Source organism: Danio aesculapii, chromosome 25, assembly GCF_903798145.1.
Source record: "Danio aesculapii chromosome 25, fDanAes4.1, whole genome shotgun sequence".
Classification (NCBI taxonomy): Eukaryota; Metazoa; Chordata; class Actinopteri; order Cypriniformes; family Danionidae; genus Danio; species Danio aesculapii.
In genome coordinates this window covers 5,754,001-5,879,891 of record NC_079459.1, presented here as the reverse complement: position 1 = coordinate 5,879,891, position 125,891 = coordinate 5,754,001, and the positions used below count along the sequence as shown (strand labels likewise).

The 125,891-nt window shown below is 37.1% G+C and overlaps 6 protein-coding genes across 7 annotated transcripts in view; 2 read left to right on the top strand and 4 right to left on the bottom strand.

Moving 5' to 3' along the window:
* Positions 1-13,246: 13,246 nt before the first annotated feature.
* Positions 13,247-37,948, bottom strand: LOC130219662 (inhibitory synaptic factor 1). Its single transcript, XM_056452115.1, has 2 exons — positions 36,894-37,948; positions 13,247-14,553 (listed from the first exon to the last, which is right to left on the bottom strand). Exons 1-2 carry the CDS (start codon positions 37,038-37,040, stop codon positions 13,981-13,983), a joined length of 720 nt encoding a protein of 239 aa, XP_056308090.1. The 5' UTR covers positions 37,041-37,948; the 3' UTR covers positions 13,247-13,980.
* Positions 37,949-43,232: 5,284 nt separating this feature from the next.
* On the bottom strand, positions 43,233-67,028 carry scamp5a (secretory carrier membrane protein 5a). Its single transcript, XM_056451766.1, has 8 exons — positions 66,947-67,028; positions 64,129-64,451; positions 58,780-58,830; positions 57,575-57,694; positions 56,800-56,956; positions 55,790-55,891; positions 52,134-52,251; positions 43,233-48,662 (listed from the first exon to the last, which is right to left on the bottom strand). Exons 3-8 carry the CDS (start codon positions 58,784-58,786, stop codon positions 48,474-48,476), a joined length of 693 nt encoding a protein of 230 aa, XP_056307741.1. The 5' UTR covers positions 58,787-58,830; positions 64,129-64,451; positions 66,947-67,028; the 3' UTR covers positions 43,233-48,473.
* A 1,372-nt stretch (positions 67,029-68,400) lies between these two features.
* Positions 68,401-79,945, top strand: parp16 (poly (ADP-ribose) polymerase family, member 16). The gene is made up of 7 exons (XM_056452246.1): positions 68,401-68,465; positions 69,783-69,979; positions 70,069-70,206; positions 71,911-72,117; positions 74,202-74,373; positions 76,171-76,315; positions 79,204-79,945. The coding sequence occupies exons 2-7, from the start codon at positions 69,791-69,793 to the stop codon at positions 79,337-79,339; spliced, it is 987 nt and encodes a 328-aa protein (XP_056308221.1). The 5' UTR covers positions 68,401-68,465; positions 69,783-69,790; the 3' UTR covers positions 79,340-79,945.
* A 586-nt stretch (positions 79,946-80,531) lies between these two features.
* Positions 80,532-91,995, bottom strand: si:ch73-330k17.3 (IGFBP domain-containing protein). The gene is made up of 4 exons (XM_056452247.1): positions 91,644-91,995; positions 85,945-86,032; positions 81,854-82,055; positions 80,532-81,130 (listed from the first exon to the last, which is right to left on the bottom strand). The coding sequence occupies exons 1-4, from the start codon at positions 91,957-91,959 to the stop codon at positions 81,071-81,073; spliced, it is 666 nt and encodes a 221-aa protein (XP_056308222.1). The 5' UTR covers positions 91,960-91,995; the 3' UTR covers positions 80,532-81,070.
* A 3,317-nt stretch (positions 91,996-95,312) lies between these two features.
* Positions 95,313-103,517, bottom strand: eif3ja (eukaryotic translation initiation factor 3, subunit Ja). The gene is made up of 8 exons (XM_056452142.1): positions 103,434-103,517; positions 103,209-103,297; positions 102,677-102,740; positions 101,305-101,396; positions 100,729-100,846; positions 100,477-100,641; positions 100,310-100,383; positions 95,313-96,403 (listed from the first exon to the last, which is right to left on the bottom strand). The coding sequence occupies exons 1-8, from the start codon at positions 103,453-103,455 to the stop codon at positions 96,272-96,274; spliced, it is 756 nt and encodes a 251-aa protein (XP_056308117.1). The 5' UTR covers positions 103,456-103,517; the 3' UTR covers positions 95,313-96,271.
* A 3,380-nt stretch (positions 103,518-106,897) lies between these two features.
* apba2a (amyloid beta (A4) precursor protein-binding, family A, member 2a) overlaps positions 106,898-125,891 on the top strand; it is a 30,354-nt gene continuing 11,360 nt past the window's right edge. The window contains exons 1-7 of one of the 2 annotated variants that reach the window (XM_056452343.1): positions 106,898-107,044; positions 117,268-118,843; positions 120,941-121,000; positions 121,087-121,123; positions 122,832-122,977; positions 123,152-123,238; positions 124,783-124,965. In XM_056452343.1, coding sequence (XP_056308318.1) covers positions 117,311-118,843; positions 120,941-121,000; positions 121,087-121,123; positions 122,832-122,977; positions 123,152-123,238; positions 124,783-124,965 — 2,046 coding nt within the window. In that variant the 5' untranslated portion in view covers positions 106,898-107,044; positions 117,268-117,310. Of the gene's footprint in view, positions 107,045-117,267; positions 118,844-120,940; positions 121,001-121,083; positions 121,124-122,831; positions 122,978-123,151; positions 123,239-124,782; positions 124,966-125,891 lie in introns of both variants that reach the window. The other variant, XM_056452342.1, reaches the window with a different exon arrangement.

Below are 125,891 nucleotides of genomic sequence, written 5' to 3'. Positions count from 1 at the left end.
TACTGACGCTGTGACACGTTACACGTGTTAAACCTTAAAAACGTTATTTTGATGGCCCCTTTTGTTGAATTTAAGTTACTGTAAGTTTTCTGTGAATTTAAGTTACTGTAATATTGTACTGTATTAAACTGTGAATTTAATTTAAGTTAAGTAGACTGTTAGGTTGGGGTTAGTGTAAGTTGACATGTACTTGCAAAGTTTATTATAGTCAGTTAAATGTCTGTTAAACGAGCTGTATCAGCAGATATTAAGCAGACAGTCTACTAATACTCAAATATGAAGTAACTGTCAAGTAGTTGCAATGCAACTTTTAGTCAACAAAACGTGCAGTAGGGACCATCAAAATAAAGTCTTACCCAAAATTACTTCAGTGCAATATTCACTCTCTGAAAAGTCCCACAATGCACTGTGAAAATCAGGAAGCATTGACGCTCATGCACTCTTACTGGAAGTTCAGAATTGCAAAACATGATTCACGTGAACCAAATGATCAAACATTATGACAAACAAGAGACGTTTGTCTAAAAGGAAACTGTTAATTATGTATATTTAACATCGACGAACATGGCTAGAAAGTTTAGAACAATATAGCTAACATCTATAATTGTTTAAGGGTTGAAATGTTGCTGAATCAATCAAATATATTTAGCTCTAATGTACTATTAAACACTTCATAAAAGTTATATATGAAAAATATTAGTTTTGATGTTGTTTATAAATTCCAGTTGTGATGTTGGGCGACACGGTGGCTCAGTAGTTAGCATTAGTAGTCTTCTCAAAGCAAGAAGGTTGATGGTTCAAGTCCCAGCTGGGTTAGTTGGCAATTCTGTGTGGAGTTTGTATGTTCTTCAAGTGTTGGCGTGGGTTTTGTCCAGGTGCTCTGATTTGTCCCACAGTCCAAAGATATGCGCTATAGGTGAATTGGATAAACTAAATTGGCTGTAGTGTATCAATGTGTGTTTGTATGGATGTTTCCCAATACTGGTTTCCGACTGGAAGGCCATTGGCTGCGTATGCTGGAATAGTTGGTGGTCTCCTAATGTTTGGTGCACCAAGCTCATTACTAAAGTTACCAGTTCCCGAATTTGTGTACATGACCTACTGATCCATGACCTTATAGGAGTTAGGGAGCTGATTGAGACGCACATTAAGATTACAAGAAAAGTTCATCAATATAAATGAACCAGAAACATTTTCACATGACAGAAGACAGATCATCAGAGACACTCACACCCTATTACATCATCACCACTGACCAATTGGAGGTCAAAAGTGGAGCAAACTTTACTGTACATCTTACATTGGCAAGCTATTTCAATCTGCTGACAGAAACTTGAAAATAAAGTTTCTTTATCATCAGCTGTTGTTCCACGAAGACACTTTAATGTCCATCAAACCTTTCCATTCCACAAAAGGTTTTTTTTATAGTGGAAAATTGTTTTTTAGATTACTAAAATCTATGAAAAAAGATGTTTTGTGTTTCCAGTAATAGGTTTTTTAGGGGAACCATAAAAGTTCTTCCCTGGCATCTCTGTGAAAACCCCTTTTGGGACCATCCTGGCTCCTTAAACTTTAAGAGTGAAACACAAAACAAACTTTGATTCGCCCTGATTTTGTTCAAAATTGTATCACACCAGTTTCTTTACTCAGCCATGTCTTATGAATTTTTTATTTCTTTCTTCAGTGTAACAAAACACAAAAGTCTAAGACAGACTGTGAGAAAAGGGAATGAAAATGCATCGAATCCAGAAGAGATGAGTTTAACTGATATTAAACATGAAGCTAATGATGGAGCGATGTTTTGCATGCTCTGTCAGATGCACCTTAATTTGGCTGACAGGAATTCATTCATTAGAACAATTATAAACTCTCTGTATCTGGCCACTTTATGTCCTGGCCACTTTTTTTCTTGGACAAATGAATGGTAAAATGTATAATAATCGCTGCTTGATGTCAATCCCTGCTTTAATGTCTGATTTACACAGTGAATCCTTCTTTTTTTCAGAGAATGTCCTACTGGCTAACAAGCTCTCACGAATGTTCATGTTTTTACTCTTTTCTGACCTTAAGAATCTCATTCCCAGCTAGCAAAATTCATGTGGCTCAAATCCGGCCCACACCAGACACTTACATCCAGCCCACATACCGCATGGAATGATGGCACTTGGGCGGTCCACTCCTGTTTGCCAGATCTGGGCCACAATTAAGCCATAGCCATATCACATATCAGTCGGAATTCAACCAAATAACCAGAACTGACCCTATTCTGGGCCACAATTTGCTTTTATTCTGGCCCAGATCTGGCCTACACCTAACACTTGCTGGGTGTGGCAAAGTACAAAAAAAGCATGTTATTACGTTACTTCTAATACAGGATTAAACATTGATTAACATCAATGAATTATATTATTTCATCACAGGTTGTGTTAGGATAACTGGGCCACATTTGCCAAATCTTCTCTGGGCCACAATAGGCTCAAATCCACATTGGCCAGAGCTAACTGTGCCGAATATTCGCCAAAAGTGGCCCACATATGTTTTAAGATAACTGGGCCACATTTGCCAAATCTTCTCTTGGCCACTATAGGCTCAAATCAACATTAGCCAGAGCTAACTGTGCCGAATATTCGCCAAAAGTGGCCCACATATGTTTTAAGATAACTGGGCCACATTTGCCAAATCTTCTCTTGGCCACTATAGGCTCAAATCAACATTAGCCAGAGCTAACTGTGCCAAATAATTGCCAAAAGTGGCCCACATTTGTTTGAGGATAACTGGGCCACATTTGCCATATCTTCTCTGGGCCACTATAGGCTCAAATCCACATTAGCCATAGCTTACTGTGCCGAATATTCGACAAAAGTGGCCCACATATGTTTTAAGATAACTGGGCCACATTTGCCATATCTTCTCTGGGCTGCTTTAGGCTCACAGCCACATTATCCAGAGCTAACTGTGCCAAATAATTGCCAAAAGTAGCCCACATTTGTTTTGGGATAACTGGGCCACATTTGCTATATCTTCTCTGGGCCACTATAGGCTCAAATCCACATTAGCCATAGCTTATTGTGGCGAATATTGCCAAAAGTGGCCCACATATGTTTTAAGATAACTGGGCCACATTTGTACCTACACATGTAAGCCACTTTAGGTTTAGACCCAGATTACCCTTAAATGACTGTGCCACATTTTTGCCGTGACCTCCATCATTTGGGCCACATTAGGCTCACATTCAGATTACATTGTGCCAAATCTTTGCCTTAAATGGCCCAAATATGAATTTTTGGCCCCCCTTTGTACATTGTACAGGTGGGCCACTTCAGGCTCATATTCATTTTGTCTGTGGCGAAGGAAGACCACCAGTTCCGCATAACTGCCAAAAGTGGCCCACATTCGTATGCTATCTGGGATTCATTCATGTCCCTTATATATCAGGGGTCACCACAGCGGAATGAACCGCCAACTATTCCAACATATGTTTTAAGCAGCGGATGCCCTTCCAGATGCAACACAGTACTGGGAAAAACCCATACACACTGACATTCACACATACTCATACGCTATGACCAAATTTTTCAGTAGTATCTGGATGTAAACTTGGATTTGCAAGCAGAGACTGCATATCTCAGACTTGCAATGTCAGACACAATGCATTCAATGGAGCAAGTGACGTCGCTGTGAGAGGAAGGGTTAGGGGTGGGGTTAGGTGTTCACATTAAAAAGCGTTGCATGCAGCTCACCTTGCAACTGCACCAAGTCTGCATCCAGACCCCTCTCAATTTTTTAGTTCATCCAATTCAGTCTTTGGACTGTTGGGGAAACCTGAGCACCCGGAGGAGACACCAACACGAGGAGAACATTCAAACTCCACCTCGAGAATTTAAACAAGAAAAATTAACCAGACACGATTTTCACCCAAAAAGAGGTGGAGTCAGAGCCACATCTGCCTATAGGGAGTTCAACCAATAGGAGTTCAACGGTGTTTATCATTATAACTTTTCTAAGCACAGACTCCTTGATATTATTAGCCTTATGTATTATTATTTGCCTAGAGTGTTAATTATGTTGCTCCGGGCACATTTCGTTGCATGTTTCAGATCCACCAAATCTGAAATGCATTACTTAGCCTACATTTTGTTGTCAATTTCAGACATTTTGTTGTCCAGTTCTTGTACATATTTAAGAGAAAGTGGCACATACGAGACCAGCAAACCACTGACCCAAAGACCCTAAAGCCAATCAATAGTATTTTCAAAAGTTTAAATATTTTGTAAAAGGTTTTATCTTGATTTTACATTGTTTTTAAAATATTTTTTCTTAAACCTGTATTAGAAACCTCCAGAAACCTTTTTTCTTAAAAAGTATAACACTGCACAAAGCAAGCTACTGAGCAAACCGACCACAGCAGAAACGTTGAGACTACCGTATTTAATTACAAATCATAGACACTGTTCATTTAATGAAAATAATGTTTTATTTGTCAATAATATGTCCCTGTAAATATCATTAGTGTCAAAAGGAATAAAAGTTGTTGGTGTCATATTGTTCATATTAACTAGAACCTGCTGTCAAATGTATGTTTAGGTTTGTGGGTTCATAAAAATATAGGCTGAAGCAGCCAATAGTGTCTGGATGCAGCCTTTATGATGCAAGCTGAGATTGCATCACTCAGCGATGCAATGTCAGACACAATGCACTCAAATGGAGCGAGTGACGTCACTGTGAGGGGTGGGGTTAGGTGAGCGCATTAAAAAGCATTGGATGCAGCTCAGATTGCACTGCACCAGGGGCCTCATGTACAAAGACTTGCGTTGAATTCATACTAAAACATTGCGTATGCACTAAGCTGTAAATGTGCGTCATGTTACGCAGTAAGAAATTCAGACGTATGAAACAGTGAATACGCTGAATCCCACGCATATTCTCTTTGTACATCCGAATTAACGTGAAACTGAGCGCACATGCACGAGAGCAAAACCCCTCCCTGCCTCCTCCCCCTAATAAATACGGTAATTACTCTACTTTGGCCAAACCAAACGAAAAAGCAATGGCAAAAGCAAGCAAGAAGTGTAACGATCTGAGTGGGAATCGAACCCAGGTCTACGGTGTGGTTAGCAGTAGTTCTAACTACATGAGCTAAGTCAGCAACTGGTGGCCCAAGAGCAGAGGAGAGACAAAGTCCACAACGTATGAATTCCAAAAAAAAATAAAAATACAGTCTTTACTGAAGAGAACTTTACAAAAAGGAGAGACAATATATCTCTCTACAGCCAGGGTTGAAAAAGTACAACAAAAATAGGAAAGCCGAGCTTCCTAAAATACATACAAAATAAAATAGACACGAGGGTCTCAGAACAATCAAACAGGGCTATAGCAAGCAAACAGACTTGAGAATATCTTAACTGGACTCTGGACTCTGGACTCTGGACTCTGGACTCTGGACTCTGGACTCTGGACTCTGGACTCTGGACTCTGGACTCTGGACTCTGGACTCTGGACTCTGGACGAGGCAGCAAGAGATAGAGTTCAGGACTGAACACAGAGCAGGATATGAAGTGGTCTTATATAGAGCAAAGATCAGGTGGTGGTGATTAGGCTGATTACAGGGGAGTTTGGAGGAACAAGAGTCACTACCGCCATCTAATGTGGGGGAGAATAGGGCAATATATGCGCCCCCTGGTGGTTTGGAGGACGTGATAAAGTGCTGAGATATTACAAGAAGAGAAACTTCAAAGAATGTGAATTGGAGGTGCTCCTGTCGGAGGTAGACCGGAGAAAAACTGTGTTATTTGCAAGTTTGTCCTCCGAAATTAATTTAAAAAAATAGAGTGTGAGAGTTTAGCTGACGCGGTTAACACAGTGAACAAATAATAAAAAGAAATGGTCCGTGACGTAGCTTGTAAAGCACATGGCAACATGTTTTGACACGATCGATCATGATCCAGGTTCGAATCCAGCATCTGATGAACTCATTCTTCTTTTTTCCCCCACTACATATCAGATTTTGCCTACTCTTCATCATGAGGAAGACAAGTAGGAATCATTAATAAATGTGTGCATTATGGAAGACTCCGATTCATAGAACTGAACTGGATTGGAGAGGTGTTATATCCAAATCATATGCATTATAAGTTTATACATTAAAAATACCCTTAAAAATAAATTTTAGTACTGCTTCAGTGAACCTGAACAAGCCGCCTTTATAGCAATATGCATGCAGTCAATCACTCCGGTTACATTGGGAAAATCCGCGATCGCTGCAAATTGCACTTTAATGTTTGGCTGATCAACTGCATGGTATGGAAACCTTATATACCTGCTAGACATGCGGATGATCCCGTTTCATACAGCTGGCATTGCATGGCTCAAAGATACTTTGTAGTGTGCAATTTAACGTAATTGCCTTTAGGAGTCGCCAATGGAAAAAAACAAACACACACAAGAAATACACGTACGCCAGACATGAAGTTGGTGTAGACCAACACACATTCTCACATTCATTTCATCGTTAGTAAATCCAAATGTGAGCGTGAAATCTGAGATACATGAGGCCCCTGGTCTGCATCCAGACCCCTCTCGAAGCAGCTGAAGTATTTCCAATCAGCCTGTGTTGCCTTAAATGAAAAGTTCAGTTTAGCCAACTCCTGAAACAATCTCAAAACTCTGCTTTAAATTACATCTCAGCGCTTTGTTTTTCAGTTTTGCTTCAGGTAAATCAGGCACACTCAGCCATGCCTTATGAAACTTTTATTTCTTTCTTCAGTATAACACAAAGGGAGTTATTTATACCTATAAAACACAATAAGATTTATACATTTTTAATAAATAAAGGAAAATGCTGTCTGGCCATTGTTGTTTGGTTGTTAAAATGCCCCTATTGTACTCGTCTGGTATTTAATAAAGTAGTACATTCAGATTTATAATGTTGTTGTTGTTTGTGAATGTAAAAGGTAGCAGTGTTCCAAAGATTAAAGTGTACAATACATTGTTCACAGTTTTTGTGTCCCAGAAAAAACAGAAGGTATTGAACATGCTTGGAATGAGTCATCAGTAATTCTAGTCTTACTTTTTTGTGCAAACCTATGTCAGTATGAAGGATTTTGTAGGATTTTTATCAAAAATTCTCTCCCCATGAATGACTTCTATACTTTGACCCTCAAGCGCTGTATTGTTGAGATCTTGAGGAGTTTGATTTGTGTTTTCGACGTGTCATAAAAGCAAGCTTTTTCTGTTTCTTGAAGTAAATCACGAATGTTATTGAGAATATTATATCGTTAATGCTCAGGCCTTGGTTCAGTTCCAACATTGCACTTGTAATCATTTGACCATTGTTCAATGGTCCGTAACAGAACAAAGATTTCAGTGCCTCATTTCACTGCCACTTAAAGGAGTCCTATTACGCTTTCTTGTTTTTTAAGCTTTAGTAACTGTGTTGCAAATCTCAAACTTTTAATTTTTTTTACTTTTTATTAATCCCTTTACAAGAACTACTCGCTTGGACTACGGTGTTGTTTTGTGGGGGTTTATGATGTCACAAAGCAGGCCATAAACGATAATGATTACATAATTAAAATAAATCTTGCCTATAGAAATTTGATATTTGGGGGTTAGGAAGGTGCAAACAATAACGTTACCACTTAATATGTATTAATATGTATCTCAGCCTGGTTCCTCACGATCCTCTTAGCCGAAAATGAATTACATTGTGATATATCCAAAATTCAGATTGTCAGGTATGTGTAACATGCATTTCATCATTTGAATATCTTAATAATGATCATATTCGTTAATCTATGATGGCTGCAGTGCAGAAATTAGAGCTGCTGGATTTACAGCACGTAAATTTCTTAAGTACTTTAAATACTTTAAAAAGCTACCCAGCAGGCACACAACATCATAAGACTTTAATATTAGGTTAGATTTAGGTCGTGACATCAGGTGACTAAAATTTTATGTCTACCCAGCATCTAAGGACAACGTTATTTTGACATCCAATAACAACGTTGATATTTGGTTGATTTTAGGTTGTGTTGGAATGTGACCAAAACCCAACGTCGAGCCAACATCTTAAACCAGTGTCATATAGATGATTTATTCGTCAGGTATGGCAACCAAAATCCAACGTCTGATAGATGTCATATTGGTAACGTTCACACAACGTCAAGCTGTAACATCATTAGACGTTGATATTTGGTTGATTTTAGGTTGGACATTGTACATTGATGTCCCCACGACGTTGAGGTACAACGTCAATCTGACGTTAAGTTGACATTCTGTGCCTGCTAGGTTGTGTCTGTTAAACTAGGACAAGAGTAAATTCATACATTCATTTTCTACCGTTTTTCCAGGGCCGAGTCGCGAGGGCAGCAGTCTTAGGAGAGAACCCCAGACTTCCCTCTTCTCAGACACTTCCTCCAGCTCCTCCGGGGGGATCCCGAGTTGTTTCCAGGCCAGCCGAGAGACATAGTCCCTCCAGTGTTTCCTGTGTCTTCCCCGAGGCCTCCTCCCAGTGGGACATGCCTGAGGCATCTGAAACAGATGCCCGAGCCACCTCGGCTGACTTCTCTCGATGTGGAGGAGCAGCGGGTCTACTTCGAGCTCCTCCTGGGTGACAGAGCTCCTCACTCTATCCATAAGGGTGCGCCCTGCTACCCTATGAAGGAAACTCATTTCAGCCGCTTGTATCCGAGATCTTGTCCTTTCAATCATGACCCAAAGCTCATGACCATAGCGAGTAGGAACATAGATTGACCGGTAAATCAAAGGCTTTGCCTTTCGGCTCAGCTCCTTCTTTACCACAACGGACCGATACATAGACCGCATTGCTGCTGCTGCACCAATCCGCTTGTCAATCTCACGGTCCATCCTTCCCTCACTTGTGAACAAAACCCCAAGATACTTATACTTCTCCACAGGTTAAGGACTTCCCTCTAACCTGGAGATGGCAAAGCAGCTTTTTCCGGTGGAGCACCATGGCCTCGGACTTGGAGGTGCTTATTCTCATCCCAGCCGCTTCACACTCAGCAGCAAACCACCCCAGTGCATGCTGAAGGTCAACGTTTGATGAAGCCAACAGAGCAACATCATCTGCAAATAACAGAGATGAAATCCTGTGGTCCCTTGCTGATTTGGTGAGGGGTGTGGCCATAAAGAAACACTGTCAAAGCCATTCGCCAATCACAATGCACTGGGACAGCTAACCAATCACAACTTTTGTTTTTCGTTTTTTGTTTTGTTTTTTGGAAAGCGGGTCTTCATTAATCCCACAGCTAATCAAGCCATCTTTCCCAGGCTAGGAAGAAAGGTAGTGTAATAATGTAAATTACGTGACTAATAATGTGTTTCTTGGACCACTATCATTGAGAGCACGTTCTAGTACACCCCAAAAACAAAATCACGTTTTTATAAAATAACATAATAGGACCCCTTTAAAAGCTTGAGCGGTTCATAAAAGTAACTGTAGTTTGTTGATATCGGTAAACCTGCTTACTGGAAATGCACAGCCTGATTTTTTAACCATGCACTTGATGTATGTGCAGGTTGAACATGCAATTGAATCATTTGTGTGCAAGTTTTCAGCACTCAACCAGTCTGAATTTGTTTAACAGTCAGGAAATTTATTAAATGGAAAGTTTAAGAAGTATAAAATAGCTTGGATTGATGCCCAATTGCAGCAGACAATAAAATAAGACATTTTGCTGTCATTATTATTATTAGATGTGACTATTCACTTTTGAGTGATTTCTATGTGCTTTTTCTACACTGTCCCAAATCCAAAGTACTCATTTCAGTCTTAAATCAAGCATATGTTTTAGTAATAAGACTTTTTAAAACAGTTTTGCAATCCACAAGGCAAAAATCACGTCCAATAGAAAAATAATAACACTTCTCCCCTGTGTTTTATGCATCGTTCATGTCTGTAACACAAATGAGCTACGCTGCAAAATATGAGACAGTAAGAGGATTGTTTGAGTCATTAACCATAATCATGGCAGTAATGATCTTATATGAGCCTTATATGCAAATATGAGCTTAAGCAACCACCACTAATAAATGGATCTTTTCTCACTCGCTTCTCTGTCATGCTTTTCAGTGCTTTTTTGTTTGTGTGACAAAGCTTAATGCGGCAGTTTCACTGTCACTGGTGTGATTTCTATGGTAAATTTGAGCATACATCAGAGGAAAAGCAGTTCCACTAATTAACGTCCTGGTGAGAGGAAGATGATTTGGAAGGAAGCGTCTGCCAGAAAGTTTTATTTATCATTTAATTCGGAAATAACAGCCTAATATAAAGCGCATGATTTATATTCTGCTGATTCTGGCTTTGGCTTAATTTAACTGTCTATTTACTGCGCAGTGTGGGTGAGACCCAAACCCATTCACACTCTTTAGGGGGCTTCGCCGTGGTGTTAATGTTCTTTCGAGATGCGTGATTATTTCCATATTGGCATAATGCCCTATAATGAATCAAAACAACATTCTGTGCAAACTCCGAGAATTTTTCATCATAATAATTCAGGTATCGACTTAAACATTTCATGAATACAGAATGCAGAGTTTCAAAAGAAATCGAAACAATTAGTTCAACCCAAAATGGAAATTATATTCATTTAGTCTCCCTTTATGTCATTTCAGTGGCTTTCATTCTTCTGCCAAACACAAAGGCGAAGATTTGAATGATGTGATTGTCGCTCTTTTCCAAGAATTACAATGAATGCGCTTTATAACGGAGACAAATGCAAAATGAGGGCTTCATTTAAAGTAGTTTTGAGAGCGATGGTTTTGTGCAACCGATTCATTAAAAAGGCAATTAATCAAAAATGGCTTATTTGGGAATCAATTCACTACGTTTTGAATAGCATACATAATTTCTATAGTAAAAAAAAGTGTAATGTGAATGTACACTCAGTGTTAAACATAACTTGTACTTCCACTCAAAAGTTTGGAATAATTTTTCTTGATGTTTTTGAAATGTGTCACCAAGGCTGTATATACAGTTGAAGTCAGAATTATTAGCCCCCCTTTGAATTTTTTCCTTTGTTAAATATTTCCCAAATGATGTTTAACAGAGCAAGGAAATTTTCACAGTATGTCTGATCATATTTTTTCTTCTGGAGAAAGTCTTTTTTGTTTTATTTCAGCTAGAATAAAAGCAGTTTTACATTTTTTTAAATCCATTTTAAGGTCAAAATTATCAGCCCCTTTAAGTTATAGATTATTTTGATAGTCTACAGCAGTGTTTCCCAACCCTGTGCCTGGAGGCACACCAACAGTTCATGTTTTGGATGTCTCCCTCATCTGACCCATTAACTTCAGGTTTTGGAGTCTCTTCTAATGTTCCGATGAGTTGTTTCAGGTGTGTTTGATTAGGGAGAGGATGAAAATGTGTACTGTTGGCGTGCCTTCAGGAACAGGGTTGAGAAACTCTGCATTAGAAGAGACTCCAAAACCTGAAGTTAATGGGTCAGATGAGGGAGACATCCAAAACATGAACTGTTGGTGTGCCTCCAGGAAGAGGGTTGGGAAACACTGGTCTACAGAACAAACCATCGTTATACAATAACTTGCCTAATTACCCTAACCTGCCTAGTTAACCTAATTAACCTAGTTAAGCCTTTAAATGTCACTTTAAGCTGTATAGAAGTGTCTTGAAAAATATCTAGTTATTAAAACTATTATGTTTATAAATGTGTTGAAAAAATCTTGTCTCCGTTAAATAGAAATTAGGGAAAAAAATAAACGGGTGGGAGGTCTAATAATTTGGGGGGGCTAATAATTCTGACTTCAACGGTATATATGGTGGAATAATATTACAATTTAAAAGAGCTGTTTTCTCCTTAAATATGCTTTTATTAATGTCATTTATTTCTGTGTTGCAGAGATGAATCTTCAGCATCATTACTCATCATGATACTTAAAAAATCAGGAAAATATCAGAAATAAATCATTTATTATTATAAATGCAGATTATTTAGGGGGACTGTTAAACACTGCTATTGTACACTGTAAAACCCAAAAAGTTAAGGTAACTCATACCGTTTGAGGAAACCAATTGCGACAAACTATTAAAGTTCATAAACTAATCATAATGAGCACTGTGAACTTAATTCATTTGAGTAAACGAAGCAATTTGAGCACAGTAAAAGCCAATAAATGAAGAGAACTCAAACCAACTGAGTACTGTAAAACCTAATAAGTTAAGGCAACTCAAACCGTTTGAGGAAACCAATTGCAACAAACCATTTGAGTTAAACTGAACTATGTGAGTACTGTGAGCTTACTCTATTTAAGTTGAGGTAATGAGGTATTTAATTAATTCATTACCTTCAATACAGAGTTCAAATCTCTTTTTGAAATTAGTAAAATTAACTTTCAGTAAATTTTGAGTTAACTACACATTTCATTTTGATAAAGTTGACTGTTGGGTTTTACAGTGTACTAATGTTTAGGGTTAGTAAGATGATAAAACAAAATGTCTTATCTATTGAAAAAATTAGGAGACCATTTGAAAATGGATTTATGATGTTTGAATAAAACCTTAAAAATATATATATTTTTTTTACATTTTTATTTTATTCTGTAAACTAATGGTGTCATTTTCATATATCATTTCATATCATTAGAGATTTTTTTTGCATAAAATATCCAAATATGTGCCATCTTTATATTCATTTTCAGACAACACAAGACCACTTTTAACCTGAATCAGTATTTTTAATCACAGCGAATGAAATGTCCCTACCTGACAAAAGTCTTGTTGCCTATCCAAGTTTTAGGAACAGCAAATAATAACTTAACGTCTAGTTGATCATTTGTTATCAGAAGTGGTTTATATGAAAGGCAAAGGCCTCTAGATTACGCTTATTTTACCAAAATAAAATATAATCATGCCTTGCTTTATAATTATTTAATTAGGACAGTAAGGTCTGACTGTGCTTAGACTAAAGTCTTGCCATTTAACAGAAATAATGTCCAGTATAGAATATGTCGTCATGCTGCAGTGGAAACAGAATGAATATTGTCTATGACTCCATCATGAGCTTGGAGGACTGCATCCATACATCTCTGCAATGACTCAAATCACTTATTATTAAAGTCATCTGGAATGGCTAAGAAAGCCTTCTTGCAGAACTCCTCAGTTCATCAGGACTGGGATTGATCTTCAATGCCTTCTCCATCTTCCCCCAGACATGCTCAATAATGTTCATGTCTGGTGACTGGGCTGGGCAATTCTGGAGCACCTTGACCTTCTCTGCTTTCAGGAACTTTGATGTGGAGGCTGAAGTATGAGAAGGAGCGCTATCCTGCTGGAGAATTTGCCCTCTCCTGTGGTTTGTAATGTAATGGGCAGCACAAATGTCTTGATAGCTCAGGCTGTTGATGTTGCCATCCACTCTGCAGATCTCTCACACGCCCCCATACTGAATGTAACCCCAAACCATGATTTTTCCTTCACCGAACTTGACTGATTTCTGTGTGAATCTTGGGTCCATGCGGGTTCCAGTAGGTCTTCTGCAGTATTTGTGATCATTGGGATGCAGATCAACAGATGATTCATCTGAAAACTCGACCTTCTGCCACTTTTCCAAACGATCAGCTAGAAGTCAAGTTATTATTTGTTGCTCTAACTGGGATTGACAACAAGACTTTTGTCAGGTAGTGCTTATATGCACTATTTTCACTGTATTAAAAAGCTGTAAGGCCTGTTATGAACATAATAATTCTGCCTATTCCAAACCTTTGAATGATAATGTACATTTAAAATATTTTAAAAGCTGTTTAAATTGTATGTAAATTGTCACATAGATTTATTTTATGATTTAATTTGTCTTTTTGCAGATTTGCATCTCTACTTTAAAAAAAAAAAATTCCACTTCCTGTGAAAGAACAGCATGAGGGTTAAAAACAACAACAACAGACGTTTCATTCTGTGGATGAATGACTTCAGATTTTTTGGGATGCTTTGGGAAGTTCTTGTAGTCACTTGCAGCTCTTTGTTTGGCTGGGAATGTATGGGAAATGGGTCTGTGTGCTTTTATCAGAAACGGTCTGCGTGCTGCAGCTACGAAGGGCTCTTTTCTGCAAGTCCGGGCTGGAGTGTTTTTTACGGTCGCATCTGGGCGTCAGAAACCTCGGCGGAGAAGCTGTAAACACCGAATCAGTGGAAGACAGCCTTGAAGAGCTCCTTCCCCCTCTGCCTTCATCATAATCATCATCGTCGCAGCACAGCGCGTGATATAGAGTCTTGTCATAGTAATGCAGGCGTCCTCCAGATCCGAAGAGCCAGGTGGCTTTAGGGCTGTTTGGGGCCTTCAGGGGTCCGTTGAGGGCAGGTAGATCTCCACAGCTTCTGCGGTACAGCTCTAACTCTTGTTTCTTGGATTTGTTTGGGTAGCGGAGTGTATCTAAGAGAGGATTGTGCAGTAAATGGTTGTCGGATGAAGTCTTGGTTTGCAGGAGGTCACTGTGGTCCTCGCTGCAGCACACTAGTGTCAGGTCGTCATCTGAGTCCAGGTCGATGTCAGATGTTAACTTGTCAATTTGAGCCACAACCTGAATGGAGACAAAGAAAATTGGAGTAAACGTCTGGATCAGGGGTGTGCAAACTACAGTCCGCGGGCCATCTGCGGCCCGCAATCTGTTATAAATATCAATAGAATCTGGCCCGCTATACAAAAAGGAACGTAATTAAATAAATAACCACCGGGTGTCGCTATCACATACCTTCAATTAGGCAGCAGTTCTTGTTATGACATAAAAACGAACGAACAAACTGATGGAAACATAATTGATAATCACGTTTTGGGGAGCCATGGCGCAACCAAGAAAAAGGAAAATCAACAGTGAGTGCAGGAAATTTCAGTCACGTTGGGGCAAAGAATATTTCTTCACAGAGGTCAGCGGGATATGTGTCTGTTTAATTTGCCAGGAATCAGTTGCAGTAATGAAGGAATATAATATTAAAAGGCATTATGAAACAAAACATCAGACCTTCAGCAAAAAGTAAAACAATTAGCAGCTGCGCTATCAGCTCAACAACAGCAGTTTTTTCGTGCTAATAAAGTGCAAGAAAATTCTACGCTGGCTAGTTATGAGGTAGCTCAGCTAATCGCACAACACAGGAAACCCTTCACTGAAGGAGAATTTATAAAGGAGTATCTGATGAGTGTTGCAACTGTAATTTGCCCAGAGAAGATTCAAGATTTTAAAAACGGAAGTCTTTGTAGAAACACAGTTGAACGACGAAAAAAAAAAAAATTCCATAATAGTACACACACTTATTATAATTCCATAATAATACACACATAATACACATATATATATATATATATATATATATATATATATATATATATATATATATATATATATATATATATATATATATATATATATATATATATATATATATATATATATGTGTGTGTGTCTGTGTGATGTATGTAAAATCTGGCCCGGAACAATGTTTTTTTTTTGGATCTGGCCCTTGGCCCAAAAAGTTTGGATAACCCTGGTCTGGATGAACCACTTGTAACTTGTACAGTTGCGATTCTGGAAACTCTCTAGATTAGTGGATCTCACGTTGGCTTCCTGCAAGTTATTCACACTATAAAGTAATCTCATATTTGGCAAATTACATATAAATTCATCTGTGGATGTCATATATTTCAAAATATTACACATATACAGTATATTACAAATATTATTCTTACAATACCAGAGAAAACTCTTGTTTTAGGAACAACAAATAATAGCTTGAATTGATCATTTGGTATCAGAAGTGACTTATATGAAAAGCAAAGGCCTCTAGATTATGCTTATTTTACCTACAGTAAGGTCTGTTGCAGTGGAAAAATAATGAATATTGTGTCTGACTCCATCATGAGCTTGGAGGACTGCATCCAGACATCTCTGCAATGACTCAAATCACATATTAATAAAGTCATCTGGAATGGCAAAGAAAGTGTTCTTGCAGAACTCCCAGAGCCCATCCAGATTCTTTGGATTCATCTTCAATGCCTCCTTCATCTTACCCAAGACATGCTCAATAGTTTTCATGTCTTGTGACTGGGCTGGCCAATCCTGGAGCCTCTTACCCTTCATGAGAAGGAGCGCTATCCTGCTGAAGAATTTGCCCTCTCCTGTGGTTTGTAATGTAATGAGCAGCACTAATGTCTTGATACCTCAGGCTGTTGATGTTGCCCTCCACTCTGCAGATCTCTTGCACGCGCCAATACTGAATGTAACCCCAAACCATTTTTCCTTCACCAAACTTGACTGATTTCTGTGTGAATCTTGGGTCCGTGCAGGTTCCAGTAGGTCTTCCGCAGTATTTGTGATGATTATGATGCAGTTCAACAGATGATTCATGGGAAAAATCTACCTTCTGCCACTTTTCAAATAATCAACTAGAAGTCAAGTTATTATTTGTTGCTCTTACAACTGGAATCGATGACAAGTGTCAGGTAGTGTATATTATTTTTCAACCATTAAAATTACAAATATGTTCAAATAGTATAGATTATGCTTATAGACTGTATAGGACTGTATAGGACAAATGTTTCTTCTACAAAACAGAGTTTCTAGTTAAACGATTTGTCAATAAATGCTAACCCTCAAGTTGCTCCAAACCCATGAGACCTTTGTTCATCTTTTCAACAATATTAAGATATTTTAGATAAAATCTGAGAGCTCCCTCATCCTCAATATACAGAAATGGTCGTCCAAAGTCCAGAAAAAGGAACCAAAAACATTGTCAAAACATTCCATGTGACTACAGTTCACATTTACTATGGGCAACACAAGGCATTGCCATTGAGATTAGACCATGCACCCTAATCCGGCATGGAAGACATATGCAAAAAAAGTCAATTTTACACTTTCTTTGGCACAAAAAGGTATTCTTGGAGTTTCGTGTGATTACAGTTGAACCACTGACATCTGATGGAAAGTTTTGACAATATTTGTCGGCCCTTTTCTGAACTTTGAATATCTGGGTACCGTTGCTGTCTATGGAGGACGAAGAAACTCTCAGATTTCATCTAAAATATCCTAATTTGTTTTCTGAATATGAACAAAGGTCTCAGCAGATTGGAATGACATGAGGCTGAGTAATGAATAACAGAATTTTCTTTTCTTTTTTTAGTTGAACTAACCCTATAATGGAAATTCAGTGAAGTGGCACATCTTGTTACATCTTGTTCATGTGCTCATATTTCCAATCATCTGTCAGTCACGACCTTGAAAAATTTCAATCAGTGTATGACTAAATTACTTTTACAGATGTTGCTCAGATGTCTTTTATAATAGTTTTACATCCACAGTATTCTCTAGTGAGATTACAGCAATGATCTTTGTCCCTTGTTTTTAGGTTTATATAATCTTAGGGTCCTTTCACACCTGTGGATCGATTCTCTTGTTCCGAAACAGGGATTAAAATTGTTACAATGTAGAACTAGGTTCTTGATGCGGTTTGCTTTCACACAGCAAAGTTTCTAAATAGACCAAAATAGATAAAACAAATCACATGCGAGTAAACTTTCCTCACATTGGTCAGTTTCACGGTTTGTTTTGCAGAGTCCCACTCAGCTGTCATGAGTCCTTATTTCATTTATGACGATGAGAAATAAGACATTATTATAAAGCTGCGCTTTAATTTTGAATGGTGACACCAACAGACATTGTCACCAGATATAAATCAGAGGTAAGACTTTCTCATACCCAGCTGTTGGTTAGAATTATGCATTATAGGCTTTACATTATAGAGAGAAATAATAGATAAACCAAGACGTCTGTTCGGTCAATTTTCTTAGAGGATAACCAGCTCTCGTTAATAGTTATCATTCTTTCACTTTCGTATTTGACATGAAACACACATTTACTGGTAGGAATGACACCTCGCCTTGCTGGTAATTCTCTCTTCATAAAACCGTATATATGCCTATTACATATCCATAATACACTGTGATATAGCCTGGTTCAGATCGTATTGCTTTCTCACTACAATCGATCCGCTCCAGAGTTAGTTTTAATCAAGCTGAGACCACCTCATTTAGGCGATCTTGGAATGATTGATTTTGCGCAGATCCAAACTCGATTGCGGGATTCAAATATACCAAACAAACCGCACTAACTGAGCAAACGAGACAGGTTCCGAAACAAATGTCTAGGTGTGAAAGCACCCCAAGACTGTATTTGCACGCAATTGACAAACAGTCGCAGCCAAATAAACTTTAATGACTGGTCCGATTGGGCCAGTAACGATCCTGTCTACTGTCCCGAGCATCTTGCACACTGGCCCCGGGCCATCGAGCAGTTCTTAATGTCGAGCCCTGAAGTGTTTATTGCCCATTTATGCATCGTGTCATATCACTCAGCTCTTTCTTTGATTTCTCTAGAGTGAAAGGATGCCAATATACATAAAACCCATTTGTTTATGTATATATATATATATATATATATATTTAAACCCAATGTATTTTTAAGTAATAATTTAATAGTCATAGTCATTTGAGTTCTGAATGAGCCAAATAGGCTAAACAAACCTGCTTACTGTAGTAAAAATTACATGTTAATGTAAAATTTTTGTTTCCATGTATTTAATAAATAAAATTGCCACTTTTCTAATTAAATGGCATATATATATATATATTTAATCTACAGGCTAGTTCACATATTTCATGAACTGAATCATAATAATAAAATAGGAAATATTTTTAATACAAGACAACACATGATGTTTCTATCTCTGTCAGTGACTCAGACAGTTAAAATGAGTACATTAAGTGGTTCTGTCACTGTGTTTGATACTTTCTGTGCATGACGCCACTGGCCTGCATGGTTTGGGATCTATAGAGCTGCGCATCGTTGGATTTGCCCTTCAATATTTGGACTCTCAGTAGTGATTATTAAACCACACTGAACTGAGCTAAACTGAACTGAACTTAAACACTACAAACTGAACTACACTGTTCCTATTTACTATGACCTTTTATGTGAAGCTGCTTTGACACAATCTTCATTGTATAAGCGCTATACAAATAAAGGTGAATTGAATTGACTGTGGTATAGATAATGCCACATGCACTGTAATGTGTTTAATAATGGTTGTTCATTTTGAAATAAAAATAGGAAAATGTCCGTTAAGAGTGAACAGCTGTGATTATGAGGTGAGCACTGAGGAAACAGTAGATTGTAAACCCGATTGCTCCTATCTGACATTGGGGTATAAGTGATACAAGTGTATCCATAGCAAAGAACTGTAAATAGGCATAACAATTTATCGATAAACACACACCTTGTTCTCTCGCTCTGCACAGCTGTGGTTTGCTGATCAAATAAAAAACGAACGTCGGGGAGGAGCCGAATTCTGCCGCCGTCTTCATATCAAATTTCAAGGGGACAGAAATGATAATTTGGTCTTTCATTTGGAAGTTTTGGGGGGGCTGAGTAGAAATAGAGGCCCCAGCCCCCCTAAAATAGGCCTAGCGACACCCATGTTCCTGCTTGTGTTGTCATTTAAGTTAAAGCTTCAAAATCCATCTCTAAATTCATCTCTGTCATCCCCTTTTTAATTTAGCGTATTGTTTCATCCACAACACAACTCAAGAGAAAAATAGATTACTCTGATAGCTTACAGATATAAAATAAACCTCTCTACCACTTCAGTTGACAAGACTTAACAAGCCATCTAGTTAATTAGTTAAAATAGTTGATTATTTTGCATGTTTTATTGATAGTACACCACGCTGAGAGCGAGCAAGCACTGATGAGCATCAGAGCAGTGCTCATTAATATTTACGACCATTCCAAATATGGTCAAAGCTGAGCTTCTATTTCTGGGGGTAATTCCTCTGGAGTTTCTAGAGATGTTTTTGCACTTACTTAAGCTATCAGAAATAGATATCACTATTTAAAAACAATTTAACTTATTTAATCGATGCACTCTATGTCGCCTTTAGGAATCTAGTCTCTTAAAATCTTGCAATCCTGCTCTGATTGGTCGGATAGGTCTTAGTCTCTTGTGATTAGTCTTTTCAGAAACTAAATGTTCATTTAATATTTGAATTTAGCTCTTCACTTGGTGGCATCTCCATTCCTCAATTCAGTTCTAGCATAAACCTTCATACTTGGCAAGTGTAAATTTGCTTTCACGGCATCTTTGCAACATGCTGACAACATAAAGCAAACTCTTTTAGTCCGCTACGATGATGTTCGAGAGTCAAAGTAGACTTTGTTCAGGCAGTTCAAAACCACTTTCTCCTTTTAGAAGACAATAACTCAATTTATCTGCACTTTTGATCTTTGAAACTTTGCAGACCTTTTATATTTGCACTTTGAAACAGCAAGGTAATGAAGGTATTGCCTGAAAAACATAATGGGGCAATATTACGCAACAAAAACATTCCTGAAATATCCGCCTTTTTGTTCCTCAGGAAAAGTAATACAGATCTGGGACAGCTCGAGGGTGAGTAAATAATGACAGAAACTGCAACTGAGTAAACTAAGAGATGTTGAAGTTTACATCTAGCAGCAGCTTTCAGATCACATCCAGCATAAATATTATTATAGTACAGCACACCAAAACGCTTTTGAAAAATAGTCATATAAATGGTACTAAATAATACAGTTGTAGCATTATACATGATATGACTTGGGCAGAAGTGCGAGGAAAAAGTAGATCACTACACTGACATTTGAACAATAATTGCTCATTAAGTAAAGCAATATTAAATACAGGATTTATGCAGCAGTCCTCAAGCTAAGCACACTCTCCAGTAAAATGCAAACCCCCCAATTTACCAATATAAAAACTCTTCTCAATCCCATTATAATTGAGGATTAAATATTTACAAGTTTCTCTCTGGCTCAAAAACATGTGTATTTTAAACCAATATTTACAATCCCCTTCCAGTCGCACACAGTATAAAGCATGCTGAGAACGATACGTAGAAATGCTTTGCTCAGCTTTAGTTTAGATCATTAAGAAACTATTTATGTAACTACACAAACAGGTCTTCTGTTGAACTGAATGTAAAAAAAATATGTTAGTCAAACATTTTAAAAAGCTTGCTGTTACTTTTTAAAGGGTCATGAAACACCAAAACACATTTTTTGAGATGTTGACAGTCATATATGTGTCCCACGTTGCTAAAAACACTATTAGGACAGATATATTTCAGTAAATAAGTGAAAATCGGTTGTTTTTGGTGTTTTTGGTTGTTTTTTAAAAAATTTGTATCATTTATTTATTTGTTCATTGTTTGACTATTGTTATACACTGAAAAAAATAGAATTCATTGGATTTACCAAATTGTTTTGGGGTAAATGGTTGCAAGAAATTTATATTGGCTGAATTTAAGCAAATGAATTAAATTTAGTAATGTTCAAATTAATTTGTATGTTTAAATTCAGCCCATATAAATAGCTTGTAACCGCTTACCTTCACGAAACACCAAAACACATTTTTTGAGATGTTGACAGTCATATATGTGTCCCACGCTGCTGAAAACACTATTAGGACACATATATTTCACAAAAAAAGTGACAATTGGTTGTTCTTACATTATTTAGAGCAAATTCGTTCTTCTGGTTTGACAATAAATTTTGAAGCTGCGTCACGCTCATGAGATCCTTGTGTAAATTCCAGTGTGGAGACTGGATGTCTGTACCGGCCGATTCAAAGTGACGTCTTTGAGTATTCAGGATTAATTCATGAGAGATACTAGGTTCGAACCAATCAGCGTTCTATTGTGAATGAGGTGTAACTTCATCAATATGCATGATAGCTTCAAAGACTCTTTTACCTGTTACAGTGTTCAGAGAGACGCCACGTTGTGTTGCCAACCGTAATTCAAACAAGTAGAAAAAGAAGAATTGTTCGGAGACATGGATCGTCAGTGTTGTGTTTATAAATGTGCTGCAACAAAGGTTTTGTTAGCATTTTTGTTAGCATTTTCCCACAATGAGTAGACTCAAGCAGTTGGATTACAGTGGTCTGCTAACATGCGACAAAAAATATGTTTGTAGGGAACTTTTTTATCTGAGAGCTTTTCTTATCTGGAAATGGTGAAGTCCTGATTCGCCACTCGTCTCCTTTTTTAAAAAGACGCGGTTCCAGTTGGTGTTGATTGACCTGTCTCTACAGATTTGGTAAGAGTGTGATCAATGTTCTTTGTTTATGTTTATTCAGATGGCAAATTTAGTGTCATCAGCAGTACTCTTTCAGTTTTTAAAGACATACCTTTAAAATCAAAATGACTTAGTTAGGTTTACAGTACGTTAATATCACTACAATATTATGGACTGAAAGATCCGCTGTATATGCTGCTCTCCGAATGTAAACATGCAAACACCTTAATCAAACTATTACCGTCGTGTAGGATTTTCGCCGCATATGACTTTCGCCGCATTTTGTGACAGGATAGTTTATACACACACGGCTGTTTGATGCTAATCTCTGCACCTACCGAGAAATGCGGAGGTTTTTTTTTTCTCCCATTCGGCGTGCGGTATCAAAAATTCCACTAAAACAACACTCTTCCAGCAGTTCCTCGCATCCAATATATCTTTGGTCACGGGGGGCATGCATGAATTGTTCCTGAATGAAAGTGAAAATGCCAAACTGCAGGTAAAGTCCACAAATTAAGAATGAAACACCCGATATTACATGATGAAATGTGGATAGCGCAGTGACACAATGATGTTAATCGAACTATGTGCTATAACATGTAAAATGGGGTCATGAAAGGAACATTCAAAAAGCAACTATGTAAACACCTTAATCGTATTATTGTCTTTGTCATGATTACCAGCGATCTCTAACCACCAGAGGTCGCTGGTAAGCACTCACCTTTACAATAACCTATGGACTACAAATCCGCCATTCATGGACTACATTTTCATACATGCACTCCGTTGACAAACACACATGCTTCCTCATTTTGACTGATTACACTTGCACCAGCTGAGGATTGTCAGAGACTGATTACACACACTATTTAAACAGCACACACACTCCCTTCTTTTGCCGAGTCTTGTTATCTGTAAAGTGACATTACAACGCATTTCCCTTAGTCTTGTTCCTCCGTGTTTTTTGATCTTTGCCTGGTTTCCCTTTCTCCTTGTCTGCCGCCTGTCTACCGACCTCTCACCTGTGTTTGACTACGATTCTGGACTGCCTTTATACATCTGTATGCACCTGTGTTGACCATTGCCTCCCTGACTGTGAATAAACCTGCACGTGGATCCTAAACTTGAGTTGTCTCTGTCACTCCCCGTGTTACAGTCTTATTCAGATTAAGGTAAATAATTTCCATGTAAACGTGGTGTTTGTCTATCTCCCCTGCGTCTGTGTTTGTGTTGCTGCTGTAAAAATCAGCGCGTGCACATACTGAAACTCCCCTTTTCATGCAAACCCTTCTGTCTTTTGCCACTTGACACTCGCACCTAAACAAAGCTGGACTCACACACTTTTCTGAATTTTAAGACGTGTGTGTGTGTGTGGGGGGGGGGGGGTGCTGGGGGGGTATGGCCCTTTAAAGATATTAGACTTGCAATTTACCTTGTAGATGATAAAAATCCAGCCCAATCTCATGAGACAAACTAATTTTGAAGGGTGTACAAGATTTTATAAAATAAAAATAATTGTAGAGAATACAATTCCTACAACATGACTTTTATGAAAACTTAAAATGTATTACACAGACAGAAAATACACAAATAAATCAGCCTCCAATTCACCAAAACTTATAAAGTTAGTAACTGCTGTAAAACTCTGAAAAATAAACAAGTGTGCCATATTTGAAGGAGAAAGTTATGCAATATAAATGGAGCTGAATATTAGAGAGATTTTGTGTTGCGCTAGTAAACAACCTTCCAGCAACTTCCCAGAACACCCTGGCAACCACTTAAAAAAAATCTGTCAGAATGGCTTAGCAACAGCCTGCAATTCCAATCATAAACTTTAAATGTGTAGTTTCTCAGAGTATTGCTGAGAAGATTTAACAAAATATTCCATATTATTTTCTCCAAACTGACTATAGTATCAGGATGTGTAGCTGAGCTAGGTCATGAATAATATTAGGTGTACAACTGTACACATACAGTAGTTGTACCAAAAATTGGGATTTTCAGGTCAGTATTCATCTGTACTGAACAAACACATGTTTTTTTACCACTGCATGGGCAGAACTCACATAACTTTATTTTAATAAACAGATATAGCAATATTCTTATGTATTTCACATAACATGGTTCTACCAAACACACACTTGCATGGACAAATGTACGATACAGATTTGTCAATTTGCTGTGATCCAGATCTTTATAATCCATATGACTAGATGCAGAATAAAATGAGGCTCATTATACTGTATATTCAAAAATGCTGATGCTTCAGTTTTGCGAATGTGTATGACAGATTTAAAGCTTTGTATTGGGTGATTTGTGTTTGAATGAAAAATGTTTACTTTTACGCTTCATATTTTCAGTGATCAACGTTAAATTCCTTAAACAAAACTACTGCATTCCCATATAGGATGGCAATTACTACACATTGTAATTTGGACTCATTTTGGTACGTCTTTAACCATTTTTGCTTACTAAGAACTGCAATATCTTATTGTGATTGAACTTGTCTGATTATGAGAAATGGTTGTTGGGTTTAGATGTTTGTTATGCTATACTGTTACTCACTGTAAAGTGCTGACCAGTTCAACTTGGATTTATTTGCTCTTCCAGTATTGTATTTATTGTTGTCTGTACAGCTGTGAATGTTATGTATAGATACCTGCTTTAAAACAGTGAGACCAGAGGCCTGTACCATGGAGTTGGATTAGCTGGTTAGCCAGATAAATTTCAGTTTAGTTTGCACCAATCTTGGGTTTTAGGTAACATGAAGGCAGCTTGAATCACTTTTTTTGCATTGGTATTATGAAGCAGTTGACCTACTTTTATGGCATCTAAAACCTAGAATTGGTGTAAACTAAAATGAAACCTAACTGGCTAGCCAGCTAATCTGGCTTCATGGGACAGGCCCCAGCCTGGATATCGTTTCTTAAACCCCAAGAATTGCCTTTAGGCTATGCTGTTTCACTTGAAACTATGTAAATAAAATTCAATTAAATTAGTAAATTAAACCTCAAACAATAAGAGGAAATCAAAACAATAAATTTTTTTTCAGTTTATTAATAACAATATGCATTTGTATAATGTTATGTTTGGATATAATGTGTGTTTGGATATAACTGTTTTTTTGACCACACTTCGTTATTATTCTACATTTATTAGTTTGCTGGAAATTAGAACTGAATTTAGAAATAGTTTTAAAACAAATCTTTGCGCTTAACAAATGAAATAAAAAATGTAGGCTTATGGATGTCTTCAGTGGAGTGTACAACACCAGTTCCTTATCCACAAAAGTAAAGGAGTAAAGTAAAGAGTTAAGGTAAAGAGGCCAAATGGAGGAGGCTTGCTCTTTATCCTCACACTGCAGATGGTCTGTTTAACTGTTTTCTCGCTAGTGAAGCGTTCCGTTTTTTCCACTTACAAAGTCGCCATGTAAATAGCAAATGCGCCATGGCGCGATACAACTGACTCCTAAAGAGAATGGGAGAGGAGATTCTGATTGGTTTAATGCACGTTATGCTCAAAACACACCCATAACTCATTAAGAGAATAAGCACAACCCTGTTAGACCATGTACCTGTGAAATAACTCAAATCATTTAGCCTGGAACAATAAGCTGTGCGTATATCTGAAAATAATAACACACCTTGGCTTTGAATGCTCATCAGCCAATCATAATCAAGCATTTACTAGCCCGGTAGTCTATAATACTAGTTAGAACCTCAGTCTATTGCTCAATCACTGTTTCAGCTGTGGAAAGATGTAGTCGGTAAAACAGCATGTAAACAATGTCACATTGCATTACAATCACCTCAGGCAAGTCATTCAGTGTCCACAGCTTAACAGTAAAGGAAAATGAACACAAACTAAATACCAGCACTATACCGTAAATATTCATTACGTAATTTGTGTATTGTCACACCCCTAACGTATACACATTTATGTGTCTGTACATCTATCCTTCCCTCCATCTAACCCCATTTCACCCACCGGCAGTGGAATATTTAATATCTGTTTGTGCTGAAGGGAATTTGTCCTCCTGCTGCGCTAGTAACTGCATCTTACATAAGAACTCAACCATACGCTTATCAATATTCCTTCTCTTGCTTTACCCAGCTCCGTTTCAGAGTTTGGTCGGTCTCAAGGCTGACACATACAATTCCGACACAAAACAAAGCACAGGAGGGGAGCTCTCGCACATGAAAGCCTCAGTTAGGTTATGATCAGTGCAACATGCGTATATGAAGCTGTAATGCAATCACATGGCGCCACTTACAATTCAGTACGTGCCTTTTGTCAATATTAAGCAGCTTAGGATGCATTTGATTCCTCTGTATTTTGATGACAAAGCACTGCGTCAGTTTTTTATTATCATTTCTTCTTCGCAGCTTCTGATTTCAGTGCTTCTGCCAGGCTCGCTCATCGCAGGATGTGGCAGTGCTGAGTGTTTATGATATAGCAGATTCAAACGGCGGACCACAGGCTGCTGGGATTCAGTAATGAGCAGTCAAACGTAAACAGGAAGAAAAAACCAAATGACAGGCATTCAACAGCCTCGATTTCCATTCACAACGCACCTGCTGCTCCAAAGAGCACAATACACAAACAATGGCAAGCTTTTCTCAGACTGTACAACACAACGTACTTTATTTGCGAATATATCACTAAGCGGAGTGTGGTTATCAGAGAGAGATGTTTTGGGACTGTCTGGCAGAGGTATTAGATCATCTCTCGTGGGGTTGTGCCCTGTGCGCTGCTGTCAGACGCTTCATGTTTAATGCATCGCTGCCAACTGTACACTAACTGATTGGAGATCAGAGTGCTGCTCGACAGGGAGATCAGCTGAGAAAACTGTTGTGGAGGGTGTTATGACATGACAGGAGCCGTGCACACTTTGCAAAGCAGAAATGCTGACCTATAGAAATTCACAAGTGTCATGGTCATTGTAGGAGGCACTGCTCAACTAATGGCTGGAAGTCATGCAGATGAACACAGGTTCTGTAGCCCAGTGACAGCCATGAAAGCAAAGTCTGTAGGTTGGAGTCTATGGAAGGGTGGAAGCAATTAGACCTGTGAGTTTTGAATATTAGTTATAAAATGTTAGTTTTAATAGATTTAAAGAAGGCATTTGATACAATTAATCATAATATATTGGTTAATAAATCAGAAAGGTATGGTATTAGAGGAGTAGCCTTGGATTGGATAAGCAGTTATTAAAAAAATAGGCAACAGTTCGTGGAAATTGGCAACCATAAATCTTCATATCTAAATGTAAATTGCGGCATACCACAAGGATCAGTTTTAGGTCCAATATTGTGTATAATTTACATTAATGATATGTGTTCGATATCAGAGTTTTTTATTTTATTTGCAGGTGATACAAGTATCTTTTGTTCTGAGGATAATTTACCAAAACGTATGTAGTTGATTAAAACTGAAATGATAATTTGAAATTGTGGTTTGACGTAAATAAATTGTCATCAACTCGAAGTAAAACAAAGGTTATGCTATTTGGGAAATTAAAAAGTAGTCATAATTTATATATAAATATTGATTGTGAAGTTATAGAAAGAGTACATGCAATTAAGTTTCTTGGTGTTGTATTGGGTCATAAAATTAGTTGGAAACCGCAAATAAATAATGTGATATCAAAATTAGTTAAAACTGTAGAAAAAGGAATGGAAAGGAAACTGAAGCTAGATTTATCCTGGACAATAAATCAATGTATGTATATAACACACTTATATTGCCATATATGAGCTATTGTGTTGAAATTTAGGGGAATACATATAAATCTAACCTACGATCCTTATGTACAATGCAGAAAAAGGAATTGACTGATAGAAAATGTGGAGTATTTGGAGCATACAAATCCTTTATTTTTTAAATTGAAGATACTTAAGTTCAATGATTTGGTCAAATTTAAAACAGCACAGTTTATGTTTAAAGCTAGGAACAAATTACTTCCGAAAGGCATACAAACATTTTAGGAGGTTGAAAACAAGGACAACTTTAAAAAGTTTGTGTATGTCTGTATGTGGTGTGAAGTTATGGAACAGTCTAGGGTCAAATATGTCTCATGCAAAGCTCATATGTCCCATGTAAAAAAAAGACGAAATGCATTCAAGTAATAGACAAATGATGTGTGTGGTAATGGGGTGGGAAAATAATAAGCTTGTGCTTCATCCCACTCCATTTTCGACCATGTTGAAATGTATTTTTGTTAAAGAATTTTTATTTATGATATTTCTGTTCGAAAATAAATAAATCAAATCAAAAATAACTACAGTCTTTTTCTTGCAAATCGGATTTTTTTCAAGAAACAAATTCTTATAAGTTCTTACTTTTTATTTTAATAATTTTTTTAAGTGAAAAAAAAAATTCTGGGAAAAAAATTCAGGTCAAAATTTTTATGGACAGAATTTCTATGCGCAGCCTTGGGCCGGAGTGGGTCCAGTTCGGGGACCACAGGATGTCATCTCTGTTATTCCCAGATGATGTTGTTCTTTTGGCTTCATCAAACATGGACATTCAGCATGCACTGGAGCGGTTTGTTGCCGAGTGTGACGCAGCTGGCATGAGAATCATCTCCTCCAAGTCCGAGGCCATGGTGCTCCCCCTGGAAAAAGGTGGTTTGCCATCTCCAGGTTGGAGGAAAGTCCTTACCCCAGATGGAGTAGTTCAAGTATCTTGGGGTTTTGTTCACGAGTGAGGGAAGGATGGAACGTGAGTTTGACAGGCGGATTGGTGCAGTGGCAGCAGTAATGCGGTAGATGTATCGGTCCGTTGTGGTAAAGAAGGAGCTGAGCCGAAAGGCAAAGCTCTCAATTTACTGGTCAATCTACGTTCCTACTCTCTATGGTAATGAGCTTTGGGTCATGACTGAAAGGACAAGATCTCGGATACAAGCGGCCGAAATGAGTTTCCTTCACAGGGTGGCAGGGCACACCCTTATATATAAGGTGAGGAGCTTTGTCACCCGGGAGGAGTTCGGAGTAGAGCCGTTGCTCCTCCACATCGAGAGAAGTCAGCTGAGGTGGCTCGGGCACCTGTTTCGGATCCCTCCTGGATGCCTACATTATAAGGTGTTCCAGGCATGTCCCACCTGGAGGAGGCCTCGAGGAGGACTCAGGGCATGCTGAAAGCACTGTCTCTCGGCTGGCCAGGGAAAGCCTCGGGACCCCGCATGGGTCCAAATGAACACGTCTAGGCTAGAGAGAAAACCTGGACATTACTCAGACAGGAACATGAAAACAACACTGGACTGATAACCAGCAGTGAAACACAGACTGTTATATAGCTGCAAAACAGGCATCAGCTGGAATTCTCTGATTAGGTCAGCTGATCAGAACACACGCTACCATGAAAAGGTAAACAGACACACCCACCCACGCACACCACATCACATACGTCATAACACATAACTTACAGGAAGAAAACCGTGACAGTTTATAGTGTTTCACAACCTATAATAAATGACCATTAAAGCAAAATAGACAAAAAGTCAGTTTAGAGCTTTACCCCAATCCCCAGTCTAAATCTAATTAAGTAGCTGGTGCAACAAATCCCTTGTGATTCTAAAAGCTACAATCCATGTGTGTGTTTTTTTTTTTATCCGTTTTGTCTCTCAGTCATCTTACCTGCAGAACCCCAGGTCTTAGAGTCAGATAATTGCCAAACGTTCCCTGAAGGCTTTTAAACAGAGTGCTTGGAACAGAGTGTGAGTCAGAACAATTTGGCCAATTTAAACTTTTTTGCGAGAGGAATCCTGAATCCAAAGCAGTGAGAAACAAACCCTTTACCACCAATGGCCTTCTTTTCCACGTATTTTTATCTGGAGTTTAGCTAGAGGCTCCAACACATCTGATAGATCTAACCTCATACATTTTTCATCATACATTGCTGACTATTTGCTTTGAAAATAATCCCCATATACATTTTTAAATCCATCTACATATACATTTATGCATTTTTATGCAAAGTGACCTGCATTGCATTTAAGGTTTGGCTTGTTAAATATGGGAGAAAATTGCTTTATTCCATATTGATTGCTGTATTCTGACAAAATAAATAATTATAATCGAGTTCTACTCAGTATGTTCTTTGGTGACTTTTGTCATAATGCTTTAGCCACATTTATTCTTTAATATACAAACTGGGGCGGCATGGTGGCTCGGTGGTTAGCACTGTCCCCTCACAGCAAGAAGATGGCTAGTTCGATTCCTAACTGGGCCAGTTGGCATTTCCGTGTAGAGTTTGCATGTTCTCCCCATGTTGGCGTGCGTTTCCTCCTGGTGCTCCGGTTTCCCCCACAGTCCAAACACAAGTGCTATTAAATTAGCCATAGTGTATGTGTTTGAATATGTGTGTATAGGTGTTTCCCAGTACTGGGTTGCAGCTGTAAGGGCATCTGCTGTGTAAAACATGCTGGATAAGCAGCCGGTTCATTCGCTGTGGCGACCCCTAATGAATTGAGCAGATTTAAATGGATGTAATAAGCTTCGGATTGATCGCTCAAAGTAACCCTGAACTATAAAGCAGGAAATTGACAAATTTGTCAAAATGTGGACTGGAGGTCATAGTGATTCAAGTATTTGTCAAGGACTCAAGTACACTTAAAGACTAAACAGTTATTATGCTTGTAAATAACGCCACAATTTCACAAATATGCATTCAGGGCCGATGGAGAGAATTTAGATAGCTCAGGTGAGATCTGTGTGTTCTTGGTCTTTGGTGGGAAATCATTGGAATTCAATGCAATGAACGTAAACCTTTAAGATGGAGCTGAAAGTAAAACACATTTATAGCTAGATGAAGGCATGATCAAAAAGACCTGCATATATTAAGCGAGGCCTATAAGTGAGCAGTGCACTCGTTATTTGTCAGGGAAGAATTCCGAATCACGACAAATGTTTGACTGTTATCCGTGGAATAAGAGACAGCTGAAAGACAGATGAGCGTATGGCAAAACTAATAACCATAACAAGATGTCAGTAGTAACAATAAGGCTCCGCTGCAAGGTGTGAATGACAGATGGAGGTGTTAACTCAGGCAACAGCGGCAGAGCTACCGGTGATGCCTGAACTTGGCCAAGGAGACAAATGAGACAAATCCAGAGGAGCTGTGACTGAGATGATGAGACAAATGCCAGTCTGGGACACTCATAGACTCGGTGACAGTAATGAGGCAGATAGATATCCACCCGAGGAAAGAGATTAATTAAGGAGATGTCCTCTCACATCATGCTGAAAGCAGTCGGCCAGCACAAAGAGAGATAACTGCAAAGGAGACGAGACACTGACAGGTGAGAAGATGAGGAAATCGGATGCGCTCTCGCCAATGTCGGCCTATTGTCTGATCCGCCGGGTGATAATTAGGCATCACAGATGACATCTTGCTCGTATGGGGTGTCATTCTGCAAGTCTTTCTCCTTGTTAATCTATCTGTTGGTTGCTGTTTGGGTGACAAGCTGTCCAGTCAACAGCCCTAGGTGGACGTATCGCAAGGGCATGGATGTGTTTTTGACCTTGTGCGTGTGTGTGTATATGAAATATCCTCACTGTATTTGTTCCAAGTGATCATTTTATGTGCACTTTACTAAAATAGTCTACAATTAACATAAAATACTTGTCAGTTCATTGCAAGATTGTAGTCCTGCCATTCCTTTGATACTGGGGGAATAACAAACTCCAGTACACAAGGGGGCAATAGAGTTTCTCTGCAATAGAGTTTTTCTAGAGTTCTTCACTGCTCCACTTGAAACCAAAAAGGCAGAACTGTGTGGGTTTGGCTTTAAACAAAGACTATAGATACACAAAGACAGTTTACTCGCATAATTACATTAATTTGAATGAGATGTTAATGGTCAATATGGCTGCCACATGGAAGGAAGTCCCATCTCTGGTCAAAATAGGCAATAGTCTTTATAGCATGGGTCTCAAACTCGATTCCTAGAGTGCCACAGCTCTGCACAGTTTAGGTCCAACCCTAATCAAACAGAGCTTATCCAACTAATCACGGTGTTCAAGACTACTAGAGACTATTAATCAGGTGGGAGTTGAAGGTGGTTGGAGCTAAAATCTACAGAGTTGTGGACCTCCAAAAATTGAGTTTGAGACCACTGCTTTATAGTCATATAGTTCTTTGGGGAAGGGATCCGCTTGTTCATTATGGCAACCTCTGTAGTTTGGCAACTACTATGTACATCACAGCACATCCCATCACATACTGTGTCCTTGCAGTGTCATCTTGCGGTCTTTGCTGCACGTTCTGTTCCTGTTCTTCCAGTATTTGTAACTGCATCCTCCCGTTATCATTGATACTGCCATAAAGAAGATAAATGGTGTTGTGCCAATCTTTGCATATGTGCCGGTAGCTGGAGCAAACTGTAAATAACATGTTTAAATGTAACTATGCCTTACCCAACAATAATAATGAAACAGGTCACTTCAAATCTTGTTGCTGATTTAAAATTTGTAATTGGTCCAATCACAATTCTAACCCCTTAGCCCTTCCCCTTACGCCACTTCTCTTTAGCTTGAAGGCATAGGGCTAAGGGGAAGGGCTGGAGAGCCCTTGAAATGAAGATTTTTCAGGACCATACTCGAAACCAAGGGGTACAAAGAATTTCCCAAAATACAGCATCTACAACGTAGTAAGGAGCTGCACAAATAAGTATATTTTTTGTCATTATTATGAATTTTTACAACAAACAAGCACATGTATCTATGATCCATAATAATAACTCCTGTATACCAGTCCCACAACATACTTTCACATCTGACACTCGATGACACTTGAATACATTGTCAGAAAAGTCTAGTGAATGAGAATGAGCTTTTCACGGTGTCTGCTATAATGTTAATGTTGTTTTTGTGTGTTTACATAGATGAATATGGCCAGTGCGTAAAATACACAGTACAGTTTGGAGCCTATTGTCACATTATATCGTTATGATACCATGATATTGTTGCCTTCAGTGATTTCCTGAAGATGAATACCCAAAAATAATGCAAATGGAATAACTACAGCAGTCGCGATCGTCGATCTCATATGAAGTAAGAGATCGTGATGACATATTGGCCCAATCCCAATACTATTTTTGTATCCCTACCCTTTCCCCTTCCCCTTGGCCCTTGAAACAGAGTGTGAAGGGGAAAGGCTTCGAAATTTACCCCTAAGAAATGGGACAGCAGTACAGCACCTGCACACGTCATCATATGTCAGCGCGATCTCATGCTTCATATGAGATCAGACGATGGCGACTGCTGTGGTTTTCCAGTTGTGTTATTTTTTTAGTATTTATCTTCAGTAAACCGCTGAAGGCATATATTATGTTATCATAACCATCTAATGTGGCAATAAGATCGTAACTATACTGTGTATTTACACAGTGGCCATATTCATCAATGTTAACACAAGAAAACAACATAAACATTATAGCAGACACTGTAAAAAGCTCATTCCCAGCCACGACTTTTCTGACAGGTTATTCGAGTGTCATCGAGTGTCAGCATGTTGTGGAACTGCTATACAGGAGTTAAGATTATGGATTATAGATAGCAAAATTTAGCTGTTTTTATATTAGCAGGTTTTTTTTTAAAGCATAACAGTAAAACACGAACGCGGTTATGAATATATTAAAACACGTGCTTGTTTGTTGTAAAAATTCATAATAATGACAAAAAAATACAAATTTGTGGATCTCCTTTCTTCCTGGTGCAGCTATACTGCCGTTGTGGCTGGTGTATTCTGGGAAATTTTCTTTCCCCTTGGTTTCGAGTGTGGTCCTGAAAAATCTCTGTTCCAAGGGTTATTTAGCCCTTCCCCTTGGCCCTACGCCTTCAAGCTGAAAAGGATTAGAGGAAGGGCTAAGGGGTAGAATTGGGATTGGGCCATGATGATGTGTGCAGGTGTTGTAGTGGTGTCCTATTTCTTAGGGGTAAATTTTGAAGCCTTTCCCCTTCACACTCTGTTTCAAGGGCCAAGGAGAAGGGGTAGGGGTACAAAAACAGAGTTGGGATTGGGTCTTAATTGCAAGTTTATCAAGCAGTATTTGAGATTTTAGGAATACCCCATTTATTTAGATTATACTTTAATATGGATGAACTGTCCGGATGTGTTGCAAATATGTGTGTAAAGTGATCCTTGTCAAATAAGGTTTTGCCCATACTCAAAATTTGTCCTCTGCTTTTAAGCAGTCCAAGTGCACACACATATATTAAGTAGTGAGAGCACACACACACATAAACACACACTGTGAGCATACACCCGGAGCAGTGAGCACCTCAGCTGGCTATCAAAGATGGAGAGAGTGTGAGTCGAGGCCGGAAATCAAACCAGCAACCTTTTTCCTTACAAGCCAAACTCGCTATCCATTAGGCTACAACTGCCCCTAGAGTATATGGCCGGTTTAAAACTGTGATGTGCCTCAAACGTGGACCAGGTTCTGCATTGGTGGCCTTGGGTCTCAAGTAATTTCAAATAAATGTGAATTTTACCAATGCACCTGATAAGACCCAAAAAGTTATAGGATACAGTGATCTCAAGTGACTGACATTTCAACACTTCAGAGCATCCATTCATTTTGAGTACACTTTTTTTCTTAAAGCAGATAGAAAGAGATCACGTTTATAACCTTGCACAGACATCCATCTTATAGAAATGAGATCCATCAGAAAAGCACTCACTTCATTACACTGCGTGTTCAACCAGAGCATTTATTTTTTGTGTGCAGAAGCCCTTCACCAAAGATGAGGTAAAATCCAACTGATTTATTAGGCTACTCATTTCATTTTAATCAGGCTATCACAGTTGTTTTTCCAAACCACTGCTCACAATTGAACGCTGAACCCAGAAATAACTTATAGATAGATAGATTGTATCAGACAGACAACAATAAGAGGTAATAATAAAGAATTAAATGAATACATTAATGTAACTGTAGGTTATGCTCACATTAATGCTGTTTATGTTTAGGTTCAGCTGGGTTTGAAAGTAAAGACTGTAGTGTAAGTTTGGATTGGGTGAATAAAAAAGAAAAAAGAGGCATTTGTGCATGTCAGGTTCTGGTAAGCAATGCTTGTGTCAATTTGGATCAGGGGCAGATTTTAGGACACAGGAAACTCTAGTTCAGTCCCTAAACATTTTCAAGCAATCCTGAAGAATTATGTTCAATTTTCAGGTGTGTTTGTTTGAGGATCATGCTCCAGAACCAAAGGTCATTCTTGTTGTAGGTTGCTATTGTTCAACACAGTTGTTTAAGGCCCAACTCCAATTCTACCCCTTAGCCCTTCGCCTTACCCAATTCTCTTTAGCTTGAAGGCGTAGGGTTAAGGGGAAGAGGCAGATAGCCCTTCGAACGAAGATTTTTCACACTCGAAACCAAGGGGTAAGAAAATTTTTTCCCAGAATACACCCACCACAACGGCAGGATAGCTGCACCCGGAAGTGAGTAGACCCACTATTTTTGTGTGTTTACATAGATGAATATGGCCACTGTGTAAATACACAGTATCTTATTGCCACATTAGATAGTTATGATAACATAATATATGCCTTCAGTGATTTCCTGAAGATAAATACCAAAAAATAACACAACTGGAATAACTACAGCAGTCACCATCGTCTGATCTCATATCTCATCATCGCGATTACATATGATGGCGTGTGTAGGTGCTGTAGTGCTGTCTCAATTCTTAGGAGTACATTTTGAAGCCCTTCCCCTTCACACTCGGTTTTAAGGGCCAAGGGAAAGAGGTAGGGGTACAAAAATAGAATTGGGATTGGGTCTAAGTAGCTACTTATGTCAATTGCCTTTGGAATCTTAGGGTGCTTTCACACCTGTAGATTGATTGTTTTGTTCCGAAACAGGAATTAGAATTGTTACAATGTTGCACTTTGCTCTTAGTGTGGTTCACTCTCACATGGCAAAAGTTTCTAAACGGACCACAATAGTTAAAACAAGTCACGTGTGAGTAACGTGCGAGTAAACCAAGACTGCAGTTCGGTCATTTTGGTCAACGGATAAATAGCTCTTGTTAAAAGTTCAGCATGCTTTCACTTTCATATTTGACATGAAATGCACATTTACTGGTAGGAATGATGACATCCTGCCCTACTCATCATTCTCTCTTCATATAGTCCTATATGCCTATTACATATCTATAATACTCTGTGATATAGCCTGGATCGTTAATTTGTTGGATTGTATTGCTTTCTCACTACAATCGATCTGTTTCAGAATTTGTTTCAATCGAGCTGAGACCTCATTCAGCCGATCTCGGACCGATTGTTTTAGCGTGGATCCGAGCGTGATTGCAGGATTCACATATGCCAAACGAACCACGCTAACTGGGGAAACACTCCACGTTCTGAAACAAAAGTATAGGTGTGAAAGCACCCTTACTGTTATACTGCTGTAAGACAGTTTGCAAAATCAGTAATGCACAGCTACTTGAGTATTTTAATTGTACAGTATGTCATGTCTCACTGGGTATAATGTAGGGATCATGCCAGGACCAAAGACACACTAAAGGTAGCTTGCAAAGCAGAAGTGCCCAATTCTGTTCCTGGAAGACCATTATGCTACAATTTTTTTCTAATCGAACACACTTGAGCCAGCTAAACAAGTCTACAAACATTAAGTCTAAATCAGTTGTTGCAAGTTGAAGTTAAACTCAACAGAACACTGAAACTCCAGGATTAGTATCGGACACCCGCTCGTTTAAATCCTTCAAAATAGGCCTAGAATTAGTTTTTTTTACCTCCCGGAGCTCTTTCGCCACATCCTTGAGTTCAACGAGAACTTCCTCCAGCTGTTCCATGACCATCTTAATGTGCCTGCGGATCTCCGCTCTCCGGTCAGGGCTTCTGCTTGCTTCAGTCGGTCCTAGTGCTGTGCCGTGAAACATCCTTCACACGGGGAGGACAGCGGCAGCCAGGAGGGGACAGGACACTGGGCTTCATGTCTGAAGCCCACCACAGTGTTGTTTGACCCTATCTGAATGAAAGAACCATTCTCAGGTCTGAGCATCTTAGCATAGCTATTTGAGGAAACGCTGATGTTAGAAAACTTTTCATTCAGTTCAGGAACGTCCAGTATCTCTCAATAAGTTCAGAAAGGAAGAGAGCATCAAGAAAAAGTGCTAAAGTTCTAGCACTAAAACAAACTGCTCTCAGCAAAGCTTTGATCAATTCTGTATGATGTTAAAATTAAATCAAACAGTAGCATTTTCAGTATGAAAGAGTCTTTGTTCTTGAGACAGCCAGAAAATAAATAAGTAAAACTCCCTTTTGAGCTTCTATTTCGAGAGGTTCTTGACATGCCGAGCATCAGTCTACTACCTTAAGTGGGACATCTTTAAGTCTTTTCAGTGATTCTCCACATCTAGATATGCATCCTCATCCCGGAGAAGAGCCTTCAGTGCAGAAGCCATCAGTACTTGATGTGAAGAATACATGTCTGCAAAAAAGTGCACTGAGAATAGCAAGAACAAGTCACACTGCCAATCGAGCAAGAAAAAGAACGCATCCAACGTGACACCTGGGAGGAAGAGCCAGAAATTGCTTCACTCAGAAGTGATCCTGACAGATCCTGCAATGAAGTACCATCAATTGAAGACGAAGAGAGCTCCGGACATCCAATTCAAGACAAATCAGGCAGAATATATCAGAAGTTCTCTTGGCTTGTGCGGCTTTGGGTCCGGAAATGATGCCGTTTGGACTTATTGCTGCTCCATATGTCTATAAAAAGCTTGTGCAGAGTTGCCAGGCTTTTCCCACTGTGCCCCCGTAGCGTGCAGCATATCTTCTACCCCATGTGAGCGCGCACAGATAACACTAGAGACGAATGCATGAACAACACCTCTCTTGCAATGTTGTCCTCTATCAGTCACTGATGCTCAAGTACTTAAGAAACCTCCCCCCTTCCCTCTCTCTCTCTCTCTCTCTCTCTCTCTCTCTCTCTCTCTCTCCCTCGTTCACTCACCCTCAAACACTCGCATTCATTTTCTATGATCTCTCTTCCATAACTCCTCTTTCACACTCGCTATACGGTACACACACTACCCTTTAGTCGTACTCTCGCTCATCCTGTCACTACTTCCGACAAACACATCAATTCACGCACACTTCCAAGCTCAGATCTTTTCAACCACTTGCCACCTCAGTTGGGGAAGCAAATTAATTCAATTCAATGTTGCAGCGCAGGCTCGGGAATGGCGAATGCGTCGGCTCTGCAGCAATACACGCCGACCAGATTATCCCATTTAGATCAGTAATGAATAGAAGACACTCGCAAGTACATCAGGAAGCCGCTCGCCCTGCCGTGATTATGTGGAAGAGATGCTTCATCCGCCTGCATTCATATTCCTGTTGCGCTCCTCAAGGCGCGCGTCGGCTGGGGGACTGTGTCAGCAAGTTTGAAATTCTAATTTACCTTTCTATAATGATTCCTCAAAACATCCTGAGAGGCTTGTCCCAAACAAAGGCCCTCATTATTTCTTGGGTACCTCTGGTGGGAGCTCTGATGAAAACTATCTGGATTTGCACAAAACAAGCAATTGTTGGAACTGTGCATTCAGGCATGTGTGCCGAGCAGAATAGCAGAAACCATCTGAGAGTAGATGCATTAAACAAAACAACCATTTGTGCTTCCAACTGTAATGACACCTCAAATCGCGAGACATGTTGGGGAAAGAAAGGTGCGCTATTACTTTTTGAAATGTGGTTGGCCAATTTTTTCCCTCACAGAAGAAAAACATCCGAGACCTGAGGGAGAATTTTGTTTTTCGATTTAGGTTAATAAGCAACCTCCGAGCATCCAGTCTTGAACACCCTAGCAATGCATGGCAACCACCCAGAACAAACTAGCAACCGCAAATCAACAGCAATCGCACAGCGATACTCTCGCAACTACTGCAGCGCACAGAATTAGCACGTTCAAGAACTACTCACGTTTTCTTCAAGCAAATACACTGACTGGCCACTTTATTAGGTATACCTGTCTAACTGCTCGTTAACGCACATTTCTAATCAGCCAATCACATGGCAGCAACTCTATGCATTTAGGCATGTAGACATGGTGGTGATCTGCGGCAGTTCAAACTGAGCATCAGAATGGGGAAGAAAGGTGATTTAAGTGACTTTGAATGTGGCATGGTTGTTGAAAAAGAGAAAATATCCAGAGAGCGGCAGTTCTGTGGGCGCAAATGCCTTGTTGATGCCAGAGGTCAAAGGAGAATGGCCAGACTGGTTCCAGCTGATAGAAAGGCAACAGTAACTCAAATAACCAAGTGTTACAACCGAGGTTTTCAGAAGAGCATCTCTGAACACACAACACATCCAACCTTGAGGCGGATGGGCTACAGCAGCCCACTTTGGGCCCATTAGTACCAATTGAGCATCGTGTCAATGCCACAGCCTACCTGAGAATTGTTGCTGACCATGTCTATCCTTTTATGACCACAGTGTACCCATCTTCTGATGGCTACTTCCAGCAGGATAACGCGTCATAAACCGCGAATCACCTCAGACTGGTTTGAACATGACAATGAGTTCACTGTACACAAATGGCCTCCACAATCACCAGATCTCAATTCAATTGAGCACCTTCGAGATGTGGTGGAACGGGAGATTTGCATGGCTGTGCGGCTGCAACTGTGTGACGCTATTATGTCAATATGAAGCTAAATCTCTGAGGAATATTTCCAGTATCTTGTTGAATCTATGCCACGAAGGATTAAGGAAGTTTTGAAGGCAAAAGAGGCTCCAACCTGGTACTAGTAAAGTGTACCTAACAAAGTGGCCGGTGAGTGTAGTTGCTGCTGATTAGATTCTTGACAGTTTGAAAGACAGCATGTTCACAGGCACTAAAATGCACTGGAGTGCTCCTTTTTTATTAGACGCTGGAATTGAGGACTAAACGCGGAGCTTTTTGAGATTTGCAGAAATGGAAAGCTAATGCAATCCTAATGCATGTGCGCCAATTTATGCATGCATTTAAAGGCTAAGTACTATCTGTTGATTGGAGGAAACTTACTTCAATGCCCTGAAATGGTTGAAAATGGTTTTGTTTTCATTCACCAGAGACTGAATTCTTGTCCTTGAACAGAAAGCTAGCTAGAAATCTGTTCAGCGTGAAGTTAAATGCAGCTTATTTCTTCATGAAAGACTGAAACAAAACCCATACAGTCTTTCACTGAATGCAGCTTCAGTCTTTCAAACCAAACGCTATAACAAGGTCTTTCATTCAGAAATGCTGGATCTATTTTTTTTAAAAAAAGGAATTCAGATGGTAATAGTTGTCACCGCAAAACCTGTTTCATTATTAAATATGGCTATTTTTCATTTTTTTAATACACTCATGTGCAGATGTAAAAAAAATTACGTCACATACTTTCTGCATGGTGCACATTTTATGAAATATATTACATCATCTAATATATAAATGACTGCTTTATACTAAACAGAAAGGGATTACGATACTCTTTATTGAGAGTAAGATCAGATGCAATTTATCCAGCCGTTTACTGCCATCTACTGGTGGATGTGCAATTCAAAACAATATTTCATCCAAGGGCCAGGGAACCTGATGCTAACGTCTAAGATTATTTGACTATAAATGGTTTAGAAGATAAACATAGAGCTGTGGAAAAGTTAAAAGTAAAGCATAACCGCAACATATATTAGAACCTGTTCATGAATGTGGACAAATGGTCTATAAACAAATGTAACAAATTAAAACGTGTTATATTGCTTCATAGCTGTGTGGAGTTTGTATGTAGCTACTCCCCGTGTTGGTCTGGGTTTCCCCCACAGTCCAAAGACATGTGATATAGGTAAATTGGCTAAGCTAAATTGTCCGTAGTGTATTTGTGTATGTCCTGGTATTCCAGGTTGGGGGGTTGACGATTGGGCTAACGACCCAACTCGTAAAAAATTAGATGTTACGAAACACCAGATTGGTGCAGCTAAATATCAACTTTGATATAAACAGCCCTGGGAGTAAGTATGTTTCTTTATAGACAATTTTGTGTATACATTTAATATGTGAACTACTTCAAATTTGTCAATCTCTATATTTTCAGTCAGATGTATAAAATATATTTAAGACATTTATGATTCAGAAATGCTGAATGCCTTTTATCAGCTGTTTTTACACCACATATGATTTCATATTAATTTCTCTTCGTCTTGGGGAATTTTAGTATTTTACTTTCTGGATATTTATGAAATCTGAAGATCAAGTGTGTTAGATAACAAATGACTAATACTTACATTAGCAAACAGAGTAGAACTGCTTCGTTACGTTTGTTTGTCTTTATGACGGTGCCATTTGTTGTGTCCTGCTGTTAAGGTGTTAATAGTTTTATATAAATCTTCAATTCACTTTTCATTTTAGGGTCCAATGTTACTTTAGTATTATTTAGATATCATTTATTTAGATAGTTATTAATATATTAGGGTGGCACAGTGGTTAGCACTGTTGCCTCACAGCAAGAAGGTCTCTGGTGCGAGCATTTCAGGTAAATTGATTAGCTAAATTGGCCATAGTGTATGTGTGTAAATGTAAGTGTGTATGGGTGTTTCCCAGTACTGGGTTGCAGCTGGAAGGTCATCAGCTGCGTAAACCATATGCTGGATAAGTTGGTGGTTCATTCCGCTGTAACGACCCCTGATGAATAAAGTGACTAAGCCGAAGGAAAATTAATGAATTATTATATTAAATTTCAAGTCTGACTAATATTAGCTTTTAAATATTTCTGTTATGCTTTTTTCGGGAGGTTTTTTTTCCGTACATGTAAAAGGGTACAGCACATTTAAATAAATGCATGCCTATAGACCATTTCAATGTGGACATGTCATTGGCCCATGAACATTTCCTGCTTGTTATCAAACTGTTTCATGGTGAAGAATCTAACGAAGGATTGGAGAATCCTTGTAGCAAATTTATGTGTGTGTTGTTTCAAGAAAGTAACCATTCATTTGTGTTGTTTTATTTTCACTTGTTTTTAATCATTTATTCTTCATTTAATTATTTTATTTATTCATATGATCATTATAATTTTCATTATATCATTTTATTGATGATTAGTTTATTATTATTGATTATTATTTGTCCTTTTATTATGTTTTTATATTTTATTATTATTATTTTCATATAATTATTGCTTCATTATTATTTCCATTTTCTGTTATAATCTTATGACTATGGATTCAAGCGACATTTGTTTTCATGAGTAAAAGATAAGAGAATGTCTCCATTTCAAGGTCTGTATTGTCTCTGGACAATGTTGTGAAGCAGTAATTTTCCATTGCTGTTGCTTGTGGTATAATAACACTTGTTGGATTTATCCTGGTCAGACAAAGTCAGAGCATTGAATCATACGCAACTTAGATTATTCAATAAACTCTGCTCTTTCTTTATTATCATTACTTCGTCTCCTGCTTCAACTCCATTCTGGATTTCTCAGTCAACTCATATATTGATAGGAGACTGTTAATTCAGTTGAATACTGGTTAACGGGTTTAGGTATTGGAAACTTTGCTGACTTGTCCATAAAACTGGGGAATCTGGGGCTGGATCGTATTTATCTGGCATGGAGATGCTGTTCTAACAATGGGGAAATTCAGTCATACCTTAATGTTAAAACAGCTATCATAACATTATTTATCAATATGTGGCTCTTTTAGGATTCTCAGAAGCTATAGAAATTAAAAAATGTATTACATGAAATGCATTGGGACCATCGCTTTTGTTTACATTTCTCAAAATGGTCTATAGATTTACTTGGGAGTCACCATTAAAAACATTTTTTAGTAGATGTCATTTTCAAAATCATAACTTTAAACTTAAACATTAAAGGTCTTAAACGCCTTTTCAAACATTTGCATTTACAAGCCACAAAAACTGAATTTTGCATTAACGAATGACCAGAATACATTAAAAGTTTGTGTATAAACACCCGTCAAAATAAAAGTAAGAAATCCTGGTTTGGTGACTTTTTTGGCATTTTTTTAATGTTTGCTTTGACTTTATTATTACTATACTTTTGGTTGCCAATAAGAATTTCCATACTCTAAATTGTCTAAATGACACAGAGTGCAACATTATCAGTTTATTATCCATCTGGGAGAGACAAAATAATATAAAAGTAATACAAAATAAACAAATGCTTCTCAACTTCTCAAAAACAACCACCTCCAGAAATCACAACTACTGAGCTTCATGTTTGCATGATTGAATCATTTGTAAGTATAGCTTTTCTCAGGAAACCTAAGGTGTTAAAAGTGTTTACATTGCATTAAATACAGATCAAGTACACTAAACATGATAGCTGAGGGAAAGAAAAATGGCTAAATCCATATTAGTATAAAACAATTGAAATGTTTGACCAGTAAAATTCAAGAAAAACAATACAAAAAATCAAATGAAACCTGTCAAATGTACCGTCTCCAATTGAACAATACATTCCACTTAAGACTGGACAAAATAATTTACATCTACACACACACATACACACACGCACACACATACAGAGTGCCTTTGTACACGTGGCACAAGGTTTGGTTCAATTCACAAATATACCAAGCACCACACACAACTCACTATACAAAGACAACTATCTGTTTTGTGTTACTCTACTGGCATCTTTCCACTCACTTTACTTTACAGAATGAACAAGGCTTTATCTACTGTAGGGATACACAAGCATGAAGGAGATCAGGGCACAAAAGAACATGGCGGGTCTCGGAAAGGACAGTGACCTTAGCTTTTGCTGGTGCGGCTGAAATATAACATTCACACTTGCTAATGTAATCAGATCATGCGTGACGGATATCGATATTGCTTCTGTCAGTGACTTCATAAGATGACTGGCAGAAAACTTAATACATCCAGTCCACCAGATGGCGCAATAAGACTGTGTATGTCAATGAAACCTTTTTTTTTTTGTTCCCAGGTTGTACAGGTTGCAATATCTCAAATTTTGCTTGCCAATTTTGAGCCAATTGTAATGAATTGTTTTGGTTCAATTTGGAATTTCCCCAACCAGCGCAGAGCCCAGGGGGGCAGAGTGAGTGCTCCGACTTGGCTCCCCCCTGGTCCATATGTCAATGAAACCTCAGCCAAAGCTTTGCACAGGAAGTCCTGTCACACCAAAGGCCCCGCAATAGTGTGCTAATCATTACACCGTGCAACGGTTATGTCCAAAATACCCAAATACGCATATTTTTGAAATGCTAACATTAAGATCTTTACATAAACAAAGAAAAGTACATAGAAAAACTCCCCAAACATCCATGAATAATATCACACATGGGCATATTCAGTCTTTCACAGTTGTTGAAATGATTGAAAGTATTATACAAGCCTTGATAGAGACATTAAGATGACATTACATATACTGTACACTATTATTTTAATCCATTTCCTTCTTTTTGTTTATTACACTCCAGAAGCTATGAGCCATCTAAGAGTGTGTTCACACATTGCAGGGGATTTTTTTTTAGATTAAAATGACCCTTATTAGTGTGGTTCATTAAAATAAACACGAACACTGCAATCTGAGCCAAATAAGATTGCTAAAATCAAGTTTTGGTTCCACTAAATTATGCAACAAGGGAATTTCTGCTGCTGTTTTGACACCTTTTACATCAAAAACATCAAAATAGCTCTTTTTTTGGAGTGTTTTAGTTTTGTAAAAAATTGCAGTGTGAACACTTAGCTAATCAATACTAAATGCGTCAAATGAACCAAACTACAAGTGTGAACACACCCTAAATTCAGTTGATCTGGATCAACAAATCTAAATAAATGCTCTACTATATATTACAAACCCACAATTTTCAGATCCGAAAGACTTTAAATATGCTCTGAATTTTTGCAGTTGAGAATTTCCTCAAAGAAACTGCATGTCGATGCATAATAGAACAAATATTTGTTGATAAAATTGTCACACATGGATGAATGAAACTTTGAGGAGATGAACAGAAAGCACTACTGTACATCACTTCACTTATCAATAGTTATTACGATACCATATATATTGTACTTGTGACAGTATTACTTCATAATGTGCTTTAGTTGTAGGTTTTATCCCAGAAATTGCTGATAGTCTTGGATTATTTGCAAAACAACTGACAGCAACCAGAACAATGTTCAAACGTCGGCCTTCATAGTGGATCTGGATCAGAAATATATAACAAGCGCATGTGGCTAAAATGAGATTAAATATTTACTCTATTTGTGAGCGTTTAAACTGAGCTAATGTACAACATGTACAAATATTCTGTCAAATCTGTTTCGCTAGCCGAACCTCGGCTACAGTACGTCAGCAGTAAAATGAGACGATTAAATCCTGAGGTAAAGAAAACAATGCTAACAACAACAACAACACACATAATCGCACGAATGTCAACAACCTTTGACATGAACAAAAATACATAACAATTAAAACAACGTAAGCATATGGCTTTCCTTAGAACTTCACAGATAAAGAAAAACACGTTTTGTTTGTACTTACACTTGATGTGAAAGTGCTTAACGAAAACAAATGTGATGTTTATAGTTTTTAAACTTTCAACTGCAAGATCAAGAAAATACCAGTCGATTTCTGCCTGGAAGCCAATCTTTTCTTCTCTCTGTGCATAAAATGTATGTTTATTCGTAAAATGTTAAGAGTAAAGATCCTTTCAAACTGAGTGCGACGTGATTAAAGGAAACATCAAATAACAAATAAATTCCTGCACAATAGATGACGCTCTTGATCCTACACATTAAGTAAAATCGTAAACATGCCAATGCCTTTAATAAAATATCACGCTTCTATTCCCATTTTCTCTGCAATTCCCTGCTATGAAACTTCAGTTTTTGTAGTCAAGTGTGAAAAGAAACGTAAACAAACACATGACATCTATTATTTTCTGGAAGATTTTCTTCAGCTTTCTCTTTTTAAGCGCCACAAATTTTGCCTTTTTGCACACATGATCTAAAGCTCAAATTTAATCAGATGGCCCATTTCATCATGGGAGAGGATGAGAGGAGAAAAGCCTCACTTTTGTACACCGTGATTGATCACACCCAGTGTGAATAGCTCCATAGGGATCTATTGTTTTAATTCAAGAGTGTCTTCATGTTGTGCCACTTAACTGCACTCAGTGTGAAAGGGCCGTAAAGAGAGAGTTCACCCAAAAATAAAAATGAATTCACTATGCACTCACCCTCAAGTGGTTCCAAACCTTCATGAGTTACTTCATAAGACTATTAAAGAATATATTTTGTAGAATTTTAGTAACTGGTAGCCAGAGTTGGGTGTAACACGTTCCACTGTTTTGCGTTACTGTATTCTAATTACATTTTTGAGGAACGCAGTATTTTAAAATTTGTAATTTTATTACAGTCATTAAAGTCAGTGTAATTGCGTTACTTAGGTTACAAATATAGTTTTTAAAACAAAAATGCTTCTTTTAAATAATGTTTTCCGATGCAATGTCAATTAATAAGCATGCGCTTTTAAATTGCAGGGGAACGCGAGCTGAAATGGTTGCTGTCGAGAGTGGCTGTTTCTTCAAATGGAAATACAGACATTACTTTGATTTCATTGAGTGTAAAAACAAAATTGTTGCTGTAAAATGCAGTTTATGTCCAGTCTTTAAACAACTTTCCACTAGTTTTAACTCGAACAGCAACTTGTTTCAGCACTTGAACAGAAAGCTTATTATACCAATACTCATCACCAAGGAGGACACCGGCGCCCAAAAACATGGTGATCCATCTCAGCCTAAAGAGGCTAAATTGAATTTTTGTGCAGGATCGGGAGTGAAGGTATCTTCAGAATGTGAAGAGAAGTGTAGCTGTTTATGGGGCCGTTCACAGATTGCGTCTTTTGCTCGTGCAAGTTTGTTATTTCCAATGGAGGCGCGCGCATATAGTGAGCGCTCACATTTCCATGTGCCCCAGTTGAAAACCACGAGTCACGCGTCAAGAACTGACCGATCAGCTACTTTGTATGGAATATTCACATTTCGGTAGACCAATTACCTCAGACAAACACAGAACACCCAAACACTACAGTGCTTTTGCATACTATGGATGTCAATGGTTACAGTTAGCCAGTTTTCTTCATGTCTTCTTTTGTGTTAAAACAAAAAGACAAACAGGTTTGGAATGTGAGTATTAAATTACTGAATGAGGTGCAGGTTATTTTGTATTTTTATAGGTATATTTGATATGTTTTAAAAGTAATTAGTAATGTAATCAGATTACAATTTTCCAGTAGTAGTCAGTAATTTGTAATCAATTTCTTTTTTAGAGTTACTTAACCATGTAACATCTCCGACCTCTGTGGTTCCTCCAGATCGCCACGAGAGGTCACCGTCACCGGACTACTAATTCAGTTTCACTACATCTCCCAGCAAGTCTGATTACCCTGAAAGCTATCCCAATGACTATTTATACTCCCTCTCTGCTGTTACTCATTGCGGGGTCTTGTTTTACCCCGTAAACAATTCTCAGTGTTTTCCTGTTTACTGACCTGATTCTGTATTTTGTCCCTGGACTGTTTTCCCGTTTCTGTGATTGTTGATGCCGCCTGCCTTCAGTGACTCTCTGCTCCGTTTTATGGAACACTCTCTTTGCCGCATGTCTTGACCGATCGTCTGTTCACGAACTCTGAGTTAAGATTCTCCTTCGTTATCCTCGTTTGTTGTTATCTGACCCTGCCTGTACGATCATCCCATTGTGACCTAATAAAGCTGCAAATGGATCCTCACTCTGCTGACGCGTCCTTACAAACCAACACTGCTGGTAGCTACTGACTTCCATAATTGGATGAAATGCTATGGTACTCCAACATTCTACAAAATATATTCTGGAACCACTTGACGATGACTGAATTTTCATTTTTAGGCTGAACTGTCCTGATGCATTTGCTAAACGTTCTTGAATATGTAAGCCAACCTAAATATATAACTGGCTTGCAAACACCACACGGATGATTCTGACAGATCTAGATATACTATGGTGAGCTTTGGAATGTTTCCTTATTGGTGCTCTAGTTTAGCCATGTTTACAATACGACAAGTGGAGAAACACAACATATCGTTAACTAACTGTAATACCACATGGCAAGAGTGACTTTCCTATTGAGGGGCTCTAAAAAAGCAACTCCTTAAACTATCAATGCATTTAGCTTCTGTATTGTTGTAGTTGCGAAAATTCAAATTTGGCCATATCTTTGCTTTCCCCTCCCCTTTTTTAAACCAGTCTCCATCTTTTCCCCCTCAGAAATTCCCTCCCAAATACCCTGTTTCTGTTCCCTCCCCCTGTTGTGAATGGAGAGGGTCTACATTGGATCGTCGTAGTTGTAGGTCGGTGCGGCTGAGTACTGCTGGCCCTGCATGGCCCCCTGTGCTGCCCCCATTGCCGCCTGCTGCGCTGCCTGCTGGACGTGAGGGTTCTTCCAGGCGCCGGTGGTCCATTCCTCCTGGGCCTTGCTCATGCTGCCCCCACTGCCACGGTAGAAATTGTGGACCTGAGATAGAAAATAAACATTTAAGTTATGTTTCACCGCAAGCAAGTAAAATATGTCAAATAAACATACCGTTGAAGTCCAAATTATTAGCCTCCCTGTATATTTTCCCCCAATATCTTTTTAACGAAGAGAAGATTTTTCCAATACATTTCCAAACATAATAGTTTTAATAGCTCATTTGTAATAACTGATTCATTTTATCTTTGCCATGATGACAGTTAGGGCTGGGCGGTATATACCGAGTTCTGGGGATATATCGATATGATTCCCCAACGCAATGCTTGATTATTCAATATCCTTCATATCGATAGTGTTTGAGGCCACACTGGTGCATTCTGCACGAAACAGACCACTCTAAAGTAGCATGCGAGCTCCACTTGCACAAATGAGCGCATGCGCAAATGACTGATTCACTCCATGGGTCATACAAAATATTTGTTCAAAATGAAGGAATCGTTGTCGGCGCCAGTGGTGTAGTGGTTAGTGCGTCAACACATGCGCTCTGGTGCTCACAGCGACCCGAGTTCGATTTCCACCTCGTGGTCCTATACTGATCCTTCCCCTCTCTCTGCTCCCCACACTTTCCTGTCAATACTCTCAACTGTCCTATCAATTAAAAGGTAAAAAATTATTTTAAAAATTAAAATAAAAAATTAAGTAATCGTAAACAAGAATGACCTATCACTACACGCGACATGGAGGAACATGCAGTGCCGGTGTTGTATCAAAATCATACTCCCCCTGGCGTGCACGCACGTCACACAGCACCTGCAGCTGTCACAGCGGTTTATCAGAAACCTTTATCAATCATTTCTTCCACAATTGACAGCAAGAACGAATGTAGAAGCCTTGTAAAATTGACAAGCAGCACCTGATTGTGTTTAAAGTATTTATTACAGGACGGTCTCTTCTTTACATTTACGTTATATAACACATTTAACTCTGCGTTCTGGTCTGTTATTGCATGTTGACTTCAATTCCGATTATATTCTAATCATTGTATTTATTTATTCTGTTTAATTGATGTATTTATTGTAGCCCCTTAACAGGAAGACGTGATTTATGTGTGCCCAGTGTACAAATGGTTGGTGGTTTAAAAAAAAAAAAGTAAAATATAAAAAAAAACATGCATTTGTCTACCAAACATTTCTTTTTCTACTTTAATATCTCGCTCTTAGATACTCTTTCAACGAATAACAATATAAGAATGATAATTATAATATTAATAATAACAGGGAGGGAAACCTCCGTGTTTGAATTATATTTTGCTCAAAACTGTTTAACGTTTTAATAAAGGCTTTAACTCTCAAGTAACTATTTATGAGAAAATACCGGATATATATTGTATACCGTCATTCCTCCTAAAAATACTGAGGTATGATTTTTTTTGTCCATATTGCCCATCCCTAATGACAGCACATTATATTTTACTGCATATTTATCAAGATACTAGCATTTAGCTTAAAGTGACATTTAAAGGCTTAACTAGGTTAATTAAGCAGGTTAGGGTAATTAGGAATGTCACTGTATAACAGTGATTTGTTCTGCAGACTATCGAAAAAATATAGCTTAAGGAAGCTAATAATATTGACCTTAAAACGGTTGTAAAATAATTAAAAACTGCTTTTATTCTAGCCGCAATAAAACAAATAAGACTTTCTCCAGAAGAAAAAATATTATAGAAAATACTGTAAAATATTTCCTTGCTCTGTTAAACATCATTTGAAAGATTTTTTTTTTAAATACAATCACAGGAGGCTTATAATTTTGACTTAAACTGTATATAAACCTGCATAATGCAGTGATACAAATATGCACATGTACACTCACAAATGTAAAAATCCTTAATGATACACCTCCAAAAAATTTCAACATCTCTAAAATTATTATAATTACAAGATTAAAACATGTAGATTAAGGCAAATGCATTGATTAACCATTACTAATGGTGCACATATATTTTGCAGCCAGTTTAGAGCAGTCATTTCATTCTTTACTGTATACTTGAAGAGTTTTTCTAATGTTTTCTAAAGCTTTTCTAAACATTTGTTATTTAACATTTCTCGCGCTCCTGTGACTCTGCTCACGCAGTCAGCTGCAAAGCCAAGCGAAAGCAGGCTTAAGTAAAAAGGTAATGCAAAAAATACATACAAGTTTTAGAAAGCGAAAGCAAAAGTTGAATCCCAGATATTTTACAAGATTTAGTAACTTAATCGATCACGGATGTTTGGTTATATTGTTCGGATAAAAAAAATTTTTTAAAGGATGTAAATAATAGTAAAGAAACTCACTAAATATACTTGAGCAGCTGTTAATACCTGAGCGGCCCGTCCAAGTAAAGTCTATGTGTGGGAAGCACTGTATGATTATATTCACTGAACTAATAATCAATAAATGGCAGATATTACATATACATAATATTATTTTACAATTGTTTGTATAAAATCTAAACGAAAACTATCATGTGTTGTCTTGTTTTAAAGTGTTTTCAATGTTTTAATGTTGTTCAAATGATCATTTTGGCTCACACTTTATTTTGACGGTCCGTTTGCTGAATTTAAGCTACATTGCATCTACACGCCAACTAATTCTCATTATAAGTAGACTGTTAGGTTGGGGTTAGGGATAGTGTAAGTTGACATGTACTTGCAAAGTTTCTTATAGTCAGTTTAATGTCTGTTTAGCAGTATCAACAGTCTACTAATACTCGAATAGACCATCAAAATAAAGTGTTACCTAATGTTGTTATGAAATACTTTAAATATTTTAAACCACTAAAACATCTGAACATGAGAACAATAATAATGTAGAAATCAAAAAATGGATATTCATCTCAAGAGATCTAAAATCTAAATAAAATTAGATCTAAAAGTAATCTAAAATCTAAATTACTAGTCATTCATTTTCCTTCGCCTTAGTCCTTTTATTCATCAAGGGTCGCCACAGCGGAATGAACCGCCGACTTATCCAGCATATGTTTTACACAGCGCATGCTCTTCCAGCTGTAACCCATCACTGGGAAACACCCACACACACACACACTCATTCACACTCATACACTACGGTAAATTTAGCTTATTCCTTTAGTGCATGTCTTTGGGGGGCTGTTGGGGAAACCGGAGCACCCAGAGGAAACCCACGCCAACACAGGTAGAACATGCAAACTCCACACAGAAATGCCAACCGGCCCAGCCGGGACTCGAACCAGTGACCTTGTAGCTGTGAGGCGACAGTGCTAACCACTGAGCCACTGTGACGCATAATTGATTAGTGTTTTTAAATATTACTTGCAAGATGTAAGGCATCTCTTAACTTCAGAGAAACTTTTAGGAGATTAATAGAACACTGTGTATTTTCTGTGTACAGTAAACCTTAATAAAAAAAAAAGTTATTACACAGTATATTTTTAGGGAATCTCATGAGATGTGTGTATATTCGGAAAAGTAATAATGAAGGAACACCAACTGGTACCTTAGTGAGGGCGATGAAGGAAAGCACGGCCACGGCAGTGAACATTATAGTTGGAATCAGCATAACAACAGCAGAGCCAATATTAGTGCTGAAAAAAGTGATGGTGGCCAACCAGCCACTATAGGAGAAACAGAAACAAGACATATTCTCCTCATTAGAGCGTGCGCTACAGGAAAACACTGTACACATGCAGAATATTCCATAATCTCATATCTTCCAGACATGCATGTGCACTGTAAGACTTAATATTAGGCCTATAATCAATATATCGACTTGGACATGACCTCAATTATTTTTGGAGTTGCTATATATATATATTTACAAATTCACAAATAACATTAAAGCCATTTTGCAGAGATATTTACATTCTACCTCAATGCTGCCATAACTTATTACTGGACATTTACTTGAAGGAAACCTATTATGCCCCTTTTTATGAGATATCAAAAATCTCTGATGTAACTAGAGTGTGTATGTGAAGTTTAAGCTCAAAATAACACACATATAATGTTTTATAACTCTTTTAAACTGCTCCTTTTAGGCTTTGATCCTAATTGTGCCATTTTGGTGACTGTCACTTTAAATTCAAATGAGATTGTGCGCTTTCCAAAAGAAGGCGGAGCTACAAATGCATATGTGTCAGCATAGTAGCAGATTTGAACACTAATGCCTTTTTTAAACAGTTGACAGTTGTTGGCATGCAAAGGCTAGAACTATAGAATAATAATTAAAACTGTAGCTGATGTTTAGAACAATGACAAAGAATTCACATGTTTATAATAATTTCTCTAAACTCTTTTGTCAATCACAAAATGACAATAATATTGCTTATTGCAATGATTTCTGTTAGGAATGGGGTTTTTTTTTTTTGCCCTCGAGTCAGTTCAGAGTCATTGAGTCTACCGATACTGAATCCCGATCCAATACTTCTATAATACATAAAAAAGAATAAAGAAGAGCGAAGAAATCCAGGATGTTCCTTGTTTATTATTTAATTCACCTTATTTTGACATTCAACAACTCTGTTAACAATCAGAGGACTACTGTGAGGTAGCTTGAACAATCAAGTCATAAATAACATCAATTTTTCACCTCTTTCAATGCCAAGTTTACATATCTGACAGTTTACTATGGCAATGTTGTCGTCGTCAACTTTATAATACCTGCAGACCGCAGACATACTCGAGTTGTTGCTAGATCAAATACAGTTGTGGCTGGAAGTTAATGAGAATTATTTATATTATTTATTAAATCACCCAACCCCATCTTCACTCTGCTCACAGAAAGTTCATATCAAAGTACTAATGTTCAGTATGAATGCAAGTGACTTCCATCTGGTTTAATATCATTTCACGAGTTCACACTTGCAATCATTTAAGAATAAGGAGTATTTGGCGTGCTGTCCGGGGAGAGGGCTCTGAGCTCTGGGAGACACCCCAACTCAAGTTATTCCCCCTATCAGGAAACAGAGAGGAGTTGGGATTTAAGCAAAGTATCTAGCCCGGCCCCAGAACGCTCCCCCAGGAATGTAATGCTTAAGAGGTGAGGTGTCGGGGTGGTGGAGGGATGCTAAAGTCGTGAGATGCTGCAGGTAAGACAGCTTTGGTATATATATATATATACATACATATATATATATATATATATATATATATATATATATATATATATATATATATATATAGGGGTTTGGTCAAGAACTGATTGGATAATAGAATAATTGTCAATGACGTATTTGATACTGAAACTTCTGCGCATGCTCCTCCCGAAATTTGTTTACGAAAAATCACATGAAATGTCTCAGTAGGACTGAAACAATGGTCTCGCTCCCGCACAAATGGGCATAATCAAAGTAATTACTTGTAACTTTAGGGATCTTTGACCCAACACCTTTACTACCTAAATTACCTCCTGTTCCCCACACGAGGTGGGCTCTCAAATGTTGTTTCAAACACCTCTGGGTTCTGTTCACACCTGGTATTCAGATGCGTCTTTGTTGATCCAATTACAAGTGGACAATAGAGACACTTTACTGTTTTAAATGTTTCTTTTGTCAACTTTCAACCACTTCTCTCTCATTACGAGGGTCTGTAGGCGGGTGTTGGATTTCTCTTTAAAGAAATCCTATCCTGCAAAAATCAGTGTGTGAAAATGGTAAAAATGCTAATGCTAATTTAATAATTTCATTTTTATAATCACGCTTGATTAAAACAGTCTGCTGAAACACTTTTGATTGACATTCTCCCTTTGTACATGTCATAAGAGGGGGAAAGCCCCGCCCACTAGTGACAATCTCTCCCTCATTAGCATAGGACGTGAGTCTTGTTTTTGAATCTGCCACTATGCTGACACATGGGCATTTTTAAATTTAAAGCGGCAGTAACCTAAACAGCACAATTAGGATCAAAGCCTAAAAGGGTCAGTTTCAAACAGTTATTAATCATTAAGCTGCGGTCACACTAGAGTTTGAGCTAGCGAAATTCTGTTGTACTGCGCTGCGAAAAGGGACAGGATTAAACAAGATGATTAGACATTTAAAAAAGCGAGCGATTGGTTTATATTTTATGTTTCTGTCCAGAGATGTTATGCTTTGATCCTCGATTGGTCTCACGCAGTCAAGTGTTGTGATTTCGCACGTCAGAATTCACCAAGTTTGAACTTTGCAATGCAGCGTACTGCGAAACTTGTTGCACAAACTTGCGTTTCCAGTCTGATGCATTGGTGTGCGTATGAATGGAAGTCTATGGGGAGAAAAGTGCAGTGTGACAGCAGCTTTATTTGGGTGGTATTTTGAGCTAAAAGTTTTCAGTTGAAAGTTCTCGAGGCTTAAACTTGCGTCCCTGAAAGTTGCTTTGAATAAAATAAAATCAATAAAGACTTTACACTTGAAATAGAACAAAAAAGCAGTAAATTATGAAAAACAGCAGTTCAAGCAACATGAGAGCTGCTGTTTGAAGAGAATGTAGCAGCCATATTTGTAATTCAGCCAAAAATCTAATTTACAGTCAAATACGCAGGTGTCACAAACAACAACAATCCAGCCTTTGCAGATCGCTGGTAAACATGCAGATTGCTGGAGAACTACAAATCTTCCAGCAAAAGAACTACATATTCAGTCATGCACCTCTCACACAACTGGCCTAGATCCCCATGATTGCAAACAGACACAGCTGAAGCTGTTCAGGACTAATTACACAGACTATATATATATATATATATATATATATATATATATATATATATATACACATACCTTTCAAACACACACATGTGGCTGAGTCTTGTTTTACATTACAACATGTTTTCCTTGACTCTGGATTTGCCTGTATACATCTGTTTGCCCCTGTGTTGACCGTTGCTTGCCTGACTATTCTTAATAAACCTGAGTTTGGATCTGGACTCCCTGTTGTCAGCATCACTTCACAACTTCACATTCAGTATAACAAGACTCAGCCACATGTGTATGTTTGAGAGGTATGTATGTGTATATATATATATATATATATATATATATATATATATATATATACACTATCTATCTATCTGTCTGTCTGTCTGTCTGTCTGTCTGTCCCTCTGTCCATCTGTTCATCCATCCATCCATCCATCAATCCATCTATTTCTGTCTGTCTGATGTGATGTCATCTTAAATCTTACCAAACTCCCCATCCCGGGATTCCAACCGTCTGGATGATACTGATCACCACTTGTGCCATGAAGACAAAAAAGAACGCCATGAAGTTGAAAGAACTGTCTGTCCTGCAGAAGACAAGGTGAATTAGAGGCGAGCACAATGACATGATCCCGATTTAAAGACTATTTACAGTTTTCCTCAGTCTCTTTGGTGCGTTTCTCACAACACTATTTACATTTGCACATCAGTTAACGCATTTCTCAAAACAATTAGTCAGTTGTGCACATAATAGTAGCAGTTTCTCATTCCTTCCAACAAATTGCAAATGCTTTTGGACATGCATCAATTGCTTTCCTACAACTCTCTGCTGTTTAATAACATTATCATTCGCTTATGTCGTTTCAGTCAAAATGAACTAAATGTGTGAATGCTGAATAGTCATTCCATATCATTCCATCATTACATACACAAAATGTTGAACTAGTTGTCAAAATATGTCAAGAAAATTTTATAAAAACATTTTAAATCTTTTTTTTTTTCGTGAAAATGTCTTCTAAATTGAATAACTTCATGAATGGTTTAAAGACCTGTGTATGTTGAAAAATTCAGTTTCATGTACTGCAATATTGTCTACAGTTGTGCACAGCTCTACCCAAAGAAAGTTTATATGTTTGTTATAAATGTGTTTTTATTCTTTCGCACAATGCTGTGAATAAAGTAGAATTGTAAAGAGCAAATGCAGTAAAAATGTGAAACACACATATTCAGTGTGTTGTACTCCGATACCTCACTAAATGCAGTGATGTCTAACTTTACTGTAGTTTTCAAATGGCTGTGCAAATAGTATATAGTGCAGTCTTGAGCATTTTCAGGAGGTGTCACCAAAATCTGACTTTTTTTTGCATTGGAAAACATTTACAGAGTAAACGGTCATAATGAAAACATGACGAAGCCATTTGACTATCTTGTTCGTAAACAATGGTGTCAGGCCACTGAGAAAAACTGTAATAACCACCGTTAAATATCAACTCACTTGAAGGCCTTGTAGATGGGCCTAAACCAGCACACGTATGAACAAGGGGTGAACAGGATCAGCCACAGAATAGCCATCCCAAAATTGGTTGCTCCGCCTCCTCCGCACATCCATGCTAGACAGCCAATCAGGTTCACTGCTAAAGTGGCACTGTTCACTATTAGTGTGAAAAACATAAACAGTGTCAACAGACATTTACACTAGTAAATTAATGAATTAAACAATGAACCAATTAAATAAAAATCTATATAAATCATTTAATATATTAATAAATATTTAAAATATCATTAAAATATGACATCATATGATCATAAATATTATAGGGAAGAAGTTGATTATATTACAGGGAAAAGGGAAATGATCAACTATTGGAACAAGGGAGATTCCAGAAAATGGCACACATGAATGACACGAAATAACTAAAAGCTAAGTCATCTATCTAAGCTCAAAACTAACAGACACTTACTTTCTCAACTCTCATTTCAAAACAGTTCCCATTCAGTGCGCTAATAAAAGAGGAATGCTGTGAACATGGCTATGTATTGCTTGTTAAACTATAGCAAAAGTAATAGGACACTGCACATTTTCACCCTGACAGATCAAAATATAAAACCTGTCAGTACAAGTTTTGTGTGTGCATGTGTGTTTTCTCAGTGTTTACAGTAAAAACAACATTGACTGTAATGGCAGAAAAGCAACATGATTACAATCTACTCAAAGCTCTGACATGCTCTGAAAATACTTCAGAAATCTGCTGTAGAATTAATGAACATACATATCCACAGGTAATACAGTCGTTTGCACATTGTACGCCGCTGGTCTGGGATTTCGTTGAAGTCTTGATAAAAACATGGCTTCAGTGGAATGAACCGTGGTAGAGGAGGAAAATTGTTTTCTGTGGGGGACAAAAACAATTTAAGTTGTAATATCATTTTTATTATTATTATTATTAATATTATTATTATTAAAAAGCAAAGAACATTTAGTGTTTTGGCTGATCATAACAATGGCTCTATGAAAACAGGTTTAAGAGTGCAAGTTCTTGAATGCAATACATTTTTTCTCCATAAAAAACTATGAAAATGTTAATTTGTCAATGCACATGCATATTATGCATTCGTTCTGCATGCATGAGCAAGAGCACTTGACAACCAAAACAACAATCATGGACTACAGGATCAAAGTGTTTCTTAAATATGTGATGCTGCCAACTTCTGGCCTGGCATGCATCATACAGCATTTTTAGTCATTCTTGAGATCCAAGAGAATGGGAATCATACCGTAGTTGTCTGTTTGCAAAATCAGAAACACAAAATCTTTTGTTCTTAATACATTGTGTGTGTAAATGTACCATGAAGTTTACCACATCATTAACTTTTTGGACATTTACCATGGTAAAATCATTCTATAACTTGAAATACTATTTAAATATCAAGCTTTCAGAGCACAGGTGCCCAAACTTGGTCCTGAAGAGCCGATGTCCAGCATGGTTCGCCCCATTCACACAGGGCATCAACGCTTCCCATTCACTTTGAATGCGTGACATCAAGCATTGCTAAACTGAAGTGTGGATCCATCTGCTTCAGTGCTGTTACCTCTTGGAGAAGTAGGGAATTTCTAAATTTTTCAAGCGCCAATGGAAGCCTCAGCCAATCAGATCGCTTTTTGCAAATACCCCAGCTCATACAGTAGCCGGACTAGTTTCATTGGCTGATGCTGCTATGACGATTGCATCAGCCTTAACTTCAGACGTTGACGCTAAAGCCCCGTGTGAATCAGGCGTTAAGCTCCAACTTCCTTCAACACACCTGCCTGGAAGTGTCTAGTATACCTAGAAAGCTTGATTAGCTTGTTCAAGTGTGTCTAATTGGAGTTGGAAGTAAACTCTGCAGGACATCGGCCCTACAGCACTGAGTTTGGGCACCCCTGTACTAGAGCATGGTAACAATTCAGTTTGCTTTAAGAGTTATAAGCTCTCACCTGCCATGGAGATTCTTTTCAGGTCACTGTCAACCGTTTATGTTTAATAACCTGTCGAAAAACATACACATTAAAGATAAGCTTAAAAAGTTTCCAATACATCAGAATCATTATCAAAATATATTCCAGCTTTTCTGCAAAGTAAAAAACACACAAGCAGACAACAATGGGATAACTTGAATAAGTATGAATATCCAAAATGATTCATTGGATTTACATTTTTAAGGTAACCGGTTGCAAACACTTTATATGGGCTGAATTTAAACAAAAATATTATATTTTTAGTGATGTTCAACTTAATTTGTTTGTTTAAATTTAGCCCTTATAAATTGTTTGCAACCATTTATCCTAAAAAATTGAGTAAATCCAATAAATCATTTTTTCAGTGTAACTGCTTCACAAATAAAGCAAATGATGCTGTTCCTTATTTAGAAATACAGACATGATGTCCATGACCCTTCAGAACCTGTAACATTGACCATGAATACAGTATTTTTAAATGGAGGGCTTAAGAATAGTAATTCAGAAACAATGTCATTTAAGTTTTAACCTTATTTCCTGATTTTGATTCTCATTTAACAGTTTTATAAGAATTTAAAGCCAAAGCATCCCAGTAAGCATTTGTAGTTTTTAAAAGATGTCTAATAGATGTCTAATAGACGTCTAAACATAGTCGTCTTGATTAAAACAAGGCTGAATTTGTGCTGTTAGTGAAAATCTAATAGACATCTAAGAATAGTCATTAAATAAACAGAAATGAATGACTACACATGTAAAGTCTGTCTAATGTGTCTATTTGATGACTAGTTTTGGGCTGTTCTTAGATGTCTATTAGTTTTCACTGACAGCCCAAGTTTAGCCTTGTTTAAGCCAAGCTGGCTACGTTTAGATGTCTATTAGAAGTCTATTAAACACAAAATTGTTTGCTGGGATCATTTTATTACTTTCATAAAACTACTCTGTCCATCAGGGTCAGAAATTACAGGACTTGAGACAAAAACGAGTAAACTACAAATCTACTGTAAAATATCTAATACAACCATCATGGTTAAAGTCAAATGTAAAAATAAATGAGAATACTGTGCATTTGCAGATTCTCTCATCATTAACACCAAAGATTTGATGCAAGTGAAATTATTCAAGTGAACTATTTATTGTATTTACATAGAATAAATGTTTTGTCAATAATGAATGCTTCTCCTTGGCGTTGTCTTGACATTCAAAGTAGGGCTGCTGCTGTGCAATATTACGATATGTTCAATTCGATTCAAGTTTATTTGTACAGCATTTTTCACAATAATTATTGTTTCAAAGCAGCTTTACAAAAGGCATATGCAATATTTGCATCATGAAGCGCTGTGATAAACTTAATTGATTTAATGTTTTACTGTGTTGCGTTCATATGTTTATCCAAATTTGGCCAATCAGATTACTACCCTTATACCCACTTTCCCAGTAGGTGTTGTTGCTATTGGTCAGACCGGCCCAAATGTGAATCTAGACTAAAGCCGCAGAACAGAGAACTGAAAATAAGTACTAATAGTGAAAGTAGAGACTAGAGAGGAAAATAACAACAGCGGAAAAAAAGCTAATTTATGTCATTCACAGCTTTTTAAAGTCAGGGTTCATACACATTTTGACTACTAAAATTTAATGACTTTTCCAGCACTTTCAAGTAAATTTTTATGACCTAATGTTTCATGTAACGTCTATGTATACGTAGTAAATAATACGAAAAAAGATGCACGTAAAAAAGTTATTACAGCATACCATAAAACATTCAACAATCTATTAAGTTTAAATTAATCTTTAGATCTATCTAAAATGTATTTAAATAATACTCACACAGCAGTAATAATGAAAGAGCATGTGTTTGACCATGGACAGAAAAGAAGTAAAGACAACTAACCTATATTTAAGCATACAGACATTTGTTAAAAGTAATTTCCATGACTTTTCCAAAACTTTGTGGGTTTTTCAGTTTTTCCAAAACTTTTTCAGGCCTGGAAAATGCCATGTCAAAATTCCACGACTTTTCATGACCGTATGAACCCTGTAAAGTGTAAATGTTTGCACCTTGACAGTTTTTTTTTGATTTCTTAGATTTAATTAGATTAGAAAAATATTGTTTAATTGTTTATTTTAGTATGATCCTAACATGAATAAATTATTAAAAAGACAGGTAATAAAAATAGCATTTCAGGTTGGCGCCTCTAGCCTAGTGGGCAGTACGCCGATATAATGCCCGGAGCAGCAGGTGTCCTTATTTTGAGTCCTGGCTTCTTGACATTTCCTGATCCCATCTGCCTAAAAATTGCACATAAAATAAGGCGGCGTTCCAGAACATATTAACCAATTGCATAAACCAAATGGACCTATGATAGTTCAAAGGTGTTTAGTAGTCAGAAGGAACCCCAAAAGTTTGCTTTGGTGAGCTGTACCTAAATGTCAAAACAAACAGATTTGGTTTAAAATGACATAATTTTACTTCATTTTTCATTTTCAAAGTTTACCGGGGCTTTGGTGATTCATATCTAGGGCTGGGCGATATGGTAAAAACGCAGTCTCGATAACTGTTTTCCATACAGAACAATAACAATTTACGTTTCTATATAAGTTGTTAATGCTTCCAGATTTAAAAGAGTACCCCAACAATGATTGAAGCCACAAAAAATTAGAGGGTCCATTAAATGGTATAACATATTTTCGGCCGATAAATTTTCGGTAACCGAAAATTCAGTCAATCTCTAATATTAACCCACTTTTAGATTCTCATTGTTGCACATTACTGCTGTGTGATTGGCTTTTAGATTAATATAGAGTTAAAAGGGTCAGAGCTTATCATTGTTATTGACATACATTTTATTATGATACGATATAATATCGTATATCGGCCCAGCCCTATGCACAACCTGATCAGGTTGTACTAAACTACATTCATTTAATGTAAATAAAAATGTATTATTATTATTTTATTCATACATTTGTATCTAGAGCTGCACGATTAATCAAAAACGATTGTGATCTCGATTCGAGTCCCCACACGATCTTAATCCAGAATCTCTATGATTCAGCTAATTATATTTTCAAGTTCAGCAGAAGAAGAAAAAAGGCGGTCACACAAGTCTTCACATTGTTTTATATATGTTTCTCTGCAATGTGGACACCCACTCTATCTTATAGAACATTGAATATAATGCAAGAGGGAATCTGATAATGACAAATGTCTCACTTTAGAAGTAAAAATGGTCTAATAATGTTGTCAATGACAGATTGCAAGCATGTGAATCAACTTCAGAATACAACTTTTCATAATTCTGATGTCGTCACTTTACTGTGAATTAACAAACAGGACAAATGTAAAGTCTATTCAAGTCCACCATTCCAAGTCTATATCAAATTTAGCATAACCAAAAGTAGATCTACACATAATATTATTATTGTTTTACCATATGTTTGAGAATTATTGACCTTTATTTTACATCTACAGAATCATGAGAAAATCATGATCTTTATTTAAAGCAAAAAAAAATCTTGATTCTCATTTTAGCCAGAATCGGATACAGCCCTATTTGTATCCTGTATGCAAGATGGCAATTTAAAGCACTAAAAGAGTTTAGTTGTATCAGATTTTAATGTATGCAATTTTAACAATTCAAAACATAAAACTGTCTAATTTTCTCTTGTAGAGTTAATTTTGCTCTTTAATAAAGAAAAAAAACTATACCTTTTAGCTGATTACTGCCTTTATCGATGGAATTATTGGTAGAATACTCAATTATTAAAATAATCAATAGCTACAGCCCTATTTTCATATATATGTATTGTGCATCCCTAGTTCACAGTAAATGTTGTTCAGGAAATTAAATCCAAAATTGATGACAAATTAGTTTTGTCAGTTCAGAATCAATTCTATCTTTTAGGAGACAAAGAAATTGCTTTTTTTTGCTTTGCAGGCACTCATAAACTTAATTTACACTAAAAATTTAATTTAAACTTGGCGTATAGTATAATATTTTTAAAAAGCATTATGGGGCACGACATTCTTTTTGACACATGATTTGTGTTTTTCTTCAAATATATTCATATTCAAAACTAACAAAAATTAAATGAATTTCTTGGAGGACAAAATTGTCCCACAAACTAACCTGATGATGACTAAACAGCTTGATTGTTTTAAACCCAAAAATACATTTAAGAATGTGTTCATTTTCTTTTCTTTTTATAATTTTGAGTTTCCAAAAAAAAAAAATACATATATAGCTTACATAATTTCTCATACAGAAAGAGACTTACAGATCTTTTAAATGATTTGTATTTTCTTCCCTTTAACAACAACTATAAACAGTAAAATATGAGGAGCTGCAAATACTTTAGAAGATTGCCTTTTAAAGAAGAACAGATATAAATATATATTTAGACACATAATATTAAATTTAAACGTTACAATTCAATGAGAATATATTCATTTTCAATGACTATTCTCCATATTTGATTAATATGTCATTCTGATTAATACTGAAATATTTCAAAAGCATCTGTTTATGTCAATCCAGCTAATGCATATGCATGACACTAAATAATACTAATATTGCTCAATTCTGAGTAGTATATTAGATATATTCTGGGGGGAAAATTGTGATTATTTCATTAACATTGATCTGAAAGCAAAACCGAAAACAGGTTTATGAGGCCTGGTAACTGATTTATCCTTGTTTTACCACATACAGCTATCAAATGGATATTATTAGAGTTCATTAAGAGTGATTACAAAGATTTAAGCATTTAAAAGGCTATTATTAGCAATACTTTAATGCCGAATATTAGCAAACCTTAATTCATATAGCGAACATAATTTAACCTGTTATTCTTCGGGGTTACCGTGTACTAATTATCCTTAGCACTTATTATAAAACTCAATTTGTATTTCAAATGGTAGATTTTCTACCTCTTATATCGCCAAACCCTGTTGAAATGTGAAGGGCAAGTCGCCTAGGTGGTGTATAGCCTAGACATCCAAAGATAACTAGCTGTACTAAGCTTATATTCAGCGCAGAATTCTTATAAAACGTAGAATAGTAACGGATAAAGAGGAAACAGCAGCGAAATAACATTTTCCAGCGCATTTTCATTCATTTCGGAGCGGTATCGAGGTCGAGCCGAGCGCCCTTCACGAGAAAAAGATGGTGCTGAACGGGGAGGTGTTTCATTCAACAGTGCAGGCTAAAAGATTGCAGGCATTTTTGTTTTGTTCAGTCGTCCGAAACGTAATAAATCCGCTCAGAGTACACATATTTGATAAAACACCAGCAGGACAGTGAAAAGCATCGCTGGAGACCGTTCCCTTACCTTCTCGCGCGTTCACCCAAAATGTGTTCCCGCAGCTCGCGCCCTCTCGCGTCTAATAAACTACTTTTACTTTCAATGATCGATGTGATTGTGGTGGCGATGTTTTACAAATCCGTTATATTATATTATGAGGTGATGGGAGTGAAAACAATCACGTCACGGTACTCCTACACACGCACGCGCGTCGCCGAGCATCTAGGATGAGCTTGTGATGATGATGATGATGATGATGAGTCCAGCAGATCGTGAGGCCTCAAACCTCGCGATACTTCATTCCTTCACTCGACTCAGACCTCTCCGTGGTACTGAAGGAGAAGATGCTGCTGTGGAAGAAATAAAAGATTACTGGACAATTCTTAGCTCCTCCGGATGTACAATTTATACACTGTAAAACCCAACAGTCAACTTTATCAAATAAAATGAGTGTAGTTAACTCAAAATTGCCTGAAAGTTAATTCTACCCATTTGAAAGAGTTTTGAACTCAGTGTTGAAGGTAATGAATTAATTAAATACCTCATTACTTCAACTTAACTGGAGCAAGTTCACTCATAGATTAGTTTTTTACTCAAATGGTTTGTAGCAATCGGTTTCCTCAAACGGTTTGAGTTGCCTTAACTTATTGGGTTTTACAGTACTCAGTTGGTTTGAGTTCTTTCATTTATTGGGTTTTACTGTGCTCAAATTGCTTCTTTTACTCAAATAGGTTAAGTTCACAGTACTCATTAGGACTAGTTTTTGAACTTAAATGGTTTGTTGCAATCAGTTTCCTCAAATGGTTTGAGTTACCTTAACTTTTGGGGTTTTACAGTGTATTTATGAATTTGAGGATAATGTAGTTTTGGTTTTATTCTATAAACTGCTTGTTGCATTTCTTCCAAATGTAAAATAAAATGTAACTTAAGAGTATTTTATTTGCGTAAAACAATAAACAAAAAAAGGTTTCACGTCTTCACACATGTTGATAGTAAATTTTTAGACAACACAATACTAATGTTTTAACTTAGAATAATGTTTGGTGAAATAATGTTGATTTTCAATAACAATGCATTTGTTATTCTTTCCATATGTGATTTTTTCTGACCAAAATAAATGCTCGAAATTGGCAATGTTTTTATTGCACATTTGTTTTCAGATTTCAATTTTTCAAAGCTATGTGATTTGCCATCTTTTTATTATGTTTAATATGTTAAGAGCTGTTATTCTTTGCACCATTCTTGCAATAAAGGAGTAAAGTTTTTTTTTGTCAAATAATCATATATCAGCCAAATATTGTCCTAACAAACCACACAGCCATTTGAAAACGTATTGATCAAGCTTTCAGAGGATGTAGAAATCTCATTACTGGTTTTGTGGTCCAGGGTCACACACACACACATTGGTGGTTCATTCCACTGTGGTGACCCCTGATTAATAAAGGGACTAAGCCGAAAAAAAAAATAATAATAATAATAATTATATATATATATATATATATATATATATATATATATATATATATATATATATATATATATATATATATATATATATATATATATACAAGGCTTCATTGCCCATGAACATGAAGAAGTTATCAAAATCAAAACATTAAACTTGAAAATATCCTACACATTGAACAGGAAGTGAACGGGAGAAGTGAACAGGAAGTCATATAAAGTATATATATATATATATATATATATATATATATATATATATATATATATATATATATATATATAGACCACTCGTAAAGGACCATTTCTTTTTACAAGTATATACTCAGAAATTTACTCATTCATATGTGATCATATTTCTCACTTCATTTTTTACTGCAGGGCAAAATTTTGATAAAAATGTAGAAATTTAAAATAAACATTAATATAGAATATAGAGCACTATTTAAAAAAGCTAGCTGTTGTGCAAATCACATCTTTTGTTATTTTGAGGGTAGATTCTAGGCCAGCTGGCCTTTTTGCTGGGCTTTTTTCAGAATCTATCCCTCAGCAAAATGCTGACCTGATTTTCTCATACATAATTGATCTCCAAGATTCTTCTGGCAATAATATTAAGTGCTCTGTAACGTTACAACAAAACGAGAACTCAGCCTTAAGTCCTAAAGTGCTTCTCACATCTATGATAAGTGTCATAGATACTCCATGTTGTACCTAGAGTTTCTTGATAGCATAAGAAAAAGACAGAAAATAAAGACATGCTACACACAGATTTTAGCTCATTATACAGTGATTGGTGCACATACTCTGTTTCTATTTAAATTGAATAGAAATAGAGTGTGTGCACCATTAATCACTGCATAATGTTCACTCTATTTTTTAAAATTCATGTTAAAATATAGCTGCAAATAGAACAACATACTGTAAGACGAGTAATAATGATCATAGTACATTTTAAACATGGTTAGAGATTGTACAACAGTCTCTTCAGATCACAACAGTGCATATATTAAATATTGTAAATATACATAAGTAAATTATTACTAGCTTTTATGTCATATTTTGGTGCCTTCTGGTTGGTTTATATCTTTGAGGATGTGTTCAAACCAAATTCCAATTAATGTGGTTAAACTTTGTCTATTTAATGGAAGATTACGAATAGACAAACTTTAACTAAAACAGTAGATATACATAGAAATAAGATTAGGTGTCTGTTACTTTCAGAAGATCTTTTATATTGTTAGGTATCGTACTGACACTCTTTAGTGGAGCCCTAAAACCTTTTTTCTATAGAACAGTAAAACTGACCGTCATCTATCAACTGATTAACTAAACATATATTATTTAAGTACCAGCCCTTATAAATATATATATTTTTATTTACCTGGGTAGAGTTGAACCAGCAGTTCACGACTTCTTTCTTAAACTGGAACATAAAGGCCACTCTAAAGCCTAGTAGCAACTTGCTAGTTTGTATCTAAATTTGTCCTTCAGTTGCAGCCACTGATCTATAATAATTTCATATAGATCAGGTTGCACCACATGTTACTTAAAGCAGAGGTGTAGCAACCCTGGGGGGTGCCTCCCCCTTACTTTTAGAGACAGACCATTTAGAAACAGGAGATTAATAATTATATGAACGTTAACTTTTGGGCCTCATTCAGCTGTCCGCCCCACTTTAAAAATGTCCGCTACAACCCTGCATAGTTGCATAGAATGATAATACCAAGCCAAAGAGCATAGTCACCAAGAGGCGACACTCTAATGCGATTTGGGAAACTGACACTAGATGCCACGGCGGCCATTTTGGGATGAAAATTCCAGTGGAACAACAGTATATTAAAAGTTTGTAAAATAAACTATTAAAAGTGCTGATGATTGTGATAGTAAGTGTTGTCATCTTTCAGGTCGTATCTCAGTTTTAATGCGCTTTTAAAATAAAAAAATAAAGTCGAAGCTACCGCTTGCCATTGCGACAGCAACAAAATCCAATGGACTGCTGATCGCTTTCACTGATCGCTTTGAGTGTTGCCTTTTGGTCATTCTATGCTCTTTACTCAAACAGAATCTTTCAAATTGAAAATAAATAGCCTGAAATGTACACTGGCTACGAAACCGGATTAGCTGGCCAGTTCAATTTCAGTTAAATTGCTCCAGTCTTGGGTTTTAGGTAACATGAAGGTAGCTCAACTTGAATCACTCTTTTTGTTGCCGTGCTATTATGGAGCCGCAGAGCTGAGTTGAGCTGCTTTCATGGTACCTAAAACCCAGAATTGCTCCAAGCTAAATTTAAACAAAACTGGCTAGCCAGCTAATCTGTCTTCAACTCCCATGAACATGAAGAAGTTATCAAAATCAAAACATTAAACTTGAATATATCCTACACCATAAAGAGAAATGAACAGGAAGCCAAACTAAGTTATGAAAAAATTCTAATTTAATTCATAGGGGGAAAAACATAGTGAAACACTTGCTAAAATAAAATGAAGCTCTTCTGTCACAAACAGAAAAAGGTTTGGCAGGACATCTAAATTTAAATAAAAGCAAAATGCAGAGAGCAGAGGAAGATGGTGGAAGCAAGAGCTTATGGTTCTCAATCACAATACCAGTGGAAGCAAATCATGTCATCACTTTTCTATCGTGATTCGTGAGTAAAGGCTGAAGTTCAAAGGTGCAACACAACACTATTTAGTAGTGAATAAACTGGAACTTTTTAGTCTCTTTACGTTGAAACTAATGTTACGTTGAATTAATGTGCAGGCCCCTGTGTGAAAGATATTCTAATTGTTTGTGTTTGGCGGCCTCTGCTGCGTCAGAAGATATAGAATCAGCGCATGCGCAGCAGCAGTTGGACACCTTCAGCTTCCGGTGGCTGTCAGATGCCTGAGCTTCAGTCACACAAGGTAAGGTGTATGCCATGAAAGTATAACAAATGTTTGACATATATTCATGCATTTGAAAGTAGAGTGATGCGAATTTTGAATATAGATCGCCGGTGTCCTTAAGCTCCTCTATTACTTCAATGATTATTGGTGAGCTAGCCAGCTAACATGCTTAAGTTAGTAAACAAACACAACAGAGCTGAATAAACCGACTATGAAACGAGCCACTGGATTAAACAGGCTCGCTTTCGAGGACTAGAAGTTCATCGGCTAATAATGGCTAACTTTATTTTGTGGATTGGTTTGTTAGCTGACATAACTTTGTTAGCAGCTAATGTGCTAACTTAGCTATCAGTCTCACTAACTGTTTACATATTGTTAATTCAGTTTAAATGATAGTTTCCGTTGTAGTTTTTAAATTTATATATATATATATATATATATATATATATATATATATATATATATATATATATATATATATATAATTTTTTTTTTAAGTTTTAGTATTTGTGTTAATATTATTCATTTATTATTTAAACTTAATTTTTTTAAAGTGAGAACAACACCTTGGCAACTTACTGGAACAAAATATTTATTATATATAAACATAAATACACACACTCACACAAACATTTAAATATATAACCTGTGTATCCATGCTTCGCTTTAGTTTGTGATTTAATCGCACAGTATAGGATTTTAGTTCTGTACTATTGTTATTATACATTATTGTGAATTACAAATATAATAGTTTGAATCTGTTTTTTACGTAAGTAACAGCAGTGACTTTATTTATTCATTCATTTATTTTCTTTTCGGCTTAGTCCCTTTATTAATCAGGGGTCGCCACAGCGGAATAAACCCCCAACTTATCCAGCATATGTTTTAGACCGCGAATGCCCTTCCAGCTGCAACCCATCATTGGGAAACATCCATGCACACTCATACACTATGGACAATTTAGTTTACCCAATTCACCTGTACCATGTTTTTTTGGATTGTGGGGGAAACCGGAGCACCCGAAGAGAAACCCACGTGCTACCCAATGCGCCACCATGCTGTCCCGTGACTTTATTTATCTAGAAGTAAATAAATGGAAGTGTCTGCTCAACCGTGTCAATGTGGAAACGAATAAATGATCATACAACATTTTATTATATTTTTAACCTTGTGGTTTGCAGGATAGTAGCAGCATTACAAATTACAAAGACAATTAAATATTATTTTAGTACATCACAGTAATGTCACTGTGTTGTGTTTGACCCGTTTATCAGTATAACACTCTGATTTTACATTATGGTTGGTTATTGTGCTGTAATATCTGTTGTGTTTCAGTGCTGGGTATGCAGCCGCCTCTCCCCACAGCGGCAGTCAGAGAGCTTGTTTGCTCCTGTCTGCATCGAGACCCCGTAGCGGCAGATCTGCGCTGCAGTCTCTTTGTGGCCGCCGTCCAGAGCTACAAACATGATTCTGTGCTCAGACCCTTCCCTCCTCGCTACCTGAGAGGAGAGATCAAGGACTTTGAAGAGCTGGTAACATAATATGAAGAACCTGTGCTCTCCATGTTGTTTACATACAGTTTATTTTATTTTCAGTTTTGATTCTTTCATGTATCTTACAGCAAAAAGATGTGGACAGTTTGCCAAACATAAGAGATTTGGTCCGCCTCGGTCATGGTGATGGAGATCATCATATGGCTCTTGTGCACTGGGTTCTGTCCTCCAAGAATTTCGCTGTGAAGACTCTGGAGAAAGAGGAGGTATTGGAACTTTTCATTGAAATGTTTCTTTTCAAAATGCATCGCTATTCTCTCTGAATAGATTCTGAGCTAAGTTTTTAAGAGCAGGTGGCGCTCTAGGCTAGTTTTTAAGAGCAGGTGGCGCTCTAGGCTAGTTTTTAAGAGCAGGTGGCGCTCTAGGCTAGTTTTTAAAAGCAGGTGGCGCTCTAGGCTAGTTTTTAACAGCAGGTGGCGTTCCAGGCTAGTTTTTAACAGCAGGTGCCATTCTAGGCTAAGTATTAGCAGCATGTGGCGCTCTAGACTTGTTTTTAACAGCAGGTGGCGCTCTATGCTAGTTTTTAAGAGCAGGTGGCACTGTAGGCTAATTTTTAACAGCAGGTGGTGCTCTAGGCTAGTTTTTAACAGCAGGTGGCACTCTAGGCTAGGTTTTAAGAGCAGGTGGCACTCTAGGCTAATTTTTAACAGCAGATGGCACTCTAGGCTAGTTTTGAAGAGCAGATGGCACTCTAGGCTAATTTTTAACAGCAGGTGGTGCTCTAGGCTAGTTTTTAACAGCAGGTGGTGCTCTAGGCTAGTTTTTAACAGCAGGTGGCACTCTAGGCTAGTTTTTAACAGCAGGTAGGGCTCTAGGCTTGTTTTTAACAGCTGGTGGGGCTCTAGGCTAGTTTTAACTCCAGATGGCACACTAGGCTAGTTTTTAACAGCAGGTGGGGCTCTAGGCTAGTTTTAACTCCAGATGGCACACTAGGCTAGTTTTTAACAGCAGGTGGGGCTCTAGGCTAGTTTTAACTCCAGATGGCACTCTAGGCTAGTTTTTAACAGCTTGTAGGGCTCTAGGCTAGTTTTTACAGGAGGTGGCACTCTAGGCTAGTTTTTAACAGCAGGTGGGGCTCTAGGCTAGTTTTAACTCCAGATGGCACTCTAGGCTAATTTTTAACAGCAGGTGGTGCTCTAGGCTAGCTTTTAACAGCAGGTGGTGCTCTAGGCTAGTTTTTAACAGCAGGTGGCACTCTAGGCTAGTTTTTAACAGCAGGTGGCACTCTAGGCTAATTTTTAACAGCAGGTGGTGTTCTAGGCTAGTTTTTAACAGCAGGTAGGGCTCTAGGCTAGTTTTTAACAGCTGGTGGGGCTCTAGGCTAGTTTTAACTCCAGATGGCACACTAGGCTAGTTTTTAACAGCAGGTGGGGCTCTAGGCTAGTTTTAACTCCAGATGGCACACTAGGCTAGTTTTTAACAGCAGGTGGGGCTCTAGGCTAGTTTTAACTCCAGATGGCACTCTAGGCTAATTTTTAACAGCTGGTGGGGCTCTAGGCTAGTTTTAACTCCAGATGGCACACTAGGCTAGTTTTTAACAGCAGGTAGCGCTTTAGGCTAGTTTTTAACAGCAGGTGGTGCTCTAGGCTAGTTTTTAACAGCAGATTTCACTCTTTAGGCTAGTTTAAACAGCAGGTGGCGCTCTAGGCTAGTTTAACAGCAGATTTCACTCTTTAGGCTAGTTTTTAACCATACACTAAAATGTTCACTAAAAAGAATGCTTGTTCTGTAGACTTAAGAATTAGCTTTTATGCTACGAGATAAATGTAAACACAACTCACTATGAACACAGGATGTAGCAGAATCGATTTCTTGATCAGTATTTCACCACCGCTGTAATGAGCTCTAATGTGCACAGCCCCTTCAGTGTTGATAAACTCATTGGCTTGTGTTCAATTTCGCTCCATCAGTTTGCCAGACTCAGCCAGCTGACTCAGAGAGAGGGGGTTTCTGCTCCAGCCCCAGACTTTCTCTTTGAGCTGCAGTACTGTGATTTGCTCAACTCCAAGTTTGAGCGGACGCGGGCCGGTCGAGACCTCATCTATGCATTCCACGGCAGCAGACTGGAGAACTTCCACTCCATCATACACAACGGATTACACTGCCATCTCAATAAGGTCAGGATGAGAGCAATGTATGTTTATGGATGAGAATCTTTTATTCTACTTTATTCACACCTGACTATTGTGTTTTAAATTACGGGTTGCATTTCCAGTTTGTGGAAATTTCCTTGAAATAATATATCTGTGCTACACATAATCCATATTCATAGTGTACGCCGGTACATTTTGCTTAGTGCTTTATTTTAGTCCATAAATATGAAGTGTCAAGGCTCAATCTTTGAGCTGTTTTTTGGCATTCATACCCAAGTGATTTTTACTGGCCAAGAGCCAAGTGAACATTAAAAAACACTCCCTGATTTTAGATGGCAATTAAGGAAAAACAGGAATACAGTGCTACACAAGCTGTGCTGCGCAACTTAATGCTATTGACACTCACATGATGCGCAGAAGAAGATTTCCCCTAGAGTTGTCCAATGTCTAGGTCTGGCAGGAGCATGTTTAGCTTAGCTTAGCTTAGCATAAATAATGAAATGGATTAGACCATTAGCATCTCACTCAAAAAATCTGTTCGATCATGGCTGCAGCAGGTTCAGTGATATTACACAGATTCTCACAGATAGTCAGAAGTCTAGACCTTGGCTCTGGGGACTGTTTTCAGATGCTGCTTATTATCATTGCTCCTCCTGCAGCCATGGTACGGCAGCAAAGCTCCTTGACTGTTACGCCGGAGAGAGAGTATAGTTTCTAGCCATATCAGACTAGAAAATAGTAACTTTTCATTTTCCGTCTTAGCTCACAATGTAAATACAGAAAGAGTCAAACTTTAAATATAGGAAAATTAGCAAAGCACTTTTTGATTTTGAGCTAAATGCTAATGGTCTAATCTGATTCAATGATCTATGCTAAGCTAAAGTTCAAGGTGTGTGAACAAAAACACCAATCTTAGTGATTGGACTGTTTTTACTGCGGCGCATTAAACCAAAAAAACAAGCCCAAAGCATTTTTGTTTTGTTTTTTCGTAAAGGAACACTCCACTTTTTTGGAAAATAGACTCATTTTACAACTCCCCTAGAGTTAAAAAGCTGAGTTTTAACATTTTTGAATCCATTCAGCCGATCTCTAGGTCTGGCGGCAGGAGCACTTTTAGCTTAGCTTAGCATAAATAATTGAAATGGATTAGACCATTAGCGTCCCGCTCAAAAAATCTGTTCGACCATGGCTGCAGCAGGTGCAGTGATATTACACAGATTCTTACTGGTGCTGTAAGTCTAGGCCTTGGTGCTGGGGATTGTTTTCATGTGCTGCATAATATCATTGTGCCTGATGCAACAATGCAGCAAAGTTCCTTGATTATTACGTCGGAATGAGATTATAGTTCCTAGCCATTACAGCCTACAAAATAGTAACTTTTCATTTTTTGTCGGCCTTGGCACACTATGTACATATAGAGGAGTCAAACTTTAAATAGGAAAATTATCAAAACTCTTTTGGATTTATTTGAGCTAAATGCTAATAGTCTAATCTGATTCAATAATCTATGCTAAGCAAAGCTAAAGTAAAAGTTCTCCGGCCAGATAAAGCAGACCAGCTGAAAGGGTTAAAAATGGTAAACATTGAAATGTGACATTAGTATAACAAGCATATTTGAGGCCAGACATTTTATGGTGTTTTTTGTTCATTATTTTATTTTTGTATTCGCTACACTACAGTAATATTTCAAATAAATCCATGATATTGCAGTGGAAAGGCTTGTTTTGAGATTTTGTGGTCATTCAGTGCCTGCAGATAGTAATTTGTTCATTCTAATAAGTAGCTTTTTAATGTTTGATGGATGAACTGTGAGGATTATAATGATACCTCAGTTTTTCAAACACTGCTCTGACTGTTTACAGTAAAATGGAAGTTAATTCATGCAAAGCATTATGGGGTGTAAGAAAAAGGTGGATGCCTGTTTTGGATGCTCTCCAGCCTATCATTTTTTCATTATCAATCAAGACAGTTAACTGACACAATTAACTGATGTGTTTGACTGTTCCTTATCAGTTTGTGTGTATATGTTATGTTGAATCTACAGTGTTATCTGCTCATTGACTCATTGAACATGATGAAATGTGCTATGATTATGATTTGACTTCCAGACCTCACTGTTTGGGGAAGGCACCTACCTGACCAGTGACCTCAGCATGGCCATCCTTTACAGTCCTCATGGGAACGGGTGGAGGGAAAGCGTCCTCGGGCCTTTGATTAGCTGCGTTGCTTTGTGTGAAATCATTGATCATCCTGATGTGAAGTGTCAGGTGAAGAAGAAAGGTAATGCTTTAAATGACAAGAAGCTGTAAAAAGTGTATGTGCCCTATCATACACCCTGTGAAATAAGGCGCAAGACGTGTTTGGCGTGATTTGTTGCTATTTTCAGACCAGCACAACCCTAATTTTTACCTTTTGCACCATGTTGCTTAAATAGCAAATCCATTTGCGCCACTTTGTGGACTCATGGGTGTGTTGGTCTATAAAGGAGGTGTGTTAAGGCGTATTGTTGGTATGTTGCTATTTTGAGAAACTGAAAAAGACTGCGCCATTGACCAAGTAAAAGCTGGTCTAAAGTCCAGCGCACAGCGTGTTAGTTATACATATGAAAAAAAAATAAAGGATTAAAATGTTACAAAAATTATTATTTTCTACATAAATATAAAAACCACTGTCTTCATGTCTGGGGGGATTTTTTCAGTTTATACATGAAAACTTGCATTTTTATTATACTGTTATTATTATTATTATTATTATTATTATTATTATTATTAGCAGTATTATTTATTATATGGATATTAATATTTGTTTCAATAAAAACAAGTTTAGATTTGTTCAATTGTCGGGTTTTGAGGACGTATGCATCACTATATGTGGCATAAGAATAGGATGGGTGTTTGGATATAACTGGATATAAAGTTTTTTTTGACCACACTTCATTATTATTGTCATTTACTGGAAATTAAAACTGAATTTAGAAATTGTTTTGAAACAAATCTTTGTGCTTAACAAATGAAATTAAATATGTAGGCTAATAGATGTCTTAGTGAAATGTGAAAATAGTGAAATAGTGCTAATAGTTAAATGAGTTTCCACCGTTTACTTTACGAAAGTAAAGGAGTAAAGTAAAGAGTAAAAGTAAAGAGAAAGTAAAGAGGCTGAATGAAGGAGGCTCGTTCTTTATCCTCATGTTGAAGATGATCTGTTTACTGTTTTCTCGCTAGTGAAGCGACGCAAATGATTCTTAAAGGGAATTTGAGATTAAACACTGATTGGTTTAATGCACATTTTGCTCAAAACACACCCATAACTCATCAAGAGAATAAACACAACCCTGTTAGACCATGTGCCAGGACGCAAACTGTATTTTTCGTCCTCAAAATAGCAAAAGTGGATTCGAACATGCCCTTATTGCTTTTGCGCCATGTGCCTAGATTGTTAAAATAGTTTTTAAAAAACCTGGATGACATGACGGCAGCCATTTTGCGCCAGACCGCACACCACACACCAGATGATTGATGTAGAGGAGACAGAGTGTTGAAGCCAATTATCATATGGGGATGGTTAGGAGTCCATAATAGGCAGAGGCCAGTGGGCAGATTTGGCTAGGATACCGGGGTTAAACCCCTACTCTTTTTCGTAGGACATCCTGGGATTTTTAATGACCACAGAGAGTCAGGACCTCGGTTTAACGTCTCATCCGAAAGACGGAATTACTGTTTGTACATAACTGTAGGGTTGGGTTTAGTGTTAAGGTAGGGGTAGATGTTAATAAAATACAATTAATGGATAATTGAATAAATAATATGAATAATACTCTGTATAATTACTGTTTGTACATTACTGTGATTAGGGTTGGGGTAGGGGTAGATGTTAATAAAATACAGTTAATGGATAATTTATTAAATAATATAAATAACTCTCATTAGCCGCAGGTGTATTCCTTTTTGCAACAATCACTAACATGCTATACATGTTTTTAGCATGTGTCTGGTATGTTAGCATAACCTTAGCGTCAATTAGCATGATGTGTTTTTAATATAAATTGAATGGCAAGTAACAACTCAATGTGTGTTTCAGACTCGGAGAGCATTGATCGCCAGCGTCTGAGGGCCAGGAACAGTGAAGGTGGTGAGGTGCCCGAGAAGTACTTTGTGGTGACCAACAATGAGCTCTTAAGAGTTAAATACCTGCTGGTTTATTCTCAGAGACGCTACAGATCCAGGTGAGACTGCAGTTGTGCTCACATGCTTATTTGTAGGGATGCACCGATACCATTTTTTGGAACCGATCCGATCTCGATACCAAAATTCTGAGTATCGACCGATACAGATCCGATCACGTATATTGTGCCGTTTTTTTGTTTTGTTTGTTTGTTTGTTTGTTATGTACATAATGCAGTTTCTATAGTTCTGGTGATGAACTCAAATAAGATATCTTCTCTAGTAAAAAATAACAGACCTCTAGACCTACTATACATGACAGACGGCACAATCTAAAAACATAAAGCTTGCTGTAAGCTACATTATTTAAACATTCGTTATGACATTGATATGATCTGTTGTGGTCCAGCTTATGTTTCCTATTTTAATATTAAGATTTTTCTTTGAAATCTGTAATAGGCTACCACTATTGACCCTAATCGTTGGTAAAATAATCAGCCTTTTAGCAAAGCCTGATAGGTTTGAAGCAGACTAAACTAAACTGTCTGAGGCGAGTTTTACTTAATAAACTTTCCCTCACCTAAACTCGCCGTGTGTGAGACGGAGAAACTGAAAACACGTCTGAAAAATTATTTTTTGTCTGAAAAGTTATCTTTTTGAAACGAATTTCGTTTAGTATAATTTGATTGTTATTTAAATGTATTTTTGTTGGTCAGTTATGTACAAAATAAGCAAGAATATTTGAGGTGAAGTTCAAAACAAGGTCTGTATATGCTTCAGCGCACAAACTGACATACAGGTCTGTTAAATAAAATTTGAATATAAAGAAAATTACATGTCGGCGCCAGTAGCCTTGTGGTACTGCGCGCTGACATACAGCACCAACGTGCTCATGGCGACCCGAGTTCGATTCCCAGCTCGGGGTCCTTTGCCGATCCTTCCCTTTTTTTCTGTTCCCAATGCTTTCCTGTCTGAATTCTCTACTGTCCTGTCAAAATAAAGGTGAAAAACCGCTAAAAATAATTATAAAAATTTTTCAAAATTAAAATAAAGTGAAATACAGTGAAATATTCACAGTTTCAGAGTAGCCTATTTTAGGCTAAATAATTTTCTGTTAATGACTATTCATATTGCGCCCTTCAGTTTCACTTTTATTAATTTAATCAACTACTTTGACCACAATGAGCCAGGCTTTACAAACTATTCGCAGCACTTAAAGTATTCCTTTCAGAAGAATAAACTCAGTCGGAAGGATGAGAGAACAGAAACTCATTGTGAGAATAATCCTACGGAGTGATGCACAACGCTTGTGCGCAGCCGATGTGTGAATGCATCAATGAGACACAGTGTGCAGCCCTCCGGTATCTGCAGACACTTCCAAAACAGCAGCACAAAGGGAAGAAATCTGTGCTTTGAGGATCTGTCCAATATATTATTGACCCTCTCTAATTAAAGTTTCAACTTTCAGGTAGACCTACTTTGTGTGTAAAGAGCATGTAATAACCCTCTCTACTCCAGTGTTACGAATGCGATCTGCTGATCTAACAGACACAGCGCAACATGATTTAGAAACATTTTGCAGGTCAAAACGTGTTGCAGGTCAAAATGAAGTCATTTAATGCAAAACTAAATGCATTTCTCCACTGATTATTTAAACTAACAGGAACAAATAGTCTTGGAGAGTTTTTTGTGTTGTCATGAACGCGACACGCAGTTTGATTGTGAATGAATGGAGAATGTTTGACAGGCGCGGCGGCAGGAAGCCCTGAACTGAACATGAATTTAAGCACTTGAATCTTCATCTGTATTTCACATTAAACTGTAGAATAGCTTCAGAACATTTAGGATATAGTAGGCCTACCTGACAACTTTTTAGTGACTTATAATAGGCTACCTTCATGGCTTTTGTTGGCTTATAACGCTGCGGATAGAATTCTGACCAGAACCAGGAAATCAGAGCACATCTGTCCTCAGGTCTTTACACTGGCTCCCAGTTACATTCAGAATAGATTTTAAAGTATTATTACTGGTCTATAAATCACTAAATGGCCTAGGACCGCAATACATTACGGATATGCTCACTGAATACAAACCTAACAGATCACTCAGATCTTTAGGATCAAATAGATTAGAAATTCCAAGAGTTCAGTCAAAGCAGGGTGAATCGGCTTTCAGCTACTACGCCCCTCACTGCTGGAATCAGCTTCCAGAAATGATCAGATGTGCTCCAACATTAGGCACATTCAAATCAAGACTGAAAACACATCTGTTTAGCTGTGCCTTTACTGAATGAGCACTGTGCTACATCCGACAGATCGCAGTGTTATGTTTTTCTCTTCTTTTTCATTCTTTTATAACACATTTTATCTGTTTTTATGCTTATTTATTTAATTTATTTATTTTTTTTCACCATTTTTATTATTTGTTTTTATTTCTCTTATACTTGTTTCTTTTATTCCTGTTTATGTAAAGCACTTTGAATTGCCACTGTGTATGAAATGTGCTATATAAAAAAACTTGCCTTGCCTTGCCTATAAATTACACAGAATACAGCGCTCGCGCAAGATTAGATTTGGATCGGTGCCAGCTGGCTGATACCCGATCCAGCAAAAATATGCAGCATCGAACCGATATCCGATCCAAGTATCGGGATCGGTGCATCCCTACTTATTTGTATAGACCCAGTAGTTTGACCCATTTTCAGTTGAAATCATTTAAAAAATCATGCTATAAATATAGTTTCCTCCCAAAAAAAAGGTAAATGGTACATTTTGATTCTAAAGGTATAAGGGATTATGGTAGGTTGTTTTGATCTTGGAAATGAGCTGCTGTGTCTTGAATGTGTTTTTGAGCATTGTCAGTAGATCACATTCAAAACAAAGGAACAATGAAAAGTGTGTCATACCGTAATTAGTTTTGAGTATTAAGTGACGTCCTGTTTTGATTACAGACACGCTCGAGGGACGTCGTGGCTCGTCAGACATCATTTTGCCATCATGATGGGTCTGTATCTCCTTCTCCTCATATTCATCGGTGCCTTCAACTCGTCTGCTTTTCAGTCCTTCTGGCACAGAATGTTCCGGTAACCCAAGCTCACATCACACATGCACTCTCATCCAAAGTGCCTTTTACTCAAAGACTATCAAAGAGGGAGGTAAAAAGACTCAGGAACTATTTCCTTCCCCTCAACAAAACATTCCTCCCTGGATCACTTGATTCTTGGGTAATCCTTCATTTTATTTACACAAACACACTGTGCATCTGCCAACCGAGAAACTGCAGAACGAGCAGTAATGTTAGCTTACGTGAATGTTACATGTTAGCATGTAGCCTGTTTATACGTTTTGAATGATGGGTTCACTATGTTAGTTACAACCAAATGATCAAGACAAAGCGCTGTCTTTTACCTGCCTTAGACATTGGCAAAAAATTGCTGCTTGTATTAATAAAAGTAATCACGTAGGAAAATCTGTGCTTTTATAATAGATATTTTTCAGTTTCGATGCAAATATAGAAGTTCCTAGACGACTAATGTCTAGATCAGATCAACTATGCAGAAGACCCGTGTTATGGTGGTCGCTATCATTAAAACTGTAATGAAAACTAGTCTTGATATTGCATAAATGTCTCTAACTTGATTGATCAGTCAGAATCTGAATTGTGAAGGTATTTAAATAAATAAATGCAACAAACTCGCAGTGATTTTTATTTTATTTTATTTTTTAAAGGGCTCCTATCATGCAAAATTGACTTTTGAAACTGGCGTTTGAATTGACATTTTCAGCAGGGTAAAATAATTGATCTGATAGGTATTTTGAGCTGAATCTTTACAGACACATTCTGGAGACAGCAAAGACTTATCTTACATCTTGCAGAAGGTGTAAAATAGGAGCCCTTTAAGTGACAGAGTGAAATGCATTAGTAAATTGGCTGTTGTTGTAGTTTATGGCTCTTGGCAAGCTTGACATCTTGTCTGGCCATGGTTTTTATCAGTGGACAACAAAAGCACTCATATAAGACTGATAACAGAAGCGGCGTGGTTTTCATCTTGAGACTCATTTGCGTCCTTATAGATTAGCTCTAGTAAAATGTACCATTTCTTTTTCTTTAAGTAGTGTTCACGTACAGTTCAGGCTTAAAATAAAATAAACTGATGTTTAAATAGTAACGAAGACCATTTGTTCAGTATTAAGCTCATGTTACATTTGTTCTTCACTTTCAAAACATTAAAAACCATATTAAAAACTTATAAACAGTATTTAACAACAATGTGTTTATTAGAATCAACCATTTCCTATTTTTCAAGCTGCTTTATATGAGACAGACTTCAAAAGAACTGCTTGATCTGTTGTTGATCTGCGCTTTGTTCTGCCTTCCGGATGTTTAATTGCAGGCTCATAAATGTATAGTTATTCAGTAACAGAGGTGGGAACATTTCTGCGGTGGGTACTTTTTTTCAGAGGAATCATTCTAACATTCCTTTTATTTAAAAAAAAAATCATCAAACAGAATAAAAAAATAGATTTTTAAACCTCATAATTATAAATATATTAATATTCAGGGAAATGCAGGTGGTTTTAGCATGTTTTAATGACAAAAAAGAGTTTTAGATTATATTTGACAATATACAAAAAGACATACAACATTAATTTTTGTAGTTTCATTGCATTTATATATCACACACATTTGTTTTTATTATTATTAATGATTTACTTTATAAAGCAAAAAAAAACTGTGTTAAAAATAGCTGCCTTTTGTGCTACATTTCATCACTGGATTAGATTATTTGGGTCCCTCTTTAAATGTATAATGAAGAATCATTTTGCTGTAGATGGGCAGGCAGGAGCCAAACACATGAAGAATCCCTCAGAGTTATTCTGTTGAAAGAAGACAAAATATTAATATATCATTTCTGTCAAAATATTGTATTTAATATACTTTTATATGGGCAAAAATAGGTTAAAAACAGCTTAAAAGGTCTACATTTTTGGATTTACTGGGTTTAATTATTATGATTTTGAGTAAAAATTATAATAATATTAGTTATATTCTATAAATATCTGATCATTTATTTGCAATTTAATATATAATTATTGCAATTTAAAACATTTAATTTTCTGAAAATTACAATTGATCAGAATAACAAATATTCTGTCCATCAAATACTGATACAAACTCTTCTGAGGTTAAGAACATTGGTATTGTGTTGTCTGAAAATTTATATAAAATACAGCATTTTTGTTGACTTTTTTTGTGCCAAAAATGCTCTAAATCAGTGTTTCTCAACCACATTCCTGGAGGACCACCAGCACTGCACATTAACCATGCCTCCTTAACCAAACACACCTGATTCAAAGCATCATCTCATTAACAGAGACTAAAAAACCTGTGATGGGTGTGACAGACTAAGGAGACATGCAGAAGATGCAGTGTCGGTAGGCCTCCAGGAACGTGGTTTAGAAACACTGCTCTAGATGACAATATTTTTTTATACTAAATTTGTAAGAAAGCAGTAGTTTGCAGAATGAAACCCAAATCCTGTTTTACCTAAACACATAAATATAAATAGTAGGTGAGAGTTTTCCAGAAGTCAGTGTGACCTGTAGGTTGTGGTGGCAGATGGGTGGATGTTTGTCTTCAGTCAGGTGTCCGCGCACACACCGGCCGAAGCGGTGCAGACACACGTGGTCTGTCGGGGAACAGGACTGAGAACAGGACGGAGGTCTGAGAAGCAAACAGCTGGAGCAGGTGGTGTGCTGGCATTGACCTCCACATTCACGCTTCTCCATCAGCAGCACAGACCTGCAGAGACAGCACAGATGCAGATCACTGTTAATTCCAGAGCTCAAAACATTTATGATCAAATAAATCATCAGTGGCTAGATTTACTAACAGCTTGGCTCAATGCAAACTACTCTTGTTAATTAATCTACACTCTAGTTCATTAATAATAATACAATTTTAATTAGAGTTCGCTGTTTGCTACCATCAGATTTTACAAAAGATGTGCAGCAAACTTTATTGCTTATGCAGTTTCACTTTGGCTTTCAGATTGGAATGTTTTGTAGTATTTGCATCATTATTTAAGGGGGTCCTTTATACTTGGGGTGTGATGTTGCTGTTTGAGCATGAAAATGCTCTGCACAGTTACAAAGTCACTCTTAAAGGTGTTGTTTGTTGATTCTAGATGCACTTGGAAAAAAAAGAAAACTGTGTTTTTTTTAATCATTATTTTATTAAACAAAGTAATTTTGTAAGACTTTTTAACTCAACGTAATTATACTGATAAAAAAAAAACTGACCACATTTTATTGACAGTAAAAGGAAGTGTCATATTACCAGCAGTGCCACAACAGCGCAGTTGTGCTATTGCAAGCAACCATAATAAGTATACGATGTACACTTACCGGCCACTTTATTAGGTACACTTTACTAGTACTGGGTTGGACCCCCTTTTGTTTTCAGAACTGCCTTAATCCTTCGTGGCATAGATTCAACAAGGAACAGGAAATATTCCTCAGAGATTTTGGTCCATATTGACATGATAGCATCACACAGTTGCTGCAGATTTTCAGCTGCACATCCATGATGTGAATCACCCGTTCCACCACATCCCAAAGGTGCTCAGTTGGATTGAGATCTGGTGACTGTGAAGGCGGTTTGAGTACTGTGAACTCATTGTCATGTTCAAGAAACCAGTCTGAGATAATTCATGCTTTATGACATGCACGTTATCCTGCTGGAAGTAGCCAACAGAAGATGGGTACACTGTGTTCATAAAGGGATGGACATGGTCAGCAACAATACTCAGGTAGGCTGTGGCGTTGACATGATGCTCAATTGGTCCTAATGGGCCCAAAGTGTGCCAAGAAAACATCCCCCACACCATTACACCACCACCAGCCTGAACAATTGATACAAGGCAGGATAGATCCATGCTTTCATGTTGTTGACGCCAAATTCTGATCCTACCATCCGAATGTCGCAGCAGAAATCGAGACTCATCAGACCAGGCAGGCAACGGTTTTCCAATCTTCTATTGTCCTTTTTTGGTGAGCCTGTGTGAATTGTAGCTTCAGTTTCCTGTTCTTAGCTGACTGGAGTGGCACCCGGTGTGGTCTTCTGCTTCTGTAGCCCATCCGCCTCAAGGTTAGACGTGTTGGTCATTAAGAGATACTCTTCTGCAGACCTCGGTTGTAACGAGTGGTTATTTGAGTTACTGTTGCCTTTCTTTGTATGTGTGCTTTATGGATAGATAAGTATATGGGTTCATGAGTGAAATATAATTGGTCCTCTAGTGGTGTATACTACATACTGTGATCATTTGATGTCAAAATATGGTTGCTTTGGATAATTTGAACATTTCCTTCAAATAGAACTCATACATGATAAACAGGCAGATGTACCACTCTGTTTTGATGCTTTCACGGCAACAGTAAAATTTTTAAATAATCTCTGGTATGGACCTGTATGGATTAATAATTTAATTTATAGATTAATCCTAAATTTGTAACAATCCCAGAAAAATCGCTTCTCATGTCATTCGAATCACATGCATGAAAGCATTTAGGCTTTCCTGTAAAATATAATGATGACGAAAGAAGTTGTGGTAGGTCATTCGGGATGTGGTGGGTTTCTTAAGTTATTAAAGGTGTTTACTTGTTTAGCCTGCATTAATGCATTCAGTGTAAGCTGCACGATTGATCATTAAATGATCGAGATCTCAACACCCACACAACATAAATTATAAATGATGGTGATTTGCATATGTTTATTAATCCTTTGAATCGCTGCATTCAAATCTGTGTTAGAAAAACGCAAAAATCAAGAGATTCAGTCTTTATTCTTTTGAGTTAGTTATGAAGTTAAAAACAGTCAAATAACACAGAGGTACTGGGATAACAGTTTAAAGTTTAGATAAAACCACTGATGTGATTTAAATTACCATCATATGTAGTTAACTTGACGCTCAAAAATGAAACTTTTAGGCAGCAATTAAATTATTTAACCAATAGGTGGCAATAACTGAGTCATTTATTTAAAATGAGACTAAAAATAAATATGGGTTTTACAAATTATAATGTTAGATTTATAGGCCAATTACCATGTTTGTAAACATTCAGGATGTGCGCGCAGGGAGGTGGCAGAAAAAAAACGGGAGCGCTAGCATTTACAGCGAGGAAATGACATCAGATGCGGTACAGAGTTTGTTGTTGTCTTAGAAATAAGTTATATTGATTACATATTATAAATATTATTTACATAATGCTTTCAGCATATTATAACAGCTCGTCACCCAGTGATAAGCACAGTTATTCTGCAAAATTAACGTTAAAGTGAGCGGCGTTCGTCTGACAGGTCCATTTGCGATAGCACGCTCCCAATGGATATTGGATAGGACGAAATGACCAAGCATCCAGCCCCAAATATACAACTATCTTATTGAAACTCCAAGTGATTTTACAAGAGAGAAGTTAAAGGCCTACAAGTCTTTGGATGCCAACAATGTTGTTCTGTGTGGTCATGTGCAAGAAATAATGCTCCATGATTACCAGACTCAAAACTTTGTAGTGCTAAAAACCGAGGTTCTGCCTAACCAAAGACAAGGAAAGAAGACGGGGCTATGCAAGGCCTGGGTAATTATCAACAAGCAAAACGACTGCATTCTGACAGCGGACTGCATCTGTACAGCAGGGTATGTGAACTTACACATAAAGTTAAAGTTGGTTTTATATTCACACATTCAGACTTTCTCCTTAATAATGTAACTTCATAAAAGTATTATTTGCAAATTCTAAATAGTGAAATCATATTAGCGGCCAATGACTATCAAAGTACAACATTGTTTATGTTAATGTTGTTTTCAAGTTAATGTTGTTTTCAAGTTACACTTGCAGGTTATTTCAGACTGAATATTCAAAGTGCCGTGGTAAGCGATAAAGGGAGTGTGTTACAAGTTGTCGCTGACTGAATGTGTAAATATAAAAACAAGTTTACCTTAATAACTTTCACGTTTCATTCTGAGCATTCAGTCTCCGCAGCTTAATTAACCACATGTAACTGTTTTTGCTGAAATCATGCAATCAATTCTGCAATCAAAAACGAGTAATGTGTATGATTCAGCAAAGCGTGAACTTACCTGATATAACATGAGAACTGCAGAGTCCAGCATTTTTAATTAGGTTGTCACTTCATTCAGCTCCCTTTTAGCCAAAGACGTCTGCAGTTGGCATCAAAGCAGTGTGGTGTATGGTAATTTGGCATCCCACTGCACAACAATACATGTTTTCTATTGCAGCCTGTCTTTTTTTGCAACCGGGGACCCGTGTGACGTCATGTGTGAAGTAGGTTGGTAATTGGTCTATACGCTTAGTGTTATCAGGAACAGTAACAGTGAATTTTTCAAAGTACTGAGTATTTTACTATTTACTTTTATTCAGTTGAATATTTTTTCATTTTATTTTTAATCAAATTACAGGTTCTAGGTTATGTTTACTAAAACCAAAAGTGTCTTGCAGAGCTGTTTTTGTAATAAGTGAAAATCTAATTACATTTGTCTCCTCCCCTGTTTGAGGCGAAAAATGGTCCGATCCATGACTATAAAACCACAATGTGATTTGAAGCATGAGATTTGTGATCTGTTACACCACTATCTAAAAAAGTAGAACAACAGATGCGAATGTTTCTGTACCTTGCTGAACAGATTTCATTGGGGTTGGCCTTGCAGAACTCCCATGTGCACTCAGGTCTGCATGTGTCACCTTTGAGAACCTCAAGCACTGTTTAGAAGTACAAAACAGACAAAAACTGTTTACAAAATCAGTGCAGAAAGAGACAAATAAAATATGCTGAACAGTATTGTACGTGTCACTTTAGAATATTTACTCGACTGTTCCACTTGTTGATGAGTGGAGTAGAGCTGCACAATATTTGTACATTTAGTCCAACCCAGGCTCATTGTGAAAACATAGCCCTGCGGACGTTTCTGGAGACAGCGAATTATGTAGGCGGAGGTACGTATGGCTGCATTTCATTTTTTTCAACGAACGTTACGGGGCAGTGTGACGCCCTTCCTTTTCGCGCTTACCAGCTGACCGCTTACCTCCGTATGGATGGCATTCCGGCTGCAACCAGTTTGTCCCGTTAGCGCGCCACGTCCGTCGGCGGATTTGAGATGCAGAGAGGAGTTGACAACAAAGAGGGGGGTTCGAGTCTGGTGAAGAGCGGTTCCAGAAAGCAGGTAAGACAAAAACAGAATCCAACATATAAAACAAACAAGTGAAGAGCAGGGTGAGAATGTGGTAAAAAAACAAAAAAAGTCAGATGAGGGCTTTTATTTGTTTGGATTGCTTTTGAAATGTGTTGGTTGGGTTTAGGGAAGCAGGTGAGTGGGTCAATCGATAAAATTGGTTGGGTTTAGGGAAGAGGGAGGGTGGGTCAGCCGATCGTTCGCTCAGTTAGTCAGAAAGTCTGTCCAAAAGTGAGTCGACAGCGGCCTCTGGTGGGTTTACGCGAGAACAGCAGGCGCGAATGGCACTCGAGAGGAAAATTTGAGATCTCAAAAAGCATACACGGCGACCTCTTGTGGATTCACGAAAACAAAAACTCCCAAAAAACGTGCCGCCGGGATGTATTTCGCAGTCTCCAGAAACGTCCGTGGAGGTACGTTTTCAGAATGAGCCTGGGTTGATTTAGTCATTTAGCAGATGGCGGCAGGGTGGCACAGTGGTTAGCACTGTCGCCTCACAGCAAGAAGATCACTGGTTTGACCCTAGGCTGGGCACTGTGTTGGTGTGGGTTTCCTCCGGGTGCTCCGGTTTCCCCCACAGTTCAAAGACATGTGATAGGTGAATTGGATTAACTAAATTGGCAGTAGTGTATGTGTGTGAATGAGTGTGTATGGATGTTTCGCAGTACTGGGTTGCAGCTGGAAGAGCATCCGCTGTGTAAAACATATGCTGGATAAGTTAATGCTTCAAGTTGGCAGAGAAGACTGGTTCCTGGTTTTGTTTACAGGGGTTCAGGTGATCAGGAAGAGATTTAGGTTTTTAGTTGTCATTTGAATGAATCAGCAGTCCGTGTGGGAATGAGAAGGTCATTCACTAGTATGAATTAACACATGAGATTTGTGGAGTCACTACAAAGTTTAGCCATAATAGAGTAAAAGTTTATCATTTGCTTGTGTTTTAGGGCCTGTGACCGTAAACAATTCAAGAGAGTTTAAAACATTCAGATACAAGAAACTGTAATGCTTGTAACTTTTAAATAATGGTTAATTTTGATATGATGAGGAATATACAGTGTTTGGTTATTCAATTTCTGTACCTGAATCATGTTCTCCCCAGAAACAAGCACTGTTTGTTTCATTAGTATCTTTGGTCCATTGTATTTATCTTTGTTTGTAATATGTTCATTATATTTTCTGCATAGTTCTCTCAACTACAGTCATCCCAATCAATTTAAGCCAGGAAAACTTGTAAGTAATTGTTTTCACATCACAATACACATCACAGAAAAATTAAATATAGTAATGTCAGATTTTTTTTTTATATCGTGCAGCCCTAGAGTGGAGGCTTAAAAAACACACACACTCTTAACTCTTTGCCTGCCCACTTTACCAAATGGTTGATAATGTGTTGACTGTTTTAAATAATGGTTTACACACACAGCATTGTTGGTTTACAAAAAAAATCACACTTTACAATAAGGTTCATTAATTAATGTTAATTAATGCATTTACTAACATGAACAAACAATAAACAATACATTTACTACAGTATTTGTTCATGTTAGTTAACGTTGGTTAATGAAAATACAATTGTTCATTGTTAGTTCATGTTAACTCACGGCGCATTAACTAATGTTAACAAGCATGGTCTTGGATGCTAATAATGCATTAGTAAATGTTCAATTATGATTAATAAATGCTGTACAAGTGTTGTTCATGTTAGTAAAGGCATTAACTAAGGAACCTTATTGTAAAGTGTTACCAAAAAAAACATAATCCTGTAAATAACAATCCTGTTGTTGCTCTACTACACTTGATTTTGGTTTTATTGTAAAAAACACACAAGAAAACATGTTAAATGAGAATCTGAAATATTTTATGGCATACTTCAAAAAATAAAGATGATTTAGGATTCAAAAATTTGGGAAATTTTATCTTTTTTATATAGAAATTGATCTTACACTTCATATTTTCATATTTTTCATAGTATATGTATTAATTGCAGTACTTGGTACTACTACCATCAACTGACATATCAACCATTTGGGAGAGGCTGATATTTTAGAAATGATGAAATGCTTTGAAAAAATAATGCGTTGAGTGTGTTAACTAGCGACATAAGAGATAAGAAATGCAATCCAAATCTATTTTCTTGGTGGGGTAGTTAAAGGGTTAAAATAACGATTCTTTATTGGATTGGATGATGGCTATTGGCGCTGACAGAACCTACATTTAAGAGTGTATATTCATCCAAATTTAAGTCTAAATTACAGTTTAGGTCAAAATTATTCATCCTCTTGTCAATTTCTTTTTCTAAACAATGATTAACAGAGCCAGGAAATTTTCACAGTATGTCTGATAGTATTTTTTCTTCTGGAGAAAGTCTTATTTGTTTTATTTCGGCTAGAATAAAAGCAGTTTTTAATTTTTTTATTTAAGGTCAAAATTATTAGTTCTTTTAAGCAATATATTCTTTCCATTGTCTACAGAACAAACTATCGTTATACAATGACTTATCTAATTACCCTGATAAACCTAATTAAGCCTTCTAATTTTGAGAGGAGCAAACGCTTTTGATTAAACACAGCTTGTCAATCATTACCCAATTCATGATTCACCAATCAGACGATTCCTAAGCCACTATAAATACCCAAAGTTCGATATTACAGCCATCTTCGCTTTAAAGAATCCCCCCTTTCACCCCTACTCCTTCTCCTTTCCTAGATGCGTGTCACGGTGGCCCAGTGGTTAGCACTCTTACCACACAGCAAGAAAATCACTAGTTCTAGTCCTTACCAAGCCAGCCGACATTTCTGTACGGAGTTTACACGTTCTCCCCATGTTCATGTGGGTTTCCCCCGGTTTCCTCCCATTGCCCAAAAACATACAATTTAAGTTAATTGACTAATCCAAATCGGCACCATAGACGTGCTCCTAGTAAGTAGTTATCTCTTAAGAGCAATCACTATCTGTTCATTAGCTACTACAGCAGGGGAGTTCTCGAGATCTACCTGAGCTCAAACTCCCCTCTCGCCTAGCAAACGGGAGGGAGCCCCGGGCTCGAGGATCTTATGAGCTCAGTGCTTTTTCCTGAGACTGCATGCCAGACACACTTTATAATCAATCATCAGCTAAGTGTGAACTCTTGAAATGTCACTTTAAGCTGAATACTAGTGTAATATCTAGTCAAATATTATTTGCTGTCATCATGGCAAAGATAAAAGAAATCAGTTATTAGAAATGAGTTATTAAAACTATAAAAATCTTCTTTACGTAAAGCAGAAATTACTTAAATATATATGGGGCGAATAATTCAGGAGGGCTAATAATTTTGACTTCAACTGTATGTGAACAAAACCAGCATTGAAAGTCAAGCAAAAGTGTCAGATATGATTGTTGTGCTGGAGAAAGTAAGAGCCGAGTAAAGCTAATGGATTCCTGATCGCTACTGTACAGATGCAGTTGTGGGAGGTTGTGGATTTCATCACTGTCCAGATAAGAACAAACACAATCTCTGCTTTTATGAGAAAGAGCTTCCAGATCAAAGGAATCCTTGAGCGACGTATCTCTTTTCACAGTTCATAAATCAGTGATGTGTGGACATGAGTTAATTCATAAGCAGGTCAACACACTCAGCATGGTGGGATTGAAGCAGGGGATTTTAGAGAGTGATGAAACAAGGCATTCCTTTCCTAATATATGAAGGCAGATAAGTATTGTAATGCATACAAATTGGATTTAGACTGTTTGAGGAACTGTTAAATGGGATATAAATCACAACAAATATTAGTAAATTAAATTATTATCCCCTCAATGAATAACAACCCAAAAATCTATTGTGAATGTAAGTTAAATTCTATATTAGTATCAGTACACTTTTATTTTTTTAAATATCCTATAAAAGTACTGACATGTTGTATAAAATTATAAATTTGATAAAAAAAATTGCTTTTATTAAAGTGCTAAAATAACAAAAACTAAATCTGTTTTTAGTTATTATTTCAAAACGGCAAATTTATTAATACCTTACATCATGCCTATGTGCACATATATAGTGTATAAACACAGAGATGGGCAGTATTTATGATACATGTACAGTTGAAGTTGATTTTTTTTTTCTTTTTTAAATATTTCCCAAATGATGTTAAACAGAGCAAGGAATTTTTTACAGTATGTCTGATAATATTTTTTCTTCTGAAGAAAGTCTTATTTATTTTATTTTGGCTAGAATAAAAGCAGTTTAAAAAAATTTAAACACCATTTTAAGGACATAATTATTAGTCCCTTAAAGTTATATATTTTTTCAATAGTCTACAGAACAAACCATCATTACACAATGACTTGCCTAATTACCCTAACCTGCCTAGTTAACCTAATTAACCTAGTTAAGCCTTTAAATGTCACTTTAAGCTGTATAGAAGTGTCTTGAAAAATATTGAGTCAAATATTATTTACTGTCATCATGGCAGAGATAAAATAAATCAGTTATTAGAAATGAGTTATTAAAACTATTATGTTTAGAAATGTGTTGAAGAAATCTTCTCTCCGTTAAACAGAAATTGGGGGAAACACAAACAGGGGGGCTAATAATTCTGACTTCAACTGTATTTCCAATACGTATTTTAAATACAAAATAGTATTTTGTAATTTGTATTTGATAGGTTTTATGAAAAGGCTTAATATTTTGTGTCAAAATACTTAAGTGTCTTGTATGTTTGTATTTTTAAAATACTGTAAAATACTTTGTAAGAGGTCTACATGATGACATCATAAAAATGTAGCCTTTGATTGGTGCTTTTCTCGGTTATTTGCCTTTGGACTTGTGGAGGAAACCCACACGAACACAGGGAGAACATGCAAACTCCACACAGAAATGCCAACTGAGCCAGCTGAGGTTCGAAATAGCAACCTTCTTGCTATGAGGCGACAGCACTACCTACTGCGCCACCGCATCGCCCGGACTCCAGTTTAAAAACCTATATTGAACATTTTAAGCAGTGCATTTCCATCCCCCCTAAACATAACACACTTATATTTAAAAATAACGAATCATTTTAGGCCTACTATTTTCCCTGACCACATGAAACCTGAATAGAAGAACCATCTTTGCACTTCTACTATTCATAACACGTGGAGTGAATCATCTCCAGCTTCACTGGTACCTGATTTGCAGGTTCCCTTGAGTTCGGCCTCTGCTTTTCCATCTGCTGCTTCTTCATGAATGCAAACCAGCCCTTCATCACACTTCCCCAGATAATCCCATGTCCCTCCACAGTTTTCACCTGCCAGTTTAGCACAGATCGGACAGCACCCACAAATCCCAGTGGTGATGCCGCCCTGACACTGGAGCTTCAGCGCCCGACGAGGGGAACAGTGGATGCGCTCACAGGGAGGACAATGCAGGGATTGGAGGATCTTCTGCTCCTCCATTTCCACCGCCATTATCATCCACAAGATGAGCAAGATGCATGGACGCATGTTGCCCAAGACGGATTGACCTCAACCGTACGCCCCTTTTATATGACAGCGTCAAAACCAAGACCACATTTTACAACCGCTCAAGAAAGCTCACACCAGCAAACCTCCTCCCTTCTTCACAACCAATGGATTACGTTTGTTGAGTCTGGATTTGCTGTTAATTATCCCCAAGTCTTATCTTTACAATCGCTCTGTTGTTTTCTTTTTTGTTTGAAAACCAGTAAGTTGGACTAAGGGGAAAAGACTGGACCCTTTGTGCGCAGGTCACATGACCAATAGCAGCAGGTGCAATTGACGGCGCGATCAAGATAATCGGCCACGAGCAACAAGGACACGATTGGGACATTGGCAGGTTATCTGAGAGGACCTGTGTGTGCGCGTTTTCATAAGCTGCAGCGCCATAAAATACCGGTTTCCGTCTGGCGTTTGGTTTTCTGTTGAACGGTTCTTCAAACAGTCTCAAAGGTCATGCCCTTGACCGCTTTATCCTTAATGAACGTCTACTTCAGATTGTAAAATATTAGATGATGAAATGAGTTAAAATGTACACTATCTGACAAAACTCTTGTCGCCTATCCAAGTTTTAGGAGCAACAAATAATAACTCGACTTCTAGTTGATCATTTGGTATCAGAAATGGCTTATATGAAAGGCAAAGGCCTCTAGATTACGCTTATTTTACCTAAATAAAATATGATCATGCCTTGATTTATAATTATTTCATTAGGACAGTAAGGTCTGACTGTGCTAAGTCTTGTCACTTAACAGAAATAATGTCCAGTATAGAATATAAAGTCATGCTGCAGTGGAAACAGGATGAATATTGTGTCTGACTCCATCATGAGCTTGGAGGACTGCATCCATACATCTCTGCAATGACTCAAATCACATTGATAAAGTCATCTGGAATGGCAAAGAAAGCGTTCTTGCAGGACTCCCAGAGCTCATCAAGACTCCTTGGATTCATCTTCAATGCCCCTTCCTTCATTTTACCCAAGACATGCTCAATAATGTTTATGTCTGGTGACTGGGCTGGCCAATCCTTGAGCACCTTCCGCGCTTATAGGAGCTTTGATGTGGAGGCTGAAGTATGAGAAGGAGCGCTATCCTGCTGAAGAATTTGCCCTCTCCTGTGGTTTGTAATGTACCACTATGTTGCACTGCTGTTTAGTTCCAACCCTGCTTCAACACACTAACCTGTAGTTTTCAAACAACCCTGAAGGACTCAATTAATTGGATCAGGTGTGTTTAATTAGGGTTAAAGCCAGTGATATAGAGCACTGGTCACCAAACTTGTTCCTGGAGGTCCGGTGTCCTAATCAAACACACCTGAACAAGCTAATCAAGGTGTTACTAGGTATACTTGAAATCGAGATTGGTGACCCCTGATATAGAGGGTCAGAGAGCTCTCAGATTTCATCTAAAATACTTTTATTTGCGTCCCAACGATGAATGAAGGTCTCAGGGATTGGAATGACATCAGGGTGAGTGATTAATCACTTATCCTCAGGGAAAAATCATTTGTCTCCAGGGATCTATTTTAGTCTTTGAACTTTCTAGATTTTAATCGGAGTAAAACTGAAACAATTGTGTCTGGCCCATCAAATTCTTCTAGGACACCAACAGTAAATCTTGGTAAACCAAGCTTTTCTGTGAAGCCTTGGGTAAACAAAATCTGGGTGTTATTTTCGATGATGGCTTGAGATTTGAAAAACAGATAAACGCAGTGGTCAAATCCTGCTTTTTTCAGCTTCGACTCTTAAAAACAGTCAAATCTATTCTATCTAGAAAAATTCATGTTTTTATTTCTTCTAGGTTGGACTACTGTAACTCACTATATTTTGGGAACACTCAGACAACTCTATCCTGTTTAAGTGTTCAAAATCCTGCTGCAAGGCTTTTAACCGGTAGCAAAAAACATGACCACATCACCATTCTTTGCACTGGTTGCCTGTGCACTATTGTCACTTTTAAAAATCTTCTATTGGTTTTTAAGTAACTAAATGGCTTGGCTCCTTACCTGTCAGAGCTGTTGACGGAAAATCAGCCTGGTCTGTCTCTTCATTCATCAAACCAGAGACTATTATGCATCCCTAAGTCAAGGCTGAAATGCAGGGGTGACCGAGCTTTCGCAGTATCTGGTCCTACATTGTGGAACGCTCTGCCCCTCTGTATTAGATCTGCATCATCTCTGTCTGTTTTAAATCTAGGTTGAAAACTTTATCAACTGTTTTATCAGTGAGAATTGTTTGTTTTAGCTATAGTTTCTTTCTCTCTGTGGTTTGGATTGTGCAGCACATTGTTCAACCTATGGTTGTGTTTAATAGTGCTATATAAATAAAATTCACATTTATTTTTGGGTGAATTCTTTTTTTTTTTAAATACTCTTGTAAATATTACCATCATAAAATAGTATAAAATCTTATTTAAATTCGAAGTATTAATGATATTATTCAATAGAATTTTATTAAATTGAATTTCTCCAACAGTGCAAGGCTTCTGACCATAAAGGAGCCACATGTGATTTATAAATAAGACGACTGCAGGATTACGAGCTATCGGTTTCAAAATGTCCAACATAATTGTCTCTCATCCCTAAGAAAGACTGCACTGTAAAAAAAAAAAAACTAATTTTAGGGTTTATTTCCGACAGCTGGAATGCCAGAAAAAAATCGTAAAATAACGGCTGTTAAATTGCAGAAATTTACTATAAAATAAGAGGTTGAATTACAGAAATTTGAATTTAAAGAAATTTCTGTAATTTAATGTCCGTTATTTTACGGTAAATTACTGAAATTTAATGTCCGTTATTTTACGGTAAATTACTGAAATTTAATGTCCGTTATTTAACGGTAAATTACTGAAATTTAATGTCCGTTATTTTACGGTAAATTTCTGTAATTTAATGTCCGTTATTTTACGGTAAATTTCTGAAATTTAATGTCCGTTATTTTACGGTAAATTACTGAAATTTAATGTCCGTTATTTTACGGTAAATTTCTGTAATTTAATGTCCGTTATTTTACGGTAAATTTCTGTAATTTAATGTCCGTTATTTTACGGTAAATTTCTGTAATTTAATGTCCGTTATTTTACGGTAAATTTCTGTAATTTAACAACCGCTATTTCACGGGTAATTTCTGTAATTTAACAACCGCTATTTTACGGTAAATTTCTGTAATTTAACAACCGCTATTTTACGGTAAATTTCTGTAATTTAACAACCGCTATTTTGCTTTTTTTTTTTTGGGCACCCCAGCTGCAGGAAATAAACCCTAAAATTTTGGATTTTTTAGTGTGTACAAGGTCTACAAATATCCTAAAAACTATAAAAAGAGAACACACACCCACTGCTTGATTTTAAGCAACTTTTATTAAATTAGATCTTTATAAAACAGTGCAGAGTCCTATCATCGGCTTTGCTGATCGTGAGTCTCTTTGAAGCATCTCTACCACACTGCAAATTGTCAATAAAATGGAAAGCCAAACGACGGCTGAAAAGACCCTACGTCAACGTTCAGTCCCTTATACATCAGCAGAGCGTGTGTGTGAAATCACGCTGGCATGGCTGAGCTCAAATGAATCACTGCATAAAGTTATATCTGTAAATATTCGCATAATTCACTCTGCAAAAATTGAGGTAATCCTAATAACGCTGCAACGTATCGTCAAAACGGTGATACTTTTGGTCTTCAACTTCACATGGAATGCATTACGAGCTACAAACGTAAAGGCGTTATTGTCAATGCATTATGCTCACGTTAATTACGCTACACTCTAGATTTACTTATCTAAATGAGCTCGCTATAGCCTACGAACAAAATAAACGTGATTGTACACTTGATTTATGAACCACGTGACTTTGATATCATCACTTCAGGTTGAGTTAATCGGCCTGGTTTGCAACAAGGAACATCCCGTAGACAACAAAAAAAAAAAAGGTTAATGTCACCTAATGACATGGAGATCAATCCGGACTGATTTTTGCATAGCGTCATTTATTTCCTAGAAATACCGAACAATAACACTGTTTGTTTGTTTGTTTAAGCCAGGACTGTGGGAATTAACTGATACTGCAGGTTCACATTTGTTTTATCGGGTTTATTATTCCAACCTAAAGTCACGACAGGCCAGAGGAAAAAAAAAGAGCGCAGTTTATTGGTTCTCTCTGATGGGAAAGTGTGCATTGCTTGGATGACGTTCAGAGTTATTTAGCATGTTCTGGTTGTGGGCCTGACAGTGGGAGAAGGTCATGCTGTTAAGGTGTGTGTGGTTCAGCAAACAGCAAAAGTTAGCATTGGGTTAAGCCTTGGTCACATGAAGTCCTCGTAGTCTTGTGCATAACCGCCGTCAAACTCGCCGTAATCTGCCAGATCATCTTTCATCTTGGCTTTTAAACCTCCTCCTGGTAAAACTCCCTTCTTTTTCTTTTTACCTTTGTTTGCCTATAGAAGGGGAGGAAAAACAAACAATTATGATCACATTTTGTATGAAAGTATGCTATATTTTCCCAAAACCTTTACATTATTCAGCCATGAAGCTGAATTAGATGCTATTTATTTTAATTGAATAACTCAAATGTCGTTCTTGCAGATGTTTAATATATGTGGTCATATGTATATAATCTAATATATGAGGTCATAATATATGTGGTCAAAAAAATAAATCCATGCACATACATATATACATATTTAATAACAAAAAACAGTGATTGCAGTAAAATAATTGTAATCTCTTATTGAACATCACAACCAAAATGGAGATTAATGGTTTGTAACCTTTGAAAGCCCATAAGAGAGCATTAGTGGGACTGAAGTTGTGGAATCAACCCATAACACATGTGATCAATGTCATGTAAATCTGGCCTATGACAAAAGAGCAGTTTCATCATTATGCTGCGTTCAAACTAGATGTGGAAGAAGCGTCAAGCGTGAGTCACTTTCATGTTAAGTCCCTGCAAAGACGCGAATAGACATCCTGCAGCACGTTTCGCACAAATGAGGTGGCACAAATGACGGGATTTGTGTGAATGAAGCGGCACGAGCTGAGCATTGTGCGTGATTGACGCGCTTAACCCGTGGATCGCTCGAAAAAATCTGAATTCAGCGGACATTTGCGCCACGTTAACCAATCAGGAGCTTGCTTTTGTAGGGGAGTGATTATGGCGTAGCACCTGTTGTTGGTGTCCCAGGGGGAACTCCTCCTGCCGACACCAGACAACAGTTGATCAAACTGGGCTCTGCTCAGTCGGAAGCACCGCTAAAAGCTTCCATCCTCTCCTCTAGGTATAGTTTCTGGAGGAGTTTATGAGCTCACAGACCTGGGTGCACCTCAGAAAGGATCTAGTGGACTCAGACACGGCTCCAAACAAATCGACGCGGTTTTTCAGTCTTCCAAAAGCACAGCTATTCCCTCAAAATCCATGTTAGCCATTTAGCAACGAAGCTAGAGTCACTGGGCACAGAAGCCCCGGCCATGGCGCAAATCTGCGTCTGTTATGATGTGAATTTGACCCGCGAATGAAGCAAGTAAACTCAATGTTCATGCGTCTATTTACGCGCAAATAGTCCAATTTATCTGCGCGTACCGCATCTGGTGTGAACACAGCATTAGAACTCATGCAGCAGCTCTGGAGAAACTGCGTTACATGAGTACTTTGATGCCAAGTGACATGGCGTCAACATTGTTGCAAGTTTGGTCAAATTTGATTGACAGGTGATCTGGCCAACGATAATGCCAATACTCTGTGCCCCGTAACGGTCTGCCACTTGGTTCGACAAACAAAAGAGTCCATCAAACCAGGTGCATTAAAGTAGCACTTGCGATTAACCCCTCATATGGGACTTGCAGGTGACACAGTGGCTCTGTGGTTAGCACCTTCCCGAGTTTGTTGCAAATTACGTGACATCATCTGGATGGAGGAGCTTAGACAGACACACCCTGGCCCAAACCAAATGCGTGGATCGAGCACGCTGTTGTTAATATTAGGAAGGAAAATAAATATAATTATGCTTTTTTGGAGTCAAAAACTTTGGACAATGCTTGAACAAAATTTAAGACCTCAAAAAATGTGATTAAGACTATTTAATACCCTTTAAGTGACTTAATTTAAATGATTTAGCAACTTTTGATACTTTAAGACCCCGCGGCCACCCTGTGTTGGTGTGGGTTTCCTTCTGGTGCTCCGGTTTCCCCCACAGTCGAAAGACATGCGCAACAGGTGAATTGAATAAACTAAATTGGCCGTAGTGTATGAGTGTGCATGTGTGAGTGTATGAGTGTTTCCCAGTACTGGGTTGCAGCTGGAAGGGCATCCGCTACATAAAACATATAGGATAAGGCACAATGCCGAAGGAAAATGAATGAATGGGACTTGCGGCACAGACAACAGGTAAACCCCTTTGTGAAATCGGCCCGAAAAATAGAGATTTGTATGAAATGAATGTCGACGGCCTCTCCATCCACAGATCTGTCACTTGTTAAACGGGTGGCTCGAAATGCAGCTACTGATAAACTGCAAGACTGATGAACTAAGGACTGATGCTTTGCAGCGAACGTGCACAATACACTTAAAAAAAAATTCAACACAAGTGAAAAATTTGCCTGTCTGTGATGCTGGAGATGCAAGCAGAGGAGCTGAACATGCACTGCTGCTTGGGCCTATGGCTATGATATGGCCGGTTGAGAGAATGTATCTGATTTAAGTCACCAGCAGATGCCAGTATTAGCAAGTCATGAAACTGGGCACCTCAGGTGCAGTTCTAGACAAGTGTATTTGTCTGCTGACTGCAAGACAGGCGTAACATGAAGGGGCGAAACTTGTAGTTATCAAGATCCCATTGAATCATGTGAGATGTCACAATGAGATGTTGTTGGCAAGATGGTGGAAATATTTACCAGAGAGCATTTTCACCAAATGTTTTAAGGAGTTTTCTCCAAATTTATCCACAACCTATTCATTTGATATATTATTATATTTATTTAGCAAGTACACTATCCAACTCCCCTTGCTGACTTTATACGTTTTGTCATGACAGTTAGCCTACTCGGCATCGCCCTCTGTGGTTGCAAATTACAGTACAATGGCGAGTGCCTCATGTATAAAAACCTCCGCCACTCGCGGCTGTACATTGATAACTGTAATGGTTGGGTTTGGGGACGGTGTAAACGTTAATAATGATGATGGTTGGGTTTAGGGTTGTGGTAGGTATAGACGTTAACAACTGTGACGCTTAATAACTGATAGGTACAGCACCATCTTGCCGACAACATGGTTTTGACATGTGGGTCTCCATAACTTCAAATTATGCCTCTACTACAAGTTACGCCCCTGTCTTGCAGTTTAAAGACAGACCCTATACATCTAAAAGGAGATGGTGAAATTCATTAAGTATTGTGCGCCTCTGGATGGTGACATGATCCCAAACACAACAGCATTTCAGAGAATGTAGTTATATCCATGTCTAGGCTCATGGGATGTTCTTCACGTCACTCATGCAAGATAAAAACATTTGTGCAAATGAACGAAGAACATCACACAAGTCATTTAGAGCGAATGAATCGAATGCTGTCTTTGTATTTAGTGTAAACAGAGCATTAGAGCTTCTATAGACCATTTTGACGAATGTAAACACAAACAATGGTCCCAATGCATTTCCTGTTTTACATTTTTAATTTCTATAGCTTTCGAGAATCCAAAAAGAGCCACATATTGATAATGTTATGACAGCTGTTTTAACATGAAGTTATGATTGAGTTGCCTCTAACATTTATGAAATTGTTTGATAACCAGCAGGAAATGTACGTGGGCGACTGACACGACCACATTGAAATGGTCTATATGTACCATTTTAAATTATATATTAAAATTACCCAAAATTCCCATCACTAGACTTCTAGCTTCAATCTTTAGTTACGCTCACATCTTTCATATCACATATTTCCCTTGTATGCATATTGCAGACTTCTGTGTATGTCTGCTTGAATTCATCAAGTCATTTTCCCAGAAATCATTCACTATTTCCCTGGAGAGTACAGAAATTTATAGGGGAAGCCATGGCCGATACCAAAAGCTTGTTAGACATAGCGAAGGGTGATTTGCTTTGTTTGCCATTTTGAAAGAGAAACTCAATAAATTGCTAATTAAAACACGAACTTACCAGCACTGGTTGGTGGTTTTAAACGGCATGTTTATTAATCTACACCAGGCCTAAAGCAGCCAAGGTGTCAGCACACAAACTCAGTCAAGTATAATTTAATAATACTTAATAAAATTGCAAGATGTCATTTGTGAATATCATGCCTGATTATCTAGGAAATATGGTAATTGTTGCATAAAATAGTTTTCATACCTTTTCTTGCCTCTGTTTTTCACTTAGTAACACTGTTAGTGAGTTGTTAATTTTCTTCAAATCGTCAACTTCCACTGCAAAACAGGGTCAAAATGTCAGCAAAATACAATGAGAAATAATTTACAATAAGAACGACAGAACAATCAGCTGAAATCAAGCATACTCACATGAAAGACACAGATCCCTAAACAGCGTTTCTAAAAAGCTGGAATAGTGTATAGACTTCTCATAGGGAGATATTTTTTCTTTTAGCAACCGCTCGAACTCTGTGAAATCGTCTTTTGAAGAGGGACTTATCGCATCGATTCCTGTAACATTATTTGAAACTACACCTAAAAAAAAGAGAATAAAAGTTCAGAATTCAATCTTTTACTGTTTTAAAAAGATGAAGGTGATCGTTATATTGAGAAAGAACTCACCAAATGCCTCTTTTGCTAGTTCTAAGTCTGAATCCTCCTGTAGTTGTTTCACTCTGAGTTTCTCTGCCAGTTCATCTTCTGGTGTGAGTGGTGTGTCTCTTTTTGTTTCCTCTAACTGCTTTAAAAATGTATTGTTGTATACATTTAATGAAAAGTATATTAACAAAATTAATAGCATTTACAATAATTGTTGCACTGTAATATATTTTGAAATGTACATTATTCCGAAATCTCAGCATCATTACTTCAGTTTTTAATGTCACATGATTCTGATTCTAATAAGATTTGCTGCTCAAGAAATACTTAGTTTTATATTCAGCTATATATCGTTGTTGAAATTGTGATACATTTTTCCAAAAGTCCCTTATAAATGATTAAAGAGTTATAGTATAAGTTCATCCTTAAAGTACACGTAAATACAATTAACATATTTGCTGATCAAAAGTATACATTTCTTATTTTTATTATTAAAATCATTACTCCAAACTTTGTAACCATATAAAGATAAACTTCAACAGTACCACAATGCAAATTAAACTTGCTTAATATCAATAAACTGTTACTGTTCCAACTTACTTGTTTTCTGAGCTCCTCTTGTTTTTTCCTTTGTAAATTTTCCTTTTCTTTTATCTTTTCACTGAGTTTCTTTTTTTCTGTAGGTTTAGCCTCTGCATATGAAAAATACATTCAAAAACACATAGAAATGTTACAAACTGAAGTACCTGATCAGGGTTTTTGCAGGTTTCATCAAGTCGAATTTAAGAATTTTTAAAGCCCTTTTAAGACCATATAAAAATAAGGTTGTATTGTTGATGATTGGATGTATGTTGGCCCAATTGAGTAGCTTTACTTGGACAATTTTAAATGGGTCTTAATTTTGTTTTATTTAAGACCTACAACATAATATTTCAGTGAATTTAAGACTTTAAGGCCTAAAATTTAGTTTTTTTAAATTTAAGACATTAAGACCCAGTGGACACCCTGCTGATCCTTTGTAAATAACTTTTGTAAATATGTGAATTTAAATGTGTATGATTTACAATCTTTTTAAAGAATGTTTTTAAATTAGTTTGCATATTCATGCATGTAGATTTATTTAGTTATCGAACCAACTACAAAATTTAAAAATGTATAACAGATGTCCCATTTTGGTGTGCAGATACACACAGAAAGTATGTTAAATAAATGTTTATTTTAAATATTTTTTTGTCAAAATATGGTGAAAATGGTTCCTCGTCATTTAGTGTTATGTATACTTATTCTGACTTGTACTTAAAATAAATAAAACAATATGTGACTACACTAAACTGTTTAAATATCGAAAGTAAAATCTATGGTAAATGAAAACAAATAAATAAAACCTAGTGGTTCTGTTATTTCTCTTGGTTTTTCATTATTTTATTATTATTAAAATTTAATTTTTAAGTACCAGTTTTATGTACCTTAAAAACTTGCTTTATAAGTAAATGAACTTGGCTTAAAGGACAGTGGCAAAGATTAAAAATGACAGCATTTTGAGGCTTCATTGTGATTCTTAAATAATTTAATATTTCATCAATTTATTATTGTTCTTCACTGATAGTCTAATGGTCACTGCACAGACATATAGACCATTTTGAGGGATGTAAACAAAAACAGTGGTCCCAATGTATTTCCTGTTTTTAATTTTTAATTTCTATAGCTTCCGAGAATTCAAGAGCCACATATTGATAACCAATGTTATAATAGCTGTTTTAACATTAAGTTATGATTGAATTGCCTCTTGTTAAAGTTATGATATAGTTTGATAACAAGCAGGAAATGTTCATGGGCCAATGAGATCACCACACTGAAATGATCTATAGCGCAACATATGCTTTGATTTTTCAAAATCCTTTTTTGTCTTTAACTCCATTTTATGCTAAAAATGCACATTTTTCCAACTCCCAATTTATGAATATCCCTGTACCTGTCTTTTTTTCCTCGTCCTCCTCCTCCTCCTTTTCTTCCTCTTCATCATCATCCCAATTATCCTAAATGGAAAAAACAATAATTTTGATTAATAAATTAGTCCACTTCATGTTCATTGCTAGCCTAAAAGGTACATTAACATTCTCAATCTTCCTCTTATGAAAACTATTTGAGAAGATCGAATCGTTTAAAATAATCAACAGGTGACAATCTACAATGACATGCTGCTACAAAAGGCCATCTACAGTAACAAAACTATTACTTGTAATTGAAGAGCTTAAGAAATGAACTGATTCATATAATTACTACAATTTCACTGTTTCACTTATGACGCGATTTTAAGCAGGTAAACGCCTAACTAAATAGACACATATTAGAACTCATTATGACCACGTTGTTTTGACACTTTTGAGTTAGCAAGAGTAGCTAGCTAAAGTTAGCCAACAGTGTCTTCTTCATATATAGGGATTAAAGAAGAGTTAAAACAGTTTTTTGACTTATGAACGACAAATTCAGGGTTCGTTACTAACTTTCACGTCGTCGTCCTCATCCTCGCCCTCCCATTTGTCATGAACTGCCGCCTTTTTGATGGGCTCCTCAGGCTCGAAACTGTCCGCATCTGGGAAAAACGGGCGTTTAGACAGATCACTTAATGACAGGCGTATTTTTTGGCGTAAGTTTATTTAGTAAAATATATAATATGTATTCAAGTGAATAGAAGAAAAAGATAACGGTGAAGTTTAAGAAATTCTCACCCCAAGAATCGGCGTCCGCCATGATGTCAGAGTCGCTGAGGGGAACGAGAGGGTGAAGCTCAACTCACTGCAGCAAGACTTCCGGAAATTTCAAAATATAGGTCCATCGATGGACGATAGGGACATTTTACAAACAAATAAATTGTGCAGTACCCTGAGAAATACCGTTATAAGATATTGTTAAATTTCAAAAATACAGTCGAATAAAATGTCGTTTTGTGGCTTTTAGATTGTATATTAGTTCAAGACAATCATTTGTATGCTAATTGAAACAAAGAAAAAAAAAACTTTCATCAGATTATAAAGTGTGTGGTCTAGTACTGCCTCTAGAAAACAAACCAAAATATCGATGACTCATCCTGCACTAGTCTGATTTTGTCCAATCAAATTGGTTATATGTGTAATGACTTTTAAGATCTGAATTCTTAAAAAAAAAAAAAAAAAACAGTGATGTTTACTGCCTGATTGATATACGAAATAAAATTGGTCTAGACTGGACAAGAAGCACTGTATTAAATAATAATAATAATTATTATTATCATCATTATTATTATTATTATTATTATTATTATTATTATTATTAATATTATTATTATTATTATTATTATTATTATTGTTGTTGTGCTATGTCTTTGAAATATGGTAATGTATGTTCAATTGAGTTTCTGCATTAGCACGATTCTACTGATGACGCTTGCGTTTATGCGAGCATCTAGTTTAATGCTTGAAAAACTGAATGAATGCTTAAGTCTGTAACTGATTGTAGTTCACTTACATTACAACATCGATGCTGTAAAAGGAACCTTATGAAATTAAAATAGTCACATAAACCTTTCACTGAAAGTTTATTATTGGCTGAAAACATTTGCTGTGCCTATAGCCCATTCTCACTAGAAATCTCTTCACATTTCAACCTTTGTTTTGTAATTGTCAGGGGGTGAACTATAGTGATTTCAATAGGAATGCATGAAGTCAGGAATTTTGTATGAGGGCAAGGATTTCCCCATGCAGGTGAGGTTCAATTAATAATGCTAATTGGCCATGTTGACTGCTTAGCTTGAAAACTTAGCTTGAAGGTAATCCATACATTGTTACTACTATAAAACAACAGACATATTTTACCTGTAAAATTTAGCAGCAATCTTGCTAATGTGACCACACCACTCAAAAGGAGCAACGGTGCTGTCCATGATCACAAACTGTCCTTTGCATTAATTACCCATTGTTACTACTACTACAAATACATATTTATTGTAGTTAAACATGGCAACCACAAGTCAACCATTCTTTTTCTACACAAACCATAGTTGAATCATGGTATTAGTAGGTCTAGTAAAACTGTGGTGATACAAAAGTTAATCAATGTACCAAAAAACGTTACATCTTTAACAAAACAATGGTTTGGAACCCTTACAAACACTGTTGTTTTATTCATGTTAAGATGCAGTTACTTTTTATAGACCACTATTTGAGGTAGCAGCCATTTGTAATGGTCTCCAAAATCAAATCGGACATTATCGAGTGCACTCAATAATGTCAATTAGCAAAGCAATGAGTCTCTAAATACTGTCAATACCACTTCTAGTGCACTCAGTGTGTCTGAATTTGCTCACTTGTTTTTATTTACTATTTCAAGTGGACCAAAGTAGGGAACCATGAAGGAGGGGATGTAGGGCATGATCCAGACTTTTGCTGTAGCTAAACACAATTGTCAACATCTTTTGCTCCACGCAAACTTTCTGTTCAAATACGACATTTTATTAGTTTTTATGTATAATATATCTGGATTTTGATGATATGAATGATTGGTTTTCCAAAATATGTACAGGGGGAAAACACAAGTGCACTCTACTGAAAACACATTAATTTACGGCAAATCCCGGATATTTTACTGTACTAGCTAGAGAATCAGTCTTATTATAAGAAAACAGAACAGTCATGTGACAACATTCTACGACTTCATCCGTAATGGGCCCCTATAGCATTTGTGCTAATTCCTAATGTACACTAATGTAGTCCAATGGAACAATTGAAATAAGTTGTGTTCACGCCATGTCTGAATTACCGTAATTATGAGATTCACACGACTGCATCAATATTCTTGCCGAAAATGCTCCTGAAATGCTCAGAATAATATGCCACATGCTGTCTTGTCGAAAATACTGTAATTTGTCAAATTTCCAACATGAATGAACCAGAAGAGCTAGTAGCTTTTACCAAGATATAGTGATATCTTTGGTGTAGCTATATACAGTGCATTGTCTAGGAATTAAAGAGTGTCCAATGGTTGTGGTGTATTATAGAATTGAGTGGACTCAACAATGTTCACAATGGTTTTTAAACACCAATACAGCACAGAATGTGCTCAACTCTGCATACTAACACCCCTAAAATCAACCATGAGTTTACAAAAAAAGGTTACTGTAAACCATGGTCACCACAAAATAGTGATGGATTTACTACATTAATTAGCTTAACCATCTTATATTTGAAGTAAAACTTTGATTACACAAACCTTAATCAATGCTTCAACAAACTGTTGTTACACCTAACAAAACCATGCTTAATTCCTAAAGGTTACTTTATCAAGTATGGATATATGGATGCTGGTAATTACAGTAATGCAGCAGTTTTATTGTACAATTATCTATAGAAATAAAGATGAATTGAATAATTTTTTTTATGTAGATTGTGTCAAAGTAGCTTAACATAGACGTTCTAATAAATTGAAACCATGTCAGTCCACTTTTCAGAGTTGAAGTTCACTTCAATGTGGTTTAATTTTCACTGGTGAAAGTCCAAACACTGAAGAGCAAATCCATCAATGCGCAGCTTTACAAGTCCCAAACCATGCAAACCAGTGGCGAGGAAAAAAACTTCACCAATTGATGAAAATGCTGGGATCCACACAATTCCTTTATGTTGTCCCAACACAAATGAAGTTAACTTAATTGTTTTTGCAAAGTTAAGCAGATTAAACATAAATCAATTAAGTTGTCTAATAAACAATCTCAAAATTGTGTTGATTCAGCTCATTTTAAAGAAGTATTGTTTAAACAAGCAGAAATTATTTATTTTTTTTGAGTGTATAAAGGTTGCTATAAAGGCATTCGCCCAAAAATGAAAATCTACTCACTATTTATTGACCCTAAAGCTGTTAAAAATATATATTTTGACAAAAGCTAAAAACCTTCAGGCATTGACTTCCATAGTGCGAAAAGCAAATAAGTCAAATGTTTACAGGTTTTCAGAATTTTTCAGAATATATTCTTCTGTGCTTAATTTTTGGGTGAAGAGCTTTTTTTTTTTCTTCTCAATTCTCACCAAAGAAAACATAAGTTTGTTTGTTTTTTGTTTTAATTTCAGAAAAATCTAAATGATTAATTTATACTACTCGCTGCCGTGATGTTTGGCTGTCTCTTTAAAAAAAACTAATAAAGCGCCTCACTGTCCCGGGATGCTGAGGGTGTGTGTTCGTGTGTGTACAAGCTACGTCCACGTTCCTCAGCATCCGTGGTTCATAAAAGACATGTCCTAACATTTGCCATGTAAATACGTGAACAATACAACAACAAACACTTCTTTGATTGAGCAACGCCGAACTGGCTCCGGTAAGCACTTGTTCGTTTTAATATCGTCGGCATTAAAGTATATGTCATACGCTTCGATTGTTTTGTCAGTTTTATTTTAGCCTGCAGTATAAGGACAGAATGCACAGCATGCTAATGCTCAGAACCACCTAATTTTATTGCCGATGTGAGTGAGAGCAGATTTTAAGCGCGTGCACATGCATGTGGCGTCTCAATGACGCGAAAACGGCGACGTATCTTCATGTTCCCTGGATAAAAAGCGAGTAAATGTTTCTTGAGGTGTTGTATGCAGAAATGTTATGTTTTCTCCGTGATTTACGTGTTAGTTGCCGTGTTAGTGATTCATTTGGGCTGTGAAGAATCCGGGTCGATGGATGTTGCAGTAATTCAGCCTCGAGATCACTGGAAGAATGGATTGTGACGTCAGAACTACTGGATATGAGGTTATTTTGGTACTGAATGAGCTTCATATATATATATATATATATATATATATATATATATATATATATATATATATATATATATATATATATATATATATATATAAACAGAACTGAATGTCTGTTTTGTAAAGCTGTTAGGGCATATGCATATACATGCATCTCTGTGTTAAAATCCTTATGAAAATTACCCACATGATAAAATACTGTAGCATTTTATAGTAAACACTACAGTGTTATTGAACCATAATGTAGTAAAATGTATTTTACTGTATATGTTAGTATTTATCTACAACATTTACAACTGTGTTGATAAGTGCTACAGATATAGTGACCTGATAAACTCAACTGGGGCGTATTGTAGTATAATATACAGTTGTAGGTAACTTAACTGTTGGGTATTTCTTTATATTACTATAGTTGTTGTATTACAATTGCAAATATAGAATAACCACAACAGATTAATTCAAGTAATTCACTATAGTATGGATCAAAAAGTCTACAAAACAAAACTATTATAAATTATTGTTTTGTTTCTTTCTCAGATTGGCAAATATGGTTTTATTATAGTAAAAGTGTATCTTGGCACATTGACTACCGATTTGTTTAATTACAGTTTTATTACAAAAAATACCATGGTTAAACTGGTTACCTTGCTAAAAAAAAAATAGAATCTATCACAGAAGTTCTAATGGTTTTGTTATAGTTGAAATAGTTATAATGGAAATTATATTGGTTTTAATGGAAACCGTATTGGCTCAGTGGGACTCTAGTGGTATTATTTTACCTTCTATTGGTGCAATGTCAAAACCAATAAATCCTAATAATGGAATATGTCCCAAAACCAAATATACTGTTTTTAATAGTTAACATTTGGCTAATAGTTTACAGTGGCTGGTAAATAATGTATTTAATGGTAAATGTAGGAATGTGGAAACCATTAGCATATTTTGTAATGGTTTCTAATGTTTTTTTTTTTTTTTTTTTTTCAGCATGCAGTGTTACTGTAGTTAAACCAAATTAACCATGGTTTTGCAACATTAACAATAGTTAACCATGGTATTTGTCATACAACTGTAGTTATGCAAATATTTTTTTTAAATGCCAGTAATTATTGTTACTACACAATTACTATAATAAAAGCATGGTTAATTTTTGTAAAGATAAACCAGCATAAATTGATTTTACTTATATGCTTATTTGTTAACCTGGTCAGTCTGAAATACCAGCTTGTTGACCATCTGAACACCAGCTTGACCTGTTAAATCAGCTAAGGCCAACAGTGCTGCACAAAACTGTGGTTCTTGTACAGCATAAAGGTTTTTTTAGCAGGGAAGAGTCCAGACTAAAGCATTTACATTTAGATGAGACATCAACTCCCGGCAGGTCCAAGGGTTGCACCATGTCTGACAGCTTGTGCATTCATGTAATTGTCCTTTATTAGGTGTGAACACATCCTTGTGCTGTCCTTTTTATTTGATATAATTATTTATACAGCAATGAGGTAATGAAAAAAATGGATTCTTATAAAACATTTATATTAAGAAATATTCTTATAATGTTCTGGGAAGGTTTATGCCAAGTTATTGTTCATTGATGATAATCAAAATGCTCTCAAAAGTTAGCTCGATACATTGTATACATGTATGATATATTGCGGGGTGGCACAGTGGCTCAGTGGTTAGCACTGTAGCCGCACAACAAGAAGATCGCTGATTTGAGTCCCGACTGGGTCAGTTGACATTTCTGTGTGGAGTTGGCATGTTCTCCCCATGTTGGCGTGGGTTTCCTCCGGGTGCTCCGGTTTCCCCCTCAGTCCAAACACATGCGCTCTAGGTGAATTGAGTAAACTAAATTGGCCGTAGTGTATGTGAGAGTGTGTATGGGCGTTTCCCAATACTGGGTTACAGCTGCAAGGGCATCCGCTGTGTAAAACATCTGCTGGATAAGTTGACAGTCCATTCTGCTGTGGCGAGCCCTGTGGAATAAAGGGACTAAGCGAAGAAAAATGAATAAATGATATATTGCATCACAATTTATTGTAATAAATTATAATTTCATGTAATTATATTTATATTAGTAATAGCATAATAATGCAAGTACACTTAAAAATATTTTGCTGCTTGTTAAAACTACTTACTTAAAATGAGCTGAAACAACACAATTCTTGAGAATTTATTTGTTTGAACCACTTCAATCAGGGGTTCCCAAACTCGGTCCTGCAGATTTTAGCTCCAACTTGCTTCAACACACCTGCACGGATGTTTCTAGTGAAGCCTAGTTAGAGCTTGGTTAGCTAACCCAGGTGTGCCTGATTGCGGTTGAAACTTAACTTAACTGCAGATCACCAGCCCTCCAGGACCGAGTTTGGGCACCCCTGACTTAGATTATTAAAAACTATTAGTCAACTTAAATGATTTGTGTTGGAACAACATGAACGAATCGTGAATCTTTGAAAGATACTGACTTTATTCTGTAGAATATTTAATATAATTATAGTAATTTTTTAAATTAATTAACTATGCTTTGGAATCTGAATGTCAAAATATTTATCCTAAACAAATAAACAATAATACACATTTAAACAAAAGTGCAAGGTGAAATTAAAGTAGCTTTTAACAAAGTCATTTTATATTTATATCTGCTACCAGATCGATTTTTAATTGTTATGCACCCACATAACAAAATACTATTATAATTTATATTTAATACTATGGTGTATTTAACCATACTATAGTAAAATGTATTATACAGTATATAATATAGTGTTTACAACTTTTTCTTAATGCTACAGCCTACTTTAGTTTTAACTATAGTTTTAACTAATAAATACTGTAGAATACTTATAGTTTATACACTATAAAACTTAGTTCACTATTGGGTCATTTGTTTATAATATTATATTTATTTTACCACAGCAACTGCAGAATTACCGTAACATGATCATTTAAAAAAAAAAAATCAGTTGTAATAAATTGCGGCACCAAATATTATGAATTTAATTTACATAAATTGCACAATATTTCAATAAAAGACTATCACGACAGCCCTATCGGTCATGGAACGGTTTGTCCTAAAGTACTTTAGTTGCATGTCTACATGTAGTTTTTTAAAATGTTACTTATTTTACAGTGTTTGCAGAACATTTAAAAGAAACATTATTATTCATTTTTCAAAATGATGATATGTAGTGTCCCCTTAATGCTTTATAGTGAAAAAAAAAGGTTTCTATTCCAAATTTAAACATTTGGAATGGAAAGTTCTATGGTCATTAATCTTTAAAATTCATTCATTCAATTTCTTTTCGGCTTAGACCCTTTATTAATCCGAGGTCGCCTCCGCGGAATGAACTGCCAACTTATCCAGCATATGTTTTAAGCAGCAGGACAATTTTAGCTCACCCATTTCACCTTTACCACATGTCTTTGGACTGTGGGAGAAACCGGATCACCCAGCCAGCTTCTTGCTGTGAGGCGACTAACCACTGAGCCACCGTGACGCCCTTATAATTTTAATAATTTTAATAAAATATTTTAAAGATTGGTGCAGTGGTTAGCATGATCCCTCATAGCAAGAAGGTTGCTGGTTCGAGCCTTGGCTGGGTCAGTTGGCATTTCTATGTGGAGTTTGCATGTTCTCCCTGTGTTGTGTGGGTTTTCTCCGGGTGCTCCGGTTTCTCCCACAGTCCAAAGACATGGGTGATTTGAATGAGCTAAATTGACAGTAGTGTATGTGTGCGTATGGGTGTTTCCCAGTACTGGGTTGCAGCTGAAAGGGCATCTGATGCGTAAAAAATATGCTGGGATAACGAATCAAGTAGTTTGAACAAGCATAAATCATATTTTGAGTGTATAAAGTTTAACTCAATATTTTTAGTCAGTTTGACTGATTTAAGTTGGGATGACGAGAAGTTTATTTGATTCAACTAAAAAATTAAGGCAGGAATAGTTTTTAAACAGTTAACAAATACTTTAAAATAGTTTTTAAGATTTTTATTGTAAGGATAATCATCAATTGTCGAAAGCACAGAAAAAGTAGTGAAGGATTCCCAGGCAAAAGGTGTGAGAATTTTTGTATCTTAAGTTTTAGTGCATTCATATACTCATTTATTTAAACCTGTTTCCTTTAACAAGCTTTTAAAAATAGAGAATGAAGGCTCATTTTTGTGTTGCTGAATAAGAAAGCTGTGCAGTTTATGCCAAATGGAAAGAAACCCTCTGCAAATTCATTGACAGTCTGTGAACATAAAGGAACATTAAGGAAGACAGGTATATCAGCCAGTTTGGAGTTTCTTGCTGATCTAATAGCGATACTAATGTGTTCGATTACATGCTTCGACCAAGGCCACATTTTCAGCTTAGGCTTGCCTTTTTTCCCCTTTTGAGGTCAGGACCAATTTCCACAGTTTATTTGAAGCTGCACACCATGAGTTGCTTAATTTATGTGGAAAAAGAATCGATTGAGTTTGCAACTTTATATAAAGCACATTTATTAAATGTGGATAGATTCACAAGTCTATCTTTAATAACAGTTATACAGCCATTTTGAATCGCCAAACTTCACCACCTGACAAAAGTCTTGTCCTCGATCCCAGTTGTAAGAGCAACAGATAATAACTTCACTGCAGTTGATCATTTGGAAAAGTGGCAGGTAGAACTGCATCTCAGTCATCACAAATACTGCTGAAGACCTTGGAACCCACACAGACTCAAGATTCTCATAGAAATCAGTCAAGTTTGGTGAAGGAAAAATCATGGTTTGGGATCACGTTCAGTTTGGGGGCGTGCGAGAGATCTGCAGAGTGGATGGCAACATCAACAGCCTGAGGTATCAAGACATGTGTGCTGCCCATTACATTACAAACCACAGGAGAGGGCAAATTCTCCAGCAGGATAGCGCTCCTTCTCATACTTCAGCCTCCACATCAAAGCTCCTGAAAGCAAAGAAGGTCAAGGAGCTCCAAGATTGGCCAGCCCAGTCCCCAGACATGAACATTATTGAGCATGTCTGGGGTAAGACGAAGGAGGAGGCATTGAATATGAATCCAAAGATTGTTGATGAACTCTGGGAGTCCTGCAAGAACGCTTTCTTTGTCATTCCAGATGACTTGTGTGATTTGAGTCATTGCAGAGATGTCTGGATCCAGTCCTTAAATCTCATGGTGGAGTCAGAAACAATATTCATTCTGTTTGCACTGCAGCATGACTTTATATTCTATACTGGACATTATTTCTGTTAAGTAGCAAGACTTTTGTCTAAGCAAAGTCAGACCTTACTGTCCTAATTAAATCACTGAAAATAAAGGCATGATCATAATTTATTTTGGTAGAATAAGTGTAATCTAGAGGCCTTTACCTTTCATATAAGCCACTTCTGATACCAAATGATCAACTAAAAGTCAAGTTATTGCTCTCCGTGTTGGCGTGGGTTTCCTCCGTATGCTGCGGTTTCCCCCACAGTCCAAACACATGCGCTATAGGTGAATTGAATAAACTAAATTGGCCGTAGTGTTTGTGTGTGAATGAGTCTGTATGGAAATTTCCCAGTACTGGGTTGCAGTTGGAAGGGCATCCGCTGTGTCAAACATATGCTGGATAAGTTGGCGGTTCATTCCACTGTGGCAACCCCTGATGAATAAAGGGACTATAAAGAGTCCATCTATGGTTAAAGCAAGCTTGTGTTGTATAAGGGGACAAATTATGTGAGTCACATAATCAAAAGCAGAAGGCTGTATTTCCACAGGGAACCTGATGCCTTTCATCAATAGCGAGAGTCCCTGTAGTGCAGGCCAATATCAGCATGTTTCCTGCTGATACACCTGCTGAATTGTGCAAATCTGTCTCCATGATGCTGTGCTTTGATTCGGAGGAGGTTGTTTTCCTCTGAGGTTTTAATAGAGCTGCGGGACAACAAAATTAAGGTGTAGATGTAAATTGCATATAAGCAAATTCAGGATATTGGCACAATTTATTCCAGTACCTGCTCGATAAAAACAAACACTTTAGTCCAATACGTAATTTTTTCCAAACATCAGGCTATAAATAAGTACAGATATGGAAAAGTTACTGTAAGAGACCATTTAAACATGACCACTTTCTTTAGGGTTACTGTTTAGCCTATAGTTTTCTTTTGTAAATTACAGATGACATGCCAAATTTAAAATCAAAAATCATTTAGAAGATTTTGGCTTTAAATGACTGCATGAAGTTGGTGAAAACAGAAGAAAGTTGGCATGTTTTTAGATATGTTCATATTAATTTTAAGATGACACAATACCACGGTTTACATTCAGAAGAGTTCATTCATTCATTCATTTTCTTTTTGACGTAGTCCCTTTATTAATCTGGGGTCGCCACAGCAGAATGAGCCACAAACTAATCTAGCATATGTTTTACGCAGCGGATGCCATTCTAGCCACAACACCCATACACTCTTGCATTCACACTCTTACACTACGGCCAATTTAGCTTATTCAATTCCCCTTTAGTGCATGTCTTGCTGTGAGGCGATTATGCTACCCACTGCGCCACTGTGACACCTTTTAGAAGAATTAAGAAATCAATATTTGGTGGAATAACAATGATTATTAGTTGCAATAAAAAAAAAATAAAATATGTATATATATACATGCATATATATATATATATATATATATATATATATATTTTTTTTTTTATCTGCTTTAGTGCTATCCCATAATATCTTTGAAACACAGTCCCTCCCCTGCATTCCAAAGCCACGCCTCCTGAAATCATAAACGCACACATTAAAGATGACAGTAGACAGCCAACTAGATCATGTCATTCACCAGTTAGAAAACTTTATAATACTTTGTTATACTACAATCCTGAATGAAAAACTGTATTAGATCTAGCACATTTTCAGTTGTGTAGCAAGCAAAACTTGTCATAATGTGCATTATTTCAGGCATGCATGGATCACTGTTCTCACTCTCTCGCACGCTTTGTCCTAAAGCAACTACTGCATGCTTAGTGGTTGGCCAGTGGCGTGCAGGAATTACACTTCTTACTAAGTTATACTTGCATGTTATTTCAGATGGAATAATAAAAGTAGCATGGTAAACAATAGGAACCGTGTCACAGGTTGTCATTGTTCAAAAATGAACCAATATGAATATAAAACCAACTTCTCAGTAAAGCAGTCTAGAAAGAATAACTCTATTGACTGATGTTTTGTTGTTAAACTAAACAAAAATCTACATTATTGATGCTGTAAAAGAACCTTATGAAACTGAAAACAGTCACATCAATCTTTCATCGGGAGATTTCAGTGGCTGAACAACACTTCTGTGCATATAACCCATTCATAACAACACAACCTACAGTACATCGGCTTTGCCTGACTAAAGTAGTTTTAAAACAGAACATTACCTGTCTAAGAGAAATACTTCAAGCCATGGTGTCATCCTCCCTCCAGCATGCACAACTTACTCCAATATTGATTCAGGATTTTAAAAAGTTTTGATTCAGCATTTGTTTTTACCGCTGTCACTTTCTCATGTGCCGTGTTTACGTGCAAACAGCGGATCTGCATGAACGGATGTGCAGATGTACAAATCTACATTGGTTGACAGACAGTTTAGGCTACTTATCAGAATTATCGGCCCAACAAATTTTAATTAGACGAACATTTTTTAGTTTTATGCCTCACCCAGTATATGAAAAATACATATAAACACATTTAGATCATTTACTTTAATCATTACTGTTGGAATATGAAGATACTTTTAACTTGCACAACAAAAAATGTTTCTGAAGACAATCACCTACTGCACCTTTAATAGAAAAAACAAGTATTCACAAAACCCACAGAATTCACAAAAGCTGAGAATTTTAAGTGATATTTTCCCCCTTTAGCTGTATGTGATCATTTTTCATACCATTGTAATGTGATTTAACATTGCTGAAATCTTATTAGTAGTTAGCTATTATTTACTGAAAGGTTTCCCCAAAGCAGATTCTTAGTTGAAAGCTGCTTGGTTTAGAAATGTTTTCTCTGCGAGTTGCTGTTCATCCATCGCTGCAGTTCTGACCATAGTCAGTTGACCTTTTTGTTTCGTTCTCAAATTTCACCACTGTCTGTACATGGGGGAAAATCTAGTTTCAAACAGTGAGCCTTCAAACAGTGGCACAAAAATAGTGACTGTGATTTCATTTATTATGAGAATAGACTGCACCACCTGGATATCTAGCACAAGGTTATTATAGTTTTGCATTTGAAAATTAGTTTCTATTTCAATACTAATATTACATTTGCTGTATATTTCAGTTTAGTTTTAGTTTTCATTAATGGTGTTATTAGTTTAATTGGTAATTAAAATGACTAAAACTGAAAGTACATATATAAAAACGAAATAGAAATGTGTTCACATAAGAACACAAAACGATGAAGAATTCAGTACAATTTTCATGTTAAAATCATCTTCATATGCAATTAAACATGTCTAGTTTATAACACTATGATTATATAGAAAACGCTATCTCTCTCTCTCTCTCTCTCTCTCTCTCTCTCTCTCTCTCTCTCTCTCTCTATATATATATATATATATATATATATATATATATATATATATAAATAAAATCATCTACATGTGTTTCTCTAAACAGTTTTCAACAATTGTCAACACAGAACAAATGCTTATTAATTTTGAAAACAATCATAATTTTTTTTACAATTTTAATTTAGTTATATCAGTTTGTTTTTCATTTATTGTGATTTTTTAAAACATTTTGTTTCAATTAATGAAATTGCTTTTTGACTAATAGTTTTAGTCTTTTCTTTGGTCTTGCAACATAGGCTCATTCTGAAAGAATATACATTTCTGGAGATCGCGAATTATGTAGCCAGACGTACGTATGGCTGCATTTCATCTTTAAAATGAACGCTACGAGACGGTATGACGCCATTCCTTTTCTCGCTTACCTGCTGACCGCTTACCTCCATATGGACGGCTTTCCCGCTGTTACCAGGTTGTCCGTTAGCACGACAAGTACGTCAGCGGTGCAGAGTTGACTGTAACAACAGGGTTTCTGGCGAAGAACAATTCCAGAAAACAGGTAAAACAAAAACAGAAGCCAAAAGAAAAAATAAACAAGTAAATAACAGGGTGAGAATGTGGTAAAATCTGAAAACGTGGTAAAAATCAGTGTTTTTTTCTTTTTCTGGATTGCTTTTTAAAACACTACGGTTGGGTTTAGGGAAGGGGGTGAGCGGGTCAATCGGTGATTTTTAAAATAGTTGGGTTTAGTGAAGTGGGAGGGTGGGTCAGTCGAACATTCAATCAGTCACTCGATAACGGCTTCTGGTGGATTTACGTGAGAACAGCAGGGGTGAATGGCACTCGCGAGAGAATTTTGAGATCTGGAAAAGCGTACACAGCGGCCTCTGGTGGATTTGCATGAGAAAAGCAGGCACAAATGGCACTGGCGAGAGAGATTTGAGATCTGAAAAAGCGTACACAGCGGCCTCTGGTGGATTTATGTGAGAAGAGCAGGAGTGAATGGCACTCGTGAGAGAAATTTGAGATCTAAAAAAGCGTACACAGCGGCCTCTGGTGGACTCCTGAATGCAAAAATTGCAAAAACCTTAGCTCCTGGCACGTATTTTGCTCTTTCCAGAAATGTATATAGGGGTATGTATGTAATCAGAATGAGCCTGGGTTGTTAATCTGGCATGAGACAAATTTGGTTTGTTGGCAAAACAGAAGTTGCAGTTGTTCATCTATGCAAAGTTTTACTCACATTTGTCAATTTTAATCTACCAATTTGCATTTTGTTTTAGGGCTGACAGAATCCCACATTTGTGGGGCTAATAAAAGCTCATCATGGCTTTCAGAAGAAGACCAGGGACCAGAAGTGTTGTTGCAGAGCTCAATCCACCTGCCTTTAGCACTGTGCCTGAGGGAAGAGAAAAACTCTCTGGAGATGGAGATGATCCAGTTCTTGAGGAAGCCGAGCATGACAAGCTGGATTGCCAAACACCCTCACCTACCCCAGCTCGATACTCTCTAAGCGATGAATCTGGGGACGACTCCATACGAGGAGAAAGCCCTCTTCAGCCGGACAGCATGGAGGAGGACTCGCTGTCTGAATATGATAATGTAGGATCTGGGGACGAGGAAGAAGAGGTGGAGCGAGACTATGAGGAAGATGAGGAACTGCAAACCGAAGCAGACAGGATGACTTACTACGTCCACTGTTGTCCCGAGGATGAAAGTTACATGGAAGGATTGGACTGTCATGAAGGGGCAGATGGTGCAGAGTGTCTGAGCACATCTCGGGACGTCGGGGAGAGTTGCAAACCAAAGGAAGCTTGGGAACACTCAGACACAGGCTTATGCAAGGGCCAGCAAAAAGATGCAGCTACGATGGTTTATAAACAGCCAGAACCTATCACTGAAACAACCTTCGTACAAGCCCCGATGGCTGAGGATGAGGAGGATGAAGAAGAAACAGAGGAAGACGTGGAGGAAGAGGACAGCGAAGAAGAAGACAATGGTGGCTTCTTCCATTACGAAGGGAATGAAGCAGAGCTGAACAACAATGAAATCCCACATATAGACAATTGTTCTGATGTCTGTCCTAGAGATGGCAGAAGTCCTCCTCAAGAGTTCAGTCGTGTTAAAGTGGGTCAAGAAAGTAGAAGGAGCCAGGATAATCAAAAATACTCAAGAGATATTCCTCTAGGGTCAAATTGTACACAGAGAGATCGAATGGAAAGGGTTCGGGATGAGAATGCTAGTGACTGTCCAAAAGTTTCTGATGCCCTGGTGGCCAAAGAATCTAGGAAAGACTCTAGACAAAATTTCAAGTATAGAGGACATCATTTGGAGACAGCAAACAACAGAGAAACTGCTTACCAGGGCCACAGCGGGGTCACCAATAAAGGTAAATCTGCAGAGACAGAGGACAAAGGCACTTGGAAAAAGAGACACTTGCTAAAATACTCTATAGAGAATGGCAGGGGCGGAGATGAGAACAATTCTCACAAGCGAAGTAAAAGTCCTGAAATTTGCAAAAACAGAGCACAGGACCATCCCATTTGTAGTCACAAATCAAAGGGTGGAAAAGAAAGGAAAAGTTCTGGGAATGTTGAGAAAGCACGGATTGAGAATGAGGTTAAGACGAAACTCATTATTGCTCCAAACAACTCAGGGAGGACCAAAGTTGTACCTGATCAGGCAAAAAACATAAAAGGGGCCCCTGAGAGCCCCAGAGCCTCTTCAGAATCATCACGCAAGAGAAACAGTAAACCCAAAGCCCATGCTTATACACCTGTACAGTCCCCAGCCAAACAGGTAAACAAAGACTCGGCCAAACCTGTCGAAGAAGAGAAGACAAGGCCTAATGAGGAACAGGTAACTTTGAAAATTATCCGCTAACTGTCTAGAAGTCTACTTTTTACACCATTTGAGTGCTGCCCTCTTATTGTAGCTTTTTTTTCTAATTGACTAACCCATAACCACCAAAAAAGAAACATTTTGTGTTCAAGCATCTTCCACCATAGTCTTGTCAGTAATCTCTCCTAATACTGCCTAACCTTTGACAAATGACAGACCAGGTGTCATTCAGTTCAATAAAGAGCAGTATGGGATCTGTTTGGAGATTCAATAATATACATGTTGAGCTTAGATGGTGAGACCTTGGCTGTTTCTCAATATGCAATTTTAATTGATCTTGCATACTTGTGTTCTCGTGTAACTTTATCATCAACCGACAAAATTCAATTCCAATACTCAAGACCACAAGAACAGAGGATGCGTGGAAGAATCCAGATGTGTTGCTGATATTAAGGATGCATCTATAGCACTTATTCCTCACAGGATGCGTTCTGTGTTCTTGTGGTTTTCCGAGTTCGCTCTTCTAAGGTAATTGATAAGACTGATCTCCAGGAGAATGCAACTTCGTTCTCTGCTTTCATGGTCTTGAGAAACAGCCCTTATTTAATTTATTAATAAAATAACCATAAATCATAAGGTTGTTTTGATGCCACAACTGCAGCATATCTTGGGAATGCTGGAGTCTGTCCCAGTGTCTTAGGCTTTAGGCTAGGGAGAGCTCTAGGCAGATGTCCATTTGAAGATTCATGTAGACCAATAGGCCAAGGGTGTTTAATCCTAAAACTTATGTTTATGGGCAAATATGTTTAAATTGGCCAATGCCTTGCTGGTTCTTAAAACAATGAGCCAATTTTCATTTAATATTTTTAAATTTAGATTTTTATATAGCATAGTGAGCCTTTTCACCATTGAAAAATTCTAAAACAGTAATTATTTTGCCTAAATGATGTTTGCTTGCCTTGCAAATGCTTTAGAGCATATAGTGACAATGAAACCTTGACTCACAGCTGTTTAATTTTGTTGTCATTCACTGTATACAGCCAAAGGCACAGCATTAGCATTATCTGTTATTCTTTTTGGCTAAAGATTGCTGGATTGTCTACCATAGGCTTTGGACAGGGGCCTTCCAGAAACAGGTTTGGACACATCTATAATAGGCTGGGTGTTGGGAAAACAACAAAAGATTTTTTTATATAGATCTTCAACCTTAATCTTCTGGTGAATGCTATTTATGCTAATTTAACATTTATGTAACCCCTGTCGATCCTACACCACCCAACCATGCATCAAACCGGTGACCCTCCACATGACGGTCGGTTGCTCTAACAAGAAGGCTAAAGACCATGGCCTTTAACATCTGTCGCTAGAGCACCTTTTTAGAGGTCAGAGAAGTGAAGTTTATCTGCACAGCACTTCACTAGCTGGCCTCTGTTACACTTACCCTCCTAAACCTCACTCCCATCTGGGTCATGGCACCAATGTAACCCCCACCTATCCTATACCATTCAACCCGCTCCAAGCTAGGATTGAACAGGTGACCCTCCACATGACAGTCGATTGCTCTAACAAGGAGGCTAAAGACCATGGCCTTTAACATCTGTCGTTAGAGCACCTTTAGAGGTCAGCTGAGTGAGGTTTACCTGCACAGCACTTCACTAGCTGGCCTCTGTTACACTTAACCCCCCTAAACCTCACTCCCATCTGGATTATGGCACCAATGTAACCCCCGCCGGTCCTACACCACTCAGCTTGCTCAGAGCTGGGATTGAACTGGCAACTAGAGCACCTTTCTAGAGGTCAGAGGAGTGAGGTTTACCTGCACAGCACTTCACTAGCTAGCCTCTGTTACACTTACCCCCTAAACCTCACTCCCATCCGGGTCACGGTATCCAATGTAACCCCCGCCGGTCCTACACCACTCAACCCGCTCTGAGTTGGGATCGAACTGGCGACTAGAGCACCTTTCTAGAGGTCAGAGGAGTGAGGTTTACCTGCACAGCCTTTCACTAGCTGGCCTCTGTTACATTCGATTTTTTTGCTGCATTCCCTAATGCAAGTTCATGAATGACTTTTATAAACTATTTATAATCTACCTGTATTTGAATGTTTCTACAGGTTTCGCAGATTACCTCACAGGACAGTAGTCCCGGACCACCATCTGGACAAAATAGACCGGCAAGTTACCTAAATATATGCTGAACAGTAATCTGAGCGTCGGTTCTGTCGGATCTGAAGCTTAATTACTGTTTTCTTTTTAGCAGACCCAGAGAAACCCCTCTTTCCCAAGCTTTGTGGATAGTAAGTTCTGTTATAAACACAACCAAATATTGTGACAAATTTTTAAATATCTGAAGTAGAATTAATCATAAAGATTTTGCATCTGTATATTTGTTTATATTGGTTAAGGTATACAGTTGAAGTCAAAGTTATAAGTCCTCCTGTTAAATAGATTTTAGTTTTATTATTAAATATTTAATTGTAGATATTTCCAACATATTTCCAAACATATTTGTTTCAATGACTAATTTCTAATAACTAAATGATTTCATCTTTGCCATGATGACAGTACATATTTACATATTTTATTTACTAAATTATAATATTGAATTAAAATTTTAAAAACTTTTGCTTTTATTCCAGCCCAAAAAAAATATTAATAGGTGAAATATTAATACTGTAAAAATGTCCTTTGCTCCGTTAAAAAATCACCTGGGAGATATTTGAAAAAGAAAAATTCACAGGAGGGCGAATCATTTTGACTTCAACTAAAGGTGTCGTTTACTCTTTGTTTTAAAACATTAAGGTCAGGGCTATTCAATTGGTGGAACTTGGCCCCTGAGGCAATTTGTTCCGGCCCTCCAAATAGTGTGACCAAGACATCAAAAATAAATTTAGTTCAGTCAAAAAACGGCCGCTATAGTTTTGAAGTGACGTGAATATGTTTAATACTGCACGAGCTGCAGTTGAAGGCTGCACAGAGCATGAGTCACCTGATATTAAGCGAGTGTAGCTTAATCGTCAACGCCGCGTTTCTGTTGCACAGAACGAAACTGCTGCAAATAAACAAAATTTTGCCACTTGAGCGCTAGTTTAAATTTCTAAATTTATAGCTACACCAAGGCTAATATGCACGCACACTGGATTAACTATAGCGAGCCATTTGCATATCGGGTCTTTTCCGCGTGCAAGTTAGTTATTTCCAGTGTAAGAGTATATGCCAATATACAGGCGCACAGTAAAAAACGTCTCATGCCATAGTGGTAAGAGGCTTTCAGTGCAATGTAAACAAAAGATATTATTACGAATTATTACAAATTATTAAAATGATTATGCTTGTATGAACGCAGATGTTGACAACAGTTCATTTAAATACTTACCTAATATAAAGTTTAAATTTACATTAGATGTGATAACCGTGAAACCAAGATTATTCTTCAGACTATCTAATCATACAACCACAATCTATATTTGTTGCATCCCTAATTGTTATGCAGTTTATAACATAACATATGAATGTGTCTGAATGTAGAAGTCTACTTAAGCAATGCACTGCTTTTGCTGTGCTTTGAAATACAACATATGAAGGTTTGTAAAAAAAAGCCTATTGTACAATGCACTGTTATTATGTAGTTTCAATAAACAATATATATTAACATTTGAATGTAGAAAAAGCCAATGTGGGCATCTTAAGAAGCAAAAATATAACATATGGGCTCTTATATGCTGTTGTGCTCACTCACATTGCAAGTCAAATCTCTCCGGCCCCTCATTTGGGATGCTTTTCATGAACTGGCCCCCATGACAAACTAATTGAATAGCCCTGATATAGATTTTCTCAGGGTTCATGTGGGCCTTTAAAAATTTTTAGATTTGTTTTTTTAAATTTAAGGTCTTCAGTATTCACAGGAGAGATATAAAGTAATTTAGCCTTCAACAGTAGGTCCAAATTTCAAGCATTTTAATACAAGTCTTTGTGCTTATGTTTCTCTTTGTATTTGTTTTCCAGTTCCTGGTCCATGTGAGCCAGAAGATCTTATTAATGGAATCATATTTGCTGCAAACTACCTCGGCTCTACCCAGCTTCTGTCCGACAGAAACCCATCTAAAAGCGTACGCATGAAGCAGGCGCAGGAAGCTGTGGACTGCGTTAAGGTACGCTATAAAATATTCCACACATATTTAACGCATTCAGATGTGTTAAGGCTGTCAAATGTTACACGAAATGTGCTTTATGATTTAAGATTTTTTGCATGAATAATGAAAATTATATTGTCAGTATTTCCCTCTCGATCCACTAGATGTCACTGTAACCCTTCTTATTTTCAGGCTGTAGAGGTTGAAACGCAGAGCTTGACAGAAATTGACTTGTTCATCTCGACTAAAGCCATCAAGGTGCTCAACGCTGACACACAGGTACTGTGTGTACATTTACACACATATGCAAGTATGCATTTTTACATAGCTAGTCCTGATATTTGGTGCCCTAGACAAAATTTTAACTGGTGTCCCTTTTATCACTGATAATTCCACCACAGATTATTCACACATAAACTGCACAGGTTCAAGACATATATATGTTATAAATATAAATAAGAGCATTTACCAAAATACCGATGTTAACCTGACAATGTAGCCATTGAAAAAATGTAAACATACTACCCATCAGGCATTTCCCAGTACTGGGTTACAGCTGGAAGTGCATCAGCTGTGTAAAACATGTGCTGGATAAGTTGGAGGTTCATTCCGCTGTGGCGACCCCTGATGAGTAAAGGGACTAAGCCGAAGGAAAAGAATGAATGAATACCTAGCAGGCACAGGACATCAACATGACGTCAGATTGACGTTGTACCCAAACGTTGTGTGACGTTGCATTTTGTTTGTAAATGAAAATCGGGTTGACTTCAGAACCAAACATCAGGGCGACGTCAATGTATAACGTCGGACAGACATTGCATTTTAGTAACTTACCAGCGCAACCTATAAACAGCATATCATTGTCTTATGATGTTACAGCATGACGTTTTGTGGATGTTACCACTATGACGTCTATCTGACGTTGGATTTTGGTTGCCATACCTGACGAATAAATGTCAGTATTTGACGTCAATATGACGTTGGTTTAAGATGAATTTTGGTCTCTTTCCAACTCAACCTAAAATCAACAAAATATCAATCTCATTTCACGTCATTGTTGAATGTCAAAATAACATGTCCTTAGATGCTGGCGACCTAATATTTACATCTTATGACGTTGTGTCTGTTGCGTAGTACTCTCCAATGGTAGCAAGTAGACATTTTGTTTTTCTGCATTATACACTGTTGATAATCAAAAGCAAGAATTTTCCCTAAAATCTTTTTCACACACTCTAAAAATGTTTTCTTTTTTTATTAGCAACTTTATTGGTTGCGTGAACAACCTTTAATATTCTTAGAGGTTTTCCATTGCACAAAAAGAAATTTTTTTTTGCATTTATTTTACAGATTTTTGGCTTAGTCCCTTTATTAATCCGGGGTCGCCAAAGCGGAATGAACCACCAACTCACCCAGCATATGTTTTACGCAGTGGATGCCCTTCCAGCTGCAACCCATCTCTGGGAAACATCCATACACTCTCATTCACACTCATACACTACTGACAATTTAGCCTACCCATTTCATCTGAACCGCATGTCTTTGGACTGTGGGGAAAACCGGAGTGCAGTGGGTAGCGCAATCGCTTCACAGCAAGAAGGTCACTGCTTCGAGACCCGGCTGGGTCAGTTGGCATTTCTGTATGAAGTTTGCATGTTCTCCCTGTATTGGCGTGGGTTTCCTCTGGGTGCTCCGGTTTCCCCCACAGTCCCAAAAAAACATGTGCAATAGGTGAATTGGGTAGGCTAAATTGCTAATAGTGTATGTGTAAAAATGAGTGTGTATGGATAGTTCCCAGTGATTAATTTTCACTGTTTGTTTTACAGGAGACGATGATGGACAACGCTCTCCGCACCATCTCCTACATCGCAGACATCGGTAATGTGGTGGTTCTGATGGCTCGCAGACGTCTGTCCAACTCCTCGCTCGACTGCACTGAATCAGGCCTCAACAGTGATGCAAACCGCAAGCAGTACCGCATGATCTGCTACGTCTTTGAGTCTGAGGATGTGAGACTGATGCTTTACTAAATATGATCAATCAAATGAATTATGATTACCAAGTGTGCCTTTAATAATGATTAAAGAAAATAACTAAATAATTACTATATGAACATATGTTTAATATTAAGCAATAGTTTGTTTTAGTATAAAACCAGTAGCTTTAAGCATGATCCTGTTAACCTAACATTAAACAGATATAAAAAAATATCTAAATAAGAAAAATAAGAAAAAATATATATATATTTTGTATATTAGCCTAAATAACACTTATTATAAAGTAGTAAATATTTACTGTAATGTTCAGTAAACAAAATGTGTGTATATATATATATACAGCTGAAGACTTATTAGCCCTACATTTAAATCTGTACTCTTTTTCAAAAACTTCCCAAATCAAAACAGTTGAAGTCAGAATTATTAGCCCCCTTTGAATTTTTTTTTCTTTTTTAAATATTTCCCAAATGATGTTTAACAGAGCAAGGAAATTTTCACAGTATGTCTGATAATATTTTTTCTTCTGGAAAAGTCTTATTTGTTTTATTTCGGCTAGAATAAAAGCAGTTTATAATTTTTGGAAAACCATTTTAAGGTCAAAATTATTAGCCCCTTTATGATATATATTTATTTTCGATAGTTTACAGAACAAACCATCGTTACACAATAACTTGCCTAATTACCCTAACCTGCCTAGTTAACCTAATTAACCTAGTTAAGACTTTATCACTATACGCTGTATAGAATATTTATATTAATGAGAAAAAAATATAAAATTAGTTTATTAATAACTTAGTAAACTCGTTCATTGTTAGTTTTGTTAACTATATTAAGTACATCCAGGAAGTTGCTATCACAGAATAAAGCCTGACAGGTTTATCTGCAGCCTGACACTAAGCAGAGCTCTGTTGTGTAAGACTGAATGGCTTTATTCTGTG

Coding starts and splice junctions, on each gene's coding strand:
- LOC130219662 (XM_056452115.1), bottom strand. CDS start 37,040: ATGTTTCACGGCACAGCACTAGGACCGACTGAAGCAAGCAGAAGCCCT. Junction 14,554..36,893: donor TGGCGAAAGAGCTCCGGGAG/GTAAAAAAAACT, acceptor GTCTCCATTCAG/GTTGTGGCTCAAATTGACAA.
- scamp5a (XM_056451766.1), bottom strand. Junction 56,957..57,574: donor ACTGTATTACCTGTGGATAT/GTATGTTCATTA, acceptor TCACACTAATAG/TGAACAGTGCCACTTTAGCA. Junction 52,252..55,789: donor ATCCCGGGATGGGGAGTTTG/GTAAGATTTAAG, acceptor TTTCTCCTATAG/TGGCTGGTTGGCCACCATCA.
- eif3ja (XM_056452142.1), bottom strand. CDS start 103,455: ATGGCGGACGCCGATTCTTGGG. Junction 102,741..103,208: donor ATGAGGACGACGACGTGAAA/GTTAGTAACGAA, acceptor TTTTCCATTTAG/GATAATTGGGATGATGATGA. Junction 100,847..101,304: donor AAGAGGAGCTCAGAAAACAA/GTAAGTTGGAAC, acceptor ACATTTTTAAAG/CAGTTAGAGGAAACAAAAAG.
- si:ch73-330k17.3 (XM_056452247.1), bottom strand. CDS start 91,959: ATGCGTCCATGCATCTTGCTCATCTTGTGGATGATAATGGCGGTGGAA. Junction 82,056..85,944: donor AATGAAATCTGTTCAGCAAG/GTACAGAAACAT, acceptor CTGTCTCTGCAG/GTCTGTGCTGCTGATGGAGA. Junction 81,131..81,853: donor TCTGCCACCACAACCTACAG/GTCACACTGACT, acceptor TTCTTTCAACAG/AATAACTCTGAGGGATTCTT.
- parp16 (XM_056452246.1), top strand. CDS start 69,791: ATGCAGCCGCCTCTCCCCACAGCGGCAGTCAGAGAGCTTGTTTGCTCC. Junction 74,374..76,170: donor GTGTCAGGTGAAGAAGAAAG/GTAATGCTTTAA, acceptor TGTGTGTTTCAG/ACTCGGAGAGCATTGATCGC. Junction 76,316..79,203: donor CAGAGACGCTACAGATCCAG/GTGAGACTGCAG, acceptor TTTTGATTACAG/ACACGCTCGAGGGACGTCGT.